Source organism: Sinohyriopsis cumingii, chromosome 6 (assembly GCF_028554795.1).
Source record: "Sinohyriopsis cumingii isolate HCF-2022 chromosome 6, ASM2855479v2, whole genome shotgun sequence".
Taxonomy (NCBI): domain Eukaryota; kingdom Metazoa; phylum Mollusca; class Bivalvia; order Unionida; family Unionidae; genus Sinohyriopsis; species Sinohyriopsis cumingii.
Genome location: NC_142966.1, coordinates 23378977 through 23498588, shown reverse-complemented (window position 1 = coordinate 23498588; position 119612 = coordinate 23378977). Strand labels below are relative to the sequence as shown.

Sequence of the window (119612 nt, the reverse complement as noted above, 5' to 3'; positions counted from 1 at the left end):
CTGAATCAGTAGATTCAACTTTGTTTTCTGTTCATCCATTGTTCGCTCACGTCATAATTTTATGTAGTATTCTATACTATTAGACAAGCGGGCCGTGTGAAACTTATTTCTTGAATCGTGATGCGTGCGTCATGAAGAGCGGTCGCGTTTTATGAAAACCAAGAACAAAGTGATGAGGTCATTCGGAGAGGGTGATGGTATTCCTTCGGTTTCACACAAATTTCCTAACTCTCAGATCAATTTATGTTTGTACGTTACAATGTCAAAGTGTTTGAATTTTATGTATTTAGTGTTATGCACTCTAATATAGCAATCTTTCCAAGTTAATGGCAACACACTTTAGTGGAGAGCTATATTCGACTAGCTGATTCAGTTAGTAACGATTAAAATTCATAACATATATGACTAGACATATCGATCCTTGTTGATAAATCAATGTCATTTTTTCAAGTAGCTGATTTAATTAGGAAATTTCAGCAGACAATATTTGTTTATAATCAATTACCCTATCGTGATGTCGGTTCTAAACACGAGACTCTCGTAATTTAATCGCTAAAAGGGGAGCTGGGTTTCAGTGTTTTCTTTATTTGGCATCAACATAATCGAAACACTTCAAGACCGTGGGCGGAAAGTCTGCAAATAATAGTATTGATTTTCAATATATATATATATATATATATATATATATATATATATATATATATATATATATATATATATATATATATATATATATATATATATATATATATATATATATATATATATATATAAACACCTTAGTAATATTAATTTAGATACAGTTTTCAAGATTTGAGGCACATCTACATTTCGTGCATTCTCACCAGAAGTCTATTAAATATCTTCTTTTTATCTCAGTAAGTCGCTATTGGCACGATATATGGAATGAAACTTATGAGTACACAGTTGTTCAAGTACGGTTGGAATTTATTTACGCTGTTATTGATTCGTTCAGACTTCCTTCGCGTTTGCAGTGATTCCGAGAAAGAGAACTCGTCCATTGATTAGTATTTTACGAGATCCTCCATTTATTAGTACATTTAACACTTGTTGTGCCGTAAGGAACAGAGCACAACACTGGCATTAGTGTCGTAATGGATACTTGATTAACTTTTCTTATGTAATACTTGTTCAATCTGTTCATTAGGATAAATATTCTGTGTGATTTAAAGGCATGAATGTAATACTAGGAAATTTATATCTTGTGACGTGTTTGACATTTCTGTTGACCTGTCAAAGCCACAAAGGTAAGCTGATTTTGTCTTCTAGACCTTTTAAGGAACCTATTTAAATTTATTTATTTATTAATTAATTTATTTATTTATTTATATTATTATTATTTGGGGCACTTTACATTTATATAATATTACTTTTTACATTCAAACGATAATCAATATACAGTCAAACCAGATAATTTAAACGCATGGAATAGTGACCAGAGAGCAGTATAGTAAAATATCGTAGGATCGACACAAACAGTGGTATATCCATCAAGGCGAAGCCTATGATGGACAGCTTTGTGAAAGATTATTTCGTGAGTACACCCGCCCCCCATAAAAAGAAAAAAATATATTCGGTATATGGTGTTGAGTGAAAATAAAATGTGTCGGACATTCAAAAATGCACAAGAGCTTCTATTATCTAGTAAAAACTATCAATTCTAAGGGAACAAATATCGCTGTATGCGGTTGTTATTCAGTATCTACACGTACATTGATTGCTGAGTACACGTACTGACCCAGATTTCATCAATATCAAATATGAACTCCTCTATTTCATTCGTTCAAAAATTTAAGTTTATATCTCTTGCCATCATTTCATTTCAGCCCCAACCAAATAATAAACATTCATTAAGGATTTTGGTGGGTTGGTGTTACCTTAAAATTAAAATTTCCCGTTTATTATAATAGAGTTTTATCTGACTGGATAAAATTGTATATTATGGCTATAGCCTTGAATTTAGATGCTAGTCCCATGGTCAAACCGCACAAGTCTTTATTTGCACCGATTGTTTAGATCAATCTGATTAAGCTTCTAACACACACACACACACACACACACACACACACACACACACACACACACACACCTTTTCATTGAAAATCAGCTATGAAATTTGAACTAGCTTTAAATCCACTCTGCTCTTTACACACAAAATCACTCCTGTATCCGACTGCTGAAATATGTTTGTTCCACTCGTCTTGTCATGCGGACAGTCTTGCAGAACGCAGGAAATTACTAAAATTGATGTATATTGATAGATGAAACGTATCTTCTCTCCTCGCACGAAATCTCTATGCATAGTTCATAAAACTAAATAATGTAGAGTGAGTCTGTAATGATTTTCAATTACTGTTCAAAGTTTGATTATCCATAATCATGAACATCAGCTGACACATGTTCTCCTTAAATATTAAAGAATTTGTGCGTGTTTTTGAGTTGTTTCAATTATGAAAATAAAGATTGTAACATCCAGTTCGCTGTCTTTGAAGAATAAGGTCCAATCAATTCAATATTATTGTTGCAAAAAATATAAAATCTGAAACTGATGTCTAACCCAATACGTGAAGTATTACTGTATGCTTCATAAACAACGAAATATCTGTAATATATTTTTAATGTAAAGTCGATATTATGTAAATTATGTTCAACAGTCTAATGAGACATGCTTACCAGTTGAATCAACAGAGCGGTGATGATGATTAATTTGTCTATGCTTGAAATTTCTGCTAAAATTAAACCGCAGACAATATATGATATAAGTGACCGTTATATATATATATATATATATATATATATATATATATATATATATATATATATATATATATATATATATATATATATATATATATATATATATATATATATATATATATATATAATATATAAAGATGACATTTTCCTCGATGTGTATAGATTTGTAGGATACAGTTTATTCAGTACTGATATGCAGTTGTAAACTATTATGGGACAGAATCGGGGACTGTCAGAAATACGATTGTTTTGTAGAAGAGTTCAATGAGAATGTTTTCGTATGCGTTACATAATAAAAACCATGTCAGATATATACCAGGTGTAATATAAAAGAAATATAAAATTGTGATTTGTAATATGCCAATCATCTAATCTGAAAATTTATTAAAATTATTTTATCTATGTATAGGTGGCTGAGGCAACTGATAAAATGTATTAACACCGATATCGATCTATGCTCTTTCCCTGGACTCGGAACACAAGAAATGTATTTTTTTCTTACATATCCCTCTGTCAAACTTTCAGAGTATTTTAAAGTTTATTAATGGGTTTCAAGGCAAGTTATATTTGTAAAATTTGTATGAAAATACCTAAGTAGTTCTGGGCTGGGTCTGCCATACTCAGATTCATACTGGACGTCAGAAGCGAACGCCAGATCAGCTATGTATGATGAAACATATGTATGTAGTACACACAACTATTCAATTCTTTATACAAACATTCACAAATGGGAAAAATGCGATTCATATAATCTCACTTAATGAAAGTAAGATTCATATAATCTCGTGTAATGAAAATGACTCAATTGTACTCAATTGAAACAAATAAATCAATTGCAACAAACATGACTCCTGACTCAGTCATTTGTACGACACGTAAATGCTCATAAAAAACTTGCAAACATGTCCATTGATAAACCATACAGTTTTCCTGAATTCATGGGTAGGCCCACACTTGTATTGGCCACACACACCCTTCATGGATCCACTATGCGCATAAGTTTACAAATCAGCGGTTCCATCCTTCTATGCCCATGATGGTCACATCAGCTTCCATCCCCATACAGACACACAGATGGCCAGACCGACAGCCCGATATACCCGCACACACATACGCACAGAGTTACAATAACACTAAACAGGTCATAATAACAGACACTGAATTAAAATCTATAGATACATGCTACTAAATTAAACTCTTAATAGCAACTTGTAACAATTCAAAAGTTCACAACGTTTCAAATCAGCGTAGTGGTAAAGGCATCATTTTACGGCATTAAAATCTGAATATGCTTCACATATCAAAAAAAATAAAAATGTAACACTTATCCCTATGGCTGTAGAAAAAATGGAGAACGTACACTCCTTGACACAATCCAAAAGACCGATGTATCAGTTAGAAAGAAGCACATGCCTTAATTCTACAGGTGACTGAGTATTATTTAGGGTAAAATACCCGTGCATGCCTTGCTTTTATTGTTTCTCGCCGCAAGCGATCTACGACGAGATACGCGCTAGTTCGGTTGCCCAACTAGAAAACAAGTATCCACGCTAGGTAACGTTGTACGCATGTACAACAACAACTGGTCAAATCGTTCTAATTCGAAACCAAGTTATTTCTTGCCTCATTCTGTGACAGACTGATTGAAAACTTCCTACGTGTATCAATAAAATGATTTCGTACAAGCGGCGAATTTAAAGAACCAAGGAACAATTATGTATTCGTTCTCATACAATAAGTATGAAATGTCTTTCTTTCCATTTACCAGGAAATGTATATAGACAAAACTCAATGAAACCAAAGTGCTTGATACTTTGTTGTTGTATTTAAATAATTACTACATTGCTTACGTTACGACTATATCATAAACTAAAATCACAATAATGACTATTCCAAGGTAAAATTAATCTCTTTCCCTTAAAATCAGACAGAACATTTTAATATAAAAATGGACGTGCAAAAGAGCAGGTTCATCTACTATAATATTATGCTTGAGCTAAAATATTTGGTGGTGGTGTTTTTTCAAAATTAGTTTTACATGCCCGTTCACTGTGCGAGTGTAAACTTCACCGGTGTTTATCGACTAACGTCCTTTCGAGGAAGTGCTAAAACATCCATTGAACGCAGGATAAATGTATACCTTGGGGTGTTCAACATTGTAACTTTCGTTTACTGCTACCTAGCCTGTCACTTACTTTATCAGCAATTTTGGAACACTTTTAGGGGCCTTTTCATAAAAATATAAGGTCTTGCTGTGTGTGTGTATATATGTGTGTGTGGATACAGCTACATGTATGATGACAGGTGAGTATATTCATCCAATGAACATAAGATGTATTTATTGGTAGTGGATAATAAAATTTGTATAATTATTTCATCTTTCTATTTCTAACTTGAGCTTGTCTCTTCAGCTATGAGTTTATTTACTCTCTCTGTCTCTGTCTGTCTGTCTGTCTCTCTCTCTCCGCACATACGAATGGACTATTTCCTCTTGTATTTTCAAAAGGGTCTTGCCATACTTTTCTCGAGATCATAAGTCGCCTATGGGTTACTAGCTGTCTACATTTGGGTGTCCTTCTTAAGTTACGCATTGGCTGCATACAGCTGTCCAGCCTTGAGTTCTGGATCCAAATGATGCACCATGCAGGAAATACGACAGCCTCAGAGTGATCGCGTGTGATCATATTAAAATATGAATAACGAAGGGGCTTGGTATTTACTTAGTGCCTCCCCTTTTCAATGGAAGTATTTCGGGGCTTGGTTTAAGTATTATTTTTAGACATATTTACAGCACAAGAGTTCGGGCTACAAGCACTCACAACTTAGCAACAGCCATGCACTGAACACACAAGCAGGTACACGAAAAGTAGCAAGGACTAAGAAGAGTAAGTATATATATATATATACTAATGTCTGGATCAGGAATATAGTACATTAATGCAAACGAATCTCGACAAATTCATCGTACTCGTAAGAGTAATAAAAAAATAAATAAAGTAGAGACAGATAGAGAAAGCGTTTGTTGCATTTTTATCAGAAAACCAATTGTTTTTATTATTTCCTAAGCAATGTTTATACAACTCCATACTATCTCATGGTTTGGAATGTGGAGATGAAAGATATTAAACTCAAGTGTTTCTTGTCATTTCTTGTTTATATGATTACATATCATAATAATGTTTTTTTTTTCTGGAATTGTTAAAACGTCATGTTGTCGCTGTGATCCTTACAAGTATATGTAAGCTTTTCATTCGTTTGATGTTTATTCATTTTCTTTATATAATTAATGGGTAACGTTTAGGTATTAGTCGCTGAAGGCAGCAGAGATCTTGAAACACTTCGGTACTGATGAATTCATATTCCATGATGCACGTTTTGTTTCAAAATATATATGACCATATTTCTAATGTGTAGGTTTGAAAATATCACAAACACCAGTCAGTGAGACTTTTAAAGTTTGAACAGAATTTAGTCTAAAACATCCGTTATCAGCTAGTTCCTATAACAAATATGGATCAGAAAAACATAATTTTAATTAGTTTTTAAAAATTAAAACCGACGCTTATTTCTAGACATCTAAGTAAAACCAGTCAATTCTCAATCCAAAACAAATTAAAATGTCAAATAATAATAATCAGTCCATAACAAACTCAAATGTTGATAGAGATAGTAACTTATGAGCTCCAGTGTGCCTTTTCATTGTGTCATTTCATTTGGTCAACGCACTTAAAGAACCATACCATTCTTATAGGTAAACTTTTCAAACCTGGAGATCAATGTACGGTAAATTGTAATTGCCCGGTACCATCGACTGGATTAATTTATTACGAAATGATCAAGCCACGTTTTATATTGTCCATCTCATTCACTTGGTTAAAGGTACTTTATAGTAGTATCCTGACATGTCACTCTCCCACCGTGTAAGGGTAACGTATGCAGGTCTATAAAAATAAAAGCCACGTGAGTAGCTAAACTCCAACATAGATTCTATATCCAGGGTATGATATTTATACGGGTTTTCCACCTACAGTCAAGACTGAATACTTCATAATCCGGGAAGGCATACTAATATCTATAATAATGTTTAAGTAAACAGCTGAAGTTCATTTTAGTGTCAACCTTAACAGCTAGCCCAATTACGTTTATTTGTCTGCAATAATAAATAGACAAATGCGTTTAAATTAATGAAACTTGACTCTGGAAATGCGAGCGCATAAATCCATTAACGCTGTGAAAGCGTTGAAAAATTTATAGATTTATCGCTTGTTACTGTTCATTCGAGCCTAAACACGTAACATAAATAAGACGTTTACTCAACAGTCTTCTGGCAGAAAAGTATTTCAGCCTAATACAAGCCCTTCTAAACTCATACTGGCACAACTTCTAAAAATCAAGCTTCTGATAAGCTTGATTCAAGATCCTTTTCTCTTCCTACGTGTACCTATTGCAAGAAAAAGGTCACATTATTTCTGAATGCTACAGATTGAAAAATAGGCATCAGAATCAATACAGACCTATTCTAAAGCTCTTATTTCTAAGAGGTCAAGGTCACGGTCATGTATTGAAAGCAACACATTTGTTGGGTCTAACAAATACCAGTCTGATTTTATTATGAACCATTCATATTGAAGGGTTCTATATCACTCTTGAGTAATTTGGCCAATCCTATCCCTATTAATATTTTAATAGGGGCACTGATCTAATATTCTTTGCAAGATCAAAACTTAAAATTGTATTTGAAGTATGAATGTGTTTTTCACATGCCAGTTCCATTTCTTTCATTCTAAATTGATATTCCCTCTCTTCTTTCTCTTTTTGCATTTGCATCTGTTCTTTTTGTAATTGCATTTGTTTTTCTTTTTCTCTTTCTTCCGCTTGTAAATGATTTGTTCTTTTTATAACTGCATTTGTCTTTCTTTCTCTTTTTCTTCCGCTTGTAAATGCATCTGTGTTGATCGTATTTTCTAGCAAATTGAATCTATTCATCTTTTTTAATAAAAGATCTAATTGTTCCTGGGTAGGATTTGAAAGAAAGATTTCTACTTTTTTGACATTTTAGAAAAAGCTTGCCGATTTCACAAAAAAATTTAAAAAACAATGGGAATTCAAATTTCAAAAAACAAAGTTTTGTGAAATATTCTATCCAAAATTCAAAATGATCCCGGACGAGCCCCAAATTATTATGTTACGAGTTTAGGCTCGATAAACAGTAACACAAGAAAGAGTGAAAACAATAAGCTTTGAAAAATATAACAAATGATTTATTTTCCTGGGCAAATACTGTAAAAATGAAAAAATATGAGAACTTACGGTTTCCAGAATCAAATCCAAAAATAATCCAAGAATAACTCACGAATAATTTTTTTAAAATAATAATATTGAAATGTTCTAATGATTCCAAGTTCGAGTCCCGACGAAGAAATGAAGATACAAGGCGATGACGTATGCTGTAAGTTGTTCTGTGTTGAAGTCTACAGTTCCTTGTTGAAGCACAAATAAAATTTTCAAGAAATGTCCTTGTTCAAGAGTTCTGTATGAATACAATAATACTTTCAAAGAAACGAATTAATCTTTTAGAGTCCAAATAATCTGAAGAAATTTTAACAAATAACTAAAAACTAAACAATAAATTCTGTTCACAACAGAATAAAACAACTTGACATCAAGTGTTTATAAGCCCGGACTATCTCTCTCTCTCTCTCTAAACATCACTATTAATACTAAGTATTTCGCAATTTTGGAAATGCCTAATTTCGAAATTGACGATGACGCGATTGTGTTTACATGTAAAAGATACATAGCTCCTGTATGCAATTGATAAGAACCAATCATTTTACTCCTAGCAAAAAGTTGTTTACTTGACCATCAACCAAGGCCAGGATCTAAGTAAAAAATAGAAACAAGTGTGTCTATTATTAGGTATCTAAGAAAAACATCAGGTCAAACTGAATTTTGTGGAAAATATCAAATTCCTAGTAAACAAAATTACATTATATTGGCATGTAAAGAAAATAAAAAGATTCCAAAACCCACAAACAATCAAATCAGATTAAACACAACTTAAATCAGATATAAATGAAATCAAATATTTGTATAGTTCACAGCTTATTGCAGGCAGGAAACTTGAATTGATTATATTTTATTGTTTGGAATTAAACAAAATGTATTAACTGGAAGCCAAATCAAAATTGAAGCCTGACACTTTATTCGATTTTACTTGTAGGCAATATCTTTCGCCCATAACACATTTTTGAAAAATAACAACAAAACGACTATCCTCATAATCTGTACACATCAATACCTAATTATCTACTGTCCATCGCCTTGTTGTCTGCTGTTCACTAACCAATTATCCACGATCAACACCTAGTGTTCGACTATCTACCAAACTGTTATCTACTATTCACAAATCAATTAATATTTTCTTTCAATGAACCAGTTATATTGCCTCCACCAACCCGTTATCTACTGAACACACCGAAAGATATATTCACCAACCTGGCATCTACTATACACCACCCTAGCTGTCTACTATCAACCAAACAGTTATCTACTATCCGACACCCAGTTATCTACTATCCACTAAATACAATTGCACCTTGTTGTTTTACGGGCTATGAACTGATAGATCATACCAGAGTTGCTGTTGGTGTGGGTATATATGCTTTAGAGTCAATGCTTCCTCTTTCATCTGTAAATTAATTATGCCTTGTGAGAAAAATATTTCAAAATAAAATGTGTCAATGGATGCATGACCGCTCTTGGTAAAGTGAAATGGAATCCATTTTAATGGAACTTAACACATTTTTCTTGGCTGGAGAAATCTTTGTAAAACACCAAGACATGTAATTTGATTCGTCCAGTAATGCATCTCCATTTTTCCAACCATGAACTCGGGACGTGTTTCAAAATTAGTTTACCATTCAAATAAACAGTTTATATCAGAGACTTAAGTCGCTATATTGAGAGATGTGGGAGATGTTGGGCGACATTATATTTGAACGAACTAACGTTCTTTCATACAGCCAGACACCCTATCCGACAAGCTGGAAGCACAGTCTTGACTCACCGGGTAGGTACAACCGCAGTTACCAATGGTGTGTGCTTTTACACTTGGACCAAACATTATTTAGCCCTTCATTATTCTGAGAGGATTTTGGTGATCTTTGTTGTCATGAAAAGAAAGGGATTCATATTTAAAATTCAGCTGAACAGGGTAAATAAAGCATCATGAGTGGTTATAAAGGCCAAGCCTAGGAAAGGATATAAAGGAAAGGGGATCGCCTGAAACCATATTTTTGTTCATAAGTGACAAATGACATAGATGTATACACATTCGTTGTTTTAAAGCTCTAAACACCGTCCTCGTCACTTTGAATGATATTATTTCAATAAATTCTCTATGCTGAAACAAATATGCACCGCTATATCAACTCGTATCATTAAAGACATATCGTCACATTGAAATGCATTATTTGATGCGCTAAATATTAGAATGCTTGATGGAAAAACAATACAATTTACCAGTACAGTAACTTTATCTTGGTACATGAATTTGTATCGCGTCGAGTTTGAGAGACGAAGGGCATGGATCTTGCGAGACCCGAAGCGTCGACATTGATTTTGTGTCTATCAGCTATCAAACGATGCGTGATCCAATTACCAAGATCAAGTTACCTTGTTGATGATGAAATTATTATATACAATAAACAATTAATTCTTAATAAAAGACAAGTTTTTATGTTGCTATTGTTTTTTTACACTGGTTTCATCCGTTCACTCACGAACTAGTGGTTAGAGCGTCCGCCTCGGTCCCGGAGAGGTCGCGGGTTTGAATCCCGGCCGAGTCATATCAAAGACTTACAAAAATCGTACTAACAGCTGCCTCGCTAGACGCTCAATATTAAGAGGTTAGTGTTAGGACTGGTCGGCCCGCTATCAGGATAATGTGACTAGGTGAGACATGATGCTACATGTCTGCGATAAGTGATGTCATCCCTGATAGCGAAGAATATCCGTCTGTATCAAACGTTTCAGCCTATTGATATAATTAATTCGGAGATGGAAAGTTTGTTCATGGACACATATTGGATTCACCGTTTGGATACAATATATCCAAAAGGTCTAAATTCAAGAGTGTTAAATGACAGCCATTAAAAGAAAATTCAAAATGTTTTTCACATTTTCATTTATTCAGGTGTTGTTGTGTATAATGAGAATCATCTTTCGCCACTGTAACTTAAATTAGATAAGTTACTTTTTAATTTGCAAAATAGTGTCAGTATTACAAATTAAGAAGTATTTTTCAATATAATAATTATTTTAACATAAATTATAATTATATGTTAAATATATATTAACCATGTTATTAAAATATATTTTCATGATTGCTGTTTTAATCACTTTTCACATTTTAAGCTTATTCTATAAATTTGAACAATACTGAATTCTTATTAATAGTTATACAAGGGGACATAATTCAAATTTCACTCTTAAAATTGATTAGTTTTTAAAGTAACATATTTTGCATTTAATAATTGGATACTTACAGATAAATTAAAAGAAAAAGACTTTGAAATTAAAAAAGATTATGTAAATCTTCATTATTTTATCAAAATCAAACTATATTATATATAAATGCATCGTATAGAAATTAGTACTAGAAATTTACACATTTATACAAATTTTACTTGAAAGAACTTCGGCGTTGCTTGTTACGCTTTTTAATTGAGTTTTATTTAATAGTTCTAAACGTTAGTATTCGCATCTTACGAATAATTTATCTATGAATAAAAAAAAAGAAACCAATATCAAATCTGTATGCCGCGCGACTCGTATTTGACAAAAGTTCACTTATAGGTGCCTACTATAAATATCCTGCCTTGTTTGACCTCCTCGTTTACATTAATTGGAAATAAAACATAAAGGGCGCCAGGTGGAAGCCTAATGCTTAAAATGTACAAACACGCGGGTTTCTTCTGAAAACATGCGTTTATTTTACGACTGGCATCCGTTCTTTTAAATGCAGTACATACGCTGATTCAATAGCGCAAAAATAATTCCTTGCCTGACTATATGCTGACCAGGAGTTAAGTCCACTAAAAGAAGACACAGTGCGTCTTTGTATTGCATGTTTGGTAAAAACTTTATTATTTGTACTTATCTTGATTGCAGAATTAAGGTAGCAAAGGTGTGAGGAGCAATACCTATCTCTAACAAGATTTTACTATCTGAACGTTAAGTCCTTGTCTTGCCGGTGTATTTATAATTATTGATGGTTTTAAATACTGAAAGGATCATCTTTCTTCTGTCGACCTTTTATATCTACTGACGAGGACAACTAAAAATACATTTTTTGTCCATGACACGATATTTTATAAGTAGAAAGATGTTTCGCTTATATGACTTCAAAAATATTCTTTCTCTTTTGATTTTTTAATTTCAAAATTATTAGTAAATTAGTTTTCAAGAAGGGTCGTGTATAGTCATCAGTGAAATACTCGTTTCGCTGTTGCAGATTTCCCTTATATCTTTATCTAGCTTTCCAACTCATCTCTTTTGACCCTTCAATCCATCTTTTTTATATTTATCAAATTATATTTATGATGACGTTCTTTATTTATATATATATCTTTTGGGGGTGAGTGGTGGGGTAGGGTGGCAGATGGAGTAGCTTTTCGCATAAGGAGTTTACTCTGTCTTTGCATTTAACAGGCAACTATCCCATGAAAAGGCGTTTCACGGAGCTGAACGTGTCACTAGAAATATGACGTCATATATATGGTGCAGTATTGCGTACACTATGTGCAACCATCGATTTATCAATGTAGCTTGGCTAAATATGAAAAATGATACATCATAAATACCTGATAACGTAATATACTTACATTTATAACAGATAATCAATGCGCATCAATTAATCTTGTATAGCAAAATAACGTCATTTCTTTACCCAACGACATTATATTAATGCTGATATATTAGGGAGAAAGGCCATCTATGTTTGATGATTTACAACTGAAGATACAAGAAAAAATATTTCTTAAAAAATGTAAACGTTTTGGTAAGACCGAGCCGTTGCTGTTATGCTGTATTGAATATATGTACCTAAAACATCAGCATTGGAGAAGATAACACTTCATGGCATCACAACTGTGTGCAAGTAATGGCTACATCGAAAATCAATGAAGAATAGAAGAAACAAAATGTCAATTGAAATTCATAATACTCTGGAAACTCAGTATTAATTAAACAACTGCATAATTTATATTTATATTTTTTGAATATTTGGAATGCAATTAATATTGTTCTATTACAATGTCTAAGATTTGTAATACAATGACTTTGAAACTCTTTTTCTGAAATATAATGACATTGAAACTCTTTCTCTGATTTGATCAATGAGTCTTTCATGAGAGGAATATTATTGTACGACATATTCGATGGTGTACTGATTGTAATAGGTAAATATTATATTTTATACATAGGATACCTATTTACATTTAAGATGTACAATGATTAAACCTTTTATGTTTCTATGCTTCGCAACTGAAAAAAACCCATAATATTCGAATATATAAGGACGTAAATGGTGGTCCTAATTCCATGTATAGATGCTCGTGTTTTGAATTCTGAAGAATATTCTAAATGTAGAAATACATTTTTGACTTCGTTGAATCGAGCTTATTGAAGAAACATTTTATAAACATACACGCTGCAGAATATATGTGTTGCATTATGAGGACATTATCTAGCCTAAACGATATATGGTCTCGAAGCAATACCAATCAATAAAGAATGCGTATTTGTTATAGAAGAAACGTTAATATCTACATAAAATACAGTTTTTTTCTTCTCATTTGTCTTCATTAGTTCTCATTCTTGTATCTTTGAAATGGTTGAAGAACATACCAAGGATGGTAGTCTATTTCAAAGTATATATAAAAAAATCTTTACAAAAAAAACTGATAACTCTAGGATTCTACAGTTATTTCAAATGCATATGTCTGGGGTTAATGTGTATGTGAAGTGAATAAATATAACTGAAAATACAGTCAATCGGATTTGCCAGTTTTGCCGTATATATCAACGTTTATCGTACGAAAACAGAATCTCTGCGAAAACATGCAGAAAAAAAGACAAATGAATCAACACACTCTGGTCCAATCGTCTGCCAGTTATCTGCCGATAAATATACTGACGCAAGTATTACGGACGAAACGATAAAACCAACTATAGAATTCTTTATTTAGCCTGAGAACAAGAGGGCTAAAAGTGTTTATTGTTATAAACGCAATGCGGATAGAACGCAGTTCTTTCATGCAGTGTAACAAAGATATTCAGCCTCAGAATTATTGATTGATTTATTTCATGCATGCTACCGGTATACTGAATCGACATGATTTAAGGTATTAAATATTGCTCTGTGACAGTAGCATCTAGGATATATATATATATATATATATATATATATATATATATATATATATATATATATATATATATATATATATATATATATATATATATATATATATATATATATATATATATATATATATGTCATGTATATTTAAGTGCATTGTTTGTCTCTTAGTTTAAAATTTGTTAAATTCCATTATTGTAATGTAATATTGCTTATTTGACTTGATATTGTCCAGAACAGAGTTCAGTTCTGTTTAACTTGACTGACTTTTGTAACAATTTTGTTCTGTTATTTTTTATCTAAACAACTTTTTAAAATAATTTTCAAATCTTTCTCAGAGTAAGAATCATTAAGTTGAGTCAATGTCATAGCTTGACTACGTGACATCAAGCATGTGTCAGTTGGTAAACAAACTTCTATTTTTTTAAGCAGGAGGAACTTTTGACCCGCATCCGGGAATATGTTTTCCGTCTTAATTAGGTGTATAACACATGTATTGATAACGGCTAGTCAATCGGGCTTAACACATTTGATACGTTAAGTTGCATTATGTTGTGACCAGTTTGAGCTGACCTTTAATTTTCTTCAAATTATTGAATTTCAAGTGATTGTTTTCCCTGGAAATACAAAAGTCCTCTGATAAATCTTGGACAAAGACATTTACTGGAATTTATATGGAAATAAAAAGCTGGAATAATAGTTTGTGTGATTCAACAAAAGACCGTTGACACATCAGTACAACGCTGACAATTACAGACGTCATTGCCTTCCATCTTGAATTTCATCGGGATTTGAACTGAGATTCACTTAGAACTTTTAATTGATAGGACTTGTGTTTTAATTCTTGGATTACAATTTGGATTTAATTCTCAATGCCGTAAGTTATTTTATCGTATTTGTTTACTTTTAGACCAGGGAAATAAATTATTTGTTAAATTCTACAAAGTTTGTTGCCTTCACTCTTTTAAGTTACTTTTTTAATACTTATTTTAAGAGCACAGACTCGTAACAATATATATATATATATATATATATATATATATATATATATATATATATATATATATATATATATATATATATATATATATATATATATATATATATATATATAATATTTGTTTATTTATATCTTCATCTTCGGTTGTCCATTGTGTGCGATGATGATACTAGAGGCGACTGAGTCCAAAGCTGGATGCATACAGATGTTCAAGGTATGGCATGTGAAATCTGTAGACTAGATAATCTAGGATTATGATGTGTGCAATTTTTCTCTCGTGGCAGTTAGGCGATGGCGGTGGTGATAATCCACAAGTTCGACAGTCTTCACGATGAACTTATGCCAAGTCGACGCATGGCCGGGGCTTCCCGCTTGTTGGGTTGGATTCAGCACCATTTCAGGTTACACTTAAGGTTGTCTTTGTACCTTTTCTTGGGGCGCAATGTTTTCCGCTTTCGGTGTTTGAGCTCACCACAGAAGTGATGTCTCGGCATTTTAGTATCCTCCATTCGAATGACACGGCCAGACCATCTGAGTCGGGCTTACAGCAGCAGTACCTCAATGCTAGGAAGACCGGACCTTTTGAGGACTTCTACGCTGGACACCCAATTTTGTCATCAAATGTGCACGACTGACCGTATTGAGCGCACGTGGAACTGTTCGAGTTGCTTCAAGTACCTTCAGTATTCGGTCCAGTTTTTACAACCGTAGGGAAGGGAGGAGAGGATAACATCCTTATAGACATTAATCTAGGTGAGCATCTGAATGCCTTTTTGCGGCTGGACTCTGACACGAAGCCTTTCAAAGGTTTGGATTGCTTTCCGGATCCTTGTCATGAGATCATTTCCCATAGATCCTTCTAATAACGTTGAGCTTCCCAGATATGTACAACTTTACACATTGCCAGACCAAACGGCTCTCTAGATACATCAAGGAACTTGTTCACATTGGTCTGCAGGTGGTTTTCCTTGTGTGCCATAAGTACGCCGTCATCTGCAAACAGAACTTCGAGAAGTAGTCTTTCCAGTGTCTTTGCTTTTACAGAGAGCCGACGCAAGTCGAACTGGGATTCATCAAGGCAATACTTGATGCAGACTCTAGTATCTAGGACCTTCACTGCATGAAGTAGGACTTGGATGAAGAAGAGATTTGAACAGAACAGGTGCTAACACACAACAATGCTTCAGATGGGCCACCGGTCAGTGGTCTTTTGGCACACAGTTGTTGAGCTTGATGTGGAACTTGTGTTTGTGTTCCGGGTGCTGTAACTTGTTTATGTTGAAGACATGTCTCATCTTTTAGGGTCGCTTTTGGTGGTGAGGCAGGATGTGTAGGTTAAGCTTGCGTCTGACAAGTCTGTTGTCAGTCCAGCACACAGCTCCGTGCATAGTTCTAGTGATGAGCTCATCACTGACGGTCCTCTACATAGTGATGTCATAGTCTATTAGGTGCTAGTGCTTAGACCTTGGGTGCATCCATTTTGTTTTGTACTTGTCCGCTTGTCTAAATATGGTGTTGGAGATCACAAGAGTGTTTTCAGCACATTTGCACAAAAGGAGCAGACCATTGCTGCTAACTGTGCCAACTCTGTGTTTCAAATTCCACTGAGCTTGGCCCATGCCAACTCTCACGTTCTAATCACCCAGTAAGACCAGTTTATTATTGGCCGGAATAGAGGTGTTGACAGAGTCCAAGCCGGCATATAACTGTTCCTTGGTTTTATCTGGGCATGTCATGGTTGGGCATAGACACTTAATGACTGCCAAGAAGCGTTTGCAACTCAAAGGGAGGCGGAGTTTCATAAGTCTCTCGTTAATGCCGTTTGGTAGGTCCGGGAGGTGGCTCAGTAGGCTTGTCCTGATGGTATGTCCCACTCCATGGATTCTTCTGCTTTTACCTTCCAGAAAACGATGTCCCCACCTCCTATCTCCTTCAGTGATCCCTCCAAACAAATCGGATTTCACTGAGTGCTGCCAAGTAGATATTGCATCGTGCTAGTCCTCTGGCGATAAGGGATGTCCATCTTCTGGGTCTTAGTCACCGTGTCTCTATCCATGAGTACAGACGTTCCTTGCTCCTACGTTAAGTTTCTTTTTCCCCGGTTTCTTTGTTCTGCTAAGTTCTGCCTTTCGACCGCATTGGAGGAGGATCTGAAAGTCGCGGTACTCTGGCCAGACTATTAAGGGCTGACAATGTTTAGGTGATCTTTTCTAGAGAAATCCCTGTTCAGGGTGATCAGTGGTGTCGTAAAGAGGTCTTCTTAGTCACCACTGATGCTGCCGGACTCCTCTGCTTCCTGGATACAGAAATGAGCGACTTCTTGTCCATGGATCGCCAACTTGCAGGGTTGTAACTACGACTGCCAGTGGTCACTTTCACCTTGCTGCTACGCCATCGTGGCCGTTGGGTTGACTATCATCTCATCCGCCCAGTCAGCGGGAAAAATTTACTTGGAACGGTAGGCAAGTCCCTCTATCTAACACATAGATGTGGCAGTGGTCGGTGTCGGAATATATCTGGGTTCAATCGTTGTAAACACCATAGATGCAGTTTGGTTCAACCATGATAAAAACCAGTAGCTGTAGTTTACCCTAGATATTTATCCCTTGATCGAAATAACAAATTAGTGAAGTAAAATGTTGTATACTTTTCTCTCCACTGAAACCTTTTTTATGTATCCTGGTTGTTGTTTCTTAGAGATATAGAGTCTGAGTTGGTGACAGAATGAAAACATATTTTGAGATTGTTTAAAATAAAACGCATTAAATTAATTTTTGACGGTATCTCTATTTCAGTCAACGAAGACAATAACACAGAACGTACTTCGTTTGCCTTTAATTGAGACTAACATATAATTTGCCATCTTTGTCCTTATACATAGTGCACGTTTTAGACGTTTTTTCCTTAGCTTCCACAGTTCTAAGTCTTTATAGCTTTTTCTTTGAAGCAATATATTTAATCGGGCCGTAATAACATATGGCTGCAACGGAATATTGTTTTAAAACATTGATAGATATTAAAAAAGGACATATCATAAATGAACAAACTGATATGCAACTAACCAATGCATGTAATTTTATGGAATAAAATGATACGAAATATCGTTTGAAAAGTGTTCAGTGAAATACATGTCAGTCGTTGAGACTTACCCAAATGAACAACTAGTGATTTCCTGATATTCATTGTTATAAGCGACCAAGACCTAATAGGTAAATATTTTTAATGATGCTTTTAGGGTCTTTTCCATATTGATGTAGGTCGTGGCAGGTGCATGTCATTAACACAAGGTGAATTAGCTCCAACATAGAAATATGAAGAAGACTAATGAAAACAGTAGCTACTGCCTCCAGAAACATGCTAATGCTTTTGCCTATCAATTATGCATACCATAAAACGTGCTTTGCCTTTGCACTACAGAGTTTAGATATATTAGGTAATTATTTGTACTTATTTGTACATGATGCTTTAAGAATTAAAAGTTACATATTGATTTGTTACAAAAGACTCGGACAATGAACAGTTTGAGTGATGATTAATTTGGGTAAGAATTTGTCAATGACACTGAAACAAAGGGAACATTTTTAGCACGATTTTGATAAAGATACATCATGGATTGGCCATGATATTGTCAAAGATTCTGATATGACATTTTGATATCCTAACTAATTAAAACAATACGGTAAAGATGATCTGTTTCGAATATATCCTGAAAACACTGACTAGATTTGTATGATGTATGATAAAGAATAATATATTTTGTAATTTTACACACACACACACACACACACACACTTACTTCATGTTGTTGTGATACAAAGAACTTTACGCGGAACCAATGCTCAGAACATACGTTGAAGGTAATGGAAAGAAATTAAATACATTTATCATAACAGTTTTATCGTTTTACGGAATAGAAAACGACGTTGAATGTTATGTCGTGCGATCTCACTTACGCATTTCGCACTGAGGAACGATACTGGATACCACGATTGGAAACTCATTGGGAGATTGGGCTAAGTGATGAAGGTCTAAACGTCATAATGTATTATTATCAAAACTAAAATCAGACGTACTAAAATTTTGCGATAAGAATTTTCCGAATAATTATTCAGTAACTCTTTACCCGCGTACTACTACTACTTTTCCCCGCGCAGGATGCCTGATTTTGTTCCCTGTCCGGTATTACCATAATTCTTTTCTTCATTTTTCTATGCAGCTTTGTTGTGCTGATGGCAGCATAAAATATACATGTAGTTTGCCCGTTTGAAGACCGTTTATAAACGTTTTCTTCTTTATTTACGTTTTTATTCTTTCTTTGTATATTTCCACGTCAATCAATCATGCATTAGTCAAACATTTTTCTTGGCGTTTGTGTCTAGTGTTTATTTTGTGAATGTAAATTGTAAATATAGAGAAAAAGCATCCTGTTTGTGTAGGAGACTCATAATTAAATCACGTTCAAAGAATCATAACTATATCAGTGACATTTGACATCCATTTGACATCCATCGTCTGGCCAACCAATCATCATGCAGTCTAGAGTGAGTTATCCCAAAAATGATAAATCTAGTCTTAGAAAATATATAATCGCCTGCTGACCAAGTGATGACCTCAACTCTAAATATATTGTTACGAGTCTATGCTCTCAAAAGAAGTAATAGAGAGGCGTGAAAGACAACAAGCTTAGTACAATTTAACAAGTAATTTATTTCTCTAGTGAAAATGAGAAAAAAGAACTTACGTTATAGCGAATGAAATCCAAAAATAATACAATAATTACAGAAACAAGTCCTAGTAATTTAAAGTCCTGAATAAAATTTAGCAAAAGTGCAGAAAATATCTCAAAACTGAAGTCGATGACGTGTCTTTGGTAGCTATTGAAGTGGTGATGTATCATCAGTCTTTAGGTGAATCACAGAAATATAATTCCAGATTTGAATTCAATATAAATTACAGAAAATGTCTTTATCCAATAATTGTATCGGAAGTATTTTTGTATTTCCGGAGAAAATAATCACTTTAATTCAATAATTTGAATACAAAAAAAAAGAAAAAAGAAAAAGAGATTCCATCCCCAAACTCCTGGTCACAACATATAATACAACTTAACAGTGCAAGGTATTAAAGCACGAATGGTAAAATCCTCACAGTTACGATACATATACTCCTCTACTTGACCTGATGTCATAATTAGCTTTTTCAAGAAAATAAACATTACCTAATTCACCATAACCTTCTAAAATGCTCTAATGAGCTTTGATTACTTACAACACAATAACTTGTAAAATTTACTTAGGAAATTCCAAAAACCCTGACCCAAATCAACGTATTTACTGTTATGTATATTTGATTTAATTTATATCTGATTTAACTGTTTGTGAGTTTTAAAATCTTTTTATTTTTCAATTTCATTATATGTCAAAATAATAAAGTTTTGTTTACTAGAAACTTGATACTTTTCCAGAAAATAGTTTGACTTGGACTGATCATTTTGTAACACTTAAATCTGACCTAGTGCCTGAGATTAATTCTAAATTAGTAGCAGTCACTTGAACAAGTTCATTTTTAAATTCATTTTTATTTTGGCAATAATAAGAATGAGATGAAGGCTGTATTGAATACGTGACCCCAGGCTTGTAAATAGCTTTAATGAAGTAAACAACTTTTTAAAATTTTTATTCTTTGAGTAAAATGATTGGTTCTAGTCAGGGCCATGCTGAGAGTACGTGTCATAAACATGATCAGTGACCCTTATCCGGGCATCTGTTTTGCGCGATATTCAAGTTTTAAACCATTGCCTAGAGAGAGATCTCTCAGTGGGGCTTCTAAACACTAGAACGTAAAGGCGTTTCTTTTGCTGTGTCATTTTGGGAATTACATTTTAATGTTTATTCGAATTATTAATTCGTTTCTCTGGAAATATTTTGAGTGCTCATGCATAAGTCTTGAAGAAAAAAATTCTTTGATTCAAACACCTGATTATTTCTAGTGTTTCTACAAGAAACTGAAGACTTCATACTGGTATAGGATACAGCATACGTCATCGCTTTCCATCTTGGATTCTTTGTCGGGACTCGAACTTGAATTCATTAGAACATTTAAATATTACGACTTCTAAAATTGTGTTCGTGGATTATTCTTGGATAATTTTTGGATTTGATTCTTGAAACAGTAAGTTTTTATTTTTTCATTTTTACAGTAATTTTCCAAGGGAAACAATAATTTGTAAAAACTTGTAAAGCTTGTTGTTTTCACCCTTTGCTTGTGTTACTCTTTATTCGAGCCTAAACACGTAACATACGATTACTTCTTCTATTAATAAATATCCTTATATAAACAAAGATAATAATTTAGCTATGTATTAGTTGCTGGCATAAAATTAATTAAATCTTTTTTGGAAAAGTCAATCACGTCAAACAGAAATGAGCTCAGTTTTGTATAAGGTCAAGGCCAGCATATGATGACCAATTACAATAGCAAACTAACAAACAAACAAACAATTAAATAAGCATAACAATATAGTTACTTCAGATTCATGTCATGCAATTCAATACAGGCATCCAAACGTAGCAGTCATTTAGCAGTCCAAGTGTAGCAGACGCAGTCACTTAGTACTCCACATGTGTAAAATATACTCCTTTACTCTTATCATTGGTATTGCTATATTTGCTATGCATTTAGTTATCATATGTATTTTATAGACATGCCTGAATTGCCTCCAAACAAACTCGGTGAAGTATGGAATTCTTCAAATCCGATTCTTTTCTCTTTTGCACCACACACACGTGGTTTATATATATATATATATATATATATATATATATATATATATATATATATATATATATATATATATATATATATATATATATATATATATATATATATACAGTTCACACAACACACATCGTGTTTGTTTTTCGGAAAATGTATGTTTTCACCGTGGATCTTTATCTTCCTTTTCACGATGTGTCGCTCACGACATGACATTGTGGTCATCGTGGATTGCCCACGCCCTGGCTTGTAGCGGACGAGTTTAGTTTTATTGCCCCATTCAGAAATCACAGTAATATAATTATGTAGTCTTGGAGATTCATTACAGCACGTGGAACTTCCCAATTGCCTCAGATGTATTGTCTTTTTAAGTTACAGAATACCGTTTAATATTGAAAGTCTCTCCGCATTCTATAGCCAACACTTAATAAATATAGTTAGAATTGCTGGTTGTGTCATCTAATTAGTTTACATATAATATCACAAAATGGACGAGTGAAAATGATGAAAAAGTGAAATGACTTAAATATTTTCATTAGGAGATAAAACTGTATAGATTATTCCCAGTTTATGCAGATGAAAATACATTGCATTCTATCAATCTACACGACAATTACTGTAGTAGCAAATTTTTTCTCCAGTCCATACATATACTTCCTATCATCAGATTTTGCAATTCAACGGAAATGTTCTATTATGCAAACTTTGTTACGAAATGGGTATCTACGGTAAATACGATGGTATTTAATTTTAGTTTGAAAATTGGAGGTGGATATCTTACCACGATGCTATTTCCTTATGTATTCTTCTGAATTTCCCGGTTATATATGTAGCGTCAAAGTAATCTAAAAGGTCATCCACATCTTTCTGCACATGTCCCCAAAGGTACGACATTCAAGCTTTAACATTGTTAACGGGAAAATACGCAAGACCATCAACCGTTCTAACAAACTGTCCAAAGTCCTTGTCATTTTGTATTTTGTGGCCAGTCATAACTCATGCACCTTCGTCTATATATTTTGAGCAAGGTGAGAGCTGCAGGGCTGGATCTAGACACCTTCTCCTAAAACAGAATAGAGTGTTTGAATCAGTGTATGCTTAAAGTCTGTGATTACAGTTTAAGTGTTTGGAGTGTCAAATCTAGCCTCCGCACACTTCGTCACCAAGTATTTGCAATAGTTCTTCGTAGCGTGCATTATTTTTGTAATGCAGACCTACATATTGTACAGGAACTGTTGTTTCAGACAATGGTGCATGAATGGTATATGTTTGCCGAAATATTTTTGGCGTAGTATACAAAGTACCTTCCATGTACCATCTGTGAGAACTTCTCTTACCATAATTTAATAAGTCTTTAACAGTTTCTGGTTCATCTTGGTACTGTTTGGAATGTTTTCGTCGGATATCCAGTTATTGTCTCCTCAGAGTGTGGAGGGCTTATTGTAGGTCGTTGATGTTTTGAGTTTTAAGTTTAGCTTCTGTTTTAAATCGTCAACGGCAGTCGGGCCTGGAGCTTGTGTGTGTGTGTGTGTGTGTGTGTGTGTGTGTGTGTGTGTGTGTGTTGTGGCTTGCTTATTAATAAAGTCACCTTCTCGTCTGTTGCCACAGTACCGGAGCAGCGGAAATATTTGCCACGCCAGATACATCTCCTTCGTATGCCATCTTTCACTTTTATTCTTCGGTTTAGATGAATACAATTTTCGGCCGCTTTTATTTGATGGAAAGATTTCCATGGCTACCAAAAAAATGTAAAACATGCATTAATAAAATGAAAATAAAACATACATTAAATCCACAGTATTTAAACTAAAGATATCAAATATCACATGAACTAGAGTAATGAACAGTATGCAAAATTCGTTTTAATTTTAACTGTCCAATTTATGCTTAAAATTGCCGGTCTAACTAAAGAAACGTTGTTGATAATAAAAAGACATCACTACCAACTTACAAAAAGTATTACTTTTAACTAATTGAGAAGAAGAAAATAACACTTCACAAACAAATTGCAACCTTATGATGTTTCAGCAGTTCTAAATCTCCTTCGTTTTTTTATCAATCAAGTTTTATTTATCGACATTGATGAAGGAATCGCCGCTCTTGTCTTTATACATGTTTGATGTGGTATCTGAATCCTGGCGGCAAACAACGTGTTAACAAAACCCTAAAATTAGAGAAGTGACATCGAAAATGCGTATTATACAAGAGGTGCTAAAGGTGGTTTTCTTTTACACATAACAATGGCCTAGGTTCGCAGTAAACATTGACGAAAGAAATACCGCTTTTGTCATACATATTTATTGCGGTATCTGCATTTCCAGCCATTTACTTGCATACGACATTGCAATTGCTTACATCAGACTAAGGGTTAATTATATCGTTTTCATTACATATACGTTTTCATTACACATATTAATGAGGCAAAAATAGAGAGACGATATCATTAGTTAAAGCATTATTCTTAATTTTTATAAAGGTCAAGGCTATAAAAGCTGTCTCTAACTGTACTGATTGCTATTCAAATCTGTCTCTAATTGCACTGCTTGCTACTAAAATTTGGATTCTTATCATTCATGGCTTTAAACAGATATCAAATTTAGAATTTCGTTAAATATATGTACTCCGAACTGGGGATTAAAGAGGTTTTTGGCTTCATAAGTTTTATATCTCTATCATTTACTGTTTATCTTCAACAAGTTTATACGTATTCTAAGGTTGTCACAGTATTCAAATGAACCACACTGCGTTTCTTAGTCAATATTAAAAGTTAAAATTTCGCTTTTACACAACATAAAAAATAAACATTTGCATTCAAGTTAATGTCTCTTTTGAAACATTGATGCTAGAAAACACCATCGAGGCTCATCATCTTCCTGACTGGCCATTGCTAACAAGCGTGGTGCAGATGATTTCAAAGCAAAAATGTCGCTTGTCGGCTGGTGCTGGTGCTTGATAACAGATTCACGAAAACGTGACGAAGGCAGTTACCTTTTTCATAAAAATCACTTCTTTTATTGCATGAACAGTCAGTGATAAAGAGTAAACTTCAATACCGTGTAGAGCAATTGAGCGTATTAAAAAGTTATCACAGTCTCAAATAATCAGCCAAGTTCTAGTCGACTGATAAAGTTATTTGTATTTTGAAAGTATACGCGTTCATTGAGGCCATTAGACCTTTTTGTTATTTTCTAAATTTAAGCTAAACGGCTTGTCCCTAATTGGAAAATTTAACAATAATTAAATTGAGGGCCGCATAAGGTCAAGATTTTATTTTGAAGGGGGGCGGATGTTTTCAAAATTTAAAAAGTGCACTGGCTGTTCTAGAAAGCTCACCAAAGCAAAAGTCTATGTGTCTATTTACTCAAAGTGTTTATAATACCAAATAAATGTGCGCAAGAGCAAACACATGGTAAAATTGTAAGTGACAAGTGACTGTACGTTTATTCGTGTGTACGTTTTTGTTTCCTTTTAGCCTGAGGGGTTCTTAACACCCCTGACCCCCATCCACCCGATCCGACCCTGATATTTAAATTTTGATATAAAGCTTGGAAACAGTTTTAAGCGATAATGAGAACTTAACATCAAATACGTTAACATCAGATAGGTTTCTCAGTCCATTCTTTTTACAAACTAATTTCATATACCAATTAATCGATCTGTTAAATAGGTTGCATCAAATGTTCACTTTGAAGAAAAGATGATTTGCAGTCAGCATTTGAATTCTTTTTACAATGTAATACATACCAATATATAAAAATTGATGGATATTCGGGTGTGAAACCAGCGTACATTTTAAGTATGAGTGGCGCTGCCTTGCTGTTACGAAACATAGCTCTGATAGAATATCATTTTTTCAAAACAATTTCTTTCATTTCACCGAAAAGAAACTAGTACATAAACAAGGACAATTTGATCTCTTAAGTTTTCGATATATTTTTGAAAAGGAAAAGAAAAGACAAGAATATTAGTAAAATGAGGCATGAACATACCAAATTGGTCAAGAGATATTCAATCCAAGAAACAACAATTCGTCGCACTTAATAAATTAAATATATGCAAGATTTTATTCCCTCATGCCGCGTCGGAAACAATGGAATGCACAAGTATATCAGCACAAAATTGCAAATATCAATTTACCCAACATCATCTTCTTTCTTCTACTGTTTCTGCATACAACAATCTCACAAGTATCAAATACGAATGCCATACAATAAATGAACAATTGGACGAAAAATCTGAAACGATCTGTCTAAACATTGAAGTTATATCATGGAAACATAAATTTGTCTCTCTGTGGAGGTGACAGTATCTGCCCATCTGGGTGCTTGGGCAGATTATTCTTTATTGACATCAGTCAGAATTAAAAGAAATAATTGATCTATAAGGACATGGGAAAGTAAACACGAATAACACATTTTATGGACCGATTGTCTGCTTATAGCATATAATGACGCGAGTCAGATGATATTACAAATAAAACCAGTTAAATTGTCCATCATAGTTGTAAGACAAGATGGCTAGAAGTGCCTCTTAAATCAAATGATTGCATTCGCATGGTGGAATGTTCATGCTGTGGAAAATATATATCAGTCCCTTGGTCAGAGAGTTATTGATCGAAGACTCTACCGGAATATGAAATTGGCGTCTATAAAAGCAATAAATAAAATAAAATGGTAGCTTGATAAACGAATTATTAGCCCTTTTGAATAACAACATAAATGAATTGGATCAAGAAGTGAGGTCACTGATATCTTTCTTCATACGTTAAACATTATTTAATAAGTTATTCAGACGCAATATAAGATAAGTGTTCTGATATTTTACAATAAGACCAGATTTACTTGTGTGAATTTAGTAAAAGGTCACATATTTGAATTTTCCTTACTTTCAATACTGTTCCTGGTTTGAAATGAAGGAGGCATGAGATAGAAATTCGAAATCAATTACTCTTTAATGCCAATAAAATACACAAGAGATCAAATTTTGAAAACAAACTCTAATTAAAGAAAAGTAGCATAATAAAATAATTGTACAAATCAATGCTATCCGTTCAAGATGTGGTATATTCAGATATTTTGAGTTAAAGTGTCTTCGAGAACCAACCTATGAAATTTACTCTATTTCAGATTCTTATGTGACATTATTTAATAATTATTTCAGTCATTAAGTAGAAATGAGTCACAGTAACTTTAAGCTAAAAGTAGCTATTTGTCAGCATTGTTTTGTTTTAACTGGCCAGGCAACAATTTTAGTTATGGGCATAAAGGTCTCTAGAATTTATTCTACACTGAAATTACTTTTTAGACTGGCATTGAAGAAAAATGATTCTTGAAATATCAAGAAATGATAAAAAAACCAGTAGTTAAATCAAAACGTGAGAAATATAGTCGCAGGCTGTTATCGAGGCTTATTTAATAAGGTAGCAACACAGAATTAGTATATTTTTTTAATGTTTAGATAGTGTCTTACGCAGATCTTGAGTTCGTTAGCGTACGTACAGGTTAAATACACCTAAAAGATGCTAGTGTACGTTACAATGGAGAAAAATGATAGTTTACGTTACAACTGAGAGAGAAGATAGTTTAAAATTGAGAGAGACGACAGTTGACGTTGCAATTGAGAGAGACACTAATTTACGTTACAATTGAGACAGACAATAGTTTACGTTACAATTGAGAGAGACAATAGTTTACGGTACAATTGATAGGGGAGTCTGATTACGTAACGGTGCACTGAAAGTGAGAGAAACGTAAGTACATGTGCAAAAGGGAGGTTTTTCTTCAAAGTGAGGCCCTTGCTATGGTACTACTCATGGTGTATAATTTGATTTGATTAGTTAGGATGAAAAGTGAGCATGCCACTTTGCAATGCACCTCCTGGTATATATCCATCCTGTTAACTTGAGTAAGTATCTAATATGACAGTGAATTCCCCGATGATCTTAGTTTCATTCGATGAAGACGAGATATAAATATTAGTTGCTGACAAGTCATGTGTTTTTTCGTGTCTTCTCCACGTTGATATTCCGTGTTGTCCAAGTGAGTATAAGACGATAACGGTTAATTAACTCGAATGCGTAAAACTGAAAATATCATACCTCTTTACGACCTAATTAATGCTTTCCATTTTAAAATAGTTAAGCAGAATGTAAATTTAGGATAGGGATTAAAATATATTGTTTATCATTACTATTTTACTCATCGGTAGCTGCGATGGCTGTATAACATTCCGCTGGAAGCTTTTTTTCTTGCGTCATGTCCAATTTCCTTTTGTCTTCAATGCCACTAGAAGAAAACTCGAAGGATACTCTACTGCTTATCCCTTTTCGTCCCTTTCTTCTCGCAGGGTCAGTCATAAAGTCGTCGACAATTAACATATGGGGAGGAAACATTATAATCGGCTTTTATTCGCTTATCACCTAGTTTTACATGAAACTGAAATACCCTGTTGGTATCACTCTTTCTTATCATCTTGCAGAGACTATTTAAGAATGGGAATACGTCACAAAGCGTAAAATATATCGGTTTATATAAAAGTTTCTCCGTCAAACATGTATTCACAAATCTTTATATTTTATGCTAATGAAGAAATCGTGTAAGAGAACTTTTGTAATGCAGACTATTCAGAAACAGTCAATATAACACATACAAAACGTATCTGAGCCAACATCTTTCAACTGGCTTGGTGTAACAATTGATAATAACACAAAATACGTATGAGCACATTAACGTCGACAACATTCACTTACCTTGTGCAACATTTGATAACATTAGCAAGTAGTAAATTAAGTCTTGTGTTTTTTTCTGTGACAATTGATTGAGGATCATATTTAAAAAAAGCTGTTTTGCTGTACATGTAACTAAATATGTATGTTGTCAAAAGTACTTTGAAAATACATTTTGCATGAAAATATACTTCGGCCTTTTAAATTAGAATTTTTAATGATTCTCTTTACAATTAATGATATTTTCTTCCTCATCCTGATTATAAGTATCAATTATTAATTATTAATTATTATTATTATTATTATTATTATTGTTGATGATGTTGTTGTTGTTGTTGCTTTCTTGTTTGTATAATTATTGATATAGTTTCATCACTAGTGCAATTTGGATAAAGAAAATCAAATACGATCTCTCTAATGGTACTAGAGTTTTGTCAGCTGCACTGTTTAACTTTGCCAGACATACACGAGAAACCTGTTTTGCATTTTCAAATACAGAAATCGTTATCTGTCCGTGAAAGGTAGCACAGGTGCCCATTGTTTAAGAGCTATGCGTGTCTTCGGTGGGTAAATTCTTGCGCTGGCCTTATCATTTGTTTTAGTACACATTTGTTTTGCTCAACACGAACATTGACAGAATGCGTGACATAACTTTTTATGACCCTATTGTGTGCTATAAATCTAATTACGCATTTGTTTTAGATGATATTTACAGCTAAATCGTTAACATTTTCCATTCGGTACCCAGGACAAGTTTGCTGATAGTTCCTCCCGAACAGATTTATTTCATCTCCAAGTTGTTGTTCGTTGGGCTTGCTGTCGAGTATTGATATTTATCTCCTGGTCTCATAAGAATTGACTGACCTTTTAAAAAGGTTCAACCTGCGTATAAAATCAGCGGTATATGTAACAAATCACGAATACAATAATAAGTCATTTTCAGAAATTAATTATTAGCACGATATAGTACAATCAAAGTAAATTAGAATTGAAAACAACACTTAACTGTCGTCAATGTTTTTGGTGTGTGTGTGTGTGTGTGTGTGTGTGTGAGAGAGAGATTTGGATTTTTAACGTAGCTTTAACAATTTTTCAGTCATATCGCTACGATGTCTGCAGTGTGGCAGTTTATAGTGATGCCTAGCACTGGGGCATCATGTCGCAGACATGTAGCATGATGTCCCAGCCAGTCACATTATCATGACACCAGGCAAACCAATCCTAACACTAACCTCTTAATGCTGAGCGCCAAGCAAGGCAGCTGTGAGTACCATTTTTGTAAGTCTTTGGTATGACTCGGCCGGGAATGGAACCCGCGACCTCCCGCATCCGAGGCGGAAGCTCTAACCACTAGGCCACCGGAGCGGTCATATGTATGTATGTATGTATGTATGTATGTATGTATGTATGTATGTATGTATGTAAGCATGCATCCATGTATGAATGTATGTATGTATGTATGCATGCATGCATGCATGCATGCATGTATGTATGTATGTATGTATGTATGTATGCAAGCATGCATCCATGTATGTATGTATGTATGTATGTATGTATGTAAGCATGCATCCATGTATGTATGTATGTAAGCATGCATCCATGTATGTATGTATGTATGTAAGCATGCATCCATGTATGTATGTATGTAAGCATGCATCCATGTATGTATGTATGTATGTATGTATGTAAGCATGCATCCATGTATGTATGTATGTATGTATGTATGTATGTATGCATGCATGCATGCATGCATGCATGTATGTATGTATGTATGTATGTATGTATGTATGTAAGCATGCATCCATGTATGTATGTATGTATGTATGTATTTATGTAAGCATGCATCCATGTATGTATGTATGTAAGCATGCATCCATGTATGTATGTATGTATGTATGTATGTATGTATGTATGTATAGTCAAACATATATATTGTTTTTAGTACCGAATTATGATCTTAACCTTTTTGAAATAAGATCATTTTTAATAGCTCTGTCTTTAATCTGTTGCTTGCTTGTCAACCTATAGCAATCAGAAATGACATGATATGTATTGACATCACTATGGATGTAATCTAAACTATTCAACTAAAGTGAGTTAACTGAGGTTACGGTAATCTTGGTTAACCTATTTGTCTGAGCACCATCTATCAAACAGTAGTTCTTTTTCCATAGCAAATTTGACAAAGTTTTGTATAGTTTTTCTTCTACAATTCCTAAACCTTCATCGATATGCCTTAAGTACCAACTCATAACGTTTCCAGATACATTTGCCAGCTACATCATACTCAACACTTTATTTTGCCAACATTGAAGTGTAGACTTCACGTGCTTTGCCAATAATTATACTTCGTAGAACAAACTCCAATGCTCTCCTGGCATTTCCAGCTTTCACAAATTTTTTCGTTAAAGGGGATACTAACATAATGCTTATGGCAGCATGAAAACCTAAACTTGTATATAATTGGGGTGGGGGTGGGAGGAGTCTCCGATAGCCAGTTCTAATTCTTTTATTTAAATTGCATTTTACTCTCTTCTTTCTGCATGCATTTTGATACGCCGCTCCTTTCTCTCTATCTCTCTGATTTTATATTTACCTCTCTCTAAATTTTTATTTCTATCTCTTGTCTCTGCATTTGCATCATTTCTTTCTGAAGCTGAGTCTTTGTTTACTCTAATCCCATCTGGGTTGTAAATGTAATTCTTTTAATTTCCTATCAAAACCAGACACAGACTTACTAATCAAAACTAAAGCACTTTATCCAAAATATTTATTGTACCAAATACGGGACCAAAATATTTTTTATATCTTGCTTTGTTGAAGAATTCGCTTCAGAAAGATCATAATGTGTGCCAAGCTAACGCGAGTCGTCCTTTATGAAAGACTTTAACCCTTCCTGGGTAGGATTTAAAACAATGTTCTCTACTTTAGATTTTATTATGAAAGTTTGCTGGTTTTTCTAACGATTTCTCAAAAGTTTTGAATTAAAACCATTTCCAGTGACAATCAAAATATTTTAAAGAAATTCAGATCATGGTCGAGGGCCCGCAATTTCTCTTGAGACTCTATTGTCTTAAACTAAATTTCTGAAATATACAAAGCCAACAAGATAGAATATAAAGTAAAAATTTAAAAATAACCAAATTTATTGTGAATTAAATCTCAGGTAATCCTAAACATTCTAACATAAATCCAAAGGTATTGTGTTCCGAATGGATTCCAGTGCAAGTGGTATGATGTGCTAGTAACCTTGAATGAGATGGTATGCTAACAATCCTTACGTATCATAATAATTTTATCCAGAATGTCCTTGAATGAATTCATAATAATCCCAAAATAGTTATTTAGTGCAAAATGTCAATGAGTACTTTGTAATTCCAGTGAATCAATTTTAAACAAATGATTCCTCTAAAATTATATCTGAACACATCTAACAATAATTTTAGAGCTAAAGGAAGAATCTTAAGTAGGAATTAAGTACTTGAAATTTTAATACAGAATGTCACCTGACTTAAGACACAACAAATTGATCTCGATCTAGGTTATTGACAATCGAAATTTCCACACATTTTTAAACATTGTCAGGTATGTGTACTTAAATTTTAGCAAGTTACTTGATCAAATTTTGTTTTAGACACATTTGGCTCTGGATTCCACTACGTCAATTACCAATCTTTGCGATTCACTTTTGATGTTCCTAATGTACATAGCTATAGCGAATTCAAAGTTTTGAGTATAAAATGCAAAATTGTCTTATATGCAAAGTTTAATCTATTCGTTGATCTTGTGGGTTCTTTTTTTACTTGACCTGACAGAACCAAATTAATGGTGTGATATTATTTAAAGATTTCTTTTTGATGAGTTCATATTTGTAGTTGGTATCCTAGTTCGAGTCTACAGATGTGATAAGAGGGACTAAATACGTTCTGCGTCTTAGCAGTTCTCGTTAGCAACGAGATATCATCATGGTTTTCATAAAGCATAGCTTTTGATATCTTAAATTCTTCTATAATTGTCTTAGCCTTATAAAAAGTCGACTTGTCAACACGTTAATTGAAAGAGTAGACTTAAATCGCAACAAATCCAAACTGTTTACGCAAGGGAAAGCACTAGCTTAATTAGTGCCTGCGAAATAAAAAAGACATGAAAGGGGAGTTAATCATGGAGCGTTATATTAATACTTGCATATCTTTGCTAAATATATACTATTTTCATATTTAATTGAGTGATACGTTTTGCATTGGAAATTCATTTATTGCAGTGGATGAAGTTCACTTATCGCTTGTGATAAAATTGTGGAGTCATTATCGAAGGATGCCATACTATTTGTTGATAAGAGGTAAAGCTGGAAATGATTACCCCTAACAAGTTATTAGCTATAAAAATGCGAAAGGAAGTGCACTTGCCGATAAAGAGAAAAACTTACGATAAATATATGTTGGTACCACAAAAATAGATGACAAGAACGGGTTAAGCCTGTTGATGACCTCTGCTCAAATCAGGCTCTTTTTTTCTTCAAATGTATTTATATAGTCGAACAAATCTACACCACTTGACAACTACCTTCTCTCCAGTCGACCTTCCGGACATGTTTGCAAATTTCTTCCGTGACAAAGTACAAACCATTAGAGATAAGCTTGACACCACAATTTCAATTGACTCGTCGTCACCATACAGTTGGGATACAGAATTTCAGCGGCAACCATTAGCAGCATTTGAACCTGTCTCTATGGATATCGTACGTACAATCCTGATGAAGAGTGTACCAAAGTCATGTGAACTTGATCCAATTCCAACATCACTGCTGCTTTAGTGCTTAGATCCAGTATTGCCTTCACTAACTGATGTTATTAATACCTCTCTCTCATCCGGGGAATTCCCATCATTTCACAAAACTGCCATTGTAAAGCCTCTGCTGAAGAAACCAACACTAGACCATAACAATTTAAAGAACTACCGCATAGTTTCTAATCTCCCATTCATATAAAAAAAATCTTAGAAAAGTTTGTTCTATCCCAGCTTGTATCTCATCTAAATTGAAACAGTCTTTTTAGCAATGTACAATCTGCATATCGCCCTTGCCACAGTACCGAAACTACTCTTCTAAAAGCAGTTAATGACATTCTCTCTGCGTTGGATAGCGGAAAGATTACAGTCCTCACCCTCCTTGATTTGTCTGCAGCATTTGACACAATAGACCATGATATATTACTTCACCGTCTCCAGCATGTATTTGGCATTCATGATACAGCCTTTCTGTGGTTCAAGTCCTACTTGGTCAACAGGACACAAATTGTATCTGCAAATGAAATACATTCCAGCCCAGTTGATCTATGTTGTGGTGTTCCACAGGGGTCTGTTCTTGGACCTGTTCTCTTCATTCTGTAAACTTAGTCGCTCTCAATTGTCATAGATCATCATCCAGTGTCTCACCAGCTGTACGCTGATGACACCCAAATATACAAATCTAGCCACCCAACTGAAGTTGATGCTACCATCCAAGGTGTAGAGAGGTACATTTCTGATGTGAAATCATGGATGAAATGGAACAAGCTGCAGATGAATGATGATAAAACTGAGGCCATTCTGATCACAACACAAAGACTTTCTCATTCACATCCTTTACCTCAAACAATAAATATCGGCAACACCAACATTAAATTCACACTATCAGTACGAAACCTAGGTGTTACTCTGGACAGTATTCTTACATTGCACCAACATGTCATGAACATATGCAAGGCTGCATATCTTGAGCTGAGACGCATCAGCTCAATTCGCAAATATCTTTCAGCTGATGCCACTAAAACACTTGTGTGTTCATTAGTACTTTCAAGACTGGACTATTGTAACTCAATTCTGTCTGGTTCATCTCAATATCTGCTCCAGAAACTTCAAAAAGTTCAAAACACAGCTGCTCGGATAATACTTAGAGTACGACGTTCAGAGCACACCTCCCCGCTGCTCTGTACCCTACACTGACTATCCATTCGATCCAGAATCAAACACAAAATTTGTTCTCTGTGTTACGTTTCACTGTCGGACTCTAGTCCAACATACCTATCCTACCTCACTCATGTGTACACACCAGCAAGATACTTACGCTCCTCTTCTGACAATCGTATACTCGTTATTCCCACTATGAAAACAAAGTCATATGGACAGCGTTCTTTTGCATATCAGGGCCCAGCAACGTGGAATGAATTGCCCACTGAACTTAGACACAAATACACAGTGATCCCATTCAAGAGTGCTCTCAAACCTCACTTATTTCGACTGCAAGAACAAACTTAAAGACCTAATAATGTTTCCCACCTTAAATATTCTCAGCATGTTTTTTAATGTTTTCTAATTTCATGATGTTTGTTTTTGTAATCATATCATTATATGATTTTTATCTTATAAGTGTTGTTTAATGTTGTAAAGCGCTTAGAGCTTCTAAAGATTAGGCACTATACAAAGTCCTAATTATTAATTATTATTATTTTTATTATTGTTATTATTATTATTATTTAGATAAAAAGTAATGTCTAAGCATTAACTCCTACTGAAAGTCGATTTGCAAAGGGTGCTAATCGTCGCATAATTGACGAGAACTACCCAGTTTATAAAATCAAATCAAGAATTAAATCAACATTCCTGAATAGGTTATCAATGTAACATGTCGTATAGTGCTTTGAAATCAGTGTTTAGGTATAACCGAATCCTTGAATATCCTTAGGTTTCGCCATCGAGCCATATATGCATTATCCATACTGGAATGTAGAATAATGTACGCTCATTAAAATCTGATCTTTACTGCGTTCAACGGGTTGACACTTCTTTTTGTTGTTGTAGAAGCATACAAACCAACATACAACATTAATTTATTTGTCCAAAGAATGGTTATACGAAACGTAGTCGATAAAGAATAACTTATAGTACCACATCCAAATGTTAACTTACATTTACTGCTTGAACTAATGGGCTATGCAAATTAAAATATAGAATTCTTCAACAGAAGTAAATTAATAATTTATTCAAATAACGAGTGATATCATTAACTTTTCAATCACTATCATCCCTTTATCTCTATTTTTTCAATATTGTTTTTTCTTTTAATTCTCCTGTCAACTTGAAATATGTTGAAATATTTGTACCATGTAAGGAGTAGACTAATTAATTTGTTAAAACTTGTGCCTAGTCTCATTACTACATGCTGTGTCTATAATAAAGGTATCAACAAAATCAAACAAAATCCGTTTCACTTTTGATGAATGCATATGTTGAGTATATGCATCATTTGCCAATAACGTGAACTCTTCATTAATATCTTGCACCTTTGCCAGAGTTTTGCAGCTCAATGTTTTCTTAAAGGAAAGGTTTATTGAAGGAGTATGTGTATTTGCAAAGTTGGTGCTGTTCGTCTGATTTGAAAACCGTTATTGACAGTACTTCATAACTGAAGTAATTTTTCTCTAATCGTTCAGCGTAAATATGATTTGATATGATTAGTTACATAACAGACTCTAATGCAAACCGTTAATATGACTGGATGTGATTAGTTACATAACATACTACAATGCAAAGCGTTAATATGATTGGATGTGATTAATTACATAACAGACTACAATGCAAAGCGTTAATATGATTGGATGTGATTAGTTACATAACATACTACAATGCAAAGCGTTAATATGATTGGATGTGATTAGTCACTTAACAAACTACAATGCTCAGCGTTAATATGATTGGCCGAGGCAGGTGTTAGTACCATTTTCGTAAGTCTTAGGTATGACTCGGCTGGGGATCGAACACACGACATTACCTTCATTTTCATCAAAGGTCAATCACAAAATACAGGTACATACAGCATATAATCATTGACAAAGGCAACAAACAATACAGATACTCAACAACCCGAATGATGTGTCAAGAGAAGTTTGTATATTATGTCGTTTGTTCATTTTGAGTTGGTTTGAGTGAGGAAGTTTACACACATTAAGTCATGTCATAGCAGATGATTATGCGTGATGCAGATAAAGATTGACATCGTAATTGCTGCACAATAGTTCTGGATCATCCATTTCTTCAATGAACTATCATGATTACCAAGTGACTCATGTTTACTAGGATCACCAAGTTTGCTGATGCCGTGGTGTAAGATGATGTTTGATATACAATCCCTAAAATTCGCTGAGAACTTTGCTGGCTTTCCAAACGTCTGATTGCACAGAATTAAGTGAAGCAAACCACTCTGGAAATGAAGGATCTTCAAAATAAACAACGACTATTCTTCATCTTTTTCTGGAGCAAGATAGCAGTAAAGAGTTTTTATGTAAAAGCCAATGTGTCATAACACTTCAAACTAAAAAACTGTGATGCTATCAAAGAAAAATAGACAAATTTGTTTTTTCATAAGAATATAGATTGTTTTGAAAATATTTAAATAAAACTGAGATGCTAAAGCCCTTGGGTGTATTGAATGCCTATGTGAATGCTTTGTTAAAGCCCTTGATTGTATTGAATGCCTATGTTAAAACCCTTGAGTGTATATAATTTATATGTTAAAGACATTGGGTTTATTGAATGCCAATGTTAAAGCCCTTGGGTGTATTTAATGCCTTTACAATAATTAATGGTCTCAGAATATTTCCTTCACCATCCTCCTAGAAAACAATTCATTTTGAGATGATTAAACAATGCCTTTGATCGAAATAGAAAAACAGAAACTGATCACGACTTTTGTGATTCAATTTATTTACTACGCGTCTTGTCAGAAACCTTGGACTATGAAGAAGATCAGATTATGCAATAATGAGACTGGATTGTAACATGATTTACACATTTGTTCTGGCAATTTTGTACATGGATAACTGGTTTTCGTAATTTATTCAAAAAAGGAATGGCGATGAATAACGCTTAAGACCGGCCTTCAATAGATTAAATGTTCGTGCACAGAGGGAAAGTAAAGGATATAGCGTTTCATTTATATGTAAAAGAAAGTGTCAAAACGAATATTGGACAAACCTTTGGGCTGTTCATTACATTTAAGAACTTTAAATGATTTGGGTATTTGTTCTTAAAATACATCACATTTTCCGCAATTTTTCGTAGAGAAAGGAGACACTTCCTACTACATTATAGTAATCAAGACATTAAAAGAACTAACTTTGGTTTTATTGTTTCAGCTAATTTTCAAACGTACAACACATATATGAAAATTATTTTTCGTCATAGTAAGAAGTAGTTGTTGTTGTTGCTGCTGCAGGGTTTAACCTCATTTTAAGCACAAGATACGCTATACATGGCGGTCTGTATAAATGGTGGAGGAAGAACCCGGAAAAATCCCGGAAAGAACCACCGACCCACGAGAAGCTACTGACAAGGTTTCTCAAATACACACATTGGCCGAACCCGAGGCTGGAACCCACGCAAACAGAGGTGAGATGGTAGTGATCCGTAACGTTGAGCGCTTTAGACCACTCGGCCACTCGGGGCCCCTGTAAGAGGTTGTGGTGGAAATGTATAAAGGAAATGTGATTTGATATGTTTTTAGACTATCACAACCATACACAAAAAAAGGATGTGTGTTGTATGATATGTATTTAACAATTGTTTTCCCTCAACACACACATCTACACATAAAGGAGGATATGTTGTGGGTTATTTCTATGCGCGCTCGCGCGCATACACACACAAATCGTGGTGTAGTCTACTATTATTTTCTGATAACTTGAAAAAAAAATAAAATAAAATTACCGGATGATACAAACAAATTGGAATAGGGTATGCTGTTTTGTTTATACAAACACTTAGTCACACATGCAATATGGCGATATTGCTGAGTCCTTTTATGTCAAGCATTCTCTTTTACAAGAGGGGAATGTAAAATATTGTTTCCATAAAACACACAGTTAAAAATAAACTTTGAATGTAGTATAACATATTTTATTCATTCAAACACTCTGAATTCTCGTTCAAGTATGATATTGTAGTTAGGTTGAGGGATTTTGAGTAAAAATAATATGATATCAGATCGGTGTGAGGATATTTAGTTGACTTTACTTCAAATTACAGTGCAAGTTTCACTGCAGTTTGCCTTAAATATCAAAAGAACAGTTTCACTGTACCTATTGGTCCAATTACTATCAAAGCTCCTAGCCTTTCGTTTCGTTCATGGGTTCGCATTTGGTGTTGAATTCAACTATGCAACTGATGTAAAAATATTGCTGAAACAACCCTTTTAATTTACCGTATAAATGAGCGATGAATCACGTCCCTCAGAATGGTCAATTGCAGCAAAAACTGCAGAGATGTCTCCACCAGGAACTGACAGGCAAGTGAGCCCGATGGGCTTCTGTTAAACGTTATGATAATGGTCAAATTTAGATGTTAAAATAAACACTAAAGACAATTAAACATATATTGAATGTTTCCTAAGAAAATCAAAATGAGGACTTCAATAATTAACCAACCAGTACTGAAACAAGAGAATCTTGCAACATATGTTAAAACAGCTTCCAGCTAGAAACAAATTAAGTATGATTAAAAGACAAAATAATGACTCTGCACCTACCTGTTTAATAGTTGAAATTGAAAAATACATGTTACTATGCCAATCACATTTAAATATGGCGGCCTCAATTACTGCAAATATCGAATGTATGTATCACTATGCTGGAATATGTTTCTTTCAAGATTGGTATCATCACAGGTGAATATAAATCAGTACATGTTATGTTTATTTTTTAAATGCTTTAATGTTTTCAACACACCTGAGAAAAATTGTTAATACACAATAGAGTATTTTACAACGCACAGAAGGCAGTGTAAAATTCCAAAACAATCAATGCGTGTTAAAAGCTTGACACGAAGTTTATTGTGATATGGTATGTATGATTGGCACTGTATATGTTAAAAGCTAAATTAACACACAATGGTAGATGTACAGAGGGAACGTCGTGGGTATACCTTGCCGAAAGTAATGAAAGGTATGATTTGCACATGGACCGCTGTACTGTTCAGTAAGGCCTTGTGAAGCAGAATTTAGTATATTATCCAGGACAAATAAACAACCAAACATATACCATTAAGGTCTGTATTTATCTCAAATAAATAATCAGGAGATAAACACCAGTAATTTACAGAAGAACAAACAACTACATTCGAGCGCTCAAGATGCGTTTGATAAGACTGCAAAATTAGTGTGCGCTGTATTAACAAGTTCAATAAATCAAAGTTCTCTTTTAAGCTCATAGGAGTAATAAAGGTAAACTGGGAATGATTCAGCATGATAATATATCATATCATGCGATAAGTCGCCGTACCGATCAATATTAATTCATCTGGTAACAAGGTACATGTATAAATGTATAACAGGAGCACATTTGCTGCCATGGATGTCCTTTTAACACTTGCATTAAAATGACGCTTCAGTCTGTCAGTACGCCTTCTCCAATTCGTAACGCTTCCAGTGAAACAATTAATATTGTGTTAATCCTGTAAATGAAATTGGGGTGCTCTTTTTTTATTTATTTGTAAGATCAGGAAAAGAGAACCTTAAGTACATTTAACAAATAAATACAATAATTTTCCAAACGAATTGTCAATAATCTAGAGTCACTTAATCATCATCATCATCATCATCATCATCATCATCATCTTCTTCTTCTTCTTTTTCCTCTTCGCTTTTCTTCTTCGTTTTTTCTTTTTCTTTTTCTTCTTCTTCTTCGACCGCTTCGGTGAACTGATGGCTAGAAGTAGTTCTGTTTTCTAATAATCAGAGCAAGAGTATTTTTAAATATAAAAAAAGGGTATTTGGGAGTAGAAATATTTTTTGGGCAAATCCATAGACTCCAGGCTTCCCTCGACTCCAGATAGTGTAATAGTCGGTCCATTAGCCTAGTCTGATTCTAGAATTGCAGTTAATTCATTTTATTAGAATACTAATTAGTTGTTTTTTTTACAACTCTCACTAATGTCGTTTCAGAGATAATGGATTAGTTCTGACTAAGTAGTCGCTGTTTCAGAACTCTTTCGTAATTAGGAAAAATTTGCCTTAATATTGTATGCAGTTTTCTTTCTATTTCCCGCCACACTGAAAAGCCGCAAGTAAGTCAGTTGTTCATTAACAAAAAAGTAAAGTGAAAAATCAATATAACATCCGTTTTATAATTATGACGTAATTTAAACAATTTCGTATCGAAAAAGAACTAAGTAATGGTGATTTTGCGCAATCTTTGATATTTAATTGCAAATGTTAAGCAAAGATGCGTGAAATTTATACAATACTATTTTCTCAACAAGCAAGTTTATCGATAATAGCAGAAAAATTATTCGACAGCATCTTAAATAATCCATATTTATTCTGATATTACCTGACAGCCAAAGTGCAAATATGATAAACTGAAGGGAGAGCACACGTACATAACACATTATAGTGATCCCACTTATGTAGATTACTTTTCAAGGTAACAAAGAAGTGTTGAGTTGATTACTGAAGTGATACGAATGATCTCGAGAAATCCTTTTATCATTCGGACCAACTCGGCTGTTTCTTCGGGGCACCAGTATGCTTCAGATCTAACGATTAACGCACTTCATTTGGAACACAAACTCAACAATTTACAGTTTTGCAATGCTACTTTGATTTTAGTTGATCTTAGAATATGACTGTAGAAATACAAACGCCACACCTTGTTGTGATAAGTTTTCTAACACATAAGCTAAAAAATTCAAATGGAAATGCTTGTTAATAAGATGATAATCGGAAGTGTAGATTCATTACAATCTAATATAGAATGACATAAGTTGCACATGAAAAGTAAAAACTAAGAAATAGACGTTATTGATGCCAGAAAGCGCTATCTAATCAAAATTACCATCTATCCACCAGACGTACGTATCCTTTCCTCGAGACCTGAGCAGAAGAGTTTTCTCGCTCATTTTTCCATCATTTAAGAAGAATTCATGTTTTATTAATTTTAACATAATTCCAAAAGAGGCTTTTCTGCATACCTACAAGATTAAACCATACCTAAATGTTTTAACGTTCAGGATCTTCACAGTGTTTACATACATACAATTAAAAAACGATTATTTTAAATCTACCAGATCATATGAATATGTTGTGCAGTTCTTGGTTTAAAATTTAGACACTTTATGTGCCATGGTCTTGGTCCTTTTGGTATGAAGATTTTAATCATTTGCCAAATTTAAGAATTCAAAACAAGATTTCTTGAAATCATTAAAGACAAATATCAGAGCTCTTTCGTGGATTTATTTCCCCTCAAGTTTGTTCATGTTAGTGAGACTATTAAAATGAAGCGTTATAGGACATTTGTTAAAGTTTACCATGATAAAAGAATGATACACAGTCAGGCAGTCTTCAGTTCTTCGCTATTTTCCAATTTGATTGAGATTATGTAATTGTTTAGATGCTTTCAGACACATTTCAGCGATTTAATGCGCTTAGCAGAACGTCCTAGCGACTTCTAGTAGCCCTACCGAGTCTTGACAAGATATGTTAGCCTCGCTGGAGGAGAAAGTCTCAAGATGTGCGTTAGTTTACGTTCCAAGTGCAACAGCTTGGAACATATTAGAGTTTGCATTTATTCCATTCTTGGTAGGCCATCTAATGATATTATTACACTCTGTTTCCAAAGTTGTTGTCTTTGTACTAAAGTAGTGGTGAGCTTGGCAAGTGTGTTGCTATAAGCAATGTAGTAAAATACAGAATCATTAATGAAAAATGACAATGTCTTTAATAAAGATATTGAAAGGTATGGCTCCAAGAATCCATCCTTGGGTACCCATTTATCGATATTTGCCTTTAAACTAGTTGAGATTTATATTTTGACACCATGTCTTTTATTTGAGACGTATTCTGCCATGACGTTTACTGCCAAAACGGAGAGTCCATATGCTATCTATGTTTTGATAAACAGTCAAATTCTTTTGATATATCTGTTTAAATAGCTGCAACATATTTCTTTTGGTCTTGGATTAAGCGTATGTCTTCTTATAGATGTTAAATTAGTGTAGCTTGTCCGCTGAAACCATTTCTGAACGCAGAGAGGACTGGATGTAAGATATAGTAATTAGTGATCTGGTCGCAAAATGGTCGCTGGAAGAGTTAGTTTCAGTGTAGTTGGAAGAATAGTAAGAGTACGATAGTTTATCAAATTTATTAAGTTCATCGATTTCTTATATGAGGACAAGATGTGCGTCCCTGAGTCTCGCTGGGACAGTATATTTGTGAAGGCTGTAGCTTATGAGTTTGATTATAGGACCAGTCATTGACTGAGTATCAAATATTACTAGCTTTGGTGAAATAAGATCTGTCTCAATCGCCTTTTTGATGATGATAGTTGATAGGGCTTTAGCTGTGTAATCTTCAATGACATGAGATAAATCATATTTTTTTAAAGACATATTGAAGGTCATTTTGATGCCTGTAATGGATGTTCATTGTTGGTTATGTGGTTATTATTCATGTCTTTAGCAACATTAATGCAAAATCAGAGACAATCACATAATTTTAATGTAAGATGATTGAATTTTTTTATATATATAAAAATTGTTGTTTACCAGAAAGGTTGGCCAGAAATCCTTGCTTTTTGTTCCGCCTAAACATGATTAGAATTAGGAAACTTTTATGACTTCATCTCTGAGTCTGGTCACCTAATACCTTTATTGGTTTGTAGTTGTTCCCTTTTTGGGATGTTCTAGGTTCTGGTATTGTGAAGTAGCTGAACTTTCCTGTGTATTGCTTTTCATTGGTTGCCATTGATAAAGGGAGATTATTGCTTTTTTTAGGACGACCCTTTGTTTCGATCCCATTGGTTAACAATTGTTCAGCGGACCCGTAGACACCATCGATATCATCCAGTATATAAGCTACATGAAAAGATGGTTAAAATCCTTAAAAAAGCGATATGAAAATTTACTGAGGTTTGTTGTTGGTACTCTTCCTTTAATCATCGTAAAGATTTTTTTATTTATGAAAGCCACTAATAACAGTGCCAAAATTTCCAGAGTTGTATAGGTACTGCTTTTTGTTTGCATGGACAACAGCAGCATGTTCTGATGTTTGAAATAGGCTGGTGCATAAATTATACGTATCATGTTGAAACTGAGATATCGAAAATGAATCTGGCATTTATGGTCTAAAATGGTCAAAATTTAGGTCACCTTGCAAATTATAGTAAAGGAGTGTAATTTTATCTCATAGGGAAGTACAGTTCTTAGTGAACATAGTGCCTTGTATGTTTCCAGATTTACAACAGCTGACTAACAACCATTTATGTTTCTGGACGGTTATTTATGTACACATACATTCAATGTGCTCCGTTTCGAAGTCATTCCTTTTTCTGTAATGGATTCTTGATCGAACGAAAATGAAGACACCAGGATCATGTGCTACAGGGATTCGCAAAACATACGGTAACCAGAAATTAAAGCAGTAAACAGGACATCGGGAAAAACTGCATCCATCGTGGTTTCAATTAGCCGCAATAAATCTTCTGTTCTGAGCGCCAAGCAAGGCAGTTGTTAGTGCCATTTATTATGAGTCTTTGGTATGACCCAGCCGAGGTTCGAACCCTCAGCCAGAAGAGGCCGATGATCTAACCACAAACCCACCGGGGCTGTCGCCGTTTTGTTGATCAAGAGCTCTGAAATTTCACCAAATATATATCCAATACGGTTTATATTGAGATAAGCTAATATAAAACTTTTGGGGTACTTTTGTTAACTTTCATTCATAAGATGGAAATGGTTTACATCGTTTGATTCTGATTGTGTAGTTGAGAAGGATTCATAGCTAGTTCAGAAGTACAGAACATTAATCGGAAAATTTTGAAAATCAGGATTTATCGACCGTAGTGAGAAACAATGTTTTGTGATATGTACGAGGAATTAAATGCATTTAATCCGTTTATGTATTCATATCGTCTCATTTCTTCATATCTCCACAAGGCGTTCTGAATGCCTATATACATCTAATTTAATCTATTGTATCGGAGATATACAGCATTGAATATTACATTTCCAATTAGACTTAAGGAATAAATCTATGTATATATTTAGTAGTGAATTAATGCATATGACGAATGTCATAATAGAAAATAGGAGTTTGCTTTTGACACTTTCGATTTTGATTTCAAAGATTCGGATCAATTTATTGTACATAATTAACTCTTATTTTGCGAAATAACTTTCAGACGCTAGATCAAGTCGATGGACATCGTATCTAGACTGAACTATAAAATAGAACATCGACATTCGACTTCATCTTGGTAAAACCATCAATATCCCTGCATTCAATGATCTATCGAGTTTAGATCTAACTATGTTGATCGTCCTGGCTTGGGTATTGAACGAGTGCTTGGGCTGACCATGACTGCTGTCAAAAGTAGAAACATATGAGTATGCTTAATGAAGCCAAATGTTTGAAGGCAAGACATCACTAGTTTTGCTGCGTTTATTTACATGAATTGTTGATGATCAAATTCATCACTACACTGTATAATAATTTCTGTTTCCGATGCTGCGACCGGTGGATCATTGAAAATCTACATATCGTCTATGACTTGCATTTCAGATGTGACTTGGGTGCAGTTGCTGAATTTGGCTCAACATCCAGCTAATGCAACTATAATCGGGTGATATATGTAGATTTGATTTCTTTCTGATGCTAGCAATTTTTTTTTTACATCAACCGACTCTATATGCATGCTATATAAAGATTTCGTCCGGGTCGATTTCAAGCTGTTCACTCAAGAATGATTTATCAAAGCAATATCAATTTTCACCAACCGTCTCTGACCCCCCACCCTTCCCAATCAGATTATTAATCATGTTGCGTACCTCGGCATCAATGATCTTGTACTGTAACACTTTCAAAGAGTCACTCATGGTACTGAGGTTGCTCAGGTTGCTCTGCAGTTCATGCACGGAATGCTCTACTTTCTTCGAGCATTTTTAATTTCTATAGCTTGAGAGTATTCGAAAATACTTTCAAATTTCTCATAATTGTTTAGTTCTTTGAATTCTTCTATTTCCTATCGCATATAGCTAATTAACTTTCATACACTAAACATATATTGCTTGCACGATTTATTGTTCGTCTTTTACTTCTTATAGACCCGCCATCACGGCCACCAGGTCTCGATTGTCTAACTGTTTTCCAAAAAGGCTGTCCTTTTTGTTTAGTACTCACTGCCATTCTGCGTTACCTCAGAATAAGTTTCAACACCTCTAATAGATACAAAAATTCCCCAAGTCAAATATGTCAAAATATCCAAAATATTTTCAGAGCACTACACCTTTTTACACCAGGATGTTATAACATAACTTGTCTGTAAAGTAGTACTGCAGACACTTGTAATCAGATTATTGATGATCAATTCTTGATTAAAAACTTCCTTATTTCAAGAAATACCATGGAGCAAAAATTAAATTGACAAATGAAAGGTAAAGACATTTTGTAGAGGAAGGAGTTACAAGCTATAGTTTGTCTGATACCTACTGTAATCCCAAATAATAGCTCATGCCGGCGTTTATTTATAAAGTTTTCTATCATGGTCGAAAACTACAATTCTGATTAGGAAATTCTTATACACACCTTCATTTGTAGTAGGCTTCAATTTAAACATTGGTAATAAAGATGGCGTCCTATCATTAAAACAATTCTACATTTTACGAAGAGACTGATTGTGCGAAAAGTTTCTATCAATTCAAATAAAAAAGCGACTGCTCGTAAGAGACCAACTTGCAATCACCGGGGTTGTCTCATTTGATTGCGGGACCAAGAGAGCATCATGTGTTGCCCTGACTTTCGCCCATCTCATTAGGATAGCTTTCAGAAATGCTACGGAATACCATAATTTGGACGTTTTACCATTTGAATTTAAAATAAATGGAGATAAATTTAGGTAATATGCCATTTAAACCTATGTTGAATAGATCATTCATTATACCGTACTTTTATGTGATGTAACAAACTTTCTCAAAGTCGTACATGAATGAAATTATATGTTCTATCTTTATGACAGCATCTCTATAACTGCATGAAGTCTAGAAAGATAGTCGTTTGTGTTTCTCTGATTCCGCATTGATTGTTTGACAATAATTTGTTGGATTCAATATACCTTATCAGTCTATCATTTAGCTTCCTTTACATGGTTTCGCAAATACAGATTCTTGGAATGATAGGCTTTGTCCTTGCCAGGTGTGGGTGCTGGTGTTATAGCTACTTCTCGCCAAGGCTGCGGGAAGTCAGCCCTTTCTCAAATTTTATCGACTTTGTTCAGCAGTGCATTTAAATCTATGACAGGTGTTTCAGAACTTAATAGTGATGCTATCAACTGCTGAAGAAGTGTCATGGGCTGGACCAAGATGGGCTTGTAAGCCTGTGAGAGTGAAAGGTTTAGTGTAATCTTAAACGTTGCAGATTTTAAATTTAGAGGAAGCTTGTCCTGTCACGCTTTAATACGGCGGAAGTTGTCCGAATAATTTACCTATGACGAGTTATTGAAATATATTTCTGCCAATTTATTTGATCTCTCATGTGATCATTTTATATTTGTCAATGTTGTTTGCAGCTGCTTCTATTTTGTCTCATTCCATAGTGATTAAATATAGGAGTGAGAGTCCATTCTAGAGACGTAGGATCTCCACATTTTCCTCTTGATCTATTTAATAGCACAACGAGCTTTAACTCCATACATACGGTATATTTTTCAGATTTTCGGTTGCTGGATTGGTATTTAAATATTTAAGAATCATTTTCAGTTCGACGATTACTTATTGACCTGCATAGTTTGTTGACACGTTAGGAATCGCTGTAACGTTTGGTATTGTGACCACAGCAACATCCTGAAGTAACTTGTAAATTGCTATATTGGATCCACGGCAATGCCAAAACGAACAGCTGACTCGCAAAGGGACTGAAACGTTTCAGTTTGATTTGCTCAGTGTCCATCTCTGCTCGAGCCTTAGGGTACACTGGAAAGTGGGCACTACCAAAAATATTGTAACCAGCTTCCAAATATTAGTAGTAAAGTAAGAACAACATTTAATGCATTTAGTTCTAAGGACGAGTAGATTCCTGTGGCAGAATGCAGATAGGTCTACGACTTACGATCAAAAAGGTGAAGATTGTGTCTTCTATCATTTCCTTCTCTCATTGGTATTTGCACAGCCCCAGAGTGTATGGTGGCCGCCAAAGTTGCCAGTAAAACAAAATGTGCCAGCAACTGACAGATATGATGATCAATATCCGATTAATTGATTGGATTACTTGAAATAAGATGGGTCGATCAAGGCGAAAAAGGATTATGTAACGACACACGAATGCTGCAGCCTGTAAAGTAATATTTTGACTGATAACATTTTATTTTTCATGATGGACACTACAAGCCGTATTAATATTTCTTGAAAAGCTATAAGTGATGACATTTTTTAAAGTTAAATGAACATTTTCTTTAAAAAGGGTTTTCTGAAAACAAACAGCTGATGGAAATTGATCTTTAGGTATAACAGTACTTTCATTAATGTGTGTGTGTGTGTGTGTACTTTGGGCAATGTAATTTATTATGGTGTCAAACATATTTATAAAAGTGGTGGAAGCATTTTTAGTGGACTGGATTTAACCGGTTGATCGGTAGAAGAGTTGGTCATTCTTCTGTGACATACTGAATTCTGTGCCACTGTGGTAAATGGGTTGCTGCTCTTTTCGTGCGCTGGAGTTTGGTGGTGGTGGGATTGTTTGTAGTAGTAGGTGTCCTAATTGCTGCATTGTCACACTAATTACTTGAGTTATTTGCGTTGCTGTTCATTTTGGATAGCTGCAAGCACGGATTTTGGTTGCATGAAGAATATGAATTTGGTTTGATCATGTGACCATGTAATGTTTGTACCGGTAGACGCAGTATTAGTGGGAGTGTTTTTGGTTTTGTCCTTCACTTAACTACACAGGCCTATGATTTGCCAGCTTTGTTACATGGAGCCGTGGCTTAAACAAGAGTAGACGGCTGTTGCGTTTCGTTACGATTCGAACGGAATATTTGTAGTTTATCTTTAATTATGTCTACCAGTCAACCGTATGCCTCAACATGTATTACAATAATCGAGAGAAACTGAATGCTCTATTAACTTTATCTCAGTATGGAAAATAACATATATTGTAAATTACACTTGATGAACAGCAAGGAAGAAAGATTTTCGTATAAAAAATACAATGTCTACAAAACTGTCACTATTGAGTATAAGTTTAAGTTTGCTTTACACACATGTCGAGGCAAAGTACGTATTCCACAAACCTCAGGTCTAAACGTTAGAAGCGTCCATAATTATTGTATCTTTCTTAACTGATATGAGAAGGCCATACGTTATATAATGTATAGCAAATATCGAGCTTCATTTCATGATTATGTTGGGATATGGACTACAGTTTTGGAACATAGACATATTCTTTTCCTCTGACGAAGTCTCAATTAACATCGCATTGAATTATCAGCTGACCACTAGAAATCAGGAAGGAAGGCATCCAAATATTACCTTATCGTGAAGATACTATTAATGTCGACTAAATCTGCGTCTCATTACAAATGGTGTTTGAGCCTAATTAGCTGTAGAAGCTAGAAATTTTACAATTACACATTTTCACGAATGTTGAAAATTGATGACATTTCTCCTCAAAACTGCCTTTATGACATAAAATTGTTTCCCCTCTGGTATTATGTTTGATATGCAACTTGTATTCCGAACATTCTGTCTTTTTAATGTTTTACATATCTTCAACTAATTCTTCTTTTCACAATATTCTTTAAATTTTCCATTTTGTGAGAGTATGACAAATTCCCTTTGCATAACTTAACATTTAGTTTTTCTCTAAATCGTATACATTAACTTGCAAACAAGTATCCTATAGCGCCCGGGGACATGTTTTTTTTTCCCTAGTTGCACAGTTACGCGTAGATGACGCATTAGCAGATATGTTTCACGAAAATTGCCATTTTTGGCTCAGATCAAATTCAATGTTATTTTAATACCATTAAAAACGTCTTTACATGAATAATGGAAATGAAAATTGCACTTAAAACAATCCCAAATTTCATTTAATGTATTTCTGCTCCGGGTAATAGGAACTGTCAAATAAATGTTCCCCATTATTACGATGAATATATGTAGTCCCATAATGGCTACATTTTATTCACTTTTTAGGATATATTGAATTTCATAGAAGAAGAAGGGTGTTTTATTTCCGATTCAGAGCTCGGGGAAGGGATACAATATCAACATGAAAACAACGACATCGATGAACAAACTAGAAAAGTATACATATAAACAAAGTCCCATGCAATGGGTGAATACTAAATGATTACATGAACTGTATCATGTAAAATATGTATAGGTAAGTTTTGGATTCTTCGTAATAATATATACGTAGAAGGTTTTAGAAACAATCATGAATGCTATTTAGTGACATACTGTACCCATTCCCTTGTTTAGTTAACGTTTTCTATAGTAGCAGACATACAAGTCATGTATGCGCATTTACTGATCTTAAATTAAATATAAATTGTTGTTTACAATTTAATACTAATTTTGTTTAGACGATGTCTATAAAATCCTGATTATTGAATGTTCAGCAACTTAACAGTCATGTAGAAACCTCAAGATGAAAAATCGATCTTTGTAGACTATTACAAAATGGTGACAGGTGCACAATTCGGTCAGCAATATAGCATGTCTAGTCAAATCGTCACAGTAAAGGGTAGTATGAATTAGTTTATCAATATGCGTAGCTTTCATTGCGACATCACAACGCGATATTCAATCAGGACTGTACTGAAGAACACCTTTAGGTTGATCTCGTCCAAAAAATATCCACGTACTTTAACATTGACTTTGCCGTACAGTTTTCTCGGTCGTGTAAATACTGACTTTAAAAAAAGAATATGAATGTATGAGGATCAAAATAAAGTGAATAATTGCCACTTAAAGAAATATAGAATAAAATTATAAAAAACGACACTCATTACTGACTTAATCGGTGTTGAACGCATATGTATGACTTCTACTATAAGTTATCAATTGAAATGGCATTAGAGCATATTACAATGATTTTGGGTTATCAGTTTACGAGCTGTCAAGCTTTGCCAGTATAGTGTCCTTGTAAATGGGTGACATACATTATCCTTGAATTTCCTCGCTAAGGATCCATTCCCCTTTTGGTTAGACCAGGTAATGAAGGCTGTAACCAAACAAAACGACAATCTGCAATGGCAGTCTGAACACATAGGAAATAACCAAAACACTTGAAATACAATATGTCTGATATATCTGATAACATTGATAACAGAAAAGACATTCAGCAATATTACAGCTTTGAGTGTTTGTGTATCCATTGTGTTAATTGTTTCATTAGTTCTTGGAACTAACCTTTCGTCCAAATGTTCAATATTTCAGCTTCTGGCTCCATGGTGGAGACTAATTTACTCTGAAGAACTGCTCTTATGATGTTCTGAGCTTGTACCTGTTCTTAAAAATGCATTTAGCTCAGTTGATATGTGAGATGAGGAAACGATGGTACTTATTTACAGACTGCACTTCATCACAGCTAGTACTGAAATATTTTAAACAGATTTATAGTTAATGTTGAAACCTGAATAAATCATTATAGAGATCTATTCTCGTCATCCATCTCAGATCTTGGTTAAGGACACACGGTACTAATAATATGGAAAAATGGGAACCAGCTAGGAAATGGGTGAACATAAAATAGAGTATATATGGGTTAGGCTGACCAGGATTGGTTAATAATGTAAGTTATATTGTAGGAAAAAGAATCTTTTGAGAGCTTATCTTAGTTGTAAGTGAAATAAAAATAGAGACATTGTTTTATTGATGGAATTTCAGTCCTTTAACAGTCTTGATTTTAGAACACTTATTACTAAAATTAGCACCTGACTCTATGGTGCGGAATTGAAAGCACATGTTTCAAGCGCATGCAAGTCCAGAAAGTGCCGCGGCTCATATCCTGTTCTCTACACAAAAGCCGACATCCAGGTTTCATCTATACTGATAAATACAGGTTTGATGATGAGCACTCAGGACTTTTAAGTTATTGAATTTTTAATATCATGGTGTTTGTATACGTTTACAATGGGAACTGAATTAGTACCGTGAGTCCTTAAAGCTCCGACTAACTAGGAATGTCTGTAGTATTTCTTATCCTGAACATGACGTGGTACAGATGTATATTTAGCTTCTTAAAAGAACAGTATCATGTGACCTCCGTCGATTAATGTATAACTTTTACACACACACACACACACACCACTGTTTTATAAAAAACGACTGAGTATAAATGTCTATTTCCAAATGGTTTCCTTTTGTCGACTGGATCCCCAAAAGAGAAGAAAAAGCGGCTAGCTGGTACTAAACAAACGTCAAGGTGGCAAAATCAACACAATGAAAATATGCCCACAAATAGCGAAATATTGCATAGACGGCCGAATGGTAATTAGTCATATACCGATCAAGTAAGGCTCTAGAGATATCTAATAATCCTATAGCTGGAATATGGACTATCTCGGTAATAAAGAATGTAAGGATGTATATGTAATGATTTGGATCCTACAGATTTCTTTTGCATGAATCAACATTCTGTACAGTTGGCTCGCAATTTCGAGAAGCAACAGAATTTGCTGGTGCCAAAATATCTAAAGCAAATTTAATTTGCCAGTAAAAACATTTAAAATGATTGAAATATCTTTTAAAAAGACTATGAGTAAAAAGACAAGGTATCAGCGTATTGTCTTTCGGACAAGATTAAAAATGTTCAATAGCAATGAGCAAGTGCCCCATTTTATGATTTTGTGAACTCGCTAAATAGGCACCTTAATAATAGTTTGAAGTGTCCGCTGTATCTATATGCTTCGGTTAAAAGGCATTCATCTTGATGCAGTGGGAATCATTACTCGTGTGGGGTGGACTGAAATGATATTAAGTTGTACCTAAACATCAAACATCCAAATTTCTTTGGAATGAAATGCACGCATAAAAGTGTATATTCTTTGTACTAGGCCTTGCTTACTCTCTTTCTTCGTGCATGTTTCCATAATTACTTGTTGGAGGCATTTGTGAACCAACTTAAAAGTTTTAATTTCGGGTTTATATAAAAAAGTGATCTGTTTCACGTGCATCTATACAGTACCTATTCTGTGGAGGTTGGAAATTATTATTATTATTATTATTATTATTATATATATATATATATATATATATATATATATATATATATATATATATATATATATATATATATATAAAGTAATTATAACATACATACATACATGTATACACAGAGACAAATATACATGCATGCATACATGGATACATACATACATACATAGAGACAAATATACATACATACATAAATACATACATACATACAGAGAGACAAATATACATGCATGCATACATACATACATACATACATACATACATACATACATACATACAAATGCTTGCATACATATGTAACACTTATACATTTTGAAGTGCATACATACATAGTGACATACATATAATTTTGGAAAGGATTTTAATAGAGCAAATTTAATTTCCTGGTTTCTTTAATTTTGACAAAATATTGTAGATGACCTAAACGACTACACAAAATAAATAATTTGTTGATTGGCTGATGCTTTCGATAGAACATGGAATCAGAAATACTATAATTGATTCTGCGGTGAGATAAAGTATACGATGCAAAGAGATACATTATACGATGCATTGATATACATTATACGATGGGTTGAGATATAGTATACGACGCATTGAGATACATTATACGATGTATTGAGATACAGTATACGATGTATTGAGATACAGCATACGATGCATTGATATGCATTATACGATGCATAGAGATACATTATACGATGCAGTGATATATAGTATACGATGTATTGATATACAGTATACGATATATTGAGATACAGCTTATGATGCATTGATATACATTATACGATGCATAGAGATACAGTATACGATGCATTGATATATAGTATACGATGTATTGAGATACAGCATACGATGTATTGAGATACAGCATACGATGCATTGAGATACATTATATGATGCATTGATATACATTATAAGATGCATATATATAGATTATACGATGCATTGAGATACAGTATACGATGCATTGAAATACAGTATACAATGGGTTGAGATACAGTATACGATGTATTGAGATACAGTATACGATGCATTGATATACATTCATTATAAAAGAGGGAATAGCCCATTATTTAGAAGGTCAATCAAAAGTTTATGCTGCTTTCCAGGACAATGCGAAGGCCTTTAATACGGTATAGCATGATGGCATCTTTTATAAGCTATTCTATCTTGGAGTTAAAGGAAAACTGTGGAGATTGGTAAAAAATTATTTTCGAGAAGTTTGGGCCCTTGTTTTGCTCAACGGGCATCATTCGAAACCATACTCAGTCAATCAAGGGGTAGGACAAGGAAGAACGCTATCAGCATGGCTATTCTTAGTCATGATAAATGACCTAATATCCTTGCTGGAGTCAACAAAATCTGGAATACAAGTTGGAACCTTTACTAGCGGATGACACGTCTTTGCTATCTTCGTCATTTAATGGTATGTGTGTTTTACTTCGCAACCTGCATGACTATGCATCGAAGTGTAGACTCCGGTATAATGCTGATAAAAGCAATATTGTCATATTTTCGAAGAACAAAATCATACAAAAATATATGTTCATGCTCGGAGATAAAGGGATTCCTATAGTCTCTTCTAGAACCCATGCTGGGGTTACTCTCTCCACAGATCTTTCTAATACTGCCGCAGTGAAAAATGCTTGTGATAAAGGAAGATCAGTATTTTATTCCCTTGTTGGGACTGGCATTGGAAAGGATGGAATGAATCCAATTAATAGTGCTAAAATATGGTCAAAAATAGTACTACCTGCAATGACATATGCATGCGAATTATGGTCCAACTTGAGCCAGTCACAGGTATATGATCTAGAAGTATGTCAAAGAAGAACTGCAAGAAAAATTATAGGGCTTGATCAGCACTCTTCTACAGAAACAACAATTAACAGTCTTGGACTGTGGTCAGTTGAGGGAGATGTAGATAAAATCAAATTAGGTTTCTTCAATAAAATCTGCAGAGCTAATGGTTCACTAGCATGGAAAATTATATTCAACAGAAGAATTCTTGACTTCCTGATGCACGAAAGCGAGAGCGTAGGTTTTGTTAAAGATATATATCGTGTTCTTTTGAAATACCAGCTTGGCGGTTTTTTTCACCTATACGTGAACACCCTATATTCTGTCCCGAAACCTTAGCCTGGAGGAGGAATATTGAAACGTCAGTTCACTGCTGCGAAGAATCATTGTGGAGATCTAAACTTGAAATGAGACCTGAACTTTTACATTATGCAAGTGTCCATACAAGTGTGTGTGTGTGTGTATGTGTGTATATATGGATATATGTGTGTATGTGTGTCTGTATTCATATGTATATATGTGTGTATATGTGTGCATGTATACATATGTATGTGTGTGCATGCATGTGTATATATATATATATATATATATATATATATATATATATATATATATATATATATATATATATATATATAGCGTACTGTAAGTCCATTAATGTCAAGCTATGTTCCTATCTTTTCTGTATTAACGAAAAATTAACTGAATGCAATCTCTTCTGAAGAGGAAATAAAGAAAGTCAGTCAGTCAGTCAGTCATACACACAAATGCTTGCATACATATGTAACACTTATACATTTTGAAGTGCATACATACATAGTGACATACATATAATTTTGGAAAGGATTTTAACAGAGCAAATTTAATTTCCTGGTTTCTTTGATTTTGACAAATTATTGTAGATGGCCTAAACGACTACACAAAATAAATAATTTGTTGATTGGCTAATGCTTTCGATAGAACATGGAATCAGAAATATTATAATTGATTCTGCGGTGAGATAAAGTATACGATGCATAGAGGCACATTATACGATGCACTGAGATACAGTATACGATGCATTGATATACATTATACGACGCATTGAGATACAGTATACGATGTATTGAAATAGAGTATACGATGGGTTGAGATAAAGTAAACGATGTAATGAGATACAGTATACGATGCATTGATATACATTATACGATGGGTTGAGATACAGTATACGACACATTGAGGTACATTATACGACGCATTGAGGTACAGTATACGATGTATTGATATACAGCATACGATGCATTGATATACATTATACGATGCATAGAGATACATTATACGATGCATTGAGATACAGTATACGATGTATTGAGATACAGTATACGATGTATTGAGATACAGTATACAATGTATTGAGATGCAGTATACGATGCGTTGATATACATTATACGATGCATTGAGATACAGTATACGATGTATTGAAATACAGTATACGATGGGTTGAGATACAGTATACGATGTAATTAGATACAGTATACGATGCATTGATATACATTATACGATGCATATATATACATTATACGATGCATAGAGATACATTATTCGATGCATTGAGATGCAGTATACGATGTATTGAGATGCAGTATACGATGCATTGATATACATTATACGATGGATTGAGATACATTATACGATGCATTGATATACAGTATACGATGCATTGATATACAGTATATGGTGCATTGAGATACAGTATACGGTGCATTGAGATATAGTAAACGATGAACGGTACATAGGTAGATTTAATTGATCATAGCAAAACTAAGCGGAGATCTCGAAAGAGTAAAGAAATATACTCATTTTTTATTTAGTGTTACAGAAAGCAACATTTAAAGATTGTGTTGCCTTGATTAGAAATAGATGTCTTTCCATCACTCAGAATTAATCAATACTAAACAGAATATTGTAGTAAGTAAACTTGGATAGATGGTGATAAATACTTTTGTGTATCTAAATCTTGCGTGGGAATACAAAAGAACCGGAAATTGAGAGAGCACGTCAACGATATTTATACATCTCGTATAGCGATATAAGGAGGACGGCGACTCGTCCTTTTGTCATTTCATTTTACTTCTCCAAGGATACAAGAAAACTAAAATCAGATTTATAAATCAATAGCGCAGTCAGCAATAAATAACAGCAACATTTCTGAAGGCAAAAGGAAAAGAAACAGCCAATGCGCGATTCTCTAACCGGTGAAAGTATAAGAAAGTCTTTAGGATAAAATCTTTAAGCTGAGAACGGAACAAAAACATACAAAATTAGAGTTGCTAACGATGCCAATCGCTGGTACAGTTTTTCTTTCGTTGGTTCGATAATTCTACTTTCAACTCCTTCACTTAATTACCACCATCATAACCATATTACTACTACTAATGTTGCTCTACACCTTTCAGAACAAAGCCCACAACCACGCCACCACCACAATTGTTCTTTCTGATTCCCAAGGATACTATTATCTGCGTTTTTCGCTCCTACTATCTTAACTATTGCTGTTACCAATCATGCATTTCATACGAGCAATAAAGACCTTCACACGTCCTGATTTATTAACACCATAATTGTTGCGTCTACAAACACCGTCACACATTCTACTTCCTCTATTAACACTGTAAATTGTGATGGCTACAAACACTTTTCGCCGTCTACTTCGTCTTTTGATACTACAATTGTTACGGCTGTGTTTTTCAATATATTTTATTCCACCTATTTGATTCCGATGAGTAAACTACCAATTACCTTAACAGCAAGATTCTACGATGCATTTAGGGACGAAGAATCTCTTCGCTAATCAAGCGTTAAAATTTCACTGATTGACAGACCCCTTCCCAGGAAATATAGGGACATGAACAGACACTAACCATATTTTTTGTACATTTTAAGAAGAAATAGAAAAGAAAAAGCAAATGAAAAGGAAACGAAGAAAAATCAGAAGAAACTCTTTAAATGCCAGAAAAATCAGTTTTGGCGAGCGTTTTACGAAATTTCCGTTCATACCAGAAAATTCTTAAATAGGCAGATTGTGCAGGTTTACAATTACTCGAAAACAATATTGATTTAATTAAAATTTATTACTGCCTAATTATTTTCCAAAGGATTAGTGTGATATAATGTGTATATGAATAGCACCAGATACATTTAGAATAGCCGTTTTTGACAGCTGTTATTTGTGTGTAGTCTTGCAGTAAGCTTACAAAATTAATTTATCAGGCTTCGTCTAGTGCCAAAACGATGATTGAAAAGTGCTCAGGGCAGACATAGAGAACTTTCCATCCCTAATAATGCAAGTAAAATGTGTCTGGAGTATTATCGCTAATATTTATTTACCATGAATGATACTGAAGCACTTTGCTAAAGACAGCGTGTGCATTTATGTAAATAGGATTTTTAGATGTAATTGTGCTATCCCATTAGCGGATCAAAATTAAGTCATACATTTATGTCGCAGAATCTAAACTACATGTCGTAAAACGTTATAGCTATGATGTCATACCTTGAAGTTAATAATTGCCGGGTCAGAAGTTCAGGTTTAAGAAAGATCCTTTTGAGAGTCATCATTATGTCCTTTGGCCTTATCGGAGACATCATATCCGTACAGAAATGTATGATTGGCACGTCTGCGGACTCCATATGTAGAATGGGGAAAATGTCCCATCCCCCCAGCATGACGCAAGAGGCGACGAATGGAGGTAACAATTATGCTTGAGGTGCTTACAGGAACACTGTTAAATAATGGAGGCAACAGTTATGGTTCGGGATGCGTATAGGGATACTGTTCCGTATGAAAAGGTTTAGAAAATTTTAAATATGTTTTGTTCATTTTAAACAAAATCGAGATTGTGTGTAAAGGCTTTGTACCATTTTCTCAGTTATCTTTATTTTGGATATCTTTTTTGAATACCTAAACTGACGTAGAACTATATAGACAGGATAGTGAGAATTTATGACTTGTATCAATTCAACAGGATTTAATTCCTGTATTGCACTAAGATCATAATGTGATATTATAATAATAACTGATATGCCTTATTCACTTCACTTAACGACACCTGGACGCTGACCTTTCAATGAAGACATTTAAATGGATGTACAAATAATTATTGTTCTAAAATTCTATGATTGTCAATTGTGACTAGGACACACACCAGTTGTGATATACTAAGTACACTGAAACTTCAGTACTGATAATTTCATTGCAAAGCTTACGACATAGTCCTTATGTATCATTGTTTTGCTCTTCGACTCTTTTCATATGTGAGATTAGAATGTCATGGCACTGACGTACGGTTGTCGTTCATCATAATTAGCACTGGATTTATTTTCAAGGGACTATGTCTATTGTTAGATCATGTGCCCATCCTTTCTGTCGCTCATCATTCATCATCGTCTTCACAGCATTGTCCTCATTTGCATGCTGTTCGGGTCAGAGCTGAGATAATCATTATTGGGTTTTTGAGTGTCTTGGTTTATTTTTATTAACTTCCAGAGAGTTTCAATATTCTTTCTTAGTCTGAACCATAACGAACACAATGTCTGTACGTTTAATTATATAGTTATTGGAACATTGATGTTAATTCACATAAAATGTTTGCGCTTTGACCTTAGTTACTGTTATAAGTTTCCACTTTTGGACCAACGAATAAGCTTTAGAGTTTAATGCATACATTTATATAGACGGCGCTGTCATGCCTAAAGCGATAAAAAATGGACCTAATGATTATAAGTGTTACGTTGAAAAAATTCTTTTGGTCACATATTTCAATAAGAGGAAGGAAATGACAGTGACTAGTATTAGGTACTATACCATGGCTGCAATATCAGAGAACACGTGCTCACAAATAACGAATGACTCTCTAGCACGGGCGGCTAATTTGTAATAACATAACGTCAATAAAGGTTTTAGATATATCTGATAATGGCATATACAAATGTAAAAGTAAAAAAATTAATGATCCTGATAATACAATATGCATGGAATCACAGAAAAGGATCTGGATCCGCTGGAATTCTTAATAAAATCAGTATTGACTTGCAATTCCCAGATTTCATGGTATTTGCTAATGATTGGAACACTCAAGAGATCCAGGAAACGATTAAGAATAGAAACAATATCTTTTGAGCAAGGGAATATATTAAAATGCAATTCATTAAACTTGTCCAAATCTATAATCTTCAATATAATTCTGTCCAAAGCTATACTATTCAATATCATACTGTCTAAGGCTATACTGTTCAATAACATTCTGTCCAAGTCTATACTGTTCAATAACATTCTGTCCAAGGCTGTACTGTTCAATAACATTCTGTCCAAGTCTATAATGTTCAATAGCATTCTGTCCAAGTCTAAAATGTTCCATAGTATTGTGTCTAAAGCTATACTATTCAAAGCATTCTGTCCAAGGCTATAATGTTCAATAACATTCTGTCCAAAGCTATAATGTTCAGTAACATTCTGTCAAAGACTATACTCTTCAATAACATTATGTCCTAGGCTAAAACGTTCAATAGCATTCTGTCCAAGGCTATACTGTTCAATAACGTTATGTCCAAGGCATAACTGTCCAGTAACATTCTATCCAAATCTGTACTGTTCAATAACATCGGTCCAAAGCTATACTGTTCAATAACATTCTGTCCAAGGGTATACTGTTCAATCAAATTATATCCAAGGCTTAAATATTCATTAGCATTCTGTCCAAGGCTAAAATGTTCTATATTATTGTGTCTAAAGCTATACTGTTCAATAGCATTCTTTTCAAGGCTATGCTGTTCAATAACATTCTGTCCAAGGCTACACTGTTCAATAACATTGTGTCTAAAACTATACTCTTCAATAACATTATGTCCTAGGCTAAAATGTTCAATATCATTTTGTCCAAAGCTATACTGTCCAGTAACATTCTGTCCAAGTCTATACTGTTCAATAACATTTGTCCAAGGCTATACTGTTCAATAAAATTATATCTAAGGCTTACATATTCAATAGCATTCTGTCCAAGGCTAAAATGTTCTATAGTATTGTGTCTAAGGCTTTACTGTTCAATAGCATTCTGTCAAGGCTATACTGTTCAATATCATTCTGTCCAAGGCTATACTGTCCAATAACAATATGTCCTAGGCTAAAATGTTCAATAGCATTCTGTCTAAGGCTATACTGTTCAATAACATTCTGTCCAAGGATATACTGTCCATTAACATTCTGTCCAAGGCTATACTGTTCAATAGCATTCTGTCTAAGGCTATACTGTCCAATAACATTCTATCCAAGGCTATACTATTCAATAACATTCTGTCCAAGGCTATACTGTCCAATAACATTCTATCCAAAGCTATACTGTTCAATAACATTCTGTCCAAGGTTAAAATATTCAATAGCAATTTGTCCGAGCATGTACTCTGGAAAAAAATTCTATCCAAGGCCAAAACCTTCTAGAGTATTGTGCCTAAGACTATACTGTTCAACAGCATTCTGTCCAGGGCTATACTGTTCAATAGCAATCTGTCCAAGGCTATAATGTTCAATTTCATTCTGTCCAAGGCAATACTGTCCAATAACATTCTGTCCAAGGCTATACTGTCCAATAACATTCTGTCCAAGGCTATAATGTTCAAAAGTACTGTCCAAGGCTATAATGTTCAATAGCATTTTGTCCAAGGGTATCCTATCCAATAACATTATATCCAAGGCTATGCTGTCCAATAACAATCTGTCCAAGGCTATAATGTTCAAAAGTATACTGTCTAAGGCTATACTGTCCAATAACATTCTGTCCAAGGCTATACTGTTCAAAAGTATACTGTCCTAGGCTATAATGTTCAATAGCATTCTATCCAAGGCCATACTGTCCAATAATATTATAACCAAGGTTATACTGTCCAATAACATTCTATCCAAGGCTATAATGTTCAAACGCATTCTGTCCAAGGCTATATTGTTCAACAGCATTTTGTATCAGGCTATAATGATCAAGTGCATTCAACATCCATTGTCCAAAGCTATATTGGCGAAAACATCATCCAGATTACCGTACCATCTGTGAGGTGCGAAATTATTTAAGGAAGTTCGTAAGCACTGAAGAGACACATTTCTTCTAAATGCGATGCTTGCGTGTCAGGCATTGCGTATTGTCTTCTCTTGTGCTTTTTTGTACTATTAATCATTTGTGAACCTACTAAAAGGTTATAAATTTGGGTTTACGCAAGGTAGTAATCATTTTCACTTGTATGTGTTCAGTGATTGTTCTTTGCATGTTTGGAACCTTTGTCTACTGTAAAACATCTAAAACATTAACGTAAATTATTCTTTTTTCCTAGACAGATATCCAGTTTATTTGATTACAAGCTGAGAAACGTTTATTTTTTATTACATTAGCGGACTCACCCGAAAGCTTTTTCATTTGTTTATTGTCAATATATGAGATGGTAGAGGAATAATTAAACTGACCTTTTTCCGTGCCCTATGCCGTATTTTAATTACTGGTGGGTCAACAGTCCACATGTGTAATAAATTACTGTGATGTCGTTAGAAAAATATTTTGTCCAAAGTATTCGCATATCAAAATACTGTTCCCACTCTTATACGGTCACATAATGTGCAATAAAAATATTTTTTTAAATAAATGGTTGTCGAGAATATGGATAAAATAGCAAAATGCTTCGCTTAGATGCAGGATGCAGTGGCTTTACCTTAGAAAATGACCTTTCTTGACCGTTCCTTACAAGTTTGGAAATCACCGTATAAATATTTTATTAGAGCTATACGTATTAAATTACTAATACAAACTATGGTATTCAAGAAGGTAAACCAATGATATTATTGTTGATAGAGTATATTATTATGGAGTCTAGATATTTGCCTGGACCGACTAACAGAATGCTAGATGAGCTAGTTTTCATATGTATTTAAGTATTTAACCGTTGACGTTTACTCATAAATTATAACAGATACCCACCATCTTTCTCTGATTTGTAATCGCTGAGATCATCCCTCTTCAGATTTTTGTACACCGGTGATTTCTAAACAATAATTTTGTTACATATTCTTTACATATCCTATAGTTACTGCTATAATTGATTTAGATGTCTAAACAACCCCAGCCACATGAAGCTTTCCTGTAACTGCTGTTGCACCTGGTGGGCTGAAAATGTTCTCAGCATGCAATGAATGTTTTAGTCCTTTTGCCGTACGATTCTTAAGATCTATAACATCTTTCTGGTTTCTTTCCATGGTAACAGAGCAGATACAGTCTGTCTTATTTAATTGTCCTCAATCTACGAATGTGATATACCTTGGAATAAAGATTCTACAATACGTTTAGGCACAAAAAGAAACATGGATCGACTGATTCCATATCCAGGAAATTAAACGTGGACGCGTTAAGGCATTAATAATGGTATGCATTGACAAGAAAAGAACAAAAGACGCGTTACTTTTATATGTCAGAATAATCGATTTTGGGTGAATGTTTCCCAAAATTATTGTATGTACCAGCAAATTCCTAAGACGAATTCTATACACGCTTTACAATTACACCGAAAAAGACAAAGTCAATGATTGAATGATACAATTATAATATGGCCTAAGAACGTTCGTAGAGATTAGTTTGATAAACGTTTATATGAACAGTTTCTGACAAATTAAATCAGAACAGTCATGTCTCATTCTACCAAACAAAATATATTCTTTGGGAGAAGAATTTGGAAAAAAGCCAGCTTCAAATGATTCTAGTAGGACATATATAAATAAATGCATGTGTAGTGGCTTTGTGTAGTGCCGAATTAAACGAATGGCAGCTATCCAGCCGCAAGGAATACATTTTTCAGATCGATATAAACGGGATATTATATAAAACAACAACAACAACAACACACACACACACACACACACACATCAAATATTTAGTAGAAATTATAGAATGTCATTGTTTATATGAAGTGGTGCAAATTAAATGAATAATAATGATGCAATTACTGGTAGTGACAATTTATGACGCATGTAATACATTTCTGATCTAACTGAAACCGATTTGCGACTTTTGATGCGTCTTGTTCATAAACCTTATATTGTATGGATGCTAATTATGATGGATGATTTAGTTAATTGATAATCGTATGACCTCTTATTGACACTTGGGCAAAACGAATATGTGCATTTAATACAATTATCTAAATGGACGTCTTAAATAAAATGATAGTACTGATATCACATGAATTTAGATTGTCAGTAATCCACCCATATTTGTTGTGATATACTGGTATTACATGGATCTAGACTGTCAGTAGTACATGCATATTTGTTGTGATATACTGATATTACATGGATCTAGACTGTCAGTAGTACACACATATTTGTTGTGATATACTGATATTACATGGATCTAGACTGTCAGTAGTACACACATATTTGTTGTGATATACTGATATTACATGGATCTTGACTGTCAGTAGTACACACATATTTGTTGTGATATACTGATATTACTTGGATCTCGACTGTCAGTAGTACACACATATTTGTTGTGATATACTGATATTACTTGGATCTCGACTGTCAGTAGTACACGCATATGTGTTGTGATATACTGATATTACTTGGATCTCGACTGTCAGTAGTACACGCATATGTGTTGTGATATACTGATATTACTTGGATCTCGACTGTCAGTAGTACACACATATTTGTTGTGATATACTGATATTACATGGATCTTGACTGTCAGTAGTACACACATATTTGTTGTGATATACTGATATTACTTGGATCTCGACTGTCAGTAGTACACACATATTTGTTGTGATATACTGATATTACTTGGATCTCGACTGTCAGTAGTACACACATATTTGTTGCGATATACTGATATTACTTGGATCTCGACTGTCAGTAGTACACACATATTTGTTGTGATATACTGATATTACTTGGATCTTGACTGTCAGTAGTACACACATATTTGTTGTGATATACTGATATTACATGGATCTAGACTGTCAGTAGTACACACATATTTGTTGTGATATACTGATATTACATGGATGTTGACTGTCAGTAGTACACACATATTTGTTGTGATATACTGATATTACTTGGATCTCGACTGTCAGTAGCACACACATATTTGTTGTGATATACTGATATTACATGGATCTTGACTGTCAGTAGTATATACATATTTGTTGTGATATACTGATATTACTTGGATCTCGACTGTCAGTAGTACACACATATTTGTTGTGATATACTGATATTACATGGATCTTGACTGTCAGTAGTACACACATATTTGTTGTGATATACTGATATTACTTGGATCTCGACTGTCAGTAGCACACACATATTTGTTGTGATATACTGATATTACATGGATCTTGACTGTCAGTAGTATATACATATTTGTTGTGATATACTGATATTACTTGGATCTCGACTGTCAGTAGTACACACATATTTGTTGTGATATACTGATATTACTTGGATCTCGACTGTCAGTAGTATATACATATTTGTTGTGATATACTGATATTACATGGATCTTGACTGTCAGTAGTACATGCATATTTGTTGTGATATACTGATATTACATGGATCTCGACTGTCAATACTACACCCATATTTGTTCTTATTTACAAATATTACATGGATCTCAACTGTCAGTAATACACTCATATTTGCTGTGATATATTTCAGTGACTGATAAAATAATTTTAAAACTTCAAATAGAGGCACTGGGCACCATTTTGCAATGAGAAAGAAACAAAATAGTACACCGTGACAAATAAATGATCCCATTTTAATGAAATGTTTAGTCTGCTTAACTTTCTACTCAAGTAGTAGTAATCTTTGGAACCTCAAACTCTTCCAAAACGTGTATAATGAAAATAGCACTAAATGTAAAGAACTTAGTTTGTACAAAAGTAGTCATACATCTAAAAAAAAATTGATTTAAATTGGGATGATGATAACGATCTCATAAGTGTGTTTGAGCGTACGTGTACGAAAAGGGAACGCTGTATTTCTCAGTAAGTATTGTAAATTTTACATCCGATGAACTGCTACCTAATTTAGTCTAATAAATGCCAACTGCAATACCACAGCGTGAAATACCATTGCATAATGTAAAGTTAGAAAGTGCTGGCATTTAGCATCGTTCTTCTGAAAAAAAATTGCGATATTTATTACAACTGAAAACTTCCTTCTTGTCATGTCTCCTAACTCCCTGTCACAAAAATACATCACGCTTAGTATAATAACACCACAGGACAACGAGACAACAAAAACCTATGGTACATTTCTTTGGAAACCTTTTATTTTGTCCCTTGTCTGCTCTCTATCATTCTCCGAGAGTGAACTAAATATGCGTTATTAAGCATAAGCAGAGGAATCTTATTCGATTATTCAAATTTAATAAATAATCGCGGAAATTACAAGCATAAAAGCTTCAACTATCCCATCTTAAGAATGTAAAAAAACCAACACGTAACCCAACTTCCGCCTAATGTTACATCGGATGGGCTTTTAGACAGAGCAAGCTGTTTATTAATGCAAGGTGTTATTAGACTGATTGATTAGTCACCAGAGATGCTCTGAAGACTCCAACCATCACCGCAACTTTGCTATATCTCTCACTACGTTATCAGCCCACTCTGAAAGTAGACATAACTTACTTCGTGCTTGTTAGTATCAGCCTAACTGAAGTTAACCGAGGGAAAGATTAGGCTAAATACTAGACCCTAAATAAAATTAAGAAAACGCAAGTTAGATTTGAACTCGATTCATATCCATTGTGAAGCGGCCATACTTATAGCTCGACTAACGTCAAATTTCGTGGCCATACTGTTATCAGCATCTTTGACAGGCAGTGAGAATATATGATATTATTTCTCTCCAGTGAATTATCAAAAATTATTTCCGTCTGAAAATCCAGTAATTCACGGCCTAGTATAAAATAGATGAGAGATTACAATAATCAATATAGGAGCTAACAACCGATCCATGAAATCATCATTCTACTGGTTATATTGTTCGTCTTTTGCGAGTATAATTCGCGTGGACCAATTAGATTTTTTGTTCATTTGCGAGGCTTTGAAATATAATATAACCCTTAGACCGAGCCAACATAGATTCTTTCTATATGTTTGTCTATCTGCCCATGCAACTTCACCGCTCCGATGACCTAGTGGTTAGAGCGTCCGCCTCGGATGCGGGAGATCCCCGGCCGAGTCATACCAAAGACTTATAAAAATGGTACTAACAGCTGCCTCGCTTGGCGCTCAGCATTAAAAGTTAAGTGTTAGGACTGGTCGGCCTGGTGTCAGGATAATGTGACCTGGGGGTGGGGGATCATGCTACATGTCTGTGTTATGATGCCCCAGCGCTAGACATCACTATAAACTGCCACACTGCAAACATCGTAGCGATATGACTAAAACATTGTTAAAGTTACGTTAAAAAATCCAAATATCACACACACACACACACACACACACACACACACCATATCAACACAAAATGAAATAGGAGTTGAAATGCATCGAAATACAACTAGATCTGGTCTAAAATTCATTTGGATTACACTTGCAGGTGCATAGAAAACACATTAGTATTGAATTAACAATTATATTCATATTACGTCTCGTAACATATATGTACCATAGAGTAGTTTATATAGAATACGTCTATATGCATTTTGTTACCTCTCAGTCTTCCATGCTACGTGACGTTTTGTAAAATAGTCATCGTGATTTTATAAAAAATATCGGTAAAATTTAAATATCTATGGACTTACGTTATATCCTATCTTGTTTAGAAGAAAATATATAGCTGCTTTTATTTATGCTCGCAACTAAGGCAGATTATCAATATTGCATTTGATCAAAGAGTACCAACATTTCCGATCTAGTTTGACCATCGAAAATTAAATATTCTTTAGATTTTTCTATCACACAAAAGTAAAAAATATTTCATTATTTGGGGTGTTCACGCAATGCATTCTATCTTATTCTTCTTAAGAAAATACAGAGTTAGGAGTTCCTTACCATCCCATACACCATGACAAGACACTAAGTAATATTCCTCTGGTACGCAAGGGCTGCAGAGAGCACATTAATCCATGTAAAATCTATTTGGATATATGTTCTATATGTATATTTAAATGTAGATACTTACTGGCAGTTTTGTCGATTTCGTTTTCGTTTTCTCTACCGTCTCTTGTGTAAAGGTCTCGGTAGAGAAAGCATTTATTTACAAAAAATAAAAAACACTGTAATCATGGACATTTATCCCAGATTACCACAGGTAACATGTCAGGCCTTATCTCTTGCTTTATAGTTTTTGGGCGGGGTCTTGGGACGCGATTTCGTTAATGGGATTATTCAATGACAGAATTAATACAGAATGGTTGATCAGAATTTTAAATGGAAAATCTTTTACAGATATACGCTTCATCAAATGTTACGTAGGACATCATCCCTAGCGTTTTTGGACCTAAATATCAATTTATGAAAGCGAACACGAAGACTCAGACAAAATCAACAATGAATCCAATTATACGCGTTATATCAATCAACTCATTTGTCACGCTTGTTATCTGATTCTGCGCGTTAGCATAAGAGGATTATATAAACTGGGATATGATTGGTTTTTTGTTGTTGTACGAATTACTCAGACATGAAGAGCAATAAATGAGATACCGGCATTTGTATCAAGGAGGCAATTTTCTCTGAGATCTAAGGAGCGTGTTTGATTTTTGTGAAACATTATTTAGGCGTTCCATAACAAACTATGCGAAGAGAGTCTTGAAATGTCATGGAGTTATAACGAAATTATTATCGACACGAAACATGATCTGGATTGTTTGTTATGCCATTTTTTAAAACCATGTCAATACACCCAACAACACCAGTCGATCTCTCTCTAAAATGCCGAAAATAAATGACGAGGTTCCCAAAATACGTGTCATTTTGGCTTTTTTTTGGTAAATATAGGTCGAACGATCAGGATATACGTTTAGGTAATCTATCAATAAAACTAGCTAAGTTTGGAACTTACCGAAATAAAAGCCATCATATCGTAGTATTGAAGATAAATCGACAGTGAACCTCGTACTTGTTCTGTCAAGAGCATGTCAATTGATGTTATCTCTGTTCTTAAGCGAGTTATGTTTCTGTATAGTCAGACGTAAGAGAAACTCGAAGATAGCATTTCAACGTCATTATAATCTTATTAGGGTGATGGACACTTTGTAGCTAATTTTTTTCACACAAAATTTCTTGGCGAATGCATACGAATCTCATGAAGAGTGGTTAGTGCATTAGAACTGGACAGATCCATTTAACCCTTTGTAAGACAAAATAAGCCATGATGAAAAGAATAGCCGTAATAAAAACAAAAAGTGCATGACTTTGATATGTACTAAATACCCTTATAAACGTATATCCGTAATCTTTATTTATGTATTGCAGAACTCAGACTAAAACTAATCAGGCGTTCTAATTGACGCCTGGTTGTCTGCACCGATTCCGATTTTTAAAATTCCTAATTTGTTTTGGATTCTTTGCCTCCTGCATTTCATTATATTAATTTTATTTAGAAAATGCAAAGTAAGTGTATGTAATAAATACAAAATCACAGCCATTTTTTGTTTAGGTCTGAGGAAAATAACTCATTTGAAATGGCGTAATAATACGTCTGATGACCTCGACATATCCCTACACCACATGAAACCATTCATTTCCGCTGGCACGAAACAAAACACGTACGAGAGATATTCAAAATGGTTTGAGTATTAGTGTCCTCTGCAACAAAATTCTTTATTAGTTATCAAGTGCATCAGTGCATCCTCTCAAATCATTTTCATGCACATTTGATGCTTTCTCAGTCTTTATACAAAATTAAACGCCATTTTATATTCATCGTTTTGGTATGTCTTTCATATGCTGGAAACTGCACTTCCTACATCACTGCAGCGTTCAAATCGTATGCCTCTCATCAAATCTTTGTTAATTTTATATGCTCCAAATCATTTGGTGCTAAATCTAGGCTATATACAGGATGTGGCAATGTTTGGATGCTGTAATGCTCTAGGAAGTTTGTCATGTTATGCGCCGGTACGTTGGCATGGATCAGCTGGTTTTCACAACTTTGGACAACACTTTTAGAGCAAAAAGCCCAGTAATATTTGCATAGACAGGCACAGGTAGACATTTGACAACGAAAATAATACTTATCAAATATTCTTGACAGCCAGTCTGCGCCTAGCGTTGTGTGGCTTTTGACCCTTTTCCTGGGCAGAAGTGAGTATTATGTCTGTCTGTCCGTCTGTCTCTCTCTCTCTCTCTCTCTCTCTCTCTCTCTCTCTCTCTCTCTATATATATATATATATATATATATATATATATATATATATATATATGTGTGTGTGTGTGTGTGTGTGTGTGTGTGTGGAAGAAAATGTGCACTAACCTACATTTGATCATTGATTGAGGTAAATTGTTCATGGCAAACTTCTTCTGCTACGAAGCGAATGTTAAGGATGACATTGGTGTTGCCAGCAATAAATGCCTTTCTACCCCAATAATATGCAATAGTTACTTATTCTTTGAGTGTTTGACTGGATCAGTTAAACAGAGATTGTCAGCCAGTGAGTTATAGCTCCAATAAAACAACAGAACTCTTTTATATTTTTTCAGAATGGTCTTTATATAAACAGAGTAGTCAGATCGCTAAATTTTTATTAATCCTTGGGACACTTTTTTCAAATGTCTTTTTCAGTTTGCTTTTGAAGTAAGTAAAAAATAATCGTGTCTCAAACACCAGATTAAACACACCAACAAGAGCAAATTCATTAATGTATAGTAAAACAATGGATAATCTTGTCTGAAAGTACAAGTCTACCGGATCTGATCGGTTGCTTAACAGTTGGGAATTCATTTGTTTATTTAAATGGTAACATAATTTACATGTATACAACTATGCATATCTTCCGCCTTTAAAAGCTTTATTAGCGATATATTCTCTCGCCCTAATTAACCGAAAATCCTTCGTTGTTCAATCATATTTCAGGCAACGTGTCCTTTCATGCGATTACTTTTGTCTCATACACAGGATCCTGCTCAATTAACCTTGCATAACTCAGAGCATTCTATCAAATTAAAACTTATTGGGAATAACCTTGCATTTCATTTGAAAATGCAAGGATAGACGTTGAAAAGCTTAGAAATACTTAGTGAAGAAAAAGTTTTGTTCTATAAATAAAAACGAGGGACGAAAAATTTTATTTTTACTTACCTAATCCTGTCATGCAAAACTATTGTCGTATTCGTCATAAAAATCAAGATCAAGATATGAAATATTTCAACTTACGATTTCCAAAGAAAGAACAAAAACTAAACAAAATAAAAAGCAAAGAAGAAATAACAAATGCACACACACTACCAAAATTATATTAAAACAAAAATTGCCAGTTTTTGCAAATTTTATTTTAAAACCCGTACATTCATCTAGTAATTATTAAATTGGACTTTGCATTGTCGTAGACCGACACAAAGTATTCTAAATTCTGCAACTGGAACCAGAATCTTGTTTTTCTTTTTCTATGATAACTTTATTGCAGATGACCTTGATTAAAGGTGTATTTATGAAGCTTTGCAGACGGGAGTTTTGACATAAAGAAATCGCTAACCAAAAACTATTTGCATTCGACGATGATAACTATACGGCTCACACTTTGAACATTATGTAGAAAGTTCTCATCCTTATAAACCATACAATACTTCTACTTCCAATCTGGGCTGAATTTGAGGAACCGTTTATCTTTAGAATGTGCATAGGCTGAACTATTGGCGGGAGTTTTATATTTAATTTATTTGTGTAACTGTTTATGCTTTATACCCTTACTTGGACTATACCTTTTTGCATTCCAGTTGATTAGGTAAGTATTGAGTAAACCAAACTGATCAAATAAGAGAGATACATTGCCATAAAATTGAAGGATATGGAATATCGCAATATTAATGCCATTGGGAATATTCTTTTATGTGATAGACTAAATATTCTTTACTAAAAGAGACTTAAAATCACCGATTTCAAACAAGACTTGAAGTTCAAAACATACTATGAATTTCGTATGAAGTGAAAAATGATTAGAATCAAAGTTAAATATGTCTATAAGTTGATAAATTAAATATCTCGAGTCAAGATCTAAACTTTAAGACAAATATACGAAATTGTGATCAACACAACAAAGGAAGAAAGAAAACTGCATAAAGAGTAGTGATTTAATAGTGGAAGTAATGCATAATATTTATTGAAAAATTTACATTTCATCATGCATATTTATACACTATATACATTGATATGAAAATATCTTATTAGCTAAAAGACAAGACAATCAACATACTCTCTATCTTGTTAATGTATACACTGAACGTAAAACTTGCAGTAATTGGGCCATTGTCAATGACGATGACCACTTTTGTATCCATGAACATTATTACATCATGGTTTTACTAACGAATTCTACAAATTATTTTAGTCAGATCAAGTTCATTTACAGAAAGAACTTTGAATCACGCAAACTTAATTAAATACAAGCAGTTATGTTTCTGTTACGCAAAAACAGCGTGTAATTACATGCAATCCAAAAGAAGGAACATACAAATTCTACTTGAAAAACAGGAGATAAATATTTCAAAATGACATCTTCAGCAAGAATTATCTTAACAACTATGGTCATAATTATTTAGTTGGAACTCGATTGGTCTTTTTAAAAGGGTTGTCTTGTTTTATAGAGTAGTAAGGATGAGTGAAGTGAAGGGATTGGCACCCTCAAGGACAGGATTTGTGGTCTTTTCTTACAATGAATTGCGACGACTGTTGCTTTGTGTTATTCTATCATCCTGGACTACAAACCAATGAGCGATCAGAGAATATATATGGACTCTGACAGAATAACGTACAACTTTTTGCTTCCAATTTTGCTGTATCCTGTTTTGAACGCATCCTTTATTCTGTCTATTTAAATGTAGTGTGTATTTTTGTTTTAATATGATCATATAAAGCATTTGCATTTGATGGTGATTCCATATATACATATAAATGTGCAATTATTAAATTCATCTTGGATATCAAATTACTAATCTGAAATTTCTACATCGACTTGTTCTTAAATGTGATCTCTGCATCATTGGTACAGAGTCTGTTATGGTGGTTCTAGTTAAGTTATTTTACCACACATTTGTGAATCCAGTGCTATGATCTAGGAATATGGTAGCGTTTTATTTATTTCTATGCAGTACTATGGCTAATGAAAGATCAAACATTAACACTAAGTTAATCATCTGTTCTGCGTGTGAGAGGGTTGACGCCCAAACTATCCTTGTCATTTAAATTTAGTCAACGGTCATGAACTGTTCATTAAACATCTACTGACGTACATCAACCAGCTCACGTGATTTTGAGAAGCAGTGTTATGTAAGTAGTAAAATATCAGTTTGTTTCAAATACATACTTGCAACATAATTCTCACACCTTTGCACTCTGACCTTATAAACCAGATTGCAAAGACGAAGGTTTAATTTTGTAATTTGCCGTTTGAATGAACGAGGATAATTTGTTCAGTCAAATTTGCCATATAAAAGAATTTTGTATTTGTTTCATATTATATAAAGTAGATTATGGGTTATAGTATTTCAGTATTCTTCAATTTATAATTTACAGCAAGTAAGTAGAAAAAGTAACAGTTGATGCAAAGAACGTTTACATTCATGTTTTAGTATTCTCAAAAGACTAATGGACAAATATGTAATTATTTCCACGTGATAAACAGTTTTCCCCCCGATTGATTCACTATCTCAATTATTCGTGGAGATTCGAATAACAAGAAATTAATACTAAAGTAATACATGATTTCCTATTGAAAAAGGTTTGTAAAATATATTGCCAAAGTGATTAACAAAATCAAAACAAAGTGGATATTTAGGGCATCAGTGCATCCGTCTTACCAATACATCTAAATCTAAATCAGCTTGGATTATTTCTAATACGTTGTTCTTATAGGCCAGTTCTGTAAGTCCTTCTTGAACTTGTGTCCATATACGTGTTCTCCGTTGCCAAGGTAATACAATCATAAATCGCCAATTCCTTGGAACAATTGTGAACAATGGCTAGTGTACCAGGTTCGAGTGTAAAAGAGGCATTACTTCTCCATTTGTTCAACTTTCCACGACTATGGTCTCTGTCATGAAATATGTCAATTAAAGTTATTGAATTATAATAATAACTGTATTTATCCAAGAGGTCATGACTCAGTTTTGACTTCACAGAAAATTCTGATACTTGACTTAAAGCGTGTAAAGCGCGGAAGTCATTTATGTTGGCCTGGTAATTTCTCACAAAACAGCTCCATTGAAGTCTTATTCTTTTGTAGATAATGAGTAAATACATGTAAATTACTGCTCAAAAGGAATATATGAATTAAGTATTTTTGTCTCGGATCTCAATAACTAATTTTAAATCGTTGTCTTGGATACAGCCAAGAAAACTAAAATAAAAATAAAAATGAGAAACAATTGTAGGTTAGCCCTTACGCCTATTTCAAGGTTATTTTTCAGGATCCTTTGAAAGTATGCCACCAAGAAGGAAAGTCAAACAAAACTAGAATGAACTGCATATAAGTTTCATTTATAGCAACATAGATTACATATTACTGTAATGTAGCACACACATGAATATATAGCTTGTAATCATTGGATAGTACCCCACCCACCCCAATATAATGAGTTTTGTGGCCTTTAAATTGTTGAGTTTACCGTACAGATGCTTATCTGATGTCTGAATGTTGTCTTGTTGTAGAAAGTTGTTCTCATGATCAATATATAAGTTGCAGTGTTTTCTTGAGAAATACGGTTCAATTTGCAGAGAGTGTAGAAATTTAGAGCCAGGTTTCCGGATGAGATAGTAAACAAATCTGACAAATACGTATTTCTTTGACAAGATAATATTTTTGATTGCATGTTTAGAACAGTTGCAATACAAATTATCGCAACATTATCGTTACTAAGACTTCAAAGAGAAATGCATCAAACTACCTGAACTGGCATTGATCATATCTGGGTTTAGAATCTTTAATATGGAGAGAATCTGTGTGATATTATTACAGCGAGTATCAACGACTGAGGAGAGATTTCTGTGTGATGTTATGACGAGTTTCATGAATGAATCGAAATTCATGAACGTTTGATTGTATATCATAATGTAAACTAAGTGTATAATTGTAACACACAAAACTATAAACATGATATCCATTACAATCCACGAATGGCAGAGCCGAGTGTAATACAGCACGTGCTCTCGTTCTTGGATGGTCCACATCAGACAACTAGCTTAAATGCCGTGTTTAACCTCAAAGTTGCTGTATCTGAAATGGTACAGTCGAACCAATTAGCAAAGCTAATGTTAGAATACAGTGCATGTTTACAATCTTAGACCAGTATACTAACCGACACATCACAGAGTGTAGTCAAGACTATTTTAGTGTGAACTATCAGGGTTCTATTTGGATTTCGGTGCTAAAACAAACATATAAAGAGTAGGGAGCTATATAAACTCATTTTCTTTAAAAACGATTTTGCAGAGAATGAAGCTGTGATTGAGAGATCCTCGGCGTTGAGGTTAAAGCCATGCGAGTCCCTCCTCCATCTGCATTCATTGACTTTGCCCTATTTACTTCATAATAAGCTTCTTAGCTGTGAATGTCCTCATCCTATTTAGCTTTTTGTATCCAGACATAAAATCAAAAGAAGATATTATCTTTATTGGATTTATCTTCAGAATGTCCTTGCTGATATGTTTAGCAATTAATTGTTCCGTAGTTCGGGTTAGGATGCAATAAAAGTTGCAATAACGCTGACATTCTGTATCCACGAAATTACTTCTTTTGATAAGTATGGATCTTTTCCTGTGCACAGATTATTTTATATTAAATTAGCGGTTTCCTCAAGAACATTTCTAAGGTTTCATCTAGCAATGTATTCAGGACGTGATGAGTAAACGTAATCGATGTTGTTTTTTGACGTCATCTCTGCAATTTAAATTTATGATGTCTAGTGACAGTTAAATGATGAGAAACGTAATTCGCCACTTCTGACAATAATAATGTTTCAAATTAACTAGTAGAATATTTCCTGTAATAAAACCAAAGGGACTCTTTAGGGAGCGAATTCAAGTCTGGCGTGAATCCGGCTTGAAGTAATTTGTTTTTCCCCGATTTCAAAAAACTTCTCGACAACAGTCATTTGTCTACAACTTCAAAACTGTATGCTAATACCACAGCTGCAAAACGCCAACTACAGGGAACTATTTTTCCTACACTATCCCTAAATTAGTAAAAATTCTGGCTTTAAGCCTTATTTCGCATGTAAAACTACTCCATATTTACCATCATAGCAACAATAAAAGCGTCTTCCGATAGTGGAACAATCCCTTCTCAGTTTATTCCATTGTTCAATTTACCAGTCTCTATCACAAATACTTCACATACACAATCAAACAACACATTTAGATATTAAAAGGAACTATTTGGCTCCATGCACGCTCTAACCTGAACTCACTCCAAAACTAAACCATAGTATCATGAAATCTAATCTGCACTCTGTGACGCTTGCCCTAGCAACTGGCTAATTACTTGGGCTAAGGAATATTTCCCCCAAACCGACTCCCAATAATAAAACAAGTACTCAAAAGGTCTTATAAGCCCTTAAAATGAAGAGGTATATACAAATGGCGCATACCCCAAATTCATTACATTCCTTTTATCTACTAAAAAATGTGGAGTTTATAAAATATATATATTTCTGAAGTCAAAAGCCTTCAACTTGTATGACTTTCATTATGTGCAATATAATTTCAGTTTGTGGCAATTCGCACGATTCAGCTACACTATTTTAAATGATCTAATACTTGAAAAGTATCCTTGCTCTTTGGAGATTACTTTTAGGCATTTAATGATGGCACCGCCTCTATGCTTCATTGGAAAATCTATTCATTATGATAGAAGGAATGAAAAACAATAATAAGTAAGAGTGAGATAAAAAGAAGTAAAATATGGAAATTTAGCGTACATTTGGGCTGATATAATTACCAAATGGAAAGAGAAAGTTGTTGCAGAAATTATATCGCCAGAGTGGGCATATACTTTTATGATCACTGCCTCGATATAAATTTTTCTCGCGCCGATGCACACAGGTTATCAGTAAAGCAACTTGATTGGAGTGTTGGTATCCTGTAGAATGTAATAGCAAAAGGAAATCGGATCTACCGATACCCGAAGGATCGAGAGTGATAAAATGTTCTCTTGCGAGCAAACGAGATACGACGCAAGCATAAAGACTGAGCCATTGTTCTGATGATGTATTTATTAAGTATCCTACTTTGATTCCATCCATCTGCTCACACTGCACATTGTATTTAAGTATGGCATAACTGTGATAGTCTATCAAGTGACAATTTTTAGGTAATGCCATCAGTATACACAGAGAATATAGATCTGAATCAGATATAAATTTCATACAAAATTTTCGGAACAGCTTCCAGAAAATTTAACTTTAGGTGTATAATGATTGGTGATAAATAAATTTCAACGTGTCATAATTTATTTTCTACCAGTGTATGGGTTTAAACTAAGTAACAGAAAATAGAAAACACTAAAATGTGTTGTAAAAATAAATAAATAGTTTATTTCCTTAAAATAGAAAGTGAAAATTTAGAAAGAACGTACATTAAATTGAATTAAGTCCCAAATAGTCATTACATTTCTGTCACAATTCCAAATGTATAAAGTTCCAACCGAATTCCAGAGTTATTTCAATTAAATTCTAATATCGAATTTGTTGATATGCCTGTAGTCTCGAATATGCTAATATGCTAGTGACTTAGAGTGTGATGAATGACTCACAGTGTTTAGATGCATCACAAAAGTATAATTTACAAATTTCTTTGTCTGAATTCACTATAATTCCAAATGAATGTTCCAGTCCAAAAGTATTACTGAGCACTCTGTAATTCCAGTAAACAAATGAATTCTTTTTAGTCCAAAAATATAATCGAGCGCTCTGTAATTCCAGTGAACAATAGTTTCAATAAATTAATCCACCAAAATAAAAAAATGAACACATAAATAAGAATGAATCTCCTTCAGATGTTAAGGCAAGAATTATAAATTTTTAAATAAACAAAATGATACACCTTTGTACTTAACCTAGGTAGCAATTACTATTTTCTGGGAATACTGTGTCACTTAATGGAAGTTAACATTCTGGAAGATTCTAACGTAAGAATGAAGACTGTATCTTTTAATTCAAATTCAGGTAAACTTGTTTATGTTAATACTGATCTGAATATTTAATCCATACTTATGAAGAAATATTTTAGCTATGTATTGTGTTGTATACAAAATAAATGTTACTGATTAGTCATACTATCAGCTTGATTTTGGACACGGTCAAGTACAAAATACAAATATACATAACATACAGCCAATACGAAAAACCAACAGATAATACGAATAAACATATAAGATATTGAATATATTATTCTCAATACCATATATTTATCTAGCTTCATGAATAAAGTACATCTTTCCTATACAAAATATTGCAATTGTTACCAACTCCTGATATTTAATGTGCTCAATACGTTATATAAATCAAAACTATACGGAACCCAATATAGTTCCTTAATGATAGCATGTTCGTAAATGTAGTCTTGGAAAAACTTAATGCAATGTCATTATCTCTGTGTAGGATGGTGCGTTTGGAAATTATAATGATCTCGCACTGACGTCATCGACACACGATTTGAGATTATATTCCAACTCCAGTGTGGGTGATTAATCTTCTTAAAAGGATAATAGCATATAGTGAAGGTCTAATGATTAAATAACCCGTTTTACCCCAAAGGAATAATACTATTGGCATTTGTAGCAAGAACTTGATAACGACAATATATTGTCTAGACATGAATATTTGAAGCAAGTTCTACCTAAACATGCAATTACAGTTATAAGAGTGCTTTCTCTCGCATTTCTAACCACTGGAAAAGTTATATCAATAGGAACAGTTTTGTTAATTGCAATCAGAATCTGATAACCCCAGTAACACGAACGGCGCGAGCCTCCTCCAGTAGCGAGAAGTGCAATATTAATTTGCAAATATTTATGTATGTCTTTTGTCTGTCTGTTTGTCTATGTTTCCACCCATTCATACTGTTAAATCTTTGCCATAGAGTCCTACGGTTCCTTGTATAATTCTAGACACACACTTGCATAAATACAAGTATTGGATGAAATGTTATAGATTAGGAACTTTAACTTCAGTAAAGAAATTTTTTGTGAGTGTAATGTTAACTAATGTAGCTTTAGTCCTTGAATCAGAAATATATCTGAGCCACCAGCGTAAAGTGCGATCTGCAATTACCTCAGTGTCTCGAAATTCATTTGAGCTGCAGGTTGCAGGTGTATTTTGAAATTATCTTCGATATTTCGAATTTCCATCGAAAGCATCCAGTAGATTGTTTCTTGATAACCCTAAAGGTCGATTACAAAATTCAGGAGGTTAAATGGAATAATTACTGTTATACATAATCGTTTGCAAAGCAGTGAGTGGGCTCTTGCCGCCAAGTTAAGTCGGTGATTTAGTCTTTATTGAAAGGGATTATTTTAACTGATCACATATCTGTCATTGTTATACTAAATCTTGTATAGGTAGGTTGGGAGAAAATGATCTTGATATCCTAGCCATTAATAAACATCTCGCTACACGACAGTATCAGGAAATATACCCTCGGCTTTCAACGAGATACAAATATATTTAGCAACTCAATTACATTCCGTTTTAAGTTTAGAAGTACGAAAAGTAATACTTTGTTTTTATTAATTTTACTAAGCATGTCCTTTTTAAGGTAGGCATCGAGTACCGTGTCTGTCTGATTTTCCTTGCAGACAGCGATTAGCATTTCTATTTGATTTTCCAGCAACATATGGTCAAGGATGGTGGTTGCACCAACCCATTTCACCTCATAATATGGTTTGCTTCCATCCGTAAAACTTAATAGCTGACCACTACATGTCCCCTCCATGAAAATAATCCCGAAGGCGCCCCTGTTTTCCAGACTGACAATGTAACGTGTCGATTTGATTTTCCAGGCATACAGAACGTAGGCAGACAGGCTGTTTCATTTTCCAGGTGGACAACGTTTTGCATATCTATTTATTTTTCCAGGTGGGCAGCGTGTAGCATATCTATTTCATTTTCCAGGTGAACAACGTGTAGCATGTCTATTTGATTGTTCCAGGCAGAGAGAGAAGTGTAGCATGCGTGTTTAATTTTCCAGGTGGATAACGTATATCATGCCTATTTATTCTTAATAATAATAATAATGAACTATCTTTAACGAGGATAACACATTTGGTCATGGCTGACCCATCTGCCATGTGGTCCTCAGTTTTTATAACAAAAAATAAAATAAAAAAATATACAAACCATGCACATAACCGTGTATCGTCGCACACTCATTCGTACATATTTGACATTAATGACTATTGTGTGACTATACTGGGAAACATACAAATGTATATCAATTATGGATATGATTATAAAGTTTTCTATTCAGAGCTTTTAATATGTCATTCCAGCTGGTCTAGAAGGTATTTCTTTAATGATATTTTAAAAGAAGCAAGGGAAGTTAAATTACGTATCCTCATTGGTAAGGAATTCCATACAGTAGGTGCTGATACAGTAAATGAGCTTTTGTAATGATTGGTTTTCGACCAAGGAATCTGGAGATCGTTGTTAGTCGTCGATCGGAGATTACGCTCAGTATTCGATGATCTTTTTTCAGTTATGTTAGATATATAATCTGGAGAAAGACCGTTTAAAGACTTGTATGTCATGATTCCTTTAAAATAAAGAATATGTTTTTGTATAGGTAGCCATTTCAGACGTGAAAACAAAACATTCGAGGGAGTCATAACAGGAAGTTTCAGTATTTTTCGGGCTGCCCTTTTCTGGAGTCTATCAATTCTGGACAGATTATAATTTGATATGTTTCCCCACATGGTACAGCCGTAATTTATCAGTGGTAGTATATAACCCGAAAAATAAATTTCAAGTGATGGTGGAGGTAGAAATTTCGAAATCACTTTTAATGGAGTTATTCTTTTGACTACCATTGCACATAAGTGATCGATATGCACATTCCAGCCGAGGTGTTGATCAATGTAGATACCAAGAAGTTTTTGATTTTTGACAATAGGTACGTCTAAGCCATTTTGAGTTAGAAATAAATCCATGTTAGTAGATAGACGCTGCCTTGCTCCAATTGTCATTCATTTCTTTTTAGAGACGTTGATATGCATTTTGTTTTGATGACACCAAACTGATATATTATTGAGGTCGATTTGAAGTTTATTTTTAATGGGATCTAGATATTTATCAGATAAATGCAATGTCGAATCATCAGCGAAAATATATGTGTTAACGTGCGATGGATACAAGGCTAAGTCATTGATAAATAGTTGAAAAAGAAGAGTCCCTAATATAGATCCTTGAGGATCACCACTTAAGATATGACTTGGTTCGGATATATGTTTACCCGTGCAACAACCTGGTGTCTCTTTGTGAGATACGACGTGAACTAGGCAACTGAGTTTGGAGAAAACTTGTAGGCTGAAATCTTTTTATATTGTCACTTTAAATATCCAATTTTATTATTAAAACGATAATTGAATCATTTTTTTTTTATTGTTAAGACTCTTATGGCTATTATTGATTTTTAGGAATAAATTTAACTGACCTGAATTTTGGTTTAAAACAAACATAATATTTTATTAACTTTTCTACACTGAAAGAGCGATTAAATAAGTAAAACGTTTGCGTTGAATTATTTGTCAGATTCAAGTAAAATTTCGTGGAAGCTTGGAGAACAATTTGCGTGGAAAAATAAGGTCAATTATAACTGATTGATATTCCCCAATGAAAAAGACAATTCATATTTACCGAACACTTATCCAGTTCTACCATTTATGATTGCAATGTCTTCCTTATACGTTTTGAGCGAAGATTAATAATTTGAATGAAGTCATCATTTCTGACCAAGAAATAAAATGTAACATTACATCAATTATTGTTTACATGGAACAGGAAACTGATGGTATTAGTCAATCAATGTACCACGATTTTGTTTCTAATATGTCACTTAAAGATGAAATATTTCGAGATAGTTGGATACTTACCAATGCTATTCTGTTGCATACGAAAGGTGAAAACAACTTCAAGTTTCAAACTATAGACCTTTACATCTCTTCTAAAATGCACACGAACGATATTTAAAACATGGGTTATTTTAGACAAGTTTTCAACTATTTTCATAAAAATTCTCTTAAAACCAATTACCGATTAGCGATTGTTTCTGGTCAGTCAACCATGTTTCAGTTGACGGAAGTGAACCTTATTATATTCAACTGACTCCAAACTCTCTCAAAAAATGTTTGTGCTATATCTTGCGAGCTTTCAAAAGCTATAACAGTTTCTGAGACAGAGTTCTTATCTGTAAATTAAATGAATTTTGAATTCTAATGGTACAATATATGGCTTGAAAATTACTTAAGCGATAGAAAACAAAAAGTATTGCTGTTCATTTACAGGAAAGTATTATAGTTTCTCAAGGCTCTGTACTTGACCCTTTATTGTTTTTACTCTGTGTGAATGATATTGCAGACCGTGTAAATTATTTTGTTTCTGTCTTTTGCTGATTCTACCCTATATTGTTCATATACTAATTAAGTAAAAATAGAACTTTGAATGAACTGTAACGTTATCAAATTGCAGCATTGGTCCAAGCAATGACTTTTAAAGTTTAACTTTAAAAAAACCTGTTGCTTTGCTTTTTACAAATGAAAACTTCAGATGATTCCAGAAAAGATTTTTGAAAACACTGACCTTCAATATGTGCAATTTAATCGTTATATTGGAGTGTTACTTTCAGCAACTACTAAATGGATTTATCATATGGATAGTATAATTATATAGCAATTTTGGAATTGATATTTTGCGAAAATGAAATTAACCTAACTAAATAAACTTTATCGAAATTGTGTATTTGACCTATATTTTACAATATGCAAGTGTGTATTTGCGATGAGCGAAAAAAATTAAAATCTTTAGGTTGAAATTACAGGACATTAATGGTATTATTTTCGGGAATCACTTCTTTTGAAAAATGGTTGGATAAATTTGCCAGCAAGACGGTATGGACAAAAATTAATGACTTTTTGCACATTCTAACCCCGAAATGCCTCAGTTGCAAAATTCTGTAGCATACAATCTTTGAAGTTTTATTATTCTAAGTAAATAGTGAATTTAAATTATCGAGAACAACTATATTTCATCCACACAACGTGATTGTTGTGGATTATTTTTTAAGAGGTAAATCCATAGAGTTTTCAAACAGCTTTCAATAAAGCTTTGCATCCAATGAAAATTTAATAATTGCATATAGTTGACACTAAATCACGTCAATATGCATGTTCATTGAATCTGACATTGATCATTGTCAGCTTTTTCATAGCTTGGTGTGCTTTCACAAGTAGAGATATAGAAACCAGTTCACACCTATAAATTTAGCCCAAAAATATATCATACAGAGAATGAATTGCTAACAAACATGTGGCTGGGGGATAAAACAATCAAACATGTCTGTCACGTTAGATCCATTTTTCGGGGCGTACTGGAAATTTTATAATTTTAGAGCATGTTAAAGCATATATCAAAGTTACTGGAAGATTTCGTTGAAATAAAAATAATTTAAATCCTTGATGACCACAGTTTAAATGGATGGCACTGCTCTCTCTCTCTCTCTCTCTCTCTCATACATATATTTAGTTCTTCGGTTCAGTTGCAATTTATCACACAATGTTTTCATTTAAATGTTTAATTTTTGTAGGATGATGTCAATCTAAATTGTAAGTATGTGTGACACCGTTCTCACAGTTTAGTTCTTCCCTCAGCTTAGGTTTTGATATTTGATTAGGATTACTTAAACCATAATTGAAAACCATACTGTGACTTCTCTTTATGTGTGGTTATTTGTTTACAAAATATTAACGCTGCAATTTGTAATATAAATAATAATAATCAGCTTACTATTAAAATCTACAAGTATGATAAGATCGGGAATTTACTGACCTAAGGTATTCAGATCAATACGAGAGAAATCAAAATTTGTTGCATCGATTTTGCCCTGAAATAGACTCAGTAATATTATTTTTATGGAGAGTAGATGGAAGGAAATTAAATATAAAAAAGTGTTCACGGTCTTTTGTTGTTGAAGTAGTTAGTTAAATTGTTACGAGTATATTGACTTGTGAATTATTGTATTTAAAAAGCATTGTTTAATACAGTACATTTTGAAAAAGTATGTATTGTGCCTATAGAGGTTATTGTTTATATCCAACAAACTATGATGTTCACATCCCACAAACTAAGATGACTGTATTTCATACTACTAAATATACAAATGTTGAATGTTGATAACAACACAACCCAACATTGATAAACAGAATAATATAATGGTTTACATTAAAAGTAGTGCATCCATTACATAATTCTGGTGGCCTAAAAGGTATATAGCGCCCGCCTCGGATGCGAGAGGTCGCGAATTCGAACTCCGGCCGAGTCATATCAAATACTTATAAAAATAGTACTAACAGCTGCCTCACTTGACGCTTATCATTAAGAAGACTGATCGGCCTATGTCAGGATAATTTGACTGGTGGGACATGATGCTACTCCTCTGGGGTATGATGCACCAGTGCTTAAACTGACACACCGCAGACTAAAATTGTTAAAGCTATGTTAAAAATCTAATATCATACATGCACACATAATGGAAATATCTATGGTACTTTTACAGTTTATCTGAGAATTATTTACTTCAAAACCAATGAGTTGCTGCAAATCATGTATATCCTAATTCATCCAACTCTACCGCTTAGGTCCCTGACCACACCCCATCCCCGATTCAGACTTTGCCCCAGGGGTAGTAAGCAAAAATATCCACTGAATAGGTATGTATCCTATTGCTATGTTTGCATGACGTGTGGCCAACATACATTTTAAAAAATTGTAATTGCAGTATAGTATATCTGACCATTGACAGCGTTGCAGGGATTGGAAGGGTAAATCATCTTTCTGGTTATTTCTCCAGAAATATTTGATAGCATCGGGAAAGGCGCGGGTTAACATTCAAAATAGTTTAAAGAACGCACGTTGTGATCATAAAGTAAATGAAAAATATCGATGAAATATAAAAGTACATTTATTCACATACTATATTTTGTTTCCCAAAGCAAAGCTGTAACATAATTTAATGTCTAACTCGCGTATATTTGAATTTAAAGTACAATCTTATTTACCATATGTTTTGATTGCCACAGGAAAATTAAAGTCTTTTCGGCAAAGACCTTTTGTTTTAATAGTCATAAGATGATTATGTATTCAACACCCTGTGAGCCATCCTGTTCTTTAACCCACTCTTGATTATGTTCATCGCAGAAAATGACGTTTCACAGTCTGGAGAATGGAACATACAATTTATTAATGAATATGTAAACATATACAAAACAATATGAATCTTAATTAAGCTAATTGCCAATAAAAATTTCAAGAGTAAAGGCAGTGATGTGTTTTCAATAATCATAACTGTATAACTAGTATATACCGGTATTCCTTTCGATTAAGAACAATATATTAACGCTTTATTGATCGTTTGATTTCTTCATCGAATCAATGTCAGAGATCTAAAATATTGCTTAAAAGATTAAAGTGTTTTATTGTTGTAGACAGTGTGATTGCAAGTTCACCTGTAGCAGTTATAAAGCTTATAGAAAACAGCTCATTAATTAGGGTAATTATGTTTTTTAATGCAGTAATATACAATACAAAATATACAATAAAAATATATCATGTATTAAATTCCAGATGAAAACTTGCTGTTCACTGTTGGATAAATATGTCATATATAAGTAAATTTGTTTACTTGTATTCAAAACAGGAAACATTAAACCTTTTCTGAACAGAATATACAGAAATAGAGATGGGAAATAATGAGGGCGGCACCCACATTAAGTATTACTGATCAAACTAATTTCCTCTTTATTAGAGTTTAATATGTAAATATAAGAACAACTCCTCACATTTCACGGAAAGTATTTACAACCACAACGACTGATACTAATATAAAAAGCCGAAGTAATTATTTTGCAATAGCACCTCACCACCCTCACACCATCTCTTCTGTTGGTAACTTAGTAGATCGGAAGTGAAAGTTTGCGAAATGGAAACATTACTATCTGATGTAAACATTTCCACCCAAGGATATGAAGTCTTTCATTCAGCGTTGAACTCCATCATTCATTTCTTAAGCTTTGGTGTTAATCAGTATTAACTTTGGTGTTAATCACACTATTGGAATCACCACCGGTGACACCAAATTCTGATATTAATAGCCAGACCAACAAGGGGTGAGCCGGGTGCTGGATAAGTGGAGCTAGGTTGTGTGACAATTTTTCACATGATTTTACTTAAATTAATTGGTATAATATGCAACCTTTTTAGACTGTCATACACTGAACTATGCATAACACACTGAAGCATTAAACTCCATTATAACATGCCAATTAAGTGACTATGTCAATGCCAATTCAAACCCGCATCAACGGTGGCTTACCAGTCAGTCGGGCACATGCTGTTCAGCTGATAACTTCTAAGTGAATAATTATCCTGGATTCTCATAATTTAATACCCATGAAGAGGTAAGAACAGATGTCATTTGGACAAAAGGGCTTTGTATTAGATGACAGGATATTTATTAAACATAATGCATTTATAAGGATAAAAAGAAACAAAATCAGATCGGTACAAGGGGATAGCGTAGTGGCAGGTTCTAAGGCGTAGCTGCTTAAAATAAGAGCCTAGCGGGACTGCTACGATAATAGTCTACGTACCATGTTTGGTGAATTTCCACAACAAGGTTTAGTAAAATAGAGTTTCGGGGAATCTGACGAAGGGTGTCACAGTTTCCCACATATCCGTTGCCTCTTTGTTTACGTTGACCCAAACTCCAACGATATTAAACGATATTTCTGGATCCGTCCCGAAAGCGTGGGGATGAAAAATGATAAAATGCAGTTTTATATAAAGAAATTGTCAATCTTCATTCAGTCAATCCCTGCCATTCGTTTTGTATATAATTACATGACAGCTTGGACTGCATAATAATACATTTATAAATCATGCGAAACTGGAGGTCATGAACTTAAAAAAAATATTGGGTTCTCATAATATACTATCTTTCTTGATTCGATGATACTATCAATAAAGATGACGATAATGATGATGATGATGTCATTATTTTCAGAGGATACCATATTTAGTATTAAAGCTAAACTCTCGTGATCCTCATAAAATTGTATACAAACCTCATTCATTTACACATCAGTTAAAACTCGTACGTTGACAAAAAGGGCATGTAAAATATACAGGAATAATATTAATTAACACCAATAAAACATGCAAGGTATAGATTCGATCGATTAGATAGCCTTTATTAAGCATCTGAGATATATGTAACCTGACATATCTATATTGTTACTTTCAAATGCCGTTTCTTGTATGGAACATCGATGATTGCTAAAATATATACACGGGTTTCCTGTTTGAATATTTGTGAAGTATCATTCTATGAACTGTGTTATGACATAATCTGTATTACCCATTCATATATTATTGTCGTCTATAACCACCACTGCAATCACCACCACCATGTCCGTGATAAGGACAAAAGTCAAAACAACAACAATACAGCTAGGATTGATAATACTAGTATACAAGTGCTACTGCTGCTGCTACTAGCACCACTACTGCTATACTTCTGCCACTTCTCCAGCTCTCAATACTCTCAGGGTTGATGCTTTCCACATGAGTTCTTTCTCCATATGACGAGATGGTCAGTAGCTTCAATATTTTCAATTGCCTCTAAATATCGCACATTTATTGAATACTATTTTGTTCATGTTCTTTAATTAATACTGGGCATTGTGTTGCTAACGCTACTTGTGAATCCTCTTGCTTGTTCTTTTGTTCGTTTTGTTCGTCCATCCGCTCCGTCAAAAACATTTAATGCTTCACGTAGATGGACTGGTCTGCAACTGAACTCTCTGTGTAACAAGATCACGACTTTCTCATGACTTACAGTTTCGCATCTTTAGTAGATATAAGTTGTACTTTACTTATATAAACCACTAAAGGCGGGGCCATTTGTAATTACCCTTGGTGGTACCAATAGTTTAGCTCAAATTAATTATAGTAGAACAAATTCCCAAAGGAAGAGAGCGAGGGAACCGATATTGTGACCATAATTTATATGCTTCATAAGAATATTTTAGTGTCAAGTTGTTGCCAGGAAATAGCCATCATCGATTCATTACAGAATAATAAACGATTTTTTTTTTTGGGGGGGGGGGGAGGAGTGAACATCTATCACAGATAGAGACCAATCGGTCAATGTTTAATTGGGTGCCAAACTTAGCGAAAGTAAAACATTGCACTGTCGTTATCAGACAAAGATTTATTTTCTTCTAACTTCATTGCATAATGAAGACCCATTGTATATACACAGCCGAGGAAGCAGCAATTTCATCCTAATTTTGATTAGAAGTCACGAAAATCCTTTTTTTCTGCAGATTATCGATAACGGAGTAAATTACCTTTGTTTCACCACCAGAGCGTGATTGATATAATTACTTTTTGCATATTTTCCAGTTCGGTTTTGTACGAAAGAGGTAAAAAAAACCCACTCACAACTGTACACTTCCTTATATCTGGCTCTTTTTAAACGCTTTTTGTTTAAGTTATAGCAATAATGAAATAATGGTTATCACAAAGTAATATCTTGCATTATCGTTTTTACTACTAGTGCTACTACTACTGCTACTGGAACGTATGTTTTTACTGCTACAAATGTATTGTATCAGGGTTGCATATGTATGTGGGCTGAAGTGTTGGAATATCAGTCGTTAAAGAAATATCGTTGTCTGTTTAAATTATATAAGATAAAATGCAAAGCACATGCAAACTATTCATAATAATGTACTTAAAGCCCAATAGCCGCCGTTACGTGCAAAAAGTCGTATATGCCAAATCATCTGACTACTACTCAGCCTTGAAATATACCGGTCCTAAACATCGTTGGATACCATCAAAACCAGATGATCTTGACGTGTTATCACGTTATGAGCCATGCAATTTCTCCCTCGAACTAATAAACCCTGTTAAGACAACCACAAAAATGGAAAGATTTCGATGCTAACAACCCACATTATGCCGGTTATAAACTGAATGACAGGAGATTAAAGAAACTTGGGTTAAACTATGCAAATATAGTTAAATTTGTATAGCGTGATATTCTGAATAGATATAGATGACACGCCAATAGAATGTGATTCAAAATCTATCAGTGTTGTTCAATGTAAAGGTGAATGTTGGATTAAATTTACTTTCTTTTGGGTTACTCATTTTAAGTTGTTGCCCGTAAATGTAACCGAGTATGCTTTTTTCTATAAAACACAACAATGGTCATTTGTTACAATCACAAATATATTAATATATAAGGGTACATTTATGAACACGAATAACAAAAAACGACATATATTCTGAAATAGTTTTAGATATTCATATTTTGTTTCATGTTTTTATTGTTAGAGCATTAGATTTAATCTTAGATAAAAGTAAGAAACATATATTAGTAGATTCAAAAAAAAAGGAGTACAAATTTATATCGGATAAAGGATATAACAGACCCTATGGGAAGACAGGGAAAACACACACCAGTACACATATTTTGAAAAACAGGGTGTCACTTCTAGGTTCTAACCAGCTATATGTGCTGGGATGGAGCTAAGGAGTGTCAACAAAGCCATCAATAGGTAATAATTGTCTCTGGAGATCGTTACTCAACCATTCAAAGTTTATATATCAGATTTTTCCTTTCTCAATTTATGCAAAATCTATTTATATTCCTCTTAGGAATTTCATCTGAATTCGCCACTTTATTTCAGACATATATCACATATATATTGGTAATAAAACTCTCAAGACATATCGTGCCAAAGAAATGAAAGTATGGGGCCTTTCTTAAGAACAAACTGCTCGGCAGACTCGGGCTGCTCTTGGCGAACCCGAGACTCTTCGATTACAGGTCTGACGTCCGGCCAACAGCTTCTGAATCTAGCTCAAATAATGGCAACAGGTGGTTCCTTGAAGGAACACATAACGTTCTCGAGCTCTGTATCCTACATAAATTAGAGAAGGACCAGAAGCTACACAGGGTAGTAAAGGTTTTATAAAAGGTCCATCTGATAAAAATGAACGAATATATATATATATATATATATATATATATATATATATATATATATATATATATATATATATATATATATATATATATATATATATGATACGTCGTTACAGTGATATTTAATATATGAAAGCATTTAATCTACTTGCTTTGAAAATGTGACTGGGAATGGGAATGACAAGCCTGAGGTATTTGCTTTATCGTTTAGTTTGTTCATATACCAAACTAAACAATGAAGTAAATACCTCAGATGATTCTGGTACTAATATACATATATCTTTGGTTGTGATTATTATGACATATATTTAAAACTTTGTATATATAAAAAAACCAACAACAAAATTAAGGATTTAATGATTGAACTGTTTTCAAAAGGCTTTACTGGAAACACATTGGCAGTCATTAGGCATGTTGATTTGTCCAAAGAGAATACGCCGATTGCATATAAATTTATTGCATGCAACGGTGTTGTTTTTGCAGCTCTTACTAAGTAATTGATTTGGATATTCAAACGATTGACTTTGTTTAATGAGGTCTCTAAGGAACAACATAAGCGACGGAATTCATATTTTCTCATTTTATCATAACCGCACTGCTGCCAATCTCTGAAGGTCAACGTTTTTAATTGTCCTCGCTTATATTGATGTCACGATGAGGAATCATCTACAAAGATTCTTTATTTTTTTCAGATATTCTATTCCATTTGTGTCACAATAAACAAACACTTTCAGCTGTTTGTATTTAGTAAGAGAATACACATCATAAATAAAAACTGCAATCATTGCATGGGACAGTGCATTCGATATTATCTAAGGACATTTTATGCACGAAACTGAATTGCAATAGAGACCAAACAAATAATCAACAAAAAGCTATTTCGAGATAACGTTCATCGCTTCCACTTATAATGTATAACCTTTACTGTTCCAGTAGATGTAAGGCCTTGATCACATCAGTTTATAAATAGAATACATTTCTACGAAAGATGAATAAATGAACAAAAAATAAACATTTAAATATAAAATGTCAGCAGTGACGTAAATCGTCAGTTTGTCCATTTCAAAGGACTCTTTCTACTGCTTCGTGTTTGCTTGTGGAAGAGACTATATGTATACATCATTACTGCTACATATTGAACGATTACCTTGGAGTTGTTTAATTTTTGCCTTGGCGACATCGAAATAAGGATCTAGAATAATGCACGCAAAAAGCTCCGGCAGTGTAGAATCCATTTTACCTAGAGTTATCTGGCCTTGGAAGAGATCACGACAGAGCACTTATAGCCCAGTTCTCTCTGTATCGTTTCAATATAGATTAGTCTTATCATAAAGCTGTCCACTTTATTGAGGCAAGCTTTAGATGTAGAGATGTGAAAATGAAAACTGTATATTTCTTTTTTGGGTCATGGTCATAAGTTACAACAATGTGTTATTTCATAATTTGTAATACATTTTCTCGAAAGTCAGATTTAAGTCACAATAACGCAATGTTGTCAGATAGAATGTAGACTGTTTCAGGTTTAGAGACTTCTTGTTGTTGTAGGGTTTAACGCCATTTTTCAGCACACGGCTATACATGGCGGCCAATATTAATGGTGGAAGAAGAACCCGGGAAAACCCCGAAAAGAACCACCGACCTACGAGAAGCTACTGGCAAGCTTTCTCACATACCCACATTGGCCGAATCCGAGACTCGAACCCACGCAGACAGAGGTGAGCTGGCAGTGATCCGTAAAGGAGAGCACTTTAGACCATTCGGCCACTCGGGGCCCCCTGAAGAGACAAGTAGAATTCAGTTATTCGTGGCATGCATTAAATGATGAGTTATTTTCGACTTCTTGGAATCCTGTGCGATTATTCGTTTCGGAATAGATTAATAAATGGAAGTGGCTATTATAATAATGATCTCTAACAATAGTTCGTATGAAAGAATGTAATGGCTAACGATGTCAATTTATATGTGCGCATGCTTAAAGTATATAGTTGAACGTCACTAACTTGTTGACAAACGATACATTGTTCATATTTGTCTCGTACATAGATCAGATCTCTAAGTCAATCATGTTTGTTGATAATTCCATAAATTGGCCATATTTATTGATACCTTAAATATATTGATCGGTCATATATGTTTACAGATACATGTATCGGTCAAATTCGTCGAAATTCCGTGTCTTTGATATTATCCATTTTGTTACGATATATATTTGTTATGTCCGTTGTTGACATTTCTTCTCATGAATAGGGTGTCATAGTCATCTGTCATTAATTTGCATGATAAATAAGCTCAGCGTTTGCTCTAATCCCAGTCCCATCCGGCTTCATCCTGTTACACTGAAGTAAACAATTTGTGTAAAGTTCTAATGTTTGGGAAGTTTTCATTTGATGAAAAAGTTAACTTGCCGGTGAAAAGCAGAAAAGAATCCGCATGGAAAATGCTGAAATATAAAGAAACGTTTGATTTACAAAAGGCATTTGGTGTAAAGTAAATTTATGTTTTGAACTTTCTGGATTGAAATAAATCATTTGCAGATTTTTCGACAGAAATCTAGAGTTTGGAATATACGTTGTCTAAAGATGAAATGGAGAGAATATATTACAGCTCTACTTTGGTATTTCTATTATATAATTCATGATCAATTTATACCTGATACATTGTCCTGTTAAGCGAAATACCATCAAAGGCAATATACTCAATTTTTTGTACAGAATTTTGTGCAGCCACAAGAGGAAGAAAACATTTGTATATTTTTGTTAGGTCGAATACTGCCAGTTTCCAGTTTGATAATTGTTTCCATGCTATGTGTGGATTGGTTGCGTATAAGAGCTGCGCACGACGAACCTAGCAAATATGATTCATCTCGATTCCATCAAAGCTATTTTAGAATTGTAAATCTGGTGGTCTTTTAAGTCATGGACCCTAGTCACTACTTATGTTCACAATGCGTTTAGAACTACAGTCTATAGAGTTAGGTTTTAATGGACTGGTCAACTGTATTAGTGTATAGCAGAGCGACGGAGGAGAATAAGAAATAAATATTTCAAATTTAAATACTTACTTGCAATTAAAATAAGTCAATGTAATAATAATTTAATTCATTTTAATGTTCTGAAAGAAATGTATTATCCCGCCCCCACCCCACCCTTATTTTTGAGTATTATTAACCCGCATGTCAGAAGTTTTAAATGGCTTGTACCTACTAAACTCCTTTCGTGAGTATCATAGAAATGTTTCTGGTTGCAAAGCTAGCCATTACCCTCAAGGATAATTGATGAGATATGTTGGTACTATGAATAAGTGAAGGAGTAATTAAAATTATATTTCTGCCTTTAAACGGTTTTGGTATTATTGACAAACTGTTGGTATTATTGACAACCTATGGGATACATTTGCTATCGTTTATTTGAGTATTACTTCAAATTAGTAAGGTGCGTTTTGTTTCTTATTGATTTTCAATGAAATTGCCATGATGATGTTTGAAGACTTGTAACTGTGTTCAATACGCATTTCCTTCCTCAAATACATCTTTGTTGTCCGTTTGCGATGATTATTACGCTTGATCTTGACTCTGCCGCAAACAATTGTGAGATATACAAGGATATACGGAAATGGACACCTTTTATCATTTCCCTTGTCCCAGTTCTGATATTAGCCGATCAGTTTCTTTCCAATTTATTCATATATGCATTTGCAGAAATAAGATTTTTTATTGCACTTTTAGATTGAACCAAGCCAGATCGTACAGTACTTTCGAAATGCCAAAGTGCATTTGCTTGTCTATTTTCTTTTGTAATTTCGTCTGTGAAAATTGATTCATTTTACATTACGAGCATCCCATTTTACTTAATTAAGGAGAATTTACATTTTTCCGGGAATGATTAAAGGCTATAATTATCACCTCATCGCAAAATTATACAGATTTTGATTCGCCCATTTTAAGAAGTATTTCAAACTACCAAGTCCAAAGAATATAGAAAACAAATAGAGAATTTAGATCAATAAAGATCGTGTTTTTATTTATGCATTTTTTTTAAAGTGGAGAAATGCAATTTCCACAGCGATATCTAATAGTGTAAATGCATTTATTCTGTCAGTTTCGCTGTTGTCAGTGTTAAAATACATTAATTTTGTGAGATCTGCCTTACCCTGAATTTAAACTGCAACCGGAACAATTTTAGTATGCTTAAAATAATCCTTAAGATTTAATGTACAAAACGATTTCTTGTTATTGTCTGAGTAACGCCAACACTATTTTCATGCGTAGAGTACTGTATTTAATCTTAAAGTACTCTATGCAGTCCTGTTTATAGCACACCTGAAAATGCTATATTTCGTCATGTTTATATCGCAGGCCAAAGTACTTCATGAAGTGACGTACACAGTACACAACAAAGTACCGTATTTCGTCATATATATACTATTGTTTTGTGTTTAACGCCATTTCTCAGAGCACGGTGGTCAGTATTATTGGCCCAGTAAAATATCAGCGACCCACTGGAAGCTACTGGCAAGTTTTCTCACATACCCACAATGACAGAGCCCGAGACTAATCCACACGGACAGAGGTGAGATGGCAGTGACCGGTAAGGTAGCACTTTAGACCACTCGCTGATATATGTAGAGAACCTTCAAATAATATACTTTGTGATGTATATAACGCACCAACCAACCTGCAATGCAGACCCTTATCTGTTTTGACATGATGCGCTAAAAAAATGAAGGTCTGCGTTTTTCATTCTACTCACAAGCAAGCAACGTTATGATACGGCCGATCAATATCCAACTCCTCGCAGTTGGATGTAGTATAGACAGATGAATACAGTAAAGCACAAGAAAACTCGTTAGGCTTGTTACGACTTGATAATCTTAAACTAAGTAACAGAAAAGAGCAAAAACAATAAGTTTTGTAAAATTTAACAAATATATTTATTTCCTTCAAATAGAAAGTGAAAATTAAAAAACAAAAACAACTTAAAATTTTGTGAATTAAATCCCGAACAGTTACACAAGGTCTATCATTTGTTCAACGTATGAAGTCCCACTTGAATTCCATTGGTGTTCCAAATATATTCCAGTATTGATGGTGTTCATGTGCCTATAGTCTATAACTAGCTAATGTGCAAAAGTCTGGATTGTGTTGATGTACTAACAGATTTTTGATGTATCACAATATCATAAGCCCCAAAAATGTCCTTGTCTGAATTCACTATAAATCCAATTTAATGTTTCTGTCCAAATATATTATTGAGCTAGTGAACAATAATTTTTTGGAATAAATATATCCACCAAAACGAAAACTGAACACAAGAATAAGACTGATTCCGCTTCAAGATGTTAGCGAAAGAAGGGGTAATGTTTAGATATATAAGAGTATATACCCCTCTTTACGACCTAAATCGCAATAACCATCTTCTGAAAATATTTCACTTAATGGAAACTTTCATTCTAGACGTTTCTAATGTCAGAATTAAGACTGTAACTTTTAACAAAATTAAAGTAAACATGATCTGAACATCTCATGTATACTCATAAGGGAAAATCTTAGCTATGCATTCTTATGTTTACAAAATAAATGTCTCTGTCCAGGTACACTATGAACTTAACTTTGGACATGGTCATGTACAAACTACAGATATACATAAAATACAGTCATAAAGAAACACAAACAAATAATGCAAATTAAATAATATATAACAAGTTACATACATGAGTTACAAAAACAATCAAAGCACATTTAAATTTCATGACTATCAAGCTAAGACAATATCAGAAGAATTCATTCATTGGAGGATGTTGCTCATGAAACTGATTGTGGTTGTCAATGCTGACAATCGTTAACCATTTGCCCTTTCCACAAGGCTGTCATTGTGTTATGGGGCCTCCAGTGTGTTAAATGAGTCATTTCTCATTTTCCATAATACTGTCATTGTCTTTTGGGGCTTCCAATGTGTTAAATGACTCATTGTGCCTTTTCCACATTGCTGACATTGTCTATTGGGGATTCCAGTGTGTTAAATGACTCATTTTGCCTTTTCCACAATGCTGACATTGTCTGTTGGGATTCCAGTGTGTTAAATGACTCATTTTGCCTTTTCCACAATGCTTACATTGTCTTTCGGGACTTCTAGTGTGTTAAATGACTCATTTTGCCTTTTCCACAAGGCTGACATTGTCTTTTGGCGCTTCCAGTGTGTTAAATGGCTCATTTTGCTGTGATATATATATATATATATATATATATATATATATATATATATATATATATATATATATATATATATATATATTTCAAAATTTCCATTTATTGCCTCCTAGTTAGGCGTATAGATTTTCTACATATTCACTGCATTTCACAATGCCTTACCAAAACCATTGCATCCATGTTGTAGAATGAAGCTTAGCAAACGATTTGCTTTGAGCTGTTCAATAGGAGTAGATGCCATAAATTCTGGAAACTCAAAGCTCTCCTTTTCTTTCAGAATTTTCACTAAATCAGAATCGGGTAAATGTTTAGTATTCTCACCAATTTTCTTTAGTCCAAAGAGCAAATCAGAGGCCATACTTTTTGTATAACGGTGAAGAGTTTATAAAGATAGAAAATATTCACTAGCCAATATTCCATTTCCTTCAAGATTTTGGTTTCTCATACAAAGCAACATTCTGTTTGCTTGAGTAATAATTTTAATGTCTGACAGTCAATCACATATTGCTTCATTAATTGTTTCTCTCTCTCTCTCTCTCTCTCTCTCTCTCTCTCTCTCTCTCTCTCTCTCTCTCTCTCTCTCTCTCTCCATGGCTCAGTGTTGACTAAAGTCGTCTCTCTTAAACTCTGGCTGGTTTTCTGTTCTTTTTTTTGTTTGTTGCCTTCGCTTAATTTTGATCATTCCTTAATAACTTCAAGTAGACAAGGAGGTAAAAAAAAGCATCTGCTTTAATCAACAGTAGAATTATCATTTGTAACTTTAATCCGAGATATAAAGGGACATAAACGGATGGTATATCATACTCACGTGATTTTCTAACTCAAGAAGATAAATAAGATGTTGCGAAGTTATAATAACGAAACTGATATCTGATGGGAATGCTTACAAACTAGAAATTTGACATATCAAGAATATCAAAATAGGTCGTAGGAAAACAACACAGCCAAAATGCTACAACCTTGTGAAAACATATTTAAATTATTATGATCTCATTTAATTAATAAGAAGTGTTTTGAGTTTCAGAAAAAATTAAGACAAGCATAAATACATTTACCGGGTTTCAGTAGAAGCTTGACTTAGAACAGATGTTGTCTAATGAAGGTGATACAGAGAATGTCAGCTGACTGATGTACTTTTATATAGCACCCTGATGGAGATTACTAGTATTGGACATTTTTTGGAGATGCACATTCCGTCCGATTTCCGCTCTTCAGAGTATATATTTCACAATTTATAAAACACCAATGACCGGGAACGGATGTGAATTAATTTATGGTTGTGAAGATAATGGAGAATGGCGTCCTTATGACATCTTTTTCGTAACAAACTACCGTTTTTAGTACATAATAAAAACTGATTGAACTAAGACTTTCTTTTCAATGGTAAATTGGTACATAACAGACTATTTAATGTTAAGACGACAGGAGCACATGGTCTTGCACAGAACTGATTTAAGTAAGATTCAAACGTACAGGAAGACAGCACTTGAACTAATCAGATATACGTTATAGTGGGTATGTTATAATTTCATATGTTGATATTGTGCAGTGAATCAAAGTAAGGAAGTTTACAGAGATAGAATATTTAGTCTCATCCCAACTAAAGTTCTTGATAGCTGTGCACGGCATAAGTACATTATGTAAAGTCCTCCGAGGCAAAAGTTCTAATAGTTACGCACGACACGAGTTAATATTACCATAACAGCGACAAAGTCTTAAGAAAAAAAGGAATAATATAGATTTCGTATTGCACTGTAATTGTGCCTTCATCATGATGTTCCTTTATTGGACTTGCACTCGACTGAGAAGGGCACTTTCTTTTTGAAATGTAATCGGCATCTGTATAACACTGGTATAATAATGCACTAGTAATGGAATGAAATTGCCGATAACTGAGACAACCGACCTCACCGTGCAATAACTGAGACAACCGACCTCACCGTGCAATAACTGAGTCAACCGATCTCACTTTGCAGAGTTTAAGACTAATTTTGTACTTATTTAAGTGTGGGGAATAAATTCATTCAATCTCAGACTTATAATGTTTGACAGAAGCCAGCATTCTGAGATTAAAATTTAAGTGGGTGAACCAGAAAATGTGTTTAAGAAGAAACATTATGGCTACATATTTTGTGCGGAATAAACAAGCCTAATTAGATTTCCTGCAAGGTGATTACCAGGTTAAATATGTTTTAGTCAGAAGCAACAATGAGCGATCCTGTTCCTTAGTTACTATTACATTTTGGAAAATAGTTTTAGTCTGCTAACATACCAGAAGGCATAAATCCTTGTTATATTGCATATTAAAGGCAGCAAAGAATTATGTAACTTTCTCCACCGTTGTTGATGATGTGTGATATGCATGCTACAGGCTGGCTATAAGACATTTAAGTTCTTGAACCAAAGAATTACGGCCAAGAACATTTATGCGAAATGCGTGATGATTCCAATAACCAAGCAGGTATTTACAAAAGAAATAGTAATCAGTAAATGTTATGCATGTTTTATCTGGTTTGTAATGTTTACAATATTTTATAACTAGTTTATACAACTTTATTTAATAGAACATGTCTAATCTAAACCCATTAATGACTAAAAAAATCAAATACAAAACGCAAGAAGGTGGACGGTAAAGCTAAGGGAGATTCTATTCACGATTAAGCATTTATGGTTGGGGTACGTGAAACATATTAAGGGGGAATTCATCTGTCCTGGATTTGTTCTCCGTTATATGAACATGTCGTTCAGCTGCATTTTCTGTGAACAATAACCCTGGATTGTATACGCTATTAGTCGTCACGGGATTAAATTATACAAAATATTTGTTTGCAAATTTGTGAATGGATATTGCCTACAGACATTGCACATCAAAGTGCCAGAGTGTATATTCCTTTAGAATCTGAACCCATATATATAACTTAATGAAATGGGTGAAAGTAAGGTCCAACTTACTGAAAAACTAGATCTTGAAGGTAAGGTCGAACCGACTGATGTACTAGATCTTGAAGGTAGGGTTGCAACTCATTATCTGAACTACTTTATAACACTTAGCACGAAGTAAAACAAAATTAGCCACACAGATTATCAGACCTCCAACTTCCGCAAACAAATGACACAGACGCACAGGTTCCGATAGAGTGAAATAATGAGGTTGCCGACTCCTACTTGATATATGTGGATATGTCATTAAACAAAAATAACAACAAATACAACAGCAACAAAAAAGAAAAAAAGAAAAGAAATCATAACAGCATCAAAACACTTCAAAATCACACACTCAAAATTGTACATATGTCTGGGATTTTACCTTGGGCTTTGTCATGTCCCGGGGTTTTCAGTACAGGTGTGAAACAATTCCAATCCATACTAATTTAGCGAAGAAAGGTCATATTTTTGTGAGACAATTATACAACTTAGTTGAAACTGGACAATCTGTCAACGAGTATAAGTCTGTCCTTATTAAATAAAATGACAGTTATATGACTGCAGAACTCATCCAAGACTGCATATTCTTGCATTGCACATTGTAAAACTACTTTTTTGATAGCACTTTCAGATTTCTTTCTCTAGGGTTAACTTTCAGATTCAAACATTGATATTGTCTCAGTGAATACTTTATCTTGCAGACATGTACAGCTATGGCATGGAGGATTCTGATTTCGACGCTCTGTACACATTAAAACACTCAGTGAAAAGGTAAGTCCCAATCGTTCTTATAGTACCGCCACTCACTTCATGATGTTACCTTTGCTGTTGATAAAGTTTACATTCTATGAATTAGTAGCTTTAACATCAAAATGAAGACAAGCAAACATTGATAAGAGAAACAATACTGTTTTTCTAATGATGTAGCACAACTTTACCTGGCTAATGACCAAACAAAGAACATCAATTATACAGCAGAGTACAACAATACCTGGCTAATGACTAAACAAAGAACATCAAATATACAATAGAATACAACTATACCTGGTCAATGACTAAACAAAGAACATCAAATATACAATAGAATACAACTATACCTGGTCAATGACTAAACAAAGAACATCAAATATACAATAGAGTAAAACCTTACCTGGCTAATGTCTAAACAAAGAACATCAAATATACAATAGAATATAACAATACCTGGCTAATGATTAAACAAAGAACATCAAATATACAATAGAATACAACTATACCTGGTCAATGACTAAACAAAGAACATCAAATATACAATAGAGTAAAACCTTACCTGGCTAATGTCTAAACAAAGAACATCAAATATACAATAGAATACAACAATACCTGGAAAATAACTAAACAAAGAACACCAAATATACAATAGAGTAAAACCATACCTGGCTAATGACTAAACAAAGAACATCAAATATACAGTAGAGTAAAACCATACATTACCAATGACTAAACAAAGAACATCAAATATACAATAGAGTAAAACCTTATCTGGCAATTGACTAAACAAAGAACATCAAATACACAATAGAGTACAACAATACCTGGCCAATGACTAAACAAGAATATCAAAATATACATTAGAGTAAAACCATACCTGGCTAATGACTAAACAAAGAACATCAAAGTATACAATGGAGTACAAACACAACAGGACAATTACTAAACATAAAATATAAAATATTCAAAGCAGTACAAACATAACAGGCCAATGAATAAACAAAGAGTATCAAATATGCAAAACAGAACGAACGTAACAGGCCAACTACTGAACAAAGAATATCAAATACGCAAAACAGTACAAACATAACAGGCCAATTACTAAACAAAGAATATCAAATATGCAAAACAGAATGAACATAACAGACCAATTACTAAACAGAAAAAATATCAAATATGCAAAACGTTCGTGTATTTGACAAGTTAAAACGAAAGTGTCCGTTTACTACATTTCCACTGTAAATGGAGAATGGTTTGAATAGATTAAGTTCGAAGAAATAGATTGTTTAATGTTTCTTTAAAAAAGCTCGACATTAATAAAAGGATTAAATTTTGACAGATGCAACGAAACATAGTTATTATGCATCAAGTGCAATTTATTGAACATTAAAGATAAACTTCTAAAACTATTTCTTTTGAATGAATTATACGTATTGCTGCTAGATTTTGAAATAATTTCTCCATAGTCATATCCACAGATCGTTGTTTTGTCCAAGGAGAGGCTCACTGAGGTATATAACTAGACAGTTTTGTATGACTGACCCTGTGATAAATATTTGACTGAAGATACATCGCTACTTTATGATTATGTTCCTCCTTCGTTATTTACAGTAATGTAAGAATGCATGATTTCAGATTTTATGTACAAGGAGACGATTCATATGCCTGAGAAGCTGCTCACATTAACATAACTCAAGTTTAATGCGTTAAAATATTTTTCGTAGTGAATTATTTTGTAAAAAGAAAATCGGTCCGTTTAGAGTCCACTTTCCTATTAATCAAAGCAATATTATCTATAACACAGATGTCGCTACTTTCCTATTAATCAAAGCAATATTATCTATAACACAGATGTCGCTGCCTTATATGTGAAATAACTATGTGTTTCTTCAGTATGTGGTTGAAAATTGAAATTTTGGAGATTTTCACGCGTGTTGGGGAGGGATGATGGTGTCAATTTAATAGGGGTAATCATAAATTAATAATTTTTGTAACTTCAAAAATCTTACTGATTCCATTTCTCCACTCTCCGCATAGTTTGACAATTTATTTCGAAAGTGCGAAATTACATACTCGACTTCGAAGCAATCCCAGATAATTGTTCAGTTCTATATCAATGATAATTTATACACGATCTGCTTATTTTAATTTCATATTTGATATTGATTTATATTACTCTTACCCCCAAATTAAACAATTTATGTGAGAAAAATGTGATTATAAAAAGTGAAATGTGACCTTTACCACTCGTTTCATGCGTACGGTTCTACGGAACAATGCATTACAATTTGTAATCATGCAAAGTGGGTAATAAATAGAATTGTAAACTTTCACTACTTATGCATCAGATGTCTGAGATTCATTTTATAGTGTTAACACTGGAAACTAAACTCAAGATCACCATATGCAGAGGTCATATAGTGCACAAGCATGCTTTTAAGTATTTGGGGTAAAGATTGCAGGTATGCTAGCTTAGAAAAGCCTTACTGCTGTACAAATTAGGAAATATTTTTATATTTATTACGTTAAAATAAGAAACATTATATCCACTGGGTTGCTGTAATGTTCTCCGCTTTCGCGCTTCGCATATTTTTGTCGCAGATTTTCGTGATGATATCCAGCAGAGGTTTTTCATGCATCCGTAATGCAAAGGTAACGATTTGCACTCTTAAATGTTACTTGAAATCATCCGATAGGTATGTTGGTTATACCTCTACTGTAACTTGAAATCAACTCTTAGTGATGTTATCTGAAATAGTCCTTTATGCAAGTCGGTTATACCTCTTGTCTGTTACTTGAAACAGTGTATTAGTGATGTTGGTTGCCGTTGTATGAAACAGCATAAACAGGCAATCGAGTGAGGGTTAGTTAGAGACGTTTAGTTAGCCTATGAGAGACACGTAACCAGGTTTGTAAGCAGATGGTTCTGCAAATGGGAAAAAGAGTGAACCGCAATGCATTGGGTCATGTGTCTTAATTTCATACATAATGTTTCTTTGATATTAGCCTCAGGATAAATGTTAAAATGGATTTTTCTTAAATGATATAGGTATCATGTATTAGAAGATGATAAATTATTAGGTTTGTAGGAACTGTTAGTTAGAAATAGCGTAGTATACGCTATGACGAAAGTTTTGTTTGATCTATTTGATTAACTAGGATGTAAATTATTTTAATCCATGAAGTGGTTGTAGTAACATGTGAACAGCCGTATCGTTCACACCGCAGTGGCTTAATTTTCATTAAATGAGAGCAGTCTAAGCTATCGATTCATTAGTAACAGTAACTAGTTCTATTGGAGAAATACTTTAATTTTCTTACACCATTTTGATTGTCAATGGAAAAAGAGAAGCTAGTGTATGTAGACAAATACGTCACTGTTTGCATTGGATGCAAGGTTATGACCAGAAGCCAGTTATCTGTAGAGTGGTTGTTGTGAAATGTGATACAGGCTATTCTGTATACTGGAGAGTGGAATGTATGTTCAATTTAGGAAATAAGGGATGACCAACGAATTAGGCAGCATTTATTTTATTTTAACAGGCAAATATCTACCATGACTAAGAATAAGATATTCCAGGACTAAATATAAGAGATTACATGACTAAATGTAAGAGATTCCACGACTAAATGTAAGAGATGTCACGACTAAATGAGAGTGATTGAACTTCCAGTATAAGAGACTGGAAGACCGAAAGAAGCCACTAAAGGCGGTGTGATGCCTGAGAGGGAACCCGAGAGTGTTCCAGTTCAAGTCGACCCAAACCGACAAACTATGTTAATTATCAAGAGTGACCAGCAACAAATTATCAGGTTCTAGAAGGCACGCCGGACAATTAAAGTTCGAAACCCTCACCCGATTTTGTGATGAAATTTGCTGTATCAATATAAAACGTAACTGCAAATTCTAATTGCATTTTAGAACTTTGAGTTGATTTGTTTTTATGGTGTATATGCATCCCGGTAATGGCTCTGCACAATTTTATTGTATTGCGTCTAATTAATTAAAGCGTTATATTCTTTACACAGGGTCCTGATCTTGTTCTATTCTATAGCTCTGCTCAGATTTCCATTTATTCCATACAATTTCAGTTAATAAACGCTCGATCCAGGCTGTATCGCTCTAAAGGGGTATTTGGGTTGCTTATCCTTATCTAAAAGATGATCGACCACGGTGCTATTGAGCGTGTCGAGTGGCTAATAAAACTGTGAAATTAATGGATGGATCAAATAGAGATATGACCAGAGATATAGAACAGGATAACACGAGCCACCGTAGACCAATTTAATTAATTACATAAACAAAATGAAATTGAACATTTCCTTGGAAGCATACAGTTCTCTTAAATGATGACTACTAAGTTTCTACAAATGAATTTAGCCGTTCTGTTTATTCTGATAAGACAAATTTCATCATGAAATAGAGTGAGCGATCGAAACCAATTGTCCAACATGCCTGCATAACCTGGTTGCTTGCCTGTCACTCCATATGTAACGTTTCTGACAGGTCAGAGTCGACATATTCCTTATACCCCCCTCCCCCATCTCTCTCTCTCCTTTCCACCCTTCGTGGATACATGGAGTTATTTCCCTTGTAAAATATTTTGTCAGGTTTTCACTTCTGGAATTGAACAATATCCCTTCTCTAGTTACGCAGATATCGTCATATCTTAATTAAAACAGATACTAACAGCTAATATGGGTCTCCATTTCACAGGATAGAGTCTCTATTCCGTACGATATTAATAAACGGATTTCTGGAAGGTTTCATTTTTGGACACTTATTTCAACGAATAGAAAATTGTCTCTGCATACATTCAACTGTGTCATTTTCTGTTACATAGACCCCAAATTCACCTTGCCTTGCCCAACTGTCTGACTGTTATCAAACAGATCCTAATTAAATACCAGTCATGCCCCAAACCAGGGGCATTAAAACCACCTTAGTCTAGCGACCTAACACATTACCTAAACCCGTTTGTTAGTTTAACTGGTCCGCGGCAAATTTGCCACAGGAACATTTGCAAGACATTTACAAACTTTTTCACTGTTACAAACATTGTGGTTGATCATCCGCTAGGCATCGGTAACCACACTTTCAGAAGCATCACGACACTCAGCATGACATTACTGTATGAAATAATCTTATCTACTTAGCAAGACATTAATTTTGCCTTTAATAAAAACAGTATAGGTTTTGTGTGTGTGTGAACAATATTGACTGATAGCTGCAAGTTCAAAAGTTACTTTTTGTATTCTTTTGTCTGAATGGCATGTGAATTTCTTCTTTTTTTCATCACCTTAATAGATAAGGAAGAATCAGTTCCTTGTCATTCTTATTACTAATTCGATAAGCGTGTAATGGTATTTTGTCAAATATATTAAATCTACAAATAGGGATTGATATATCAACTATGACGTATTTGATTTACTAACCATACCTTCATCACACTATTTTAAAACGAAGTTACAGAGCAGCTTCTGTAGGCTATTTATTGTGACCCTTCTAGGTCACATAATCTCCCGGCCACTGATGTGTGTTTCTACTTAGATTAGTGGAAAATAATAAAATGAGGATGTATGTCTCTTGCTTTAATGGCCATTAATGTCGTCTGCAGCTAGGTTCAGCAAGACAGTGTCAGAGATTGACTAACATACAATCTACAAACGAGAATATGAAAAGCATGTCGAGGTACGGTTTTAGTTCATTAATTCACTCTCGGTAAATTAATCCAATGATGCTATTTACTTTTGAAGAATAATAATTCTGATTTTACCTATCATTAACATAATACAATTAGTCTAGAATATACACAACTTTTAAATATTAATTAGAGCATGCCCTTAGTGAAACTGTGGAACGTGATTTTAACATGAAGATGAAGATTAGTCAGGCCATAATAACAACAGTCATAACATGATGAAGATTACTCAGGCCATAATAACAACAGTCATAACAAGATGAAGATTACACAGGCAATAATAACAACAGTCATAACAATATGAAGATTACTCAGGCCATAATAACAACAGTCATAACAATATGAAGATTACTCAGGCCATAATAACAACAGTCATAACATGATGAAGATTACACAGGCAATAATAACAACAGTCATAACAATATGAAGATTACTCAGGCCATAATAACAACAGTCATAACAATATGAAGATTACTCAGGCCATAATAACAACAGTCATAACATGATGAAGATTACACAGGCAATAATAACAACAGTCATAACAATATGAAGATTACTCAGGCCATAATAACAACAGTCATAACATGATGAAGATTACTCAGGCCATAATAACAACAGTCATAACATGATGAAGATTACTCAGGCCATAATAACAACAGTAATAACATGATGAAGATTACTCAGGCCATAATAACAACAGTCATAACAAGATGAAGATTACTCAGGCCATAATAACAACAGTAATAACATGATGAAGATTACTCAGGCCATAATAACAACAGTCATAACATGATGAAGATTACACAGGCAATAATAACAACAGTCATAACAATATGAAGATTACTCAGGCCATAATAACAACAGTCATAACAATATGAAGATTACTCAGGCCATAATAACAACAGTCATAACATGATGAAGATTACTCAGGCCATAATAACAACAGCCATAACAAGATGAAGATTACTCAGGCCATAATAACAACAGTCATAACAATATGATTCATATCGAACATATCTTAATACAATGCGTAAATAAATCTGTGCGCCCTTAAATACCTAAAAACCTGCACTATTTACATATCTAAAAGTCCCTTAGTACTATGAAATCCTGTCTCAAATACTCAAACTAATCATAATATACGTCTGTTACAACATTAAATGTTAGGATTTTATGTCTATAAGTCAAAACGTTTGTAGTATGGGATAAAAGCCGCACTGAGTACCTAGAATCACTGCAGCAAATAACATTGTTGATGGAAAATCTACAAGCAGAACACACCAGGACCGGAAATCATAACACTCCTGGCAATGAGATTTACGTGAGATTTTTTTTCGACCGATCGCATATGATAATACTTTTTTAAAGCTTGCATCTGATTGGTTGATAGTGGAATCTCAATCACAGACGCAAGATCAGTTGTATGATCTATTGGCTACTTGTTTGTAAATTAGTTTGAGCAAACAACGAAAGCTTAAGTCTGAAACGCCAAATTAGATGTGATAGTTAAGTTGTACCTCCGTCATTGAAATTTGTCCGTCTAGTCGGAGATAACTCCGATGTGATACTTAGGATATACCTGAGTCACTGAAATTTTCATTGTAATAAAATTAAACAACTCATCTGCGATACTTGGTGTGTATCGATGTTATTGAAATTTATCAGTCTAGTAGGACTGAATAATTCTGATGCGATACTTGGGGCGTATCTATGTTATTGAAATGTATCTGTCAGTAATACACAAGTCTGGTTTGATACTTGGGGTGTATGTATCTAGTTGAACGGCACAAATTAGATGTCATACTTAGGTGCATCTATGTCATTGAATCTTGTCTGTCTGGTAAAACTATACAAATCGGATGTGACATTTAAAAATGTCAGTCTAGAAGAAGAGACAAGTAAAGAAAAATCTGAAAGTTACATCATTCTAGTTTTATAATAATTAAAGTTAAAGAGAGCAAGTTCCTTAAAAGGTTCGAAAATACGAGACCTGGTATGATACATCAATCATCTGAATATACATCATAATGTATCTTGTCTTTGATAGAACTCCATTAAATATTACATCCGGAGTGTTGAATGGTACTAGTTTTTGGACTCGTCGTATATAAAATTTTGTTATGTATATTTAATTTGTATTTTTCTATTGGTCTTTGTCCATAATTGAGGGTAGGAGTTTGGTCCTACATGAATAATGTCTTTTTGTACACATTCTATTACTTAGCTAATTTTGTATTTGATTCTAGATTATTTTATGTTATGATTATTATTATTTGCAGGCAAACATGTTTACTTCGATTTCAGTTCCAGACATTGGTTCTCCCCTTGTTAATCCCCGATCTGGTAGCTGTTTGTCATTTTCTTTGCTAAACATTTAGTAATACACCTGATCTTGTTGACAATTTAGATTGCTCTGGATATTATTTTTTGACCACCATACTGGTCCCCATGATGTGTCTTAGGTTTTTATACACGGGACAGGTACAGAGAAATTATTTAAATCTATTTTATTATATAAACTGGAATAAGTACTTTATTTGAGTTTAGTTTTAATCAGAGCGGAATTATTTTTTTAAATTATTCATTGGAATACAACGTGCTCTGTGACTTTACGACTAATTCACTATTTTGGGATAACTGAGAATTCATTTATATACATTTGGATTATAGTATTGTAATATATCAAAATTCCAGTCTGTTTGTACATCAGCACTTTTAAGGCTGGAATTCGTTCGGAATACTACCGGAATTAATTCTAAATACTTTATACTTTTGGACTTGTGATAGAACCGTTAGGACTATTTGCAATTTAACACAAAATACTGTAAGTTCCTTTACAGTTTTACTTTGTATTCTAGTAAATAAATTATTTGTTGAATTTTACAAAATCTGTTGTTGCCTGCTCTATTCTGTTGCTTAGCTTAAGACTACAGATTCGTAACAATATCCAATAACTGATATTAATAAATATGTGTATGAGTATCGAATATGTATATGAGTACCAGTACATTTCTTTTCGGTTGAATCAAAGAAAAACCTAGAGTTTTCATTGGTGTTAATGCTTGAAATACATATAGTTGTGAATATATATATATATATATATATATATATATATATATATATATATATATATATATATATATATATATATATATATATATATATATATATATATATATATATATATATATATATATATACATACGTGTATGTATGTATGTGTGTGTGTGTGTGTGTATGTATGTATGTATGTATGTATGTATATGTGTGTGTGTGTGTGTGTGTTATCCAATAGTGCTGTTGCTCTTTTAACCCAAATAAGTACGACAGGAATATAGAGTGTCTGCTAATACTTGAATATTGAAACCAGGAATTCTCATTTATTTATAAATAAGATGACTGAAATTTTAAAGTGTATTTTCCGTTTATTAAGAGTATGACGATTTAAAGCTCGATGGCATAAGTAGTGCTTAGTTAGTTTTATGGATCGTTCAACGTTGACAATATTCCAGATAAAATAATACCAACTATGAAATTTTGAAAACATTCTTCGAGAAAATGTTTCATTGTTCTTCCCCAGTAAGATGATGGTAATCTTGGGATCGTGATAGCTATCCTGTGATAAGGAAAACCAAACCCGAGTTTTACCACCTCCGGAATATATCTAAGAAAAATGTACCTTTTTAATATCAATAACAAATGATATATGGTACACAAAGTTGTATTCCTCATCTTCAATGATAAGGGTCTTTGACAGTGATCATATAAAACGTTTTATTCCGTTTTCTCCAACACAAGGGTGTTTGACAGTTTGATATTAGACAACATTTTATTTTGTATTTTCCAATACACGGATGTTTGACATGTGATATTTGAAAACGTTTTATTACGTATTTCCCAATACATGGGTAATAAATAGTGTGATCACAGTGCAATCAATAGTCATACTATTCGTGATTCATTTATCACCTCAATATAGAAATCAAACCCTGTTTTGAATGTTCGCCGATAAAAGCGAGGTGTTTGATGGATGAATGCCGTTAAATCAGTTAAACGTAATATTTTCTATTGATTCAAGCAATACGAAATTATACCATGTGACTTCAAGTTCGATATCTGATCCAAATCAGTCATACAAAGTTTCGTTTGTTCAATGAACTCGTGAACTAACTGCTCTTAGTTTGGTCGATCCCGTATTGAAAGAGAACACTGGTCAAATCAAACGAATAACAAATTTTCCTATTTACATCCTATATATTTTCTAAGATTCAACATTTGTACCTTCTTCGACCCAGTGATTGCCATCACTTCTTAATCTTATCCCCTTTGATTGGGTTTACTAAAACAAGAATCTTCGTTGTTTTCCAAAATTGTTTATTTAGAGTCGATGCATGTGAGTATATATTGCTAACACGGGCTAATACCCAGCAAAGTCATTCAGTTAAACAAGTTTTTCCCTTTACTTACTTTTATAATCCAGTCTATTTTGAATAGGAAAGACTCAGCTTTGCTTAGAACGCTATTAACACTGAATGTAGAAGAATACTATTCAAAATTGACTTAAGAATACACAAAACTGTTGTACGACTGGTCGTGATTATTCTTCCTGGTTCTTCCAAGATGGAACAGTCTATATATATTTTTATCGTAATTTTACGTGGACAATATAGTTCTGCAAATGTATCATTAGAGCACGGATATTGTATCTTTTAGCATCTTCTGACGTCATATATTACAAGGTTTTAAGTGGACAAAAATAGGCAGGATAACTAGTTCTTTATTTCAAAACCTGGTGATGAGGTATAAATATACACTATGATCCTTAATGGTTTTAAGGAATGCATATATTAGACAAGTCTACCACAAAACAGTAACAACAGATGTAAAATTACATGCAAAAGACTTGTGTATTCTATTGTCAGATACATGAGCACTTTCTTGATAAACTCGGCTTTAGAGTACTATTTACATTTCCTGATAGATCCCCATCACTATCAATGTACTATTCATATTTCCTGATATATCCCTATCATTATCAATGTACTATATTCATCTTTCCTGATATATCCCTATCATTATCAATGTACTATTCATCTTTCCTGATACATCCTTATCATTATCAATGTACTATTCATATTTCCTGATATATCCCTATCATTATCAATGTACTATTCATATTGCCTGATAGATCCCTATTATTATCAATGTACTATTCATATTTCCTGATAGATCCCTATTATTGTCAATGTACTATTCATATTTCCTGATAGATCCCTATCATTATCAATGTAATATTCATATTTCCTGATAGATCCCTATCACTATCAATGTAATATTCATATTTCCTGATAGATCCCTATCACTATCAATGTACTATTCATATTTCCTGATATATCCCTGTCACTATCAATGTACTATTCATATTTCCTGATATATCATTATCATTATCAATGTACTATTCATATTTCCTGATATATCCCTATCACTATCAATGTACTATTCATATGTCCTGATAGATCCCTATCACTATCAATGTACTATTCATATTTCCTGATATATCCCTATCATTATCAATGTACTATTCATATTTCCTGATAGATCCCTATCACTATCAATGTACTATTCATATTTCCTGATAGATCCCTATCACTATCAAAGTACTATTCATATTCACATTATCAAAGTACTTTGTATACTTAATGATAGATTCCTAGCTTTATTATATTCATGCCTATTCTTTAACATTGAGCAGTTCTACAAGTAGAGCGTAAAATCATCAATCAACACTGCTTAAACAATCAATTGATCATTATCGAGCGCTCACTAAGAATTGTTTCTCTGTCATAACTCAGTCAATAAATGCTATTAATCCAACGATTTATTGATATTTCAGTCAGCAAATACGTTATACCTCTTGTCAGAAAGGTTGTTATTGAACCGGTAACGTTTTACTTTTAGCACATAGAACAGACAGAAGTACGGCTTTGAATTGTCTACTTGATGTTGAAGGTAACTTAGTAAATCATCTCTCTTTGATCCTATTATAGTCATTGACAAAAGTAATAGTTAATTCTTTTCTAATAATTGTTGTCTAGAAATCTGCTGACTAGTGAAGAATGAACAATTTTGCTCAATAAGAAAACAGAATTGTTAAACAAAAAATAAAATAAAATATTTATTGAATTCAACTCGTGCCGAATATTATTGAGCAAATAAGTGTGATTCGGTTGGTTCCGGAAAGGTAACTTGTACTAAATATTCCAGTCATTTAAGTCAAACGCAACTATTTCCAGAATATGCAACATAATTTACTCGTTTCTCTAGTAGATTTGTAGCAAATAAGTGACAAGTAATAGTCTAACGTAAGTAGTATAGTTTGGAGCATTTTGAAATTATAAACAATTCGCAGAATTTCTTTTAAATATGCAGAAAAATTAGGAAAAGATAATACAGTTGAATTAACGTAGTGACTAATCGATGTGGTATGAGACTTATCAGATTTGATTGTCATTTAAAATATATAAATAACGTTTATCTTTATGTAACAGCAATCAATGGTTTCTTGATTTTAGTCAGTGCTAGTCTTACAAGACCAGGAGAGTACAGTTTCCGTTAATGATGTTTTAGTGAGTATATTATTGATATTGAAATCAGATAAAACATAATAAAAATGCATATTTTAATTTCATGTTTACAACATTTATTCTGACATTTGACCAAGCAATGAAACTCTCTTAAATGTATTTATAAATCAAATGAATTGACAAAGTGTTTGAATTACAAATTTACTGAGTAGGGTCTGATTTGGTTTCATGTCAGATATATTAAGTCCCTGATACTTATTATTGTAGAACCCTTTGGAAGGTAAAACTTCAATCGTAATAAAACCATAACAGTTATCAACAATTATACCAATGTGGTACAAGTTAGGACATAAAGCAATCTAAGGATAAAGCACATATGATAACTTATACCAATATAGCGCACGTTTTGGCACAAATCAGGCTAAGTACAAAGCATGTTCTATGGTCTACACCAAAACAACACAAGTTTTGGCCCAAATCAGGCTAAGGACACAGCACATGTCGTGGTCTATACCACTATATCGCATGTATTGGTACAAATCAGGCTAAGGGCAAAATACGTGCCATGGTCTATACCACTGTATCGCATGTATTGGTACAAATCAGGCTAACGGCAAAACATGTGTCTGTTCTATACCAATGTATCTCAATTACTGGTTACAAATCAGGCTAAGGACAAAGCACGTGTCTGTTCTATACCAATGTATCTCAGTTATTGGTACAAAATCATGATAAGGACAAAGCAAGTGTTATGGTCTATACCACAGTATTTTATGTATTGGTACAAGTCAGGCTAACGGCAAAGCACGTGTCATGATCTATATCACTGTATCGAATGCATTGGTACAAATCAGGCTAAGGATAAAGCACGTGTCATGGTCTATATCACTGTATTACATGTTATGGTTACAAATTAGGCTAAAGGCAAAGTGCGTGTCATGGTCTATACCACCGTATCAAATGTACTGGTTACAAATCAGACTAAAGACAAAGTGCGTGTCATGGTCTGTACCAATGTATCGCATGTTATGGTTGCAAATCAGGCTAAGAACAAAGCACGTGTCATGGTCCACTGCATCGCATCTATTCGTACAAATCAGACTAAGGACAAAGCAAGTGTCATGGTCTATACCACTATATCGCATGTATTAGTACAAATCTACCTAAGGACAAAGCACGTGTCGTGGTCTATATTACTGTATCGTATGTAATGGTACAAGTCAGCCTAAGGAGAACGCACGTGTCATGGTATATACTACAATATCGCATGCATTGGAACAAATCAAGCTATGGACGAAGCACATGTCATTGCCTATACCACTGTATCGCATGTATAGGTACAAGTCAGACCTGGGGATACACAGAAGAGGATATATATATATATATATATATATATATATATATATATATATATATATATATATATATATATATATATATCTGTCTGGTACTTAAAAATTCATCTCTGAGTTTGAACTGAAAATTCTACTGTTTTTCATGATCACTTTAAAGCATTTTTATGGAAGAATTTGAATCGTGATGAAATCGTACTATAAAACTGTGGACAGTCCAATATGAAATAAGGAAGTAATAGTAAATATTCGACATTCTTGATAAATCTTCTCTCTCTCTCTCTCTCTCTCTCTCTCTCTCTCTCTCTCTCTCCTGGCTCATGATCTTCATTTGACACATTATTGTATACACCATTTGGATCAACTTATAGAAATTTGTTTACATTCACTAGACTTTCTCATACTTGTGCATCATTATGATAGTATTGTGCATCACTACGATATTACTATCTGCAATGTGTAAGAACGATACTTTTCCTCCCAATATTAAATTTACTAACACATCCATAGCTGTAACTTTACTATTTCATGTATGTAACTTACACATATCAGAATATAAACTTCGAAACTATATCCGTCCATGACTTTAGACTTACTAAGCTGCACTCTACAAACCTAATACCAACCGGGCACGTATTAACTATGCGGTGCATCTACTTTATATAACATTACTGCATACGCGAATTACTGATCCGTTTCCTTCACCCCTATCTTAAGTTTATGCTACAGCGTACAATAACTTTAACAACTGCTTTTCACTGCACACTAATGTGTTAATAAAAAAAAGTGTCGAATAATGAAATGTACTTTATTTTTGTCAAGTCAATTTCCTTTTCATGAGTTACTTTTTATGTAAATACACGTTTTTGTATGGTGATAACTACTGTTACAAATCTAGGGTCTTAAACAAGTATCAATAAAAATTGATAATCAACAAATTTTGTATATTTTAAAATATTAATTTATTTACCTCAAGTACAAAGAGAAAGAATTAAAAATGACACAGTAAGATGAATGAATTCCTAAAATGGTAAAATGTCTATCGGTTCCAATATTTCCTGGTAATCTGAATAAGTGCCAAATGTATTCCGACTGATGTCTGTATTGTTCTGATGTTCTAACAAGGCAGAAGAATCACTTTGTTATAATCACAAAATGCCTTTAAATAAATGTACGTTAATTCCAATGCAGCTTTAAATTTGTCTTTGAATGTTTCACAATAATTCCGTACAGCTATTATGTATCCAAACAGTCTTTAAATGAATGTTACGTCATTGCAAAATTACTGACATACTAATAAGAGAACAAATCGGTTATGCTGTAAGTAACGTAATTTCTCTCCATCAAGCACACGCTGCTGCATAAAATAAGTTACCATATCCTCACATGAATGGTTTCGTCATTAGTTATGTGACTTTTTAAAATTATGTTCAATATATCCCATGTTAAAAATAAACAGTCTTTTCCACCTTAAAAATCCAGTAGTACAAATTGTTTTTATTATGTATACTAATTATATAGGTGACCATGTCTTGAGTGTAACTAGACTAATTGATGATAATAAGCAAACTAGTGTATTCATCAAATAATATGTACTTAATTGAATATGTGATGAATACAGATTTACAAACGATTGCCGATTGGTCAGAACAGTGGTGGGTTGACTTTAATCCAACCAAAACAGGTAATGTTATTCTGACGTTTCTCCTGACATAAATCCAAAAACAAAATTTGATCTTTTATTTATTTCATTAACATCTTGGCTTTACGTTTAGTAGACAAGGCTGCTGTATCAGTCAAAGATGATAAATACGATGAAAATACTTCAAAATAAATTTCCGTAATTAAATGATTTTTTGAACGGCTGTTCGGCAAGGGACTCTCTTAAATGATTTTTAAAAAATAAGTCAGAATAAGAGATGAGCGCGATCTATCTTGCAAGATTTATAAAGAAACTATTAGAAATATCTTGGCAGATGGACGAAAATTTTCAAAACTGTGTTGCTTTCATAAAATTATATCCTACCGCCACCTTTTAGTGAGAAAAGCAGAAATAATTTGAAATTGGAGTTATTTTATTACCTCTCCATTCGTAGGCTTTGAGTGTTGTGCGTATTGGTTTTCGTGTATGAACTCTTGTCAAATATTTGCAGCGATAATTAGTTTATACATTTATGGTATCATTCATATAATCTCTCTGTCTCTGTCGGTCTGTCTCTTCTTCTTCTTCTGGCGCTCTCTCCTAATTCACGCATGACTGAATATGATTGTATGAAACCATATAAATTTTCTGCTGTTATTCACGTAAATTTCATATCGACTGCAGAGGATTGGCTTATTCGCGACAGTGAGAACTTGTAGCTCGACCCCATTTGTCAGCAAAGTTAATGAAATATGTTTACACGAGAAAAAAATTTATGCTTAACCTCTCCATTTGAAAAACTCCTCGCTTATGTTTTCAGAATATGTCATATGATGAAATAAAGGCAAATGTATCTCAATTATATAATGATCTGTTAATTTTAACCTATATTTAAATTTAGCAAGCTATAACCTCCATTTGTCCATTACTTTTCAGACGATCTCTCAGAGATTACAAGGAGTTAGCATGCCGTAGTTGGAACAGTCATTGTGCACCGTGGACTAACACACCGGAACTAGGCTGCTGTTATAATCGTGGATTGTCGTGCAAATGCAATTTGTGGATGCATAATTGTCGATGTGTCACGCGACTTTGGGGAAAATGAAATGGAAATCTGGTTACACGAGTAAAACGACGTCAACGGACACCCTTAAAAGGACACACAGAAACTTCAAATGTATTGAAATGAACAAAACTAGATTACCCATTTGATGTTACATATGAAGACTGCTTGTAGACCCTTTAATTATCAACTGAGTAAAATTATATCCCGAAATGAACAACTCTATTAAAGAACTTCAACAAACATAATCTACTAGACCGTATTCTACAGCCTTTTTCTGAATTCTCGAGAGAGCATTATAGGCAAATGTGATTGAATTACCACTTAAAAAATGAAAGAGATAAAACACCCCACACATAGTCTGTGTTTATTTCTGTTTCTTTCCTGTATACCTTTGTAAATTATTAGCTGATTAGCACTTACATGTATAAACTTGTTCAGTCGAATTGACGTGTAAATAATTTTAATAATACTTTAATTGTCTCAAACTTTCACTGTTTGAATGGAATTTAGGATAGCCTTAAATTTGATAATCAGATGTCATAAGTCAAGACATAAGACTGGTTTTGGTCAATCTGTGGCCAGGATAACTAGGGATAAGTGCACTGCTGGATCCTACAACAGGTAAACAAAATTAAGCGTTTTTAAAGCACTTTCTCCATAGCATGTATAATTTATTTATATTGTTTGCAGCAGTGCATTTATGATAGTGTCCTGACCTGTGTTGAACCAACTTATCAGGGATCGTATCATAACAATTTCAACAGCTGCCTTAATAAATTATTTAAAACACAGATGGTATATATTTTACGAGGGTATTTCTCCCACCAGGTGTATTTGTATACCATCTTCATGATTTGCAGCATTTTGCATAGCGAGAGGTTTAAATCGCAAATAATACGTGGGGAGGGGGGGGGGCGTGTTGAGTGAACCGGAAGAAGCAAAGAAAATTTGCTGATTTACCCTCAAGTAATCGACTTTCCATTTCTTACATATACCACTAAATCGATGCTTAATTACAAGAAAATATCTTTCTTTCATGTTAAAATATAATCACATTTTTTCAATGGCCGCCAAAAGACAGATGAATTCAAATCCCACAAGATGGAAACAATGTTCTTTTTCAATATGCTATTTAACTTTGAATTGGGAAAGATGATTATATTACTGTTTATATTTCTGTGCGAATATTCAGAAAACACAGCAGAAGATAAAACGTTTAACCGCTGACATCGTTCCGGATCCAGTAAGAAATCTGATATATAAATCTGTTATACATCATGTTAGCCAAATACGATTGAGAACAAAAATTATAAGAAAATTTGCTTGCTACGAGTGAATAACATACATTTCGTCTCATGGATGAATAACATAAGTATTATTACTCCTGTTTCGCCACTCGTGAATATACTGAGTTTTTTTTTACCCACTCAATGAAATATATGAGATAGTATATTGTTTCAAGCACTTATCCTATTTATATTTGTTCATCTACACTGTTTGAGAGAGAGAGAGGGAGAGAGAGAGAGAGACAGACAGACAGAGACAGAGAGAAACGTATAAATGAACCACTTCTATTCGTATTTCTATAAACTGTGATGAGAAAAAAGTCATTCTCTGCTTCCCGAAACGCAACAACAAGCACCACATTGCTAGTATGAGGCAACAACAAGCACGTCATTACTAGCATGAAAGGCAACAACAAACACGGCATAGCTAGTATGAAAAATATCAACAAACACGTCATTGCTAATATGAGAAACAACAACAAACACGTCATCGCTATTATGATAAATAAAAACAAGCACATCGTCGCTAGTATGGGAAGCTACAAGAAGTACGCCATTGCTAGTCTGAGAGACAGCGACAACCTTGTTCCGGGGTAAATGTTCTGTAAAATGAAAGATTCGTAAGCAGGTGTTTTCGGCCTCGGTTATTATTGGGGAGACTGCCCAGACAATATTGCTGTATCCAAGATATATATAGCTATAGATAAGTCTTTGTGATGTTGAAATATGTCAATTACAATCTACCCAATCCGCCTCCCGAAACAAAGATCAGAAATACGGTAAATATTAATCATTTCACCTACACCTTTTGTTCAAGATATTTTTGCGACTGAATTTCGTCAGAGGATGCTCACCTGTCATAGTTCCTATGTAGAGCTGTCTGCTTGCTGTTGTTTGAATTTAAAGACCAGAGTGGCAACAGTTTTGCTGGCATCTTTTCATCTTAAAGACGAATGGTCCTCTTATAAAATATTCTACGACATAAATTAATTTTCCAAGCAGCTCATATACTTCCAATTTGTATATTCCAAAATCCCTAGGTACTGAAACGTAAAACTCTGTACCATGATAAGGAAGCCTTTATTCATTTGGTATTGATTCGTTATGCCTGCTGGAATACCTAAAGACACCTCAATGTTATTAAAAAATCACACCACCACCCCCACCACCCACCAAAAAACGTTTAGCAATTTATCTGCGATGAAAAACTACATTTAATAGAAAACGTTTCTTCGGACGTTCAAATTTACATTTTCAGATTTTGTTTATCGACATGAGTAACACAGCTTAATCTGCTCACGTGATGTAGATTTTCTATGAAGATGTCATGTTGTCGGGGGGGGGGGGCAGTGTTTCGAATCTCGGTTCATATCCACGTTGCAATAAAGCGTCCCTTCTGGTACAAAATACGTTATTATATTTTGGGGTATTTCGAAAATGATATATCTTTCCAGAATATAGTAGTTTGTTTCAGGCAAATGTCAGTGATACAAACAGAGAGATACATTATTGATGTAACAGAAAATCAAAAAAATATCCATTCCTTCTATCGCTTTCACATCATCTTTATTGATGCTCTTCGGGTGAATACATTTTTCTGATCTTCTGTTACAGTAACCTAATTTTTCTATGCATTATATACAAATTCATTTTGCCCAATACTTTTCGCTCTACACATATCAACTGACGAATTTAGTCAACATGGAGCCATGTAGAGAGAGAGAGAGAGAGAGAGAGAGCGATCATGAATAAAAAAAAATTATATTTAAGAAATGTGTGCAATCCTCTAGGCATTTATATATCCATGTTCGACAGGGAACATGGTGGTGGTGGTGGTGGTGGGGCAATAGTATATC

At 33.8% G+C, this 119612-nt stretch overlaps 1 protein-coding gene across 1 annotated transcript; it reads left to right on the top strand.

The window, feature by feature from the left end:
- The first annotated feature begins 835 nt into the window (after positions 1-835).
- LOC149796485 (uncharacterized) lies at positions 836-116820 on the top strand. Its single transcript, XM_089960231.1, has 3 exons — positions 836-1268; positions 100076-100145; positions 116341-116820. Exons 1-3 carry the CDS (start codon positions 1196-1198, stop codon positions 116507-116509), a joined length of 312 nt encoding a protein of 103 aa, XP_089816357.1. The 5' UTR covers positions 836-1195; the 3' UTR covers positions 116510-116820.
- The last annotated feature ends 2792 nt before the right edge of the window (positions 116821-119612 follow it).

Coding starts and splice junctions, on each gene's coding strand:
- LOC149796485 (XM_089960231.1), top strand. CDS start 1,196: ATGAATGTAATACTAGGAAATTTATATCTTGTGACGTGTTTGACATTT. Junction 1,269..100,075: donor GACCTGTCAAAGCCACAAAG/GTAAGCTGATTT, acceptor TTTATCTTGCAG/ACATGTACAGCTATGGCATG. Junction 100,146..116,340: donor TTAAAACACTCAGTGAAAAG/GTAAGTCCCAAT, acceptor ATTACTTTTCAG/ACGATCTCTCAGAGATTACA.